The 142868-nt window shown below is 43.3% G+C and overlaps 7 protein-coding genes across 36 annotated transcripts; 5 read left to right on the forward strand and 2 right to left on the reverse strand.

Moving 5' to 3' along the window:
* Positions 1–5118: 5118 nt before the first annotated feature.
* On the forward strand, positions 5119–16263 carry LOC110534150 (sorting nexin-12). 4 transcript variants are annotated; one of them, XM_021618855.3, is made up of 6 exons: positions 5119–5594; positions 5873–5968; positions 11140–11264; positions 11466–11556; positions 14476–14486; positions 15377–15585. In XM_021618855.3, exons 1-5 carry the CDS (start codon positions 5430–5432, stop codon positions 14479–14481), a joined length of 483 nt encoding a protein of 160 aa, XP_021474530.1. In that variant the 5' UTR covers positions 5119–5429; the 3' UTR covers positions 14482–14486; positions 15377–15585. The 4 variants fall into 4 exon arrangements, with proteins under 4 accessions (XP_021474530.1, XP_021474533.1, XP_090043081.1 ...); XM_021618858.3 differs by lacking the exon at positions 14476–14486 and having other exon boundaries at positions 15377–16263; XM_090186955.1 differs by lacking the exon at positions 14476–14486 and having other exon boundaries at positions 11474–11556; positions 15377–16259.
* Positions 16264–18828: 2565 nt separating this feature from the next.
* Positions 18829–32721, forward strand: LOC110534152 (cationic amino acid transporter 3). Its single transcript, XM_036933253.2, has 12 exons — positions 18829–19406; positions 25911–26360; positions 26512–26673; positions 26819–27002; positions 27181–27299; positions 27524–27746; positions 27897–28036; positions 28350–28452; positions 28643–28872; positions 28996–29162; positions 29277–29385; positions 29679–32721. The coding sequence occupies exons 1-12, from the start codon at positions 19196–19198 to the stop codon at positions 29825–29827; spliced, it is 2247 nt and encodes a 748-aa protein (XP_036789148.1). The 5' UTR covers positions 18829–19195; the 3' UTR covers positions 29828–32721.
* Positions 32722–36152: 3431 nt separating this feature from the next.
* LOC118936700 (ras-related protein Rab-39B) lies at positions 36153–44130 on the reverse strand. The gene is made up of 3 exons (XM_036933254.2): positions 43756–44130; positions 42528–42754; positions 36153–42223 (listed from the first exon to the last, which is right to left on the reverse strand). Exons 2-3 carry the CDS (start codon positions 42740–42742, stop codon positions 41797–41799), a joined length of 642 nt encoding a protein of 213 aa, XP_036789149.1. The 5' UTR covers positions 42743–42754; positions 43756–44130; the 3' UTR covers positions 36153–41796.
* A 20-nt stretch (positions 44131–44150) lies between these two features.
* On the forward strand, positions 44151–47726 carry rab38c (RAB38c, member of RAS oncogene family). The gene is made up of 3 exons (XM_021618862.3): positions 44151–45014; positions 45540–45808; positions 46995–47726. The coding sequence occupies exons 1-3, from the start codon at positions 44822–44824 to the stop codon at positions 47154–47156; spliced, it is 624 nt and encodes a 207-aa protein (XP_021474537.1). The 5' UTR covers positions 44151–44821; the 3' UTR covers positions 47157–47726.
* Positions 47727–48334: 608 nt separating this feature from the next.
* LOC110534154 (phosphatidylinositol-binding clathrin assembly protein) lies at positions 48335–65909 on the forward strand. Of its 26 annotated transcripts, none has more exons than XM_036933258.2 (19): positions 48335–49234; positions 51203–51345; positions 51628–51703; positions 51919–52021; positions 52284–52377; positions 52501–52612; positions 52751–52857; positions 53848–53889; positions 55793–55878; positions 56281–56374; positions 56518–56651; positions 56974–57074; positions 60753–60884; positions 61025–61055; positions 61203–61341; positions 61703–61726; positions 61837–61893; positions 62221–62340; positions 62649–65909. In XM_036933258.2, exons 1-19 carry the CDS (start codon positions 49105–49107, stop codon positions 62679–62681), a joined length of 1758 nt encoding a protein of 585 aa, XP_036789153.2. In that variant the 5' UTR covers positions 48335–49104; the 3' UTR covers positions 62682–65909. The 26 variants fall into 26 exon arrangements, with proteins under 26 accessions (XP_036789153.2, XP_036789159.2, XP_036789157.2 ...); XM_036933264.2 differs by having other exon boundaries at positions 62667–65909; XM_036933262.2 differs by having other exon boundaries at positions 62236–62340.
* Positions 65910–66148: 239 nt separating this feature from the next.
* phka1b (phosphorylase kinase, alpha 1b (muscle)) lies at positions 66149–93041 on the reverse strand. The gene is made up of 32 exons (XM_021618860.3): positions 92726–93041; positions 91450–91608; positions 91053–91100; positions 90587–90755; positions 85957–86039; positions 85741–85821; positions 85357–85455; positions 85071–85217; positions 84730–84783; positions 84462–84584; positions 84245–84340; positions 84043–84150; positions 81263–81341; positions 80831–80965; positions 80521–80630; positions 80280–80424; positions 80092–80170; positions 78545–78615; positions 77831–77995; positions 77605–77681; positions 77357–77502; positions 77068–77221; positions 76210–76289; positions 75989–76067; positions 75718–75847; positions 75380–75481; positions 75107–75210; positions 74925–74969; positions 68249–68410; positions 68052–68105; positions 66961–67161; positions 66149–66741 (listed from the first exon to the last, which is right to left on the reverse strand). The coding sequence occupies exons 1-32, from the start codon at positions 92801–92803 to the stop codon at positions 66568–66570; spliced, it is 3537 nt and encodes a 1178-aa protein (XP_021474535.3). The 5' UTR covers positions 92804–93041; the 3' UTR covers positions 66149–66567.
* An 8507-nt stretch (positions 93042–101548) lies between these two features.
* On the forward strand, positions 101549–121832 carry LOC110534157 (H(+)/Cl(-) exchange transporter 5). Of its 2 annotated transcripts, none has more exons than XM_090186980.1 (13): positions 101549–101654; positions 102287–102421; positions 102579–102727; positions 114491–114590; positions 114719–114906; positions 114994–115116; positions 115215–115421; positions 115899–115979; positions 116126–116668; positions 116816–117002; positions 117296–117694; positions 118394–118610; positions 119551–121832. In XM_090186980.1, the coding sequence occupies exons 2-13, from the start codon at positions 102295–102297 to the stop codon at positions 119639–119641; spliced, it is 2412 nt and encodes an 803-aa protein (XP_090043106.1). In that variant the 5' UTR covers positions 101549–101654; positions 102287–102294; the 3' UTR covers positions 119642–121832. The 2 variants fall into 2 exon arrangements, with proteins under 2 accessions (XP_090043106.1, XP_021474538.3); XM_021618863.3 differs by having other exon boundaries at positions 101641–101870.
* The last annotated feature ends 21036 nt before the right edge of the window (positions 121833–142868 follow it).

A 142868-nucleotide genomic window follows, 5' to 3' on the forward strand; every position in this document is an offset into this window, starting at 1 on the left:
CACAATTTAAAAGTGACTAAGATACCGTAGAATATTGTGGAGTGCAGTTTATACATATGAGATGAGTAATGCTAGATACTGAAACATTATTAAAGTGGTTAGTGATCCATTTCTAAAAGTGGCCAGTGATTCCTAATCTATGTCTATTTGTCTACATTTTTCTGATGTGCTAGTGATGGTTGTTTAGCCGTCCGATGGCCTTGAGATAGAAGCTGTTTTTCCGTCTCTTGGTCCCAGCTTTGATGCACCTGGACCTTGCCTTCTGGATGATAGCGGGGTGAACAGGCAGTGACTCGGGTGGTTGATGTCCTTGTGTCACGCCCTGACCTTAGAGATCCTTTTTATGTCTCTATTTTGGTTTGGTCAGGGTGTGAGTTGGGGTGGGTATTTTATGTTTTAGGGTAGGGTTAGGGTTCTCACTCAGGGACAGCTGTCTATCGTTGTCTCTGATTGAGAATCATACTTAGGCTGCTCTTTTTCCCACCTGTGTTTGTGGGAAGTTGACTTTGTTTAGGGCACATAGCCTTTAGCTTCACGGTTTATTTGTAGTTTTTATTGTTTTGTTCGGCGTCATCTTAAATAAAGAATATGTACGCTCACCACGCAGCACCTTGGTCTTTCTCCTTCAACATCCATTACACCTTGATTATCTTTTTGGCCTTCCTATGGCATAGGGTGCTGTAGTTGTCCAGGAGGGTGGGAACTTTGCCCCCAGTAATGCGTTGGGCAGACCGCACCACCATCTGGAGAGCTTTGCGGTTGTGGGCGGTGCAATTGCCGTACCAGGGGGTGATGCAGCCCGACAGGATGCTCTCAATTGTGCATCTGTACAAGTTAGAGGGGTTTAGGAGTTGCGCCTTCTTCACCACACTGTCTATGTGGGTGGACCATTTCGGTCCCATTGATGTGGATAGGGGGGTGCTCCCTCTGCTATTTCCTGAAGTTCACGATCATCTCCTTAGTTTTGTTGATGTTGAGTGAGAGGTTATTTTCCTGGCACCACACTGTGATCAAGGATTTCTATAGGCAAAAACTGCTTCTCCAATCTTCATACTGTACTGTCTTTGGTTCTAAGTCGATTTTCAACCATTTTGAATGAAGTGCCGTTTGGAAGCCAAATGATGCGGCATTTTTAATCAAGCAATCAATCAATCAAACCCTAGAGAAACCTAGAGAGGATGCAGGCTCTGAGGGGTGGCCAGTCCTCTTCTGGTTGTGCCAGGTGGAGATTATAACAGTACATGGCCAAAATGTTCAAACATTCATAGATAACCAGCAGGGTCAGATAATAATAATCACAGTGGTTGTAGAGGGTGCAACAGGTCAGCACCAGTAAATGTCAGTTGGCTTTTCATAGCCGATCATTCAGAGTTAGAGACAACTGGTGCGGTAGAGCGATAGTCCAAAACACCAGGTCTGGGACAAGGTAGCACGTCTGGTGAACAGGTCAGAGTTCCATAGCCACAGGCAGAACAGTTGAAACTGGAGCAGCAGCATGACCAGGTGGACTGGGGACAGCAAGGAGTCATCAGGCCAGGTAGTCCTGAGAAATGGTCCTAGGGATTAGGTCCTCTGAGAGAAAGAGAGCGAGAAAGAAAGAGAAAGAGAGAAAAAAAATAGAGAATTTGAGGGAGCATATTTAAATTCACACAGGACACCGGATACTCCAGATATAACAGACTGACCCTAGCTCCCCGACACAAACTATTACAGCATAAATACTGGAGGCTGAGACAGGAGGGGTCGGGAGACACAAATTCTGCCAAATGATGCTCCACACCGAAAAGACTCGGATTGAGAATGCTAACCAGCTGGCTAGTAACTTGTGACTCGAGTTCACACTGTTCCGCCAGCCTAACAAACTTCAGAACATCCTGTTGGAATTATTAAATGCATTAAAAAAATGTAGCTCATCATTAGGCCTAAATACCGTAACTTATTAGTGCAGCTTTTCTCATGAACTGCACAAAAATGGGCCTGTTGTTGAGTCGTTAAATGCAAGTGGGACCTGAAACACTTCGGTTGGTGACACATCAAAAATACTTTCAAAAATTAAAGTTACATTTTTTGGGCCATTTTAGTATCGGCTTGCCAGATACAGTATGTCTGGATAAAGATACAGTAGTTCACTCAAGCCCAGGGGCATAATGTATGGAGATCGATTTCCAGAGGTGTGGACTCAAGTCGCATGACTTGGGCTGGAGTCACAAACATGATGACTTGCAACTCGACTTTGACTTTAACACCAATGACTCGTGACTTGACTTGGACTTGAGTCTTATGACTCGACCTGACTTGATACCCTCCCCAAGCCCAAATATTAAAAATGATGCTATTAAAAAAAGTGTGCAGCGCATCAACTCTTCATTTAACAGATTACAGTTTGAATCGGACAGCAGCCAATCAAATTGTGCCAGCTGAGAAAAAGCTGTGCGTGGCAGTGTAGAGGAATGTCGGCGGGTGAATTCAGATGGAGCCCTTGGAAAGATGATAACACCAAATTATTATTTTCGGACATAAAGACAACGCTGTATCAACAAAAAACGGATTGCAACTTGCAAAACATGCAGGAAGAAAATTACAGACATTTGATGCTGCACAATGAACGGTAAGTCGTGGCTAATATAGCCGACAGCTATATATTTTATTACTTTACTAGTGTATCATGTAAGCTAACGTAACGTTAAATCAATGAGCCTCCACACAGTCAGTCAGTGCAGGAACGTAATCATTGCACCCAAGATTGAGCTATAACTGGATAGACAGTTGGTAGCCTAAATCCTGCCTGATGTTACTGCTGTTCCTAAAACCATTGACATACATTAGCCTACTGTAACCACACAGAGTGTGTGTTAAGGTTGGGCGATTGTGTAGAAGCCTACATTGTCTAACATAAATCATGTAGCAGATATAGGATATGGTATAAAAAGTAGGTGGTCTTTTTTGTAACTCCAGGCTGGAGATAAAATGTATGACAATGTATGAGACGGACACTTTTTACATTATGCAGGTTTATCCAATCAAATAGCATAACCTAAATGGCGCCCAATCAAAGAAAAATGCTTTGTCATGTTAACAACAAACAACATGTCCTTAAAACAGGACAGGTCAAAGTAAAATGGACAATATGGAATGGACAATCACAACTGTTGTCCACGAGTTTCACCCCCATTGTCATGATCAGTGGTTTCCATTAAGTCCATACATTTTTGATAAGCTGACCAGAAAAAAAATGAAAACTTCTGAATTTCCCGCTGTGTAAACACATTGCAAAGAGGCTCACAATACCTCCTGATGAAGTTGGGTAGCTGATATTCCGAGCTTAAATAGACAAATTGATTCACATTTTTGCAGGCATGGTAGGCTACACCCCAGTAAGCACGAGCCAATGTCTTTTGGACATATTTTTGGGGTTCTTGATTTCCTCATCCACAGACATTGGTTTTTGGTCTGGTCTAGACAAAATCTGAGCCAATCATAGATGTCTATCTTTGGTTCAGATTTGGTGAGGTCCAGACCAGCCTGGATTTGGCGCAAACATAAACAACAGGTAATGAATGGGATTGAAACCAGGTGTGTAGGAAGACGAGACAAAACCAATGAAAAATGGATTAATGATGGCTAGAAGACCGGTGACGTTGACTGCCGAGCACCGCCTGAACAAGGAGAGGCTTCGACTTCTGCAGAAGTCGTGACAGTCAGTCCTGTTTTTTTTTTTTTGATGAAGAGCAAATACCTATGCATGTGAAGCTTGGTTATGTAAGATACGCTGTAAGAGCTTTTGTCTCCAAGCCATTGCAGTGTAAGAATTGTAAAGTATTTGGCCATGTTTCAAGTGTGTGCAGACGGACAGAGTTATTGAAGAACGGTGAGTAGAAGGATTACGGACGGTGTTGCAACTGGCGTGGGTATCATGATCCCGAGTTCCTGGAGTGCCCTGTAAGGGTGAAAAATCTTGAGGTAGCAAAGGTTAGAGCGGTCAATCGAATCTTCTATGCGGAGGCGATTCAAATAATTGAGAATACAAGTGACGCTAGTGAAGATATGGTAGTGGACGCATCACAGCCTGTATTAAATGTTTGCTGCCAGGCAAAAGATACCCTGTGTGTTAAAAAGGTGGATTTTGTGGCATTCATTGACACAGTTATAAACTGTATGGCACAAGTCTCAAAGAAATCTAAGTAACTGGACGTTATTGTGGCTGCAGCAGAAATTCTTTGGGGACTCAGAGGCAGGACTTGCAGAGAGATCTGCGTCACAAATAGAACTGACTTCTATTTTACAGGCTGTCTACACCGCTCACGTTGCATCTGCGTTGCCAAAAGCTAAAATAGAAGTCAGTTCTTTTTGTGATGCAGATCATGCTGCTAGTCCTGCCTCTCCCATCTCCTCATTGGTTTATAGAAGCAGGTACCCATGTTGGTGACTGAAAGACGAACGAGGTCAGTGGCGGTAATGCACCTAATTTATGAAAGTTGCCAATCGCAATATAAAGTCTAGAGAAGAAAAAGCCTAGAAGATCTCAATGTTTATATCCCAGGACAAATTATCTAGCAACAGCAAGCTAGCTAAATTGGACAAATTAGCTAGCAAGTGCAAGCTAGCTAAATTGCCATAAATGTTGAATGCTTTTCGACCTGTCCCCAAATGAATGTAAATGGTTCAGAGTTTGTTTTGATATTTTAACCTGTTTGGTGTAGGGTGACAAAATAAATGTATGCACGATGGTGCAGGCACAGCCGGTTTGGGTTCCGTTGAGCGAGCAGTGTGGGTGCAATAATTGAATAATATATAGATTTCTACATTTATTTTGCAACGCTCGCGTCACGTGCGTTGCAGAAGTCAGTAGTTGTAGTCAGCCTGTTACAGTCGACTACTCTATACAATGTCTTCAGGCCAACTCTCCCATATTTCATTGAACTTTTACTGCTTGCATCTCGTAATCCAATCACTTCAATGCAAGAACAGAAACCCCATTGTCATGTGTTAATTAAAATAACTCAACCCCTGCACACAAACCCCATTGGCTATTTGCAACCATTTAAACTCTAAACTCATTAACACATACATTTGTCAATACACCACATTTTGGTATTTTGTTCCATTTTTGCGAATCCTGTCTCCATCCCGGACAGTAGGTGGCGGAGCGCATATTCCATCGCACAAAAAAAAATATATATATATACCATAGAAGAAAAAGATTACCGTTGTGTGTGTGTGTGTGTGTGTGTGTGTGTGTGTGTGTGTGTGTGTGTGTGTGTGTGTGTGTGTGTGTGTGTGTGTGTGTGTGTGTGTGTGTGTGTGTGTGTGTTTACGCCGCGTTGAAATTTGCTGAACACATCAAATCAATAGGAGAGATCTAGCTGAGAATTGTTCCTCGCTATTGAGTTTTATAACGTGAACATCCTGCGGGTTGTCGGACAAGGAAGATGTCAGATCCCACGGTGGCTGATACTCGCCGGTTAAATTCAAAACCTCAGGACCTGACGGATGCTTATGGTCCCCCCAGCAATTTTCTTGAAATGGATGTTTATGACCCCCAAACTGTTGGAGTCGGGCGGAACCGTTTCACAACGTACGAAGTCCGTATGCGGGTAGGTTATTATAGCTAGAAGTCTGTCGTCACGACATAGTTAGCTAGCTGAACATGTTTGTAGCTTTTGCTAAGGTTAGATGGATGAAAATCGAGGCCCAGGACTTGTTCTGGCCTACTAGCTAGTTAGCTTTGTGAGCTAAGGAAGTGTTTAAATTGCACGTCAGGGAGCCTTTTTAAGCTAAGATGGGTTAGCTAGCTTGCTAGCTAGCGTTTACTTGATGGCTGTCTATTGACGAGAATATATAATTGTATTGTTTTTGTTTTCAATAAATGCAGACAAACCTGCCGATTTTTAAGTTGAAGGATTCTACTGTGCGAAGAAGATACAGTGACTTTGAGTGGCTGAAGAATGAGTTGGAGCGAGACAGTAAGGTGAGTGAAAGATAGTAGCTCTGGCTTGCCTGATTAATCAGACTGTGATACACAAATTAATTTGAGGGGTGGCCTCCACCAACTTCTGTTTTTAGCTCTTGCCATAGGTTGTGATTCAGATCTGGACTTTTCGCTGACCACTCCAGAACAGTCCAGCGTTTCTTTCTGAATATTTCCAAGGTTCTGTTGATGTGTCTTTGGGTTGTTGTCCTGATGGAAGACCCACAACCTTCAACAGCAACACTTGGTTGGACATAGCACTCCTAAACACATTGATAATCTGATGATTTAATGATGCCTCCACAGTACCAGAGACAGCAAAGCAACCTCGCAAACTTCTCCCATGTTTGTGTTCTTTTCTTTGAATGGTTAATTTGGTCTTTGGTAAACATAGGAAGACCCCACTGCTGAAGGAGACCCAAGGAAGCCTGATTGAAGAAAAAATATGAACCAAAATTACAGCTCTTTGGCAATACAGATCAGCGCTGTGTTAACTGCCGACCAAATGAAGCATTCCATGAAAAGAACGCCCTCCCTACAATCAAACATGGGAGAGGTTTGATAATGCTATGGGGTTGTTTGGGGTTGTTTTGGGGTTGGGGTTGTTTTGCTGTCTCTGGTACTGGGGGCCTTAAGGGTGTGAAATCAGCAGATGATCATGTTTTGAAGTCCAATGTTCAACCCAGTGTCCAAAAACTGGGTCTCCATTGAAGGTTTTGAGTCTTCCAGCAGGACAATGACCCCAAAACACACACCAAAAACCCCCAGGGATGGTTCAAGAAGAGATGTTGGCCACTCCAGAATAGTCCAACAACAGCTTTGAAATTTAGGCTTACAAGTGTTTTAACAATGTAACGGGGAAACAATGCGTTTCCCAAAACGTCACGCAGAGAAAACGTTCACTAAGTGTGACGTTGAGGCATTTGATACTGATAGGATTGAAAGAAAGCCAGCTCTGCTCTCAAATCCACTTTCTCCATTCAAATCTTACCTTAGCATTAGAATTGTTCCACAATAGTGATTGATCAGCTCCTGGAGTCCGATTCAGACTTTCCTACGCACTTCTCAGTAGCTGGTATTCAGACTTACCTTACGCAGGTGCGTAATGGGCTTTGCAGGCGTGGTTGCCTTGCGTGCACTGAGTACATAAAATCAACAGCTGAATACCTTCCCACTTGCTGTCCAACAGATTCTCATGGAGTTCATTCGAGTTTTCAGTACATTTATCTAAAGCCATCCCTTTCAATTTGGTGATCCTTTAATTAGAATTTTCTCGACAAACTGACTACTATATGGAGAGAATGTGCATATATTGGGGCGGCAGGTAGCCTAGTGGTTAGAGCGTTGGACTAGTGACCGGAAGGTTGCAAGTTCAAACCCCCGAGCTGACAAGGTACAAATCTGTCGTTCTGCCCCTGAACAGGCAGTTAACCCACTGTTCCCCGGTAGGCCGTCATTGAAAATAAGAATTTGTTCTTAACTGACTTGCCTAGTTAAATAAAGGTAAAAAATATATATATATTTGTCTACTTTTCAGGAGCAATTTGGTTGTTAAAAAATAAATAAAAAATCTATTAATTTAGGGTTAGGAAGTATTTTTTATGAATAATAAAAAACTGGTTTGAAAAGCCTTTACGGACTAAATATATTGGTGAATCAAAAATAGTGGTTTGATTCATCCAGAGTTGCCGTATTACATTTTTCAATCATGGCGCAATGAGAGATGAGAAAAGTGTACAACAGGGCTTGAGCAGTAGTCTTATACATCTACCCTAATAATCTTCATTAGTCATGGAACTGTTGACAACGGTCCAGTCGTTGTGAACCGTGCGCCAGACTCCAGGTTTAAACTGTTACGTTTGGTGTGCGTTCCATAATGATTCAAATTGGCTACATGTCCCAAATAAGTACACAACTTTGTAATACGTTAGCCTAATATGATCCACTATTGCTATCGATCCTCAGGAACAACCACACAAACGTGACGGAGGAAAGAAAGGTTAACTAACAATGGAATGGAATGATGCAAAATGTAAGGAAATGTATGCAAGTAACTAATTTTCCCTCATTGTCTTGGAGGCACAGAGCAAATTTGAGGTCTTGCGAGCGGAAACTTGAATGTTGAGAATTTTCTGCAACTTCCAGTGTGTATTTACAGTGAACACTGAGGATGTACCCTTACAGTTTTAGGCATTAGACTATTGTAGCTATTTGAACATAATGAAGGCCTACAAACAAAACCAATGGAGCAAATCCCATAACACTTTCACATGGAAATAGCTTTTGATTTCTATGATACAGCTATATAGATATATATATAACAGTAGTTTGACATTAATTAATTTTTTTACTTGGTCTGTAACACCATGGGACAAATAGGTGACTGTAAATTGTATTGTGTTGTATGATGCAAGAAACCACTTCATAAAATGAATTATTAATATTATTATTCAGAAAATTAGACGATGTCGACTACCCTTCTGCCTATTGGCTTATTTGCATATTCCAGCCTGTCTGAAAATACAACACTGCCCCTTTAATTAAGATCTAAGCTTTTTACCGGACTTTTCAAAGACAGCTTGAATTGGGACCTACTCGTTTTGTGTTCCTTTAGGAAGCAGTAACTTCCCAATGCTGACCTATACTTATCTATAACTGGGCGAATAACTCGCTAACTAGCAAAGAATATAAACAAATGTGCACATGCACGGCTCTGCGCTCTTGAACTGATCCGAAAAGCACATTCACTTGAGGGTTATTGAAAGACAGTTCGTGGGTTACCCCCACCAATAGAATTATTCTCTGTTGTGCTCTGCCTACAAGAAAATCAGACTAAATCTTGCGAAGTTGGGTTTGGTTTGATGCATTGAAAAGGGGCTGCTGTAATGTTGAGTTGTTCACAGAAAAAACATTGATCTATATTGTGAAAACAAATGGGGCAAACGCAGTGAATTTCAATCTCTTGCTTCTCTGCGCGGCATGGCATTTCTTCTGAGCGGCAGTCCTGGAGGAAGTGTGCGCCTGCTCACATGCTCAGCTTTGAGGGGACATTGGGTATAACGAACGGTGGCTACCGATTTAGGCTTGGACGGTATCCAGATGTTCATCCTGTCCTTCGCTTATCCTGGGATTTACAGTATTTACCGGCAGAGCACACAAGGGGGTGCTAAAAATGCAAGAAAAGCCCATTGGGCCTCTATTACCATAATTTGAACAAAATTGGCATAAACCAATAGCGAAATCACATAAATCGCAAAATGCTAAGATGCGAAAAATGAACAAATCCAGCTCATAAAGGTATACAAGCTAGGCTTGTAACAACCTCGGTGAGTGTGGACAGTTTATGAGCGAAATTGTGCAAATGAACAGAGTTGTGATGTATGCTTTTCTGAAGGAAGAGCAGCATGTGTACACTGAGTAGAGCGGAGGAGGAAGAAAATGCTAGTAGGAAGCACACAGGAAAAATGGCAATTACTAAACTTATCCAGAGCTCTTTGACTTCTGGCAGAAATCCATTATAAGATATCTGATGGCTAACATTTAGTAGTGAATTGCATACACGTGTAACTTCATCACCTCGTGTGCCTCTCAACAGACTCGCCAATAAAAAAAAATAACTATTTGGACTCACCAGCTCCCACTTTCTCCCATTGTGCTATTTACAAATGTGACTGGCTCAACTGTTCTTGAGAAGTATGTACGGTAAGCTTCATTATGTAAAATAATTTGCTGGGTAGAATTTAAGAATGCAATCTGCTTTACTCCTAAGGTATTGCACAAGTTGACTGCAGGTATTAACTTAAGTATCCAAAAATATAGAAATGCAACAATTTCAACTGAGTTAAAGTTCATATAAGGAAATCAGTCAATTGAAATACATTTATTAGGCCCAAATCTACGGATTTCACATGACTGGGCAGGGGCGCAGCCATGGGTGGGTCTGGGATGACATAAGCCAATCGGAAGGCTTTTTTCCCAGACAGACATCCTCCTCAGTTTCATCAGCTGTCCGGGTGGCTGGTCTCAGACGATCCCACAGGCGAAGAAACCGGATGTGGAGGTCCTGGGCTGGCGAGGTTGGTTGGACTTCCTGCCAAATTCTCGAAAACAACGTATGGTAGAGAAATTAACATTCAATTCTCTGGCAACAGCTCTAGTGGACATTCCTGCAGTCAGCATGCCAATTGGATGGTCCCTCAACCTGAGACAACTGTGGCATTGTGTTGTGTGACAACTGCACATTTTAGAGTTTTTTTTGTCCCCCAGCACAAGGTGCACCTGTGTAATGATCATGCTGTTTAATCCGCTTCTTGATATGCCACATCTGTCATGTGGATGAATTATCTTGGCAAAGGAGAAATTGTCACTAACAGGGACGTAAACATTTCGGGGATTTATTTTTTTCCTGCTCGTGAAACACGGGACCAACATTATACATGTTGTGTTTATTTTTGTTCAGAATAACAACACTTTTTTTGGTTGTTTTACGAGTGGTCTGAGGCAGTCGGTAAAAAACAAGGATTTTCTAGTGAAACTTTAGTAACGAAGGTTTTGGGAAGCTACTCAGCATTCTAACTATGACCTAAGCCATAAGATGCTTTTAGGAAATCGGCCCTGATCTGAATCACATCTAAAACCTATGGCGAGATCTGAAAGCAGCAGTTGGTGGAGGACACTAAAACATTGAAGAATTAGAGCAGTTTTCTGCTAAAAGTGGGCCAAACTGCCAGCAGAAAGGTGCAGCAAACTCAATGATGGCTACAATGAGTTATCTTGGACAAAGGCTGTGCAACCAAGTAAAAGCTCCAGGGTGGCAATAATTTTGTCCATGCCATTTTGGTTTAATTTAAAAAATTCAAATTTAACTTAAGTTGACAAAAATAAAATGATTCTGCAATGTTAAATCCAATTACAAGATGTGGTGACCCATTTATTTATTTTATTTTATTTTTTAAAACGTATTTTAGAAAAGGTGGAACTATTTAAGAAAAGTGCCAGGGTGCCAATATATTTGGCTTCAACTATATCTACACTACACAATAGGATTTTACTCCAATGTGATGTCTCCATAAGTTAGGCTAAATACATTTAGCTAGAGCAATAATTAATGAATCATGATTAAGTGGATCTGCTATGTCCTAAATGCATTGCTATTGATTTTCTTCCCCCAGATTGTAGTGCCTCCCTTGCCTGGGAAGGCACTGAAGAGACAGCTACCTTTCCGTGGGGATGAAGGCATTTTTGAAGATGCTTTCATTGAAGAGCGGCGTGTGGGTCTTGAGCAGTTCATCAACAGGTGGCCCTCCAATTTATTAAACATTACAGAAGTAATGATGTGAAATAACCTGCATAAACTTGAAGTTTTTTAGTGTGGCAGATTTGGAATTGGCTTCTGCTGGTGTGGGTCATTTAAAATGTATTAATTTCTAGACACCATTTTTGAACTGCACATATAAGACATGAATTCATTAAAAGTATTTTTCTTTTCTTTTTCTAGAATTGCAGGTCACCCTCTGGCCCAAAACGAGCGCTGTCTTCACATGTTTTTGCAGGACGAGAGCATCGACCGCAACTACGTTCCCGGAAAGGTACGTCTGTAGGGTTTGGAGTTGGGGTTGACAATGTGGTGTGGAAATGACTGCTTTCTATTCTTGTCCCTCTGCTCTGCTCTTTCGTTGTTGTTTATACATAGAGCTCTTTGCCATTCAAAGTGGTGCAGTACTTTTTATTTGATATTTTGTATGCAGTGGGGCAAAAAAGTATTTAGTCAGCCACCAATTGTGCATGTTCTCCCACTTAAAAAGATGAGAGAGGCCTGTAATTTTCATCTTAGGTACACTTCAACTATGACAGACAAAATGAGAAAAAAAAATCCAGAAAATCACATTGTAGGATTTTTAAATGAATTTATTTGCAAATTATGGTGGAAAATAAGTATTTGGTCACCTACAAACAAGCAGAATTTCTGGCTCTCACAGACCTGTAACTTCTTCTTTAAGAGGCTCCTCTGTCCTCCACTCGTTACCTATATTAATGGCACCTGTTTGAACTTGTTATCAGTATAAAAGACACCTGTCCACAACCTCAAACAGTCACACTCCAAACTCCACTATGGCCAAGACCAAAGAGCTGTCAAAGGACACCAGAAACAACATTTTAGACCTGCACCAGGCTGGGAAGACTGAATCTGCAATAGGTAAGCAGCTTGGTTTGAAGAAATCAACTGTGGGAGCAATTATTAGGAAATGGAAGACATACAAGACCACTGATAATCTCCCTCGATCTGGGGCTCCACGCAAGATCTCACCCCGTGGGGTCAAAATGATCACAAGAACCGTGAGCAAAAATCCCAGAACCACACGGGGGGACCTAGTGAATGACCTGCAGAGAGCTGGGACCAAAGTAACAAAGCCTACCATCAGTAACACACTACGCCGCCAGGGACTCAAATCCTGCAGTGCCAGACGTGTCCCTCTGCTTAAGCCAGTGCATGTCCAGGCCCGTCTGAAGTTTGCTAGAGAGCATTTGGATGATCCAGAAGAAGATTGGGAGAATGTCATATGGTCAGATGAAACCAAAATATCACTTTTGGGTAAAAACTCAACTCGTCGTGTTTGGAGGACAAAGAATGCTGAGTTGCATCCAAAGAACACCACACCTACTGTGAAGCATGGGGGTGGAAACATCACGCTTTGGGGGTGGAAACATCACGCTTTGGGGGTGGAAACATCACGCTTTGGGGCTGTTTTTCTGCAAAGGGAGCAGGACAACTGATCCGTGTAAAGGAAAGAATGAATGGGGCCATGTATTGTGAGATTTTGAGTGAAAACCTCCTATCAGCAAGGGCATTGAAGATGAAACGTGGCTGGGTCTTTCAGCATGACAATGATCCCAAACACACCACCCGGGCAACGAAGGAGTGGCTTCGTAAGAAGCATTTCAAGGTCCTGGAGTGGCCTAGCCAGTCTCCAGATCTCAACCCCATAGAAAATCTTTGGAGGGAGTTGAAAGTCTGTTGCCCAGCAACAGCCCCAAAACATCACTGCTCTATAGGAGATCTGCATGGAGGAATGGGCCAAAATACCAGCAACAGTGTGTGAGAACCTTGTGAAGACTTACAGAAAACATTTGACCTCTGTCATTGCCAATAAAGGGTATATAACAAAGAATTGAGAGAAACTTTTGTTATTGACCAAATACGTATTTTCCACCATAATTTGCAAATACATTCATTTAAAATCCTACAATGTGATTTTCTGGATTTTTCTTCCTAATTTTGTCTGTCATATTTGAAGTGTACCTATGATGAAAATTACAGGCCTCTCATCTTTTTAAGTGGGAGAACTTGCACAATTGGTGGCTGACTAAATACTTTTTTGCCCCACTGTACAATATTGTGTAGGAATATATACAGTGCCTTTGGAAAGTATTCAGACCTTGACTTTTTCCACATTTTGTTACAGCCTTATTCTAAAATTCCTCTTTGCCTTGATCCTGATTAGTCTCCCGGTCCCTCCCGCTGAAAAACATCTCCACTGCATGATGCTACCATAACCATGCTTCATCATAGGGATTGTGCCAGGTTTCCTCCAGATGTGACGCTTGGCATTCAGGCCAGAGTTCAATCTTGGTTTCATCAGACTAGAGAATCTTGTTTCTCATGGTCTGAGAGTCTAGGTTTCTTTTGGCAAACTCCAAGCAAGCTGTCATTTGCCTTTTACTGAGGAGTGGCATCTGTCTGGCCACTCTACCATAAATGCCTGTTTGGTACAGGGTGCTGCAGAGATGGTTGTCCTTCTGGAAGTTTCTCCCATCTCCACAGAGGAGCTCTGTTGCGTGACCATCGGGTTCTTGGTTACCTCCCTGACCAAAGCCATTTTCCCTTGATTGCTCAGTTTGGCCGGGTGGCCAGCTCTAGGTGGTTCCAAACTTGGTGGTTCCAAACTTCTTCCATTTAAGAATGAGGGAGGCCACTGTGTTCTTGGGGGGCCTTCAATGCTGCAGAAATGTTTTGGTACCCTCCCCCAGATCTGTGCCTCGACACAATCCTGTCTCTGAGCTCTAGGGACAATTCCTTCGACCTCACGGCTTCGTTTTTGCTCTGACCATGTACTGTCAACTGTGGGACCTTATGTAGACAGGTGTGTGCATTTCCAAATCATGTTCAATCAATTGAATTTACCACAGGTTGACTCCAGTCAAGTTGTAGAAACATCTCAAGGATGATCGATGGAAACCAGATGCACCTGAGATCATTTTCAAGTCTCATAGCAAAGGGTTTGAATACTTATGTAAATAAAAATGTAAACCTGTTTATGCTTTGTCATTATGGGGTATTGTGTGTGCTGTAGATTGCTGAGGAGTTTTTATTTAATCCGTTCGAATAAGGCTGTAACGTAACAAAATGTGGGAAAGTTAAGGGGTCTGAATACTTTCCTAAAGGCACTGTATGCTAAAGTTATGTAGTGAGTTTACTGATTGAAATGTATTCTCTCTCTCTTATGCAGGTATGAATGAAGTAAGTTTGACTTTTTTTTACACTCTAAAATATCTTAGAAGGTTTAGATCATAGCATGGACACAATCATTAGTTTAAAAAAAGGTGGACTCCCTTATCCCGGGGGGGCTAAAGGTCCCGAAGTGTCTGCGCATGTGCGGGATTCTCTATTTACACAGCTTATCTGCTCTATTTACACAGCTTATCTGCTCTATTTACACAGCTTCTCTGCTCTACTCGTAGAGAACAAGCTTCTCTTGCGAATGGTGCTTGTTCAATGAAGTTAGATCAAAGCGGAATCAATATCTGCAACATCACATTATGATAGTATTGTACATAACAGAATCGAATATGATAGCATAGTTTAATGTTACCGTAAGACACAAATTACTGCATTTCTTATGAGATTGTAAGGTGATTGTGCGAATGGTCACTTTTTTTCCCCCGTCTTTTTATGTGGCCACAGCTCAACAGTGCGCGCCACTAGGCAAAATGTAGACTGCAGTTTATTAACGTCAACGCCTCAATTTGCTCACCGCACATACCAGTAATTGAAACAACACTGTACATAACCAAGAAGATCTTATATTATGGATATAATGCATATTCCCATGAAACTGATTGAGATCCAATGGTTGGCATGCAGATGCTGCATGGACATTTCACCAGTCAAAACTTTCTAAGAATTATAATTCAAGATTGACAGTGAGAAATGTGAAGGGATGGTAAACCACAAAAAAAAATTATTCGTAAAGAAACACAGAACACGATATGGATCTTTTCAGGGGGGAAGAACAGGACAGTTGCCTACGAATCCGCAGTCTCAGGCCCCCTCAACAAACAAAAAAAAAACGAGTTGGACCTGACACTTTGAGGATAAGCATTTCACAATTTTTGCAACATCTCTTTCAGTAATGGAAAGACCATCTGATCATGTGACGCAATTGTTTGGACTCCAGATCCAGTAATCCAGAGGCAAGACGTGCCGAACGCAGACCAGGACTCGTCTGTTTTATCACCTCGGCCTGATTAAGCCTACCGCACCCTATCCCCGTCGTGGCCGCAACCACCTTTGACAGCTGCCTGCGTCACTCTCTAATGCCTTGTACTGTATACAAAAAGTATATTCTGCTAGTTGCCCCAGCAACAATGGTGCATGTCCCTCTGCAGCACTGTATTGGGGCTGTTTACTCCAAGAACACTAAATGGGGGGTGTGACAGGGAAGTTGGTGCATTGTTGGAGATATATAAAAATACATGAGAAATAGTGTTATCCCATCTAAGTATTCAATCATAATGTCTCTGTCCCTTCATACCCACAGTAACCAACATTGTTCTTCCAATTGTATGTTTCCCATCTCTGATGGATGTCAGTAAATTATACCTTCCAAAGTTAATCAAAACAACTATTTTAAATGGGAGATTTACTTCCTGTAGCATGACATTCCATGTTTCTTTGCACGTCAACATGCTCTTCTTAGTGTGATTTTTGTATTATGATTTTTTTTCTTTCTGTAACTTTGCCTTGAGCTCTGCATAAGTTGTCTTCAGTCTGCTTATGGAATGTCAGGTAATCAAACCACTGTGAAAACAAGGGGCTGATCAATAATCCACACATTTTTATTGATAAAGCTTTCGGCATGAAGTTTATTGACCCAAAGTATTCTTTCAATTGCTTTCTGTCATGTATTTTACCTTTTCATCATTCTGTACATTTAATCATGCAGCTTTCAGTTTTCATATAAACTGCCTTGTTTGTACTATCAATAAAATCTCTGCCTGCTGTGCCATGTCCAAAACGGTCTTTTCAAATGAATTTCAGGGGATGGTATATGGTTCTCATTTGCATCTTGTATGTTTTATTTTTTTCTAGTGCATTTCCTTATGTCGCCAGTTCTTATGTGGCCAGCTAATTATGGAAGTAGAATGGCATCTCTGTTCCAAGAGATTATCTTATGGAAACACAGTTCTTGGCGAAAGAAAGTCCATATTTTCTAATGAACCTAGTATTTTCCAGCAATCACAGTACTTGTAAAAACATAAGATCTTTTAATAACAATTTAATAGGTCCGCATGTTTTTACGATTACATTACGTGGACAACCAAAGTGCTGTAGTTTGTGTGAATGTATTGGGTTACTTTGTTAAAGTTGAACCTCTTCAATTTAATTTAGTAGCATACTCCAGGAATCGACAGGATTAACAGGGAGGAGGGGAATGTAGTCAGGTGGATTAAATGTACCCCAAAAATAGCTTTTGATGTGTGCCTTGACCTGTATAGTGCATGGTTCAAAAAGAACACACAATTTTCCCAAATAACCGTCTGTTAAGTTTTAATTGAAAGTGTCATTAAGACTAGTAGGATTTTCCACTCCTTTGTAGCCACCCGCATATGCAGTGGTCACTCAGTTACTTTAGCAGGGTATAAAATGTGGGTGGAGGAAATGATCTGCAAAGGGCTGTTCATGAACAACTATTAATAGGAATCAGGGATTGACATTAAAGTCTGATATGCACTTGCCCATCGGGCAAGTCAAGAGTATTTTTGGTGGGTGGGGAGGGGCTGCTTGAAGATTATGATCACTGGCCCAAAAATGTAAATTGTCTAATATGCAGAAGTACCATATATTGTCTGCCTTTCACGTACACAGGGGAGGAATCAAAAAGTTTAGTACTGAAATTCTTTGTATTTTAGTTATCAGTCAAGAAAATATATAATCTCAGGCTCAATTTGCCTGTCTTTCACTTAAACAATGGGTAAGAACCATTGTGTCTTGTCATTTTTAGGCTATTGGAATTCTTTGCAGTTTGGTTGTTTCCATTATTCTTTTTAAATCACCTGCCCAATGGGGAAACCTCGGAGCAGGTTCAACTTGCTTGACTTCAGTTCACTTGCCCCAGGCAATAGTACAACCCTTAATGTCAAGCCCTGGCCCTGGGAATGCTAGGGTTACAAACACAACACACTTTTTCATTCGAACATGCATTCATGTCCCCATGTCAAATGTCTTGGACTATAGTGCTATACAAAAATGATAATGTATGTGTGGTCATCTGGTTGTGAAGTAAAGTTTAGCTTTTGCAGAACCCATGACGAAAACTAGAGTGCACATTTGATGCCAATCGAGACTGACTCAGAATATCTACTGAAGGCAAAAACCCACAAGGCTGTCTTTGATCTCCAGGCCTTGTCCTGTTCAATGAAAGCAGACAGAATGGATGAGCTGTATGGGACAGCAGTGAGATTAGCAGTGTTATGTTAATGGCGCAGATGCAGATACAATCCCAGAATGTAAGGCTGTAGCCTGGTTTTCAGCGGTGACGCTTGTTTTATTTAGGGAGACATGCAGTTTTGCTAGCTTGATAAAGTGGAAGTTAATTGAAAGAGCAACTCCATGCTGGCCTGAAGGGAGGCAGATGTCACTGAGCAAGGACAATAGGTTGAGTATTACCCAACGTTAAAGGGCAATTCCGACACTTTTCAACCTCATATTCATTATCTCAAGCATAATACCCGTGTCTACATAATATGAAAAAGGCAAGACAGAAGGTCCTAATTACTGCTTCTCTGTAACCACGTTTCCATCCAGTTTTTATGCCAGTAAAGTCATAGCTAAAACTGAAAATATATCTGTGATTGAAACAGGACGTTTCGTTATTTTAAAAAAAATGCAGACATAATAATCTCATCATGTAGATTAGTCTACCTGCACTGTTTGGCTAGAGCGCAAATGCCAAGACCATAGTAGGTACGTTTGCTATTTAACTCAACAGTTTTCGTGACAAAACTATCCGTGGAGTTAAAAATGTGATTGAAACACATTGATCTTTAGATTATTATTTGGAACATGAGCAAAAAAATACATTTTGTGTGAACTACATCATAATGCAGTGAAGTCCGTTTGGTGGAAACACCACCAAATATTTTCTTTAGGAATGTAGTTCATTAAAAATAGTAAAAAATAGAAATAGTAAAGTACAGATACCCCAAAAAACTACTTAAGTAGTACTTTCAAATATTTTTACTAAGGTACTTTACACCACTGGTAGACGCTGATATTATGATGGGGAGATAATGAAAATTAGTTTGAAAAGTATTAGAGTTGCCCTTTCAACTCAAAATATTACAGTAGAAAGAATAATTGTGTTTTCTTCTTTCCTATCATGGTCTGATTGGTGGGAGTAATATACCTCTCCTGTTGTGGAGTTTGCATGCCAGTGAGATTTCAGGACTGGGAAGGGCATATGTCATACCATCAGTATAGCCTCATTAAACATGGTCATTGCACCTCTAACACTCCAGACGAGGGCATTGAGTGCAGAGATGAAGAAGAACAATTCCCCCCTTCTATTAATCCGGTTGACAAAGCTACAGCGGATATAGTGAAAAGCCCTTGGAGCTAGCTCAGTTGCTGGAGTGAAAGATTTTGAAAGGGGAATGACATGCACAACACAACGGGCTTGAAAGGGCATAATGACTGCACACCTCTCCTGGATTTGTAGTAGAATTTCTCTGAATTTTGCTTTTAAAAAACAATGTAAAGATCAGAGTGTGGGTCTATCTCAATCATTTTCAAAAAAGCTTCCTCTCCCTGTTGCATTTCCTTCATTTGCACCGACGCGAAAGAAGTCGAGAAATTAAAGCGTAATTGCGTTTCGCCTCGTATGTTTTAAGATCAGTGCAATTGGTAGAGTGGAGGCGAATCGAGGAAGACACTGTAGTACATTGGAGATGCACCCTGGAATACATGAATGGTTTGCGCCACCCGACATAGGCGAGGGTTGTTTATACTACGAATATCCACGTCACTGTGTCCGCCCTGTTAACCAAAAAAACCGACACACAAGAACTAAGGAACGCGGGGTTGTTTCATCAGCGAACGTGAAGTCAACTGTTTTGGTCGTGTTGTCGAGCCTTCGAACATTCCAAAGTAAACCCAAAGGTAAAGTAACAAACACCACACTTTTTTTAATTGTACTGAAAAGTATGTGCTTACGTTTCGATGTGGTGGTCCATGTGTAGAGACTCCGTAGTCTTTTACTCGCGCTCATTCTGACGCAATCATACCCTCGTGTGTTGTCAGAAACACTTAACTTTAGCCAACTATTATAACGATATTCCCTTTTAAAATCGTACATTACTGGTTACGTATTTTAGGGGTTAGAATAGTCATTAGGCTGTTTATTTTGAAATAAATAGTTAGATGGGTACCTAACGTTCTCCAACAAACGTTAGTTACCAATAGCATTGCTCGCGAGGCGGTTGTTTTTAGCGGGGAACGTTAATTTAGCCAGTTAGCATATTGGCTATTAACGGTAGCTAGCTAGGTAACGTTATAATCAAAGATGTGCTGTGTAAACTAGTTCGTTGCAGCAACGTGGATTTATCTTGTCGGGTGTAAAAACTGCCGCGTGCCATCATTCATTGTTTTACTTGCTAGCTATCAAACAAAGTCCTCGGTCAACTAGTTAAATTTACTTTGCTAGCTAACGTTAGTTAGATAATGTTATCTAGCTATAACTATCGTCAGGTAGAAATGTACACATCAGCGAACTGTAGGCATGCATGTGTGCAACCTGTAAACTTTATCTTAACGGTGGGAATGCAACTGGTTTGTTAACTAATCACAAACAACTTTCATAATATACCAGTCTAGCTAGACAATAGACGGGTCCTTGGCTTGACTACTGCAGCTAACCGCATTATTTTTTTAACATGTTGCATCAGCTATTGCATCATCTTGAGTTCGCTAGCTAGCAGGATTTTATAGTTGCTGCTGTTAACTAGCCACAACTAGCAAACATGTTACACGTCACATTCACCCTCAGGACTTCTGGTCTGTGTGTTGAAAGTTGTTCGCCCTCAGTCTCATGTCAGACGGTTGTTCATGGATCGCCAGCCCAATATGAACTCTTAAGGAACATAAACTTTACCGCCTTACTTAGTAATTGTTTCGTGTGCAGGTTGGTCGTCATGCAGAGGAACATTTTTGTTTTATTGTAAGGGGGATTGAAGGCATTTATTTGGTCACCCTAGTATTCTAAGCTGATGGATGGAAATACAAATTTGCTGGGACATTTTCTGAAATGTTCAGGGGCAAATTTGCCCCAAGCTCTGTGTAGACTGGTCATGGCAGAGGTATTGGACATTGAGGAAGAAGGAAGGGATCCTGTTGGCTCTGTTCCAGTGGCTTGAAGTTCACTCATAGCAGTAGTCCTTTTTTGACTAGAAAACGGATTGCACCATAGCGTCAAACAGCTAGACAACCATTGACTGTCTGTGATGCATGAAGTGTGCCGCCCATCACTCCAAGGGTGACCTCGCCCACTGAGATGAGAATGCTGAAAGGGCACTCTGCACCAGCCTATTAAAGTATCCACTCCCCCAATGAACATCTGAAAAAGCATATAAAAGGGGCAAGAAACACCATGTGTAGGTGTTAAAATAATTTCCTTGTCTGCTTAATGTTTAATATATGGTAGTCAGCAGTCATTAGTTGAACATAAAATGCAGGGCTGGAGTAAAGCTGTCATTTTGAGGCATTTTCAAATCTGGTTATGTTATACAGTGCACCCATTAATTGATATGCTTGTTACAGTGAACATTTTTGAAGATTATAGCAGTGGTGCCTGGACTTAGCAAACTGTTTTGCAAGCCTGTCGAGGACAAGCGACAGGCAGAACCACCCGTATCACTCACGTTCTCTGTCCCACACTCCAGGACTGAGAGGTGCAAGAACGCTCTTTTTAGGAACCAGGAAATTGTGGCGTGATTTCGGCGTAGTGCATCTTTAAAATACTTTGGGACGGATTGGAAATGATTGTTATCTCTGGTATGCATTACTTTAACTGACTTGTCCGGAAGGGCCTGTACAGATCTGAACACGATAATTTTTGCTGCTGCTCTTGCTTTTCATGAGTGGGGTGTGGAACGTGTAGTTTGTTGTTGGAAATCATAAGTCATCAAAGTGGCAATAGTCTACAGTCATAGAGCCTCCATGTGTGGCCAAAGTAAGGAGATATCTAATCAATGGAAGATGGAATGAAAAATTAAAGGAGAAGGATATGCAGAGAGCGAACAGGCGGCTACTTAATTTTTTGAATGGAGTTATTTGTAATTGTAGGATGACGGCGCACAATTTTAAAATATATATTTTTTTAACTTGGGGGGGAGAATACTTTCTTGCCATAGCCCTGACTGGCTTTAAACATGCGCTTGTCTGAGGTGTCGGACTAGACAACAGTTGCTATCAGATTTGACCGCTGTGGTTGGTTGCTCAAAATTATGGGATGGGGCTTAGCATAGGGTACATTTTGGGGAGGTACTACCTAAATCGCTCAAATCTCAATTTAAGATACTGACTTTATGACAAATTGTGCTATTTACACTTTGTAGTACATTTTTACACTGTTTTTGACTATCAATGTAACGTCGGTCGTTTTGAAGCAGAGAAGTAGGTTTTTGAGGTCAGCTGCCTTTTAATAAATCTTATCTTAATTGTGTGTAATTATTTGTCTAAATTTGGTCCATATCCATGTATTTCAGTGTCTATTGCTAGGTTTCCATCCAATTTGGCAACATATTTTCATTCAAATGGTCTCAAACAAGTGCCGTGTTCCCACCAATGGACTTATTGCAGATACAAAGCAGTGGGTGATTACAGTGCACACAATGTACCTTTTCACTTAAGTTTTTATGTACCGAATAAACATCTAAAGTTCAATGTGTTTCCATCGCATTTTCAACTCTCGATAGTTTTGTCACAAAACTGTTGCGCCAAATAGCAAATGTGCCTACTCTGGTCTTGACACATGTGCTCTAGCCACCAGCTTGCATTGTGGGTAGGCAAGTCTACATGATGACATCATGAGTTTGGATAAGTGAGAATGTTTTTATTTGTCAAGCATCAATTGTCAAGTCGCCAGATTCAGACCCTCAATATTTATTGGAAAGGAGCATCAAGATCACCATGCACTTTCACTACCCTGTGAACTTCCTCATAAGTTATTTAATCTCTAGCCTAATAAACTGCATGGTTTTCTAAGTCGCTCTGGGAGGACCACACACCATATCATTGCGTGACTCTACGACCATTTCTTTCATGATTTAATTGTACAGACAAAGATCCCACGATGTCGAATGAACAAATTGTACCAAAACAACATCCTATTTCAGTCATAGCTGTTGTGATTTATTATTTTATAAGGTTTGACATAACTGGATGGAAACTGCCACGAGGGAATAAAAATAAACGTGATCCTACCTACCAGTGAGCAGGAACACTAACCAATAAGGGAATCCACTCTTTCCACTTTATAGAGTATCATAGGTTAGCTAACGATGAGGGCCTAGGTCTTAACTTTTGTTTATTTCATATGCTATCATAAAGCCAAGGAAGCTTAGGACACCCTGATAACAAACTAGGCTAATCATAATACTGTATCGTGATGGCAGAGTTGAGGCTAGACAGTGAGTCAAAAAAAAAGAAGTGCTTTGTGTGGAGTGAGCAACGGTCTGTAATGAGATTCAGAGCTAAGATAATCCTCTTAGTCTGTTGCAGCATGTGCTTTGGAAAAGCTCAGTGAGGCAAATAATATACAGTATCTGCGGAAGCTTCCGCTGGGTGGTTACTTGTGTGCTGGAAGTCCTAGTTAAAAGCCTTATAACATACACCTAAATCTAATCTTTATGGTATTAGGTAGCAATACCATGGCTCTCTTGTCCCCCTGCGGCAGAGGTGAGCAATATTTGGAACATCGAATCGCAATCAAATTACAGTATCGAATCTCGAAACATTTCGTATCGGCACCTAAATATTTTGATAACATCGTATTGTGATGTCCCTAGCAATTCCCAGCCCAAGTATTAGGCAATTAGACTAGGCCTAGTTTTTAATGCTTTTTAAGTGGTTGAAGTACTCCTACCCATTGTATACTATAGCCTACCTATTACAGGAAAAGAGTCCCACTAAACCCTTTGGCCTGGAGGCTCCAACGAGCATGCCTGATTTTGAGCATCCAGGTGGTAAATTAGAGGAGCTGCGTGTTGGTGTCTTCACAACCTGGTCTGAAGCCGCCGCTGTTTCACAGAGGCCAGCCACCCCTCGTGAAGACCACAAGGAAAAGATTAGCCTAGTTGGTCTAGGTGACGCAGGGTGGCCTACCTCCAGAGCTTACTGTGTGGGCAGAACAGACTAAACCTCTCAGGCGCCGCACATTAATCGCAGGCAGGGGGACTCTCAGAAGTGAACCTTTCCCAGGGCCGGAGATGATGCCTGCCCTGCCCGCCGGCCTCCTAAAACAGCTAATGCAACTCTTCAGGAGAGCAGACCCTGTATGCGGTTTCAGTCTTGCCTAACTATTCCGTTGTTCAATCATAATCCCTGGAGAGCACAGCCAGGGTGTTTTTTTTTTATTTAATTTTTTTAAACACTGGTTCAAGTTACAAGGTGGATATGCCAAGCCCATGCAGACTTCAGTAAGGAAGCCATTGTGCATGTCCCAAGTGCAGGATGGAATATAGTTGGTTGCACCATTGTGATCCAATCACGGACGCTAGCCTAGGCTGACTGCCCGATCAAACCAGCGTTGACTATTTTCCCTGTAGACAGTTTGTGACAGTGACAACAATGCCTGATACATGAAAGTTATTTTTGAACAGTTTTCATTTCCTGTTACCTTCAGAGACCAGGGGATATGTTTATTTTATACTGACATTCCTCCTTTTTTTGTTCTGTGTTTGCAAATTGTTTTCTCAATAACCTTCCGGTGATTGTGCACAGTGTCCTATGGATAACAACGTAGAATGGGCCGAAAACGTTTATTATTATAGGTGTTAGAGGCTAAGCTACACCTCCAAGTCACCAACCTTTTGTGGAGTGTTTGGTGTGCTGCTGAAGAGGCAGTGTCTCAGATATCTCGAATAAGCAGTAGCCATGATGACCTTACGGTTGGTCGGGACAGGGACCAGACGTTCTGTGCAACGTGCTTAATGTCAACATGGAGCTGTGTGGACAGCTGCCGCCAGTTAGACAAGGTCATGTGACCAGAGCCTCCAATGCTTATGAGGTGGTTGTGTGTGAGTGTCCCTGCAGTCTGGCACCTGCACAGATAGCGATGCTGTCTGTCCTTGAGCTGAAGGGGGCCGGGGTTTGTTGTAACTGGTGCTATCAGTATTAGTCAGCGATGCCCCTAGTGATGCCAAAAAGCTACGTCGCTGACGTGAATGCTATGATTTTGTTGTCGTTAACACGAGATTGCTGAGCAAAAGTTTTGCTTGAAATGTTGCGCTGTTGTCACTTTTCTTTTTTTGTGGGACATGCTAGATGTAATAGAATGTGGGATACCAATTTGAAGACTTGTTATAACACTTGAGTTGTGGCGTGTTTCTGCTAGTGTAGGGCCAATCTACTGCCTAGCTCTTGGAGGAAGGCAAATGAACCTTAACTTAAACCAGATTTTTCATATTATCTATCTATCTAGGCTAAATGCCAAGTGGTTGTATCACTTCATTTGGTTTTGAATTGTAACTCTGTATTTTGACATGACATGGGCCTCTATTCAAGATAGTCTATTGCGTACTACCACGTAATAGACTACACAACGATTGTTTCTGATGACTAAAGGTGGTCGGCAAAGGTGGTAATGGAATTTCGCCGAGACTCGGATTGTTCACTTTGAAACGTATGCCAAACCACCACCATTTTGATTTCAAAGTTGAACAAATCATTGCGCTCTATGGACAAGGACTACTTTTTTTATTATTATTATTATTATTATTATTTTATTTTCTATAAATGTACACGCATTTTACACAAGCACATTTTATAACAAGAACGGCAGGTATAAAATTTGCTAGCAGAATACAACCGAGGGAGATTTTACTGTAATTCTGTTACCAAAGTTTGCAAAAGTTGTTAAACTTTTGGTTTGGCATACATTTTTAAAGTGAAGAATCTGAGTCATTGGGAATTGCCCATGTCTTTTAAAATTGTAGTCTTCCAGTAAGGTTATTAGTGAATAGCGAGGCACAGAGATTGGTGTTCACTATCGTGTCTGCTTATCGAAGCTCTCTACCGGTCAGGTCATGTTTAGAAACATTTTTTACAAAGCACTATTGAAGGTGGAGAAATGTAATTCTGGGAAGACTCATAATAGCAGCATGCTGTTCCTTAGAAGAATGTGGTTTGCTTGTCTGGAAACCTGCAGGAGGGGAATTAAAACATTACTGGAATTACCCGAGTAGGAGGAACCAATACGAGTGTGGCACCATACAGAAATGTAACGTATCAACTTGACTAAATACGCACATGAGAGCTAATCAGTCAGTTCGGTATCCCAGAGACGGTTGGTTGGTTTGCAAACAAGGGATCCGCACGAAACAAAGTAAAGCAACAACAGCTAGCTTAAACTGTAGCCTAATCTGCTTCCCTTCTGTTTGATCATAGGATCTCTCCCGCTCCGTCTCAACTCTTCGCCGCTCTGCTCAGTCAACCCCTTCAGCTTCGCAGCTCCCTCCGCAGACGCGACCATGGTAGACCAGATGGCCTCCTTTGGGCGGATCTTGTTGCGACGCAGGGTACTGGACTGTTCCGATGAGGGAAGCCGATTCGCCCGCTGCCTCTCCACACTGGACCTGGTGGCCCTGGGGGTGGGCTCTACGCTAGGGGCAGGGGTGTACGTCCTAGCTGGTGAGGTAGCCAGGGAGAAGGCTGGTCCTGCCATCGTGCTCTGCTTCCTCATCGCTGCGCTCTCCTCCATGCTGGCCGGACTCTGTTACGCTGAGTTTGGCGCCCGCGTACCCAAGACTGGTTCGGCGTACCTGTACAGCTACGTGACGGTTGGCGAGATCTGGGCTTTTATCACGGGGTGGAACCTCATCCTCTCCTATGTCCTCGGTGAGTTTGTAGATTGGATATTGCTTCCGTTTTCAAATGCTTTTGCGTTGAGCCACAATGTTCACTGTGGTTAGTCTCTAGTCTGCCTTATCCTCTTGAGTTTGGTCGATGGTTTCCATGACGTTAACTTCTTCTCCATGGTCCTTTTTAGGTACAGCCAGTGTGGCCCGAGCCTGGAGCTCTAATTTTGATAGCCTGGTGGAGCAAAGGATATCAGACTTCTTCAGGTCATCCATGGCCATGAGCGCCCCGGGTGGGGTGTTGGCTGAATACCCGGACCTGTTTGCGCTCATCCTCGTGCTCTTATTAACCGGTGAGGACTTCAGTCAACTAAAATGTATAGTGTTGGGGGAGGCAACACATAAGTTATAGCCTCATTGTAAAAGCTTGCATGTATTGTAACATACCTAATGCAACTTGATTTGTGTCTCCTAATGCCGTACTGTTGCTTCTTCCAGGGCTGCTGGCGTTTGGCGTGAGTGAGTCGGCTCTGGTGAATAAGATCTTCACAGGGGTCAACCTGGTGGTGCTGGGCTTCGTCATCATCTCAGGCTTTGTGAAGGGAGACACAGTTAACTGGAACCTTACTTTGGAGGACTTTAACAACGCCAGTAACACCAACGTGTCCAGCTTATCCAAAGAGTGAGTCCTCCAATACAGATTAATACCGGCTGAGATTTAGCCAGAGATTCCATTATAGGGCACTGGCATTGACTAAATCATGCTTTCATGTGTCTAGATGTGTTTTAATCTCTGCATTTGGCTTCAGAAATAAAACCGTATAGTTGACGCGTCTCCCTGCCGCCTCTATGTCCCTCAGGGTTGTGGATAAGACGTTTGGCACTGGTGGTTTTGCTCCTTTTGGCCTCCGTGGCATTCTGTCTGGTGCTGCCACGTGTTTCTATGCCTTTGTGGGGTTTGACTGCATCGCCACTACAAGTGAGTTATTTACTGTACTCCAAAGCTAAACATTAGATAGGACCACGTCGTTTGTTCTCAGTAGATTGAGCGCTCACTGACATGCCACTTAATCAAAATGTAGCTTTTTTTTAATATGGTGGCCAATTTTCGCTAAATAGTTGGAATGTATAGTTCTACTTGGTTGTTACTCTCGCATAGTTCCAGACAAATAAATGTTGTGCCTTGCCCCCCCCCCCCCCCAGGCGAAGAGGCTAAGAACCCAACTCGCTCCATCCCTGTGGGCATCGTGGCCTCTCTGCTCATCTGTTTCTTCGCCTACTTCGGGGTGTCTGCGGCCCTCACACTCATGATGCCCTACTACCTGCTGGACACCAAGAGCCCTCTGCCAAAGGCCTTCATCCACGTAGGCTGGCCTGCTGCTCACTACATCGTGGCTGTGGGCTCCCTCTGTGCTCTCTCCACCAGGTCAGTTAGGCCGATAGACTGCACTATGGCTACTGTTCTGTAGCTCCCTTGTCTTCTACACTCCTCAGTACTTGGTTTTCCCTTCAAGCTATCAAATGCACTCCCTTTGTTACGTGTGTGTATATAATGTTGGTTTTGTTGTCCTCATAGCCTGCTTGGGTCCATGTTCCCCATGCCGAGGGTTATCTACGCCATGGCAGAGGATGGGCTCCTGTTCCGGGGCCTGTCCCGCATGAACACGCGTACCAAGACGCCCCTGATGGCCACCATCGTCTCTGGCTGTGTGGCATGTGAGTTCAGCCCTCCACCCTCTCTGTTCATTCATCTGGTTCTGCTCTACTACCTCTGGGTTCCACTGTAGTCAACTCCTGTGGTTATGTTTTTGTTTATGTATGAAACTATGAATGTGCAGCAGGAGGGAAGCCTGTGGAAATAGACCCTTTGATCAGTGGAATGCTTTTTAAGTGTTTTTTTTTTCTCTCTTTTTTTCTTCATTGTTTTTGAATGCCGGAATAACTAGAGTAAATAACCAACTGAGGGGATGTGGTTTGTGTTTTCTATAGTATGTATGATGGTAATGCTCATTGTCCCCTCTCCCTGTAGCTCTGATGGCCTTCCTCTTTGACCTGGCTGCCCTGGTTGACCTCATGTCCATAGGAACACTGCTGGCCTACTCACTAGTGGCCATCTGTGTGCTCATCCTCAGGTGGGTGACGACTTGTGCCGCTTTTTCTTTTAAATATACTATAATGCCTAACACCGCTTTTTTGTGGTATTGAAATTATGATTTGTCTCCAATTATGTGATTTGCTAATGGTGTTTGACATTCTCAGTGCGATTACCTCTCATGGTCCAGGAAACTGACCTGCTCTTCCCTCCTGTCCGTGTGTGTCCAGGTACCAGCCGGGCACCCTGAGCTCGTCCAGTCAGAGTGAGAAGCTGGTGGAGCTGGTGGGAGGGGAGAAGGTGGCCGTGTCCGGGCGAGACAGCGGTGACGAGGACGGCCTGGATCTGGAGGACCGACCCCTCCGGGAGAAGTTCACCCCCCGCCGCCTCCTCTTCCCCAGCGGGAATCTACCCACTAAGATCTCTGGGAACATCGTCTATGCCACCACGGCCGTTATCTGTGAGTGCCGCCTCTTCTCTTTCTCTCTCACTTATGACGTTGTAATGCAGTTGACCACGGGTTGTTTTCAAAGCGGCTCTTTTTAGAGAAAGCACATTTTGATTCTCTCTTCGTCCTCTCTAGCGGTGCTCATCACTGTGCTGTGTGTGGTGTTGGCGGGGAAGCTGGATGAGTTGATCGAGGTTCAGCCTGTGTGGGTCACGGTGTGTGTAGTACTGGCCTTGCTCTGTGCCCTTTGTGTCGTCATCATCTGGAGGCAGCCCGAGAGCAAGGAGGCTCTCACCTTCAAGGTTAGTTTCTGGATACTTCAGTGTTTGTTCACGGCTTATAACCAATTCATAATACAACTTGTATGCAGTAAAACGACTCACTTGTTTCACCCCCCCCCCCCCCCCCCCCCCCAGGTGCCCTTGTTGCCTTGGCTGCCTCTGTTCAGTGTCTTTGTCAACATCTACCTCATGATGCAGCTGGACCTGGCTACGTGGTGCCGCTTTGCTGTTTGGATGGGCATTGGTAAGTTAGATTACATTTATACAGAGTAGGAAATGTTTCTAAATTCACAATCGAATCACATGTTAATCACAGAATCCGCTGTAGTGGAAACCGTCTGCCCCATGGTCAATGTAATTGCAGTACATATTCTGCTGTTCTATCGCATGTGCAATGATGCCGGGGGGGGGGGGGGGGGGGACTGTTTGTTTGCAGTAACTTTGTAATATCGCAAACCGACGTGGCAGATTCACCATTTTAAACATTCCTTCTTTAATTCAGTCAACTTAATTCCTCTCTCTTTCTCCTTCCCTCAGGATTTGCAATCTACTTCTGCTACGGGATCTGGCACAGCAGCGAGGCAGTCAACAGCACCCCCCGGAAATACGAGCCTGCCCTCCAGACCAAGAAGAAGCCCATCTACCTGGGGAGAGACGAGAGTGAGGCGGAGGGGTTGAGCACCTGAACGGCTAGGGGCTGGAGGAAACCCCACACGTTATACCACTGAAAGGAAGGCAGACAATTCAACTGACACTGCAATGTGTGTCTCTAGATTGGTTACCTTTCATTTTTGGGAGATCTGTCTTACACTTTATTGGACAGTTGATGAGTAATACTTTCAACACTTAAAGTTGCTATTAACATTACTAGTGATTTTTTTATTTATTTATTAACCGTTAGTCTCTCTCTTGGTGGCCGTGCCTCCAATCGTTAGCCCCCCCGGGGCCTCCAGCAGCAATATGCTGTACAGGATCTGTTGGTTAGGGCCATATGTATTACTGGGTACCAGTGCGTCTGTGGGGTTTACAGTCTTGGTCAGGGCCTCCGTAGACTTGTTAACCGTGCCGAGGCCCGATGTGGGCGTTTTGTTTTTGGGATGACTGTCGTAGACGAGCTGTCCTCCACCTGCCAAAGAGCAACCGATTTAACAGTAGTACCTTGTGCACCTAGTTGCAGAAATGAGAATTTTTGTTGGTGGTGTCAGCTTCTTCAGTAAGCTGCATGAGATGGAAATATCACCACGGAGACCTCAAACTACATATCCTATAATGTTAAAGGCGTTTATGAACAATCTGTTGCCGGTGATTCTTTCTGTCGTACATTTTGTCTTCGAACGTATGGTAAAAATAGTCAAAGTAATGATGTATGTTATCATTTTCATGGTGATGGAAGTCCCTGTGTTACTTGCCTCTGAGGTCCATCCAAAGAATTGACTGAGGTAAAATCAACCTTTTGGAGGGTGATAACGCATCCCAGCACCTCTGCACTGTCTGCTGAATAATCTTTCATTTCGGTATCATCATTGGGGCTGTTCTGTACTCTTGTAAAACCCCTTTTATATGCATTTCTATTTATCTCTGGCTTTTTGATTTACAAATTCGAGCTACCCTTTTTATATGTAAATACTTGAGTTTGAGATCTCTGCCTCGATTGCTTGAGCTGTCTACAGACGTAGATTTAACTGTCAAACAAATGAAATGAAATGACCCGCGTGAAATGAAATGACCCGCGTGATCTAGACGATGCGCTGTATTGAGTCTTTTTTTTAAAGGCAGTGATTTTAGTCCTGGTCAGCTATTACCACTAATATTACTTTAGTTGTAGCTTCTTGTGAACCTATTTTCACAAACATTTTTAGTTTCCATTGAAACTTGTTCTTGGCAGCTTGGCTGTCGAGTTTGCATCATTTTAGTCATCTATTTTCCTGCTCTGCCCTTCAACTGACTTTAATCGAGTAATGTGATTTTTATAGATGTTTTGTGTTCTTTACATGTACTCTTGATTACCCCCTTGCTTTTAATGTGTTACTGTATATAGCAAAACTTGCTTCACCAAATAATTGACAGGTCTACTCGTGAATCTATTTGTTAATAGTCACTAGTTGTGGTGCTGCTTGACCAAATTACATTTTGCTTTGGAGACACTGGTTCAAGAACATGAGTATGACCAGCAAAAACTGGTCTCTAAATTTGAACTTTATTTGCTCATCTCCAAAGACCCTGGAGATGGCGAGGATAATTGATAGATATGGTATTGTAGTACAGTAATAACTGTAGATAATAACTGTAGATGTACAGTGTGTATAGCTGTATTTTTATTAGTAGAATGCTGTATATTATACAAATGGATATGTTTTATAGTTGTGCTTCTTGGCATTACTTTTAACATCGTTTCTTGAGGGTTTGTTAGACATCTCCAAAAGAAACCGTTTCCTAAAAATGCCTACCACCTCAAAGATCCCACTGGCTGGTAAACCAAGACACAGGTTTTATCTTCGGTTTTATATACTGTAAATACACTGCATGACCAAAAGTATGTGGACACCTGCTCGTCAATCATCTCAGTCCAAAATCATGGGCATTAATATGGAGTTGGTCTCTCCCCCCCCCCCCCCCCCCCCCCTGCTGACATAACAGCCTCTACTCTTCTGGGAAGGGTTTCCACCAGATGTTAGAACATAGCTGTGGGGATTTGCTTCTATTCAGCCATGAGCATTAGTGAGATCAGGCACTGACGTTTGGCAATTAGGCCTTGCTCGCAGTTGGCGTTCCAATTCATCCCAAAGGTGTTCGATGGAGTTTAGGGCAGGTCTCTTTGCAGGCCAGTCAAGTTCTTCCACACCGATCTCGACAAACCATTTCTGTATGGAACTCGCTTTGTGCACGGGTGCATTGTCATGCTGAAACAGGAAAGGGCCTTCCCCAGACTGTTGCCACAGTTGGAAGCACAGAACCGTCTAGAATGTCATTGTATTCTGTAGCATTAAGGTTTCCCTTCACTGGAACTAAGGGGCCTAGCCCAAACCAGAAAAAATGCCCCCGACCATTATTCCTCCTCCACCAAACTTTACAGTTGGCTCTATGCATTCAGGTAGCCTTATTGTGCTGACGTTGCTTTCAGAGGCAGTTTGTAACCCTGTAGTGAGTGCAATCGAGAGCAGACTATTTTTACGGGCTTCAGCACTCACCGGTCCCGTTCTGTAAGCTTTTGTTGCCTACCACTTCACGGCTGAGGCGTTCCTGTAGATGTTTCCACTTCACAATAACAACACTTACAGTTGACCCGGGCAGCTCTAATGGCAGAAATTTGACGAACTGACTTGTTGGACAGGTGGCATCCTATGAAGGTGCCACGTTGAAAGTCACTGAGCTCTTCAGTAAGGCCATTCTACTGCCAATCTTTTGTCTGTAGAGATTGCATGGCTGTGTGCTTGATGTTATATGCCTGTCAGCAACGGGAGTGGCTATAATAGACAAAGCCACTATTTTTGAAGGGGTGTCCACATACTTTTGTGTAATTGCCTGTATAAATGAGCTGTATTTTCATTGTTCTTTTCTAAATAAAATGGTTAATTATCAATTCTAGGCCTTTTTGAGTCTCAAGAATAAATGGAATTGTTTTAGAAAATTCATAATCCTATCAAGCGGGGGAGGGAATACATTCATAAAACAAATTGCCCTCATCTACAGATCCACAACTTTTGAATGTTGCATGTACTGCCAAAATAGTTTTAATGTGCCTTGAAGGGATGGGAAACCATGTACATGTACATTTATTGATGGTCCCTAAATAGCCCCATTGAGATCAAAAGTGAAACCAAATGTACCATGGTCAGTGCTTCAAATGAATGATTACTTGGGTGCTGCCAGATGTGGGCAGGATTGAAATAACCCAAGGAAAATGTACGTACCCTTCCTTCTGTTACATACCCTTATTTCGTAATAATCTTGCAAATTACTTTTTGAAAGAGACTGACTTTGACTCAAGTTATCCTATTTACACTTCGTAGTCAATTTTGACACTAGAATAACCAGAATAAACTCCTATAGATGCCACAGGCCATTTTCAAACTTTTTTTTGTTCAGTCGCTCTTAATTTGGTTCATGTGATGAATATGTGTTCAGATTCTCCTGGCCTTGGTCTGTGCCCTTTTGTGTCATCTGGAGGCAACCTGAGAGCAAGGAAGCCCTCACCTTCAGGGTTAGTTTCTGAATACTTATTGAAGGTGTAAACAACAGGTGCAGTGTTTATTCATTGGTTTTCAACCTTGTCGTCACAGTTTTTTATAATACAGCTAGATATGCAGTAAAATGATGACAGTTTTCTCTCCCCTTTCTAGGTGCCCCTGCTGCCTTGGCTTCCTCTGTTTAGTATCTTTGTCAAAATCTACCTTATGACGCAGCCAGTGGTGTAAAGTACTTAAGTAAAAAATACTTTAAAGTGAAAACAGCAGCTACTCGGCCTCCGACCACAAGGCACTACAGAGGGTAGTGTGTACAGCCCAGTGCATCACTGGGGCCAAGCTTCCTGCCATCCAGAACTAGGCGGTGTCAGAGGAAGGCCCTACAAATTGTCAGACTCCAGCCACCCTAATCCTAGACTGTTCTCTCTGCTAATAATGTACTTTTTACTCCATACAGTTTCCCTGACACCCAAAAGTACTTGTTATATTCTGAATGCTTAGCTGGACAGAAAAACATCCCTGGTCATCCCAACTGCCTCTGATCTGGCGGACACACCAAACACATTCTTCATTTGTAAATGTCTGAGTGTTGGAGCGTGCCCCTGGCTATCCGTAAATGTAATAACTAGAAAATGGTGCGGTCTGGTTTGCTTAAATCAAGAGGTCTGAATACTTTCCAAAGGTACTGTAAAAATATAAATAATTTCTAATTACTTATACTTTTACAGTACCTTTGGAAAGTATTCAGACCTCTTGATTTTTTCCCCCCACATTTTGATATGTTATAGCCGTATTCTAAAATGTATTCAATATTTTTTCCTCAGAAATCTACACACACTACCCCATAATGACAAAGTGAGAAAAAAAGGGTTTTATACATTTTTGCAAATTTATTCAACTTAAAAAAACAGAAACCTTATTTAAGTATTCAGACCCTTTGCTTTGAGACTCAAAATTGAGCTCGGGTGCATCCTGTTTCCATTATCCTTGAGTTGTTTCTACAACTTGATTGGAGTCCACTGGTGGTAAATTCAAATGATTGGACATGATTTGGAAAGGCACACACCTGTCTATTTAAGGTCCCACAGTTGTCAGAGCAAAAAGCAAGCTATGAGGTCGATGGAATTGTCCGTAGAGCTCCGAGACAGGATTGTGTCAAAGCACAGATATGGGGAAGGGTACCAGAAGGAAAACCATCTCTGTAGCACTCTGCACCAAACAGGCATTTATGGTAGAGTGGCCAGACAGATGCCACTCCTCAGTAAAAGGCAAATGACATCTTGCTTGGAGTTTGCCAAAAGAAACCTAGACTCTCAGACCATGAGAAACAAGATTCTCTGGTCTGATGAAACCAAGATTGAACTCTATCATTAATGCCAAGTGTCATGTCTGGAGGAAACCTGGCACCATCCCTACGGTGAAGCATGGTGGTGGTAGCATCATGCTGTGGGGATGTTTTTCAATGGCAGGGACTGGGAGACTAGTCAGGATTGAGGGAAAGATGAACAGATCAATATGCGAGAGATCCTTGATGAAAACCTGCTCCAGAGCACTGAGGACCTCAGACTGGGGCGAAGGTTTTACCTTCCAACATGACAATGACCCTAAGCACACAGCCATGACAACGCAGCAGTGGCTTCGGGAAAGTCTGAATGTCCTTGAGTAGCCCAGCCAGAGCCCGGACTTGAACCCGATCTAACATCCCTGGAGCGATGCTCCCCATCCAACCTTACAGAGTTTGAGAGGATCTGCAGAGAACAATTGGAGAAACTCCCCAAATAGGTGTACCAAGCTTGTAGCGTCATACCCAAGAAGACTCGAGGCTGTAATCGCTGCCAAAGGTGCTTCAACAAAGTGCTGTGTAAAGGGTCTGAATACTTGTGTAAATTTAATATTTCTGTTTTTTATTCTTAATACATTTGCAAAAATGTATTAAAACTGTTTTTGCTTTTTCATTATGGGGTATTGTGTAGAGTGATCTATTATTATTTTTAAAATCAATTTCAGAATAAGGCTGTGATAAAATATGGAAAAAGTCAAGGGGTCTGAATACTTGTCCCGAACACACTGTACTTTTGATACCTAATTATATTTTAGCAATTACATATACTTTTGACAGTTAAGTATATCTAAAACCACTTTTCTTTTAGACCTTTACTCAAGTAGTATTTTACTGGGTGACTCACTTTTACTTGAGTCATTGTCCATCTTTAATTTTACAATTGGGTACTTTTTCCACCGCTGGATGCAGTTGGACATGCTGCTTCGCTGTGTGCATGGGCGATGATGATGATTAAGATTACATTATATACACACATTCAATAGGAATTCTTTCTAGATCTAGGGTAGAATCCCATATGTTTTTGTCACCCTGTATTTGAACCATATGTGTCTTTAACTTTTAATGTTGCGCCTTGTGATTGTTACCGTCCAACCATTTACAAGGCCAACTCTTTAGTGTGTGCTGCCCTCTTGTGTTTGTACATGGCATTGCAGCATTACACTAATGGAGACTACAAACGGATGTTTTCGTATCAAGTGTTCACAATTTAATAGGGAGTTAGTTCATAGTATCTTTGTGGTACAAATAGATACATCACCGACATTACATTAATTTAGTCTCCATGTGTTTGACCTGCTTGTATATCCAGTTTCACTTACGGAATATCAAATTCTTTAAACTGCTTGTTGAATAAACAGTATGTTTTTTCCAGGCTGGGGGAATATCTAAGTCATTGGGGTTATAAGTGTGCATGCAGAGGTAACTAACACTGAACACATGTATTTTGGATGGTCATCATAGAGCATTGGTAATATTGACTGTGCCTTTGCTGAGATGAAATGTTTATTCCTTACAAGCATGAGACATCAAACCTGCCCCTTCTATGCACCCCAAACCTATACAACGCTAAAGGAACATGGCTTTATGTTTGTTTCAAATAACATTTACAAGTCACATAAATGAATTGGAAATCCATCTTTGCTTTGACTAGAGATATATGTCGCCATTTCAAACGGCCACGCGACGTTGTGCAGGTAAGCTGCGTCATCCAGAGCCTCCGGTGTCTAGCAGAGATCATGAACTACGGAGAGCCGTCTGTCTGAATGTTCTCTCGACATACCCTTTATTACAGTCAGTCAGTGGTTTAGAAAGAAAGACAACGGTTGTTTGGCGCCAGTGCTGTGATTGTAAAATGAGCAGCTGATATGGTACCTGGCTTAAGCAGAGATTGGAGACAGGAGTCCATTCAACAACAGACTACAATGTGTCTGGCACATGTAGGCTCAATAAGCATGTAGGGTATTTAGGTTCCGGATGACAATATGAAGGTTGCGGACGTTCATTTCTCATATATCTCCTTTCATATGATACATGGGTACGACTTCAGTGAAAGTGGGGGAAACCAAAACTCTCTTAATACCCTGAACAGAGCAACACCCATTCAAAGCCTTCTCCCTTTCCACTCCAGTTACTGTATGATACATCCTACAAATATTGAAACATATGGCATTTTCTCCCCATATCGTGAGAAAGTAAAACTGGAATTCTATCACGCTAATATTACCCTTCATGTTCTAGAAATAAATACACCCAGTACACCCTGGCTATTTACAATATGTTATATCAGAAATCCATTAAGACACTTGTAATTCTTTGGAAAATCAAATGTAAAATGGGTGAAATGCAACTATACACGTGCGGCAATGAACAACCCTCTTGTTCAACACATTGTGAGGGTTTGGAGGACAGTAAAAGGAATGAATGCATGTTGTAGCTTTCCTTTAGAGCAAATGGTTAGTTTCTCGGTGCATAGATACTTTGAACCCAGGAGGCTCCTGATTATTGCTCTCAGACATGGTCTGCTTGCAGAAATATGGACATGGGGGCCCTTGAAGCAAAGGGGTTTGTAGCTTACCGAAAAGTTTTAATAAGGTGGGTGGAAACTGGCATTGAGGAAGAAAACTGCTTAGGAGGTACTAAGGGTTGAGGTTGGAAGTCTTAATGGTTAGATAAAGCACATGGCTGAGTCTAATACACTGTAAAAAAAAAAGGTGGGAAGATGCTGTTGTTCTGCAGTGCATTTACTGATTGGAATGATAACAAATTACACTTTGGTTCATTCAACCTATTCTATAAAATTTCCCTGAAATCAAATAACAAATTTGACAATCAAAAAAATGATTGAATGAAAGTTCTAAATTGCTTTCAACACCTCATGAGCGAGCGCATGTGCATTGAATAGCGGTGGGGCAATGTAGCGGCGGCAGCCTATCAAAAGCGCTGGAGGTATAGCTTATTGGGGGGCGTGGCTTTCAGTTAGTTATTTTTGCCCACCTGTGAGAGTAAATGTCGTTCCTGTTAATGTGGTCTATTGTATCTGTTATTCAAACTCAAACTCGTACACTGACAGCATCTGTAATGGTACTTGCATGAGTGCATATGGTACTAAAGAGCCTGTTAAGGTTTCTATGTTAAGGTAGCTAATTCTTGGTCATGATATTGTGGCTACTAAATGTATAAAGAATATGTTTGGAAACATTATTTCAAGTTATCGAACCAACTTAATTTCTTGATTTACAGGGAATTGATTTAATTGGATTTGGATAGGTAATTCCAAATTAAAAAGTGAACTTGGAACAATATGAAAAAAATTGGTTACATTTACATGAAATATGAGTTTGTATTTGTTATTTATTAGGTTTAACCGAAAGGGGGAAAGTAAGTTGAGTTTTAAAAAAAATACATTGCAACTTCAAATATAGGTTTGGTAATAATGAAATAAAACTGTCGTCATTGAATCATATACAGTCGTATGAAAAAGTTTGGGCACCCCTCTGAGGCTGCATAATAATTTACTCTGTCATCACAGAAAATGATCACAGTGGCATGCCATTCATTTTCTAATAAAAGCTGAGTACTGGGGTATTGTCCAGACAAATATTTTTAGTGTAGCAATATTAAGTTGTATGAAATTAAATCAGATGTGAAAAATAGGCTATGCAAAAATGTGGGCACCCTTGTCATTCTGTTGATTTGAATACTTGTAACTACTTAGCACTGATTAATTGGAACACACAATTGGTTTGGTGAGCTCAGTAAGCCTTGAATTTCCTAGACAAGTGCATCCAATCATGAGAAAAGGTATTTAAGGTAGCCAATTGCAAGTTGTTGTTCTCTTTGACTCTCCTCTGAAGAGTGGCAACATGGGGCCTCAAAACAACACTCAAATGACCTGAAAACAAAGATTGTTCAACATTATGGTTTAGAGGAAGGCTAAAAAAAAAGCTATCGCAGAGATTTAACCTGTCGGTGTCCACTGTGAGGAACATAGTGAGGAAATGGAAGACCGCAGGCACAGTTCTTGTTAAGGCCAGAAGTGGCAGGCCAAGTAAAATATCGGAGAGGCAAAGGATGGTGAGAACGGTCAAAAACAGCCCACAGACCACCTCCAAAGACCTACAACATCATCTTGCTGCAAATGGTGTCACTGTGCATCGTTCAACAATTCAGCGCACTTTGCACAAGGAGAAGCTGTATGGGAGAGTGATGCGGAAGAAGCCTTTTCTGCACACACGCCACAAACAGAGTCTCTTGAGGTATGCAAACGCACATTTGGACAAGCCAGCTTCATTTTGGAATAAGGTGCTGTGGACTGATGAAACAAAGATTGATTTATTTGGTCATAACAAGGGATGTTATGCATGGCGGCAAAAGAACACAGTGTTCCAAGAAAAACACTTGCTACCCACAGTAAAAATTTGGTGGTGGTTCCATCATGCTGTGGGGCTGTGGCCAGTGCCGGTACTGGGAATCTTGTTAAAGTTGAGGGTCGCATGGATTCCACTCAATATCAGCAGATTCTTGGGAATAATATTGAAGAATCAGTCACAAAGTTGAAGTTACGCCGGGACTGGATATTTCAACAAGACAACGACCCAAAACACTGCTCAAAATCTACCAGGGCATTTATGCAGAGGAACAAGTACAATGTTCTGGAATGGCCATCCCAGTCCCCAGACCTGAATATCATTGAGAATCTGTGGGATGATTTGAAGCGGGCTGTCCATGCTCGGCAACCATCAAACCTAACTGAACTGGAGATGTTTTGTAAGGAGGAATGGTCCAAAATACCTTCATCCAGAATCCAGATACTCATTAGAGGCTATGGAAAGTGTCTAGAGGCTGTTATTTTAGCAAAAGGAGGCTCTACTAAATATGAATGTGATTTTTCTATTGGGGTACCCAAATTTATGCACCTGTCTAATTTTGTTTTGATGCATATTGCACATTTTCTGTCAATCCAATAAACCTAATTTCACTACTGAAATATTACTGTGTCCATCAGTTATTTGATGGATCAAAATGAAATTGCTGATCCAAACACCCAATTATTTATAAATGGAAATTGTCAGGGGTGCCCACACTTTTTCATTTGACTGTATTTGGTTTCCACAAATGTGTTGTTTTTCAATTGAGAAACCCTAACTTAGTTACTTGTAACCAGTTGGAGTAATCTTTTTTTTTTTTTTTACAGTGTAGGGCGGGAAGAAATATCGGACATGTTGCGTTATGCAGAATGTTGCTTATAATCGTGTTAAAACTACAAGCATACGACCATACAGTGTGGAGGTCTTAAGACACTAAAGGCAAACAACCCTAGTGCAGCCGACCCCATTTAAAGCTTCAGTGTTCATCAGGAGGCATATGGGTAGATGTCAATGTTTAAGGGGTGGGCGTACAGTTTAAGCCAACAGAGTACATAAAACGGCTTTCTCATGAGACACATTCTCTGTAATGATTATGATCGATGGACAGGGAAGCTATAAGGGGTGATATGTTGTACCTTCTGTCACCAACTGTGCATTTAATATGAGCAACGAGGACGCAAACCGCAATAAAAACATTGATGTTAGGCATTTCACAGTGCATACCCACACTCAACGGTACAAATTCCCTGTGAATACTCATATAGAAACACAGTTGGCAACTGAATCGGTACACACAAACTTTGGTTCCATCTTATCTATGATCAAAGGGATGATGGCAATGATGTGTTCTCAGGTTGTTCATTTGTCTGGTGGTGCCATCAGTCTCACAAACTAAAGCAGAGGAGGCATTGAACACAGCAGTGTGCCATTCCCCGCATGCTCACGCAGTGCTAATACAACACATGCTTCCCTCTGTGAATTGGATCTTTCCATAGAGAGGGTTTAAAGAGCAGAGCTAGATTTGGTGTCCCCTTGTATTGCACTCACCAGCCAGCAACAGACTAGGGAGGTTAGGTGTCCTCCCGAAAGTTGTGTGAGTGCTCCAGACTACAGGACAAACTTGTAAAGTTTGAGGTGTGTTCCTTCCGTAAGGGCACAAGATGAGGCATAACTACAGAGAGGAAAATCTCACCATAAAGCAGGGCATTTCTTTTCTTTCAAGTGCATCTAACAGGTAAGACAGAGGCGAGGAAGGTTACTTTGGCAATTGGGTCGTTCCACCAATTCGGTGCCTTTTGAGAAGTGTAACTTGGTACATTTTTGGGGGAGGGGGGGGGGGGGGGGGGTTCACCTAATTTTAACATTCTGTCATAACGTGACAGCACACGTTCAACTTCATAAAAAAAACGAGTTTTCCCATTCCTATAGCAATGGCCTATTAAGTGCCAAATAGGGTTGACCATAACAGGGTTGACCATAACAGGGTTGACCATAACAGGGTTGACGATTTCATCTGAAATCAGCCATCAATCCCCTTGTGAAGGGGCAATGGAAGCTTGTTGTGTGCACAGGGATTGGCAATTGAATGCGAGCTTCACCCCCCCCCCAAAAAAAAATTATAATATTTCTAGCCTGTCTATCTATGGGTGACAGGGTTGATGTGTTGTGCTCGACCCGCTCAGTTTTCCACCACAAAACACCAGAAAATGGCCCCAAATTGTAGAACCAGCTCACCTGCTTTTACTCTATGATTTCGCTATTAGGATGTTCAATGTTTCTTTAAAGGAAATATATATATATTTTAAAAGGAATAGCTTCACCATATTAAAACGGGAGTTCAGTTGACCTTAAAATGAGGGACGGACATAAACACTAATCACATGAAATGAATAATAATCTTCAGAAATAACTTTGGCAAAGCAACAAAAAAATGTTACTTTGAGAAATGTTGGGAGAAGGACATGTCAAAATGCAACAAGCTATTCAAATTCAATATTGGTGCATAATTTCTACTTAAAATATCCAAGGGACACAAAAGGCACTCTTTTCATGGAACGACCCAAATCGCTTTGTCCATTTTTGCTCCAGTGGTAGACTAGAGCTGATATGGCCTTCCAGTATTCAGGATAGGAGTGAGAGAGCCAAATAAATGCCAGGTGATAAGATAGGGAGCTAATGGGTCATAATGTTACAGGAATACATGGGCTGAGCGAGGGGGGGGGGGGGGGGGGGGGGTAAAGCCAACTAGACAGACAGGACATTCAGCAGAGGCACCGGCGGTCACTCTTGGTGACCTCTTCTGAGGAGTGCACCACATTGGGCACAAAGCCACTCTTCACCCCCTCCCAACCCTCCTGGATGTTGATGTCACCGCTCTTCACAAGCTCAAAGATGTCCTGCGTTAGCTCAGTGAAGGCCTTTTCCACGTTGATGGCGTCGCGAGCCGATGTCTCCACATAGCGCATGCCATAGGCACCTGCCAGCTTCTCAGCCTCCTGCTGGCTCACCTGCCTCTGGGACTCCAGGTCACACTTGTGACCCACCAACAGGAAGACGATACTGTGAGGTTGGACATGACTGCGGGCCTCCTCCAGCCACTCATGCACATTCTGGAAGGAGCGACGGTTGGTGATGTCAAACAGCAGTAGCCCACCAACAGAGTTGCGGTAGTACGCCCTGGTAATAGACCTAGAGAGGGTTGAGGGGGTTAAGCAAAGAAGAGAGAGAGAATTGAAAGAAATTGTAAATATACTTATTGAGAAGTGGGGAAATGGAAAAACAAAGGATGTGACAGGGAAGTGGTGAGGTTCAAACATCAAGACAACGAAAGGCTCCGAGATGAATAATACAGAGATCTAAATACTATATTGTTATAACAATAATATTGACAGATGACTATCAACAACAAAAAAACGTGATTTATTGAAAGACAAATGATTTCGTCTTTGCAATGGAAGATTTAAAAAAGGAAAATACAATCTAAAAACGTAACCTGAATCGCTCTTGTCCAGCAGTGTCCCAGATTTGAAGTTTAATGCGTTTCCCTGGCTCTATCTCCACTAGCCTTGAGAAGAAGTCTACACCGACTGTGGGGTCGGACACCTGCGCAAAGCGTCCCTCGGTGAATCGCCGGATCAGGCACGACTTTCCTACTGTCGAGTCCCCAATGACGATGAGTCGAAACTGGTACAGCCATATCGCTTCCATATCTCACAGAATCTATGGCACAAAAAAAAACGAATAGTAAATGGCCTATAATCAACCTATAATCAAGTAGACTAGCTTAAATCTAGACTCCTTCGTATCTACAGTACATTCATTAATGATCGCCTATATATCCACTGATTCTTGAAGAATATCACTTAAACAGTATATTTCTCATGAGCTTAGTTGAACTGGTGTAAGCTTCCACTGGGCACAGACGTCAATTGAACGTATATTCGTTGAAATGACGTGGAAACAACGTTGATTCACCAGTGTGTGTCCAGTGGGTTGTTTTACTCCAATGTTTTGTTTGACTCCAAGTTTTGTAAACATTGTTTACAAAGTGTTATCCTTATCGGCCTATTTTTTTTTTAATGTAGTTCTTTGATGGGCCTGACAATTTTTTCGAGGCCTATTCGTAATGATGTGTGCGCAACATCCAAAATCGACATGAGTGGTGCTAAGAACTATTAAATGTGGAATTTCAATAGCCTACTGCGGCCGGACTAATTGCGTATTCTTGAAAAACAGTAGTCTGCCTGCCCTAGCCTACATTACAATGAGGGAAAGGCCGCTCCTCTTTCCAGTGTAAATGCACAGACAGCTCTAGCAAAATAACACTTGTGTATTCTGCTCCCATAGAAACACCGTTGGTTCTTAACTCGTATATTTAGCTCTCATAGAAACACCGTTGGTGTAAAGCCAATCAAGTGCAATAACATAGATTTTTTAATTACAAACTAAATTAAAAGGGCAGTTATGGACATTTTATATACAAACAACAGGCTACATATTGAATACTCATTTCACCCATGTCAAAATTTGGAAACGTGTTAGGTCTGGGCTACATAAGTCTGACATTTTACAATAAGCCATCTTAATTTAAAACACATTCAATTTATCTTCTTTCCGCCCTTCATAGATCGAGTTACAACGGTCTTCTCTATGGCAATGCTATATTAATCCATAATAAACACAACATCGGCATGTAGGTCTACAACCTTATGTTAAATTACCTTGTTGGATGGGCGATCAACGCCTGGCAATAGCAAACCCCATGATCTTGAGAAATATTTTCTCTCGAAGATGCTCTCTGAAACAGTGATCCCAGGAGGCCTAGTCAAACACCGTGTTTTACACCAAGGAGTAATCAGCAAATAGGCCTTGTCCTAGGCTATCATTTTATTTAATTCTACACTGAGATTTGTTACTATACTGGCGAGTTTCATGTGAAATAGGCTAATGGCCGTCCTTAAAACTTGTCGATGGTTTCATTTTATGGTAATTCCATGTTTAAAGATGGAGAGATATTTTTTGAAAATCCGCTGATGAAATGGCAGTAACAACAGCATCACATAGCGCGACTCATCCCTCATCAGCACCATTACCGTAAGAACCCAGACAGCAACGCAGCAAAAATGTCTCCGAAATTACGCGCTGCTCTCCATAGAGGGTGCTACACCGGCTGCTATAAAGGGACATTTAAATGTAGGTTTTTTTTCTCGTAGATTAGATTCGGGTTATCTTTGTGGACTACTGTGTAGCCTAATGATTAAATAGCTTGTGCGCGAATCCTGCTCTGAAATAGACCTACAGTAGGCTATTGAAGGGTAGAAGATAATGGGTGTGGCTGAGTCTTGGCAGCTTTCAAATGTTTTGGTATCATGACATCGTGTAGCAAACTGGTCTCGAAGCGACTGGAGGGAGGGAAACTCATTGCGGGGGTGTTAGAGCTATGGAGTAGACTTTCTTTTGAGGAGAAAGTTGGCCTATGCTGAAAATATTATAAGATTAAAAGTTAACATTTCGTGTTGGCTACGGTGGATGGAATCAAATTGGATTACATAATTTGCTCGACTTCATCCTTTGGATATGAAGGCATAATTTCGTATGGGTGCACGGTGACATAAGCCTACAGTCAACATTCAATGTTCTAAATGGAAACACTTGAAAGAATGTAGGCTGTAGTTGGAACGGAATTAGTATTAAATCATAATCTGTCTTTTAGAAAGCCATCATCACTGGCAAATAGTGAATCCTGTGGTGGTGCGTTTTGAATGGGCTGTTGTACAAAGTCAGACCATGCCGCAGGAGCATTTGTTCAAAGTTCTCGTTATAGGCGACCTTGGGGTCGGGAAAACGTCAATCATCAAGCGTTATGTCCATCAGATCTTTTCTCAACATTATCGCGCAACTATTGGTGTCGATTTTGCGCTCAAAGTTCTGCACTGGGACAGTGACACCGTTATACGACTACAGCTTTGGGATATTGCCGGTATGTCTTAACCAGTCCATTTGACTTTGATATTTGACTTTATATATCCATTCATTGTAATACCAGTGGTTTGGACGATTCGTCAGACTTTGTTCATGTTTAGCATTTTGCGAAAAATCACATTGATGTTTTCAACAACTCAACAGGCTTATCAATGAATTAACACACTTTTATGAGACTTATATTTGGTTTTATCCATAGATAGCCAATGTTACATTAATCATCCTAATGAATAGTGTAAAGTATTTCTCCCTATGGTATTTAATGTGCACTGTGGAGGAATGTTGTCTTGTGTTGGGCTCAGCTGGTGTCATGCTCATATTAGAGAGTCACATGAGCACTGCAGTTATTGCCAGGAGTCTCTATCTCTCTCTGTAATATGAAAAACCTGACCAGTTTTTGGATCGTGCCAAGTCATAATGCAATATAATTAGATAGTTAAATACATATAATTCAAGTATAGATAGACCAGTGCTGTGTGCCTCTGACTCTGATGTGTGCTGTTCTTGTATTTGTTTGTCCAAGGACAAGAACGCTATGGAAATATGACTCGTGTGTATTATCGGGAGGCCGTGGGAGCTCTGGTGGTGTTCGACGTGACCCGCGCCTCCACATTTGATGCCGTGCTCAAGTGGAAGGACGATCTGGACTCTAAGGTCACCCTGAGTCATGGCAAACCTGTCCCAGCTGTGCTGCTGGCCAACAAGTCCGATCAAGTCTGCTCCCAGCAGCCCAGACTGGACACATTCTGCCGGGAAAATGGATTTGTGGGATGGTTTGAGACCTCAGCCAAGGTGAGGAAGAAAGATACTGAAGCTTGTGTACTGTAGTCATAGCTTCTCCCAACTGACGCATGTGGGCTGCTTCATGGCTGGCTAGAAAGTCTAGGGTTGCCCTAAAAGACATCATGTCTGATCACTTGGAGTGTGTGTGTGCATGTGACAGACAAGCCTCACAATCTCAATGATTCTAAATACATTCCACCGACTCCTGCTGGGTAATCTTTTGGCTGCTAAAATTTGACATGTAGTATGGTATCTCTCATTTTTGGGGCTCCCGAGTGGCGCAGCAGTCTAGGGCACTGCATCTCAGTGCAAGAGGCGTCACTACAGTCCCTGGTTTGAATCCAGGTTGCATCATATCCGGCCGTGACTGGGCGGTCCACAATTGGCCCAGCGTCGTCCGGGTTTGGCCATCATTGTAAATAAGAATTTGTTCCTAACTGACTTGCCTAGTTAAATAAAGGTTAAATAATTTTAAAAAACAAATGAAATTATAAAGAGCATATAAAGAGCTTGACAACAGCCTTTGATTGTCAGCTTGGGTTACTTGAATGTGTTCAATGAAATGCAATCACACTCGGCTGATAAATACATGAGATCAGTTGGAATGAAATGTTAGCATACCCTGGGGTATAAGGACTACAGGCTAATTAGCCGTGGGGAATGTGAACAGGAACGTGTGAAATGGTCCAGAAGGCTGTGAAAGGTGTGTTCCCTTCTCACAGACTGAACCTGAGAGGAAGGGGACACTCACAGCCACTCTCTAATGAGTTACTCAGTTGGGTGTGAAGGCTGATTGGGTGAATATGTCACTGGGGCCTACCCAACTGGTAGCTTACATTAATTTATTTTTATTTTATTTATTTAGGCAAGTCAGTGAAGAACAAATTCTTATTTTCAATGACGGCCTAGGAACAGTGGGTTAACTGCCTGTTCAGGGGCAGAACGACAGATTTGTACCTTGTCAGCTCGGGGGTTTGTACTTGCAACCTTCCGGTTACTATTCCAACGCTCTAACCACTAGGCTACCCTACCGCCCCATAATAATGATGGAATATTAGCAACATCCTTCTGCCTGAGGTAAGAGGATTTTGAATCCTGAGCAGATCTGGCCAGGGAATACTTCCCATCTGAGATCATTCTAAGGTCTATTTGTCATTTAGCTGTACATGATTGTGTCTTCTGTTTCATCTTGTAGGAGAACACTAACATTGAAGCGGCAGCGAGATGTCTGGTTGAACATATCCTGGCCAATGAAGAGAGTACAGTCTTGGATTCAGACCCAGATGTGCAGGTTCTGCCTGGGTTCAACAGCAGTGTTAAAGAAAGAGTTCGCTGTGGATCATGTAACAAATTCTGACCCATCAAAGAGAATGGAGAAAGAGGAAGATCTTCAAGGGTCTGTACGTGTCTCTCTGTAGTCTGTCGGACCGGTCCAATTAAAGAACATCTTCAAGAGAAGCTGAGAGGGGCCATGGGAAAAAATATGTTATGAGAGAGATGTGGTGTATTTCTCTATGTGGATTCATGATCATGTTTGTGTGAGAAATTGTAAAATAGTAATATAATGAGTGGAACATTTTTCTTTTCACAATAAATACATTATTGTAACTTCTTGGTGTGAACCACCTCTCTACCTCGTGAAAGCAGGGCTCCCCCTCATTTCAGTCCCTCAGACAACTAAATGACAAAGCAGAGAATATCAGCAACGAGATGACACACATTGTGACGTCTACAGTTGTATAACCAAGGATATATGACCGTGTGATATAAAGATGTTGTTTGATTGACATCAGACTGATACAAAAGCGGTGTTTCTGTTTATAGGATAGGGACAACACTGCCACAGTGCCTTGTTGTACCTATAATGTACATGCAGTGTAGGCTTATATCTTTAACTTCATTAAAATGGCTTTGATGTGGGGTTCTGCAGAGTTGTCTTGTCCATTTTTGTAGCCTATTTTGACCATGTCAGTTGTCCAACATAGCATGTTAGTGCAACATTGTTACTATGTCATTCTATTATTCCTACACAGGTATGAAAGGATAGCATTGATGTCAGTTCTCCTCTCATCCTAATCTGCATCCTCCACCATGAGTTGATCCCAGGACGAGGCTGGACCAGAAAGGGAGGAGAACCAGTGAATTTCAAACCTTTTCATACAGTTGGTAGCCTATAAAAAGGCATATACATCCTGTACAGCATTTGTAAAATAGAGGAAGACATCTCAATGCCAAATCTGACTCATATTAAGGATTTTATCTCACTTGCAGGCCGAGTAGAGTCACATTTGGGACAATATGCCTAGACATTAGATGTACTGTATGTCCTACATTCCTATAGAGAGAAGCCTGAGGAAACTGAGAAGCTGGTGCTTTGTGAAAGGTTGTTGTTATAGTCCAATGACAATGGTATTAACATCAATAGCATACTAACCCAGGGGGTTGTCTTCAGATGTGTCTGGATCTGATTGGACAGTACTGCAGAGTCGGACAGATTCCATCCACTTCAAATCAAGAAGCAGCTGCCTAATATTCAGTTGCGGTGTTCCGCTTTAAGATGCCCTCCCCGGACCCTTTCTGTGTTGCCCAATCAACCCCTTTCTAAGTCACCTGATTCATAGGCTACACTGCCATTTTACACATGAAGTTTAAGTGAGAAAAAAAATGAATAATCGACTACCTAACAAAAAAAAAACATTTGTAAAAAGATTAAATGCATTCAGAATAAACCATATGGAGCACGTCAATTAAAGGACATGGAAAAACGAGGAGGAGTCACTGCTACAAGACCTCGACACGAACAGAGGGGAGCTTGAGAGAAAATACATTCATATGCTATTTTGTAACGTCTTCAAAATTAGTCTAGCCCCAATCATAACCAGAGAGAACGTCGCGTGATCACCGACCGAGGATTGGTAGGCTAACTAATCAATGATTGTCTCTCTCCTGATGCTCAATTGTATTCATGCAGGCTACTGTTGCGGCTGTACACTCTAACCGGAATCACCATTGGAAAGCTATTACGCGGATACATTGTAGCATCGCGACCTCCGAACGAATCATTCTGAGCTGATATTGGTGTGGGTCGTTTGGTTTAGGTTTTTGTATTTGTGAGGACAATTGGATTGCCATTTCGTTGACTGAATGTAGCCGTCAATTTTATTTGGCCGCCGTATGAATTCTCCCATCGGATTCGCGTCAGTGTACGTTTTTGTTTTCAGACGGGCAGTTTGTTTAGAGGGCACCCTCTCTATCACAGCTGAAGACAATTTGATTTCTGATTCCCCAATCACTGCTTCTGGAATATGTCAGGACAGTCTATCACGGATCGGATCGCTGCGGCTCAGCACAGCATGACCGGATCCGCTATAAGCAAAGCCGTCTGCAAGGCCACGACGCATGAAGTCAGCGGACCCAAGAAGAAACACCTTGACTGTAGGTTAAGTACACCACCAGTGCACCGCCGTTGCTACATATTAGCGACAAAAGCATTGGTTACATTGAATATTCAAGACGACCTTTATTTGTCGTTATGTACATCATGTTTGGTATGGCCAAGGGTTTATCGAAATGATTCTATTGGGCAATGAATAATTGCGCATCATAGGCTTCAACAGCTCAGTAGTCAATCATTATCATACAGTGTCATTATCCTACGGTAGTCTTTCGTGTTGTAGTCTGAACACGATGAGACAAATATTATTACTGAGTGTCATACAAGAAAATCAATCAATCAAATGTATTTATTAAGCCCTTTTTACATCAGCAGATGTCAGAAAGTGCTGTACAGAGAGAGACCCATCCTAAAACCCCAAACAGCAAGCAAATCAGATGCAAATGCCCACATAGCCTACTACACTTTGTTCAGCATTGTATGCAGTAATAATTTTGTAAATGTCCCTTTTTTTATAGGCTATGAAAATGTTCATGGCAGCGTATGTTTACAGAAGCACAATTGGAGTCAGTCTACCTATTGCAAACCATTTCTTAATTTCCTACTGAGTTCTAGATGAAAATGTGTCTAATTTAGGATTAATACCTTAGTATATTGTGGTGTATGTAGCCTTTGAGTTTTCTCAGCTACTTCAGTTTGTGATGAGCTGGTGTCCATGGGTCATTCATATTTATTCAGTGGCAGCAGCGTCATAGACCATCTTGAGCTCAACGTGTGTGTTGATCTGTGTGGAACTGGAGCAATTATTGGGTCGAAAGTGTTTTCTCCACGTTGAACTATTGATGGTTAGGTGGCTTTATACCCAAATGATGATATGACACAGTCAACATTGTGTCCAGTCAATCAATTAAGATCAATCAGTCCGGTTCTGGGCTGCAACAAATGCCATAGACCCAGAGGGTTATTGGTTCAGTGAAACAAGGTAGGCTCGTTGGGTTCCAGGTCTCATCATGGGCTGCCAGTTTGATTATTTTCTGGGGAAGGAATGTTTTAATTGTACAATTCTTTGCCCAACCTCTATCCAAAGTAATCCAATTGTGAACATTTTAGTCACCTTAGAGTCACGCAGAGTGGAATTACATAAGCTAAAATCTTGTAGTCATCTTGTAGTCACAAAACTGCCATTTCTCTGAGTGGCATTTGGGAAGACTTTCAAATGTGATTTAAAAATGTGGTACCCGACTGCAATTTAGTTAAAGAGTGTAATTCCTCTGGATTATCCCGGACGCCTTGATATTCCGTTTATGTTTCCTTTATGTTCCCTTTTAAGGTTTAGCATAAGCTTTAGACTCCTCTTACAGTGAAAATGTCTTGAAGGACTGACGACACAATCGTATGAGGTTTATTTTGTTTATGACTGTCTGTTTTACAATCAGATTTCCAATTTGAAATGTTAATTGCAGGCTTAGTCGCTGTAATTTAAGGCATAATAAATGAGAGTTAATTCACTAGTAAAAGAATGTCTCTTTTTGAAGGGTGTGAGGGGGGCCGAGCAGAGATTCCAACTGCTGCTAGGAATTTTAAGCATGACAATATGTTTTCACTAACACTTGTGTTCAGCCTCGCCACACCAGCTTTGCCCTTGTGTGGGTGCAAGAAAGCTGGGTAGTGCTAGGTATCAGCAGCCTATCCAGCAGGGAGGGGGGGGGGGCAAGCCATAGTGAGCCTCGATTGGTCTAGCTCATCGACGTCGCAGAGTGTTTGCATGAAGTTCAGCTTCCCCGACTCTGGTCCCACCCTGTTCACGTCTGTCGCCCAGGCTCGCGTCGTCAAAATGGGCCTCCGCCCACTTCGCTTCCATTGGGACTGAATGGTTTCCCGTAGTTTCATCGCCCACGTCGTCTTCAGTAAAGAGGGAACTGAGTTGGTCAGTGTAGAGTAGAGTACAGTACAGCACTTCTTAAGCACTATCACATTTTTCTAATGTCACCATTCTGTGTCGTCGGCAGACCTGATCCACTGCACCAACGAGCTGAACGTGAGTGTCCCCCACCTGGCTGACACGTTGTTTGAGAGGACGGCCAACAACAGCTGGGTGGTGGTGTTCAAGGCCCTCGTCACCACGCACCACCTCATGATGTACGGCAACGAGGTGAGTCACCCGCTGACAGACTGGCTTCACTGTTAAAAGTGGTCCTCTTGTCGCTCAGCTGGCAGAGCATGGCGCTCGTAGCGCCAGAACAGTGGGTTCAATTCATGGGACCACCCGCACAAAGAAAATGTATGCACGCACGACTGTAAATCACTTTGGATAAAATTATCTGTTAAATGGGTTACAGTGTATTATTAGATGTTATTCACTGATTTAATCTTTCTTCTTACTGTTTATGACCACGCTGCTGCTCTCTCTCTCTCTCTCTCTTTGTTTCACCAGCGATTAATCCAGTATCTGGCGTCCAGAAACACACTTTTTAACCTGAACAACTTCTTGGATAAGGGAGCATTACAAGGTACTGTTGGGAATTTGTCCGTGGAAGCAATTCCACGCCACACTGTACATAAGTCACAGGTACAAAACAACATAGAAACGTGCAATGCATGAACAAAAAAATGCCCCAGTTCAAAAGTTCAAACTGTCGTTCTGAACGCGTTGCAGAGGTTTGGCTCTGTAAGCCACCAGCTAGCACTTACACACATAGTAATACAAGTGCTCCCTCTCTGCCAGGTTATGCCATGTCAACGTTCATCAGACGCTACAGCAGGTATCTGAATGAGAAGGCCATGTCCTACAGACTGGTGGCTGTGGACTTCACCAAGATGAAGAGAGGGTAAGATGTCCTGTTTGTGGCTAGCGTGGAACACCTCCCCTGTGTCACACTAAGATGCATCAGTAAGCTACATCAGTGGAGGCGGGTCTTAAATGGAGTCACGGTAACTCCGCTCAACTGGCCAACTCATTTCGGCAGACACTTTGGAAATGGTGTGCCTTCTATTGAGTTTCAGCATGATTGACACGGAGATGCTTTATCTGTTTGTGTTTTGTCCGTCGCTTGCCCCGTTAAAACGGTCCTCCGTGCCTCTTGTCGACAGGGTCGACGGTGTGATGCGCACCATGACGGTTGAGAAGCTGATCAAGACTCTACCGATCATTCAGAATCAGCTGGATGCACTGCTGGACTTTCAGGTAGGCTGCAGGGGTCCATGGTCTTGGCGTTGGTGGTCCTTAAATGAACACGGGCAACGTGATGACCGTGAGCTGTCTGCATGAAATCTCAATGTGTGGTCTCTCGATCGGTTGTTTTCCCAGGCTAACTCTAACGAACTGACCAATGGCGTCATCAACAGCGCCTTCATGCTGCTCTTCAAAGACTCCATCCGCCTCTTTGCCGCGTACAATGAAGGAGTCATCAACATGCTGGGTAAGTACACTCTATATCTGTTAGATAACTATGGTGCCACTATGCTGTTTGTAAGTGTACGCCATATAAAAGAAATAGCCCAAGTCCTTTTTTTTCTTTTTTTCAGTTAACCTATCTTCTTTTTTTTGTACCCTAAAGAGAAATATTTTGATATGAAGAAGAACCAATGCAAAGACGCCCTGGAGATTTATAAGACGTTTCTGAACAGAATGACCAAGCTGTCAGAGTTTCTCAAAGTTGCAGAGGTAATGTTTTCCCTTTTCCACTTGTTTTGAGGAAAGGAAGGTGTCAGATAGATCCAGCAAGAAGGTGGGGCTCTTCTCCCGGACCTCTGCTCCTCTCCCCCTTTCTCTCTCTCTCGCTCTCTCTGTTGCCGTGTGGTGGAGGCTAATGCTGGTCATGAATGCAGAGGTTAGCCTATTAGTGAGCCTGAAAAGCTCAAGGTGAAGGCCCCTCCATGTGCTGCCTGTTCTGATGCCTGCGTTGCATGTCTTAGCAAGAGTTTGTTTTTTTCCCCCCTTACTCTTTCCTTCCCTTTCTCTCTTTTTCAATGATGAATGTCTGCTGTTATCCACGTAAAGTACTACTCGCAATTCACAAGGCCCTATTGCAAAGATAATCCGTATCTCTCTGTAGTTTTCTCATTTCTCGTGCATTCTTTTATTGAAAGGCGTTCTTGCTGTCTTTACTGATTTGGTAACTATTTGGAGGAAGGTTTGGGGTGATGGGGGTGTGTTTCTATCCAAAAACGGACTAACGTTGACTTTAAGGGCCCATTTCATTTACTCGTCTAACAATGTGTTTGTCATTTGTTCCCCAGCCTTTTTTTTGTTGTTTGTTGTTCAAAGTCAACATTAGTTGTGTGTTGCTGTTGTTTTGGATGTTTCTCACCTTGCAGTCACATGACTATTACAGCCCAATGTACCCGGCACACCTGTCAGTGGCATTTCAGTGTGTAAACATTCATTTCAAACCCAAGTCTTCAGATCCTGTGCGTGAGTACGTATGTGTGTGAGTACGTGTGTGGGCATGCCAATTCCCCTGCCTGTTGTCTTTTTGTTGTTTTGTTTCTAGTCACTGCATGGAGTAATGGATTCTTTGGTTTGATTCTTCTTTCTCCCTCCTCCACACACCTACCCCTCCCCCTTTTTTTATTATGTGGTTGTGTTCGTTTGTTTATTATGTTTGGTTTTTGTTTGCCCCCCCCCCCCCCCCCCCTTTTTTTTGTGACACAGCAAGTTGGAATTGATCAGGGTGACATCCCCGATCTCACACAGGTCAGTGGTGCATTTCATCTCAATATCTCCCATGTAGCTCCATTCTGAACGCTCCCATTCCCTACTCACCCTACAGGCTTCCAACCGCTCCCTCCTTTTCTCCCTGATTTTACCTCCCTCTCTCTGAGCTCTAGGGTAGAGAGGGCCTATTTCCAAAAAATGGCTTCCTAATATGTGAACCTTGGATTCTGCTGCCCCATATTTAGTTTCCTCATTTTGGAGGCAAAACACCGTCTTATGTCTTTCGGCAGATTTTTAGGTAGACCGATCCTTTATGTCTTTACTTAGACTTGAGTCTTTTGTATAGTTGAGTCGCTTGTGTAGTTGAGTCGAAGTTTTCGAAAGTTAACCCACAAAAAAACATATTTTTTTTTGTTTGATTTTGAAATGGTGCTGAAAAGTCAGGCACCTCTTCAGCCTCTGTCCTAACGAATATGGGCGTATGGTGCTTGTGTCAGGCCCATATAAGCCTTTTGTACGTTAAGGGATGACATCTCTTGATAGAGTTCAAGCTCTTGATTTCTCTTGCAGTTTAACTTTGCGTTGCTTCAAAATGAACACTATTTGTATATCTTTTTTTCCCGGAAAAGATGTCCCTTCAAAATAGCTGTGGGGAGAGCAGTGAATGGTTTCTACCAAATAGGTTTCTGCAAATATTACTTGAATGGTATACATAATGCAATCCTAAGCACTTGCGTAACATCTGACGTGATGCTACAAACACTGGTTGAAGCTTTCTTCAATGACACTAATGGTGTTTCCCTCCACAATAAACATGAACAAATGTTTCTGTCAATTTATGTCATGTTTGCAGTGCTTATGAAGATCTTCTGTATCCCTGTTCAACTAAATAGTAACCCATGTCTTTACTGAGCTGTAGATTTTTTTTTTCTTTCTGCTTATTTGAAACTTTTAGTATATTCTAGATTTCTCAGAAGAAGGATATCCAGAATTCTCATTATTCTCTCTTATTCCCCCAAAATAAGTATATGGAAATTCTTATTTTTGCAAGTTACTGCACGTGTTAAGATTGCATTCTGTAATGAAACGCAAATGTTGGGTTGAAACCTGGGTATCACGTGTGGGAAATTGAATTCACTGATCCTTGGTTTATTTAACCATCATTTTGTTATGTCTTTATAAAATACAAAGTTCATTTCCCAAGTGCGTGTACCTCATTTTCATCAGACGTTTTGCCTTTCTGTGAGTCAACTCGTTCGGCTTCCAAACCTTTTTGAACTAGACACTAAAGCTAATGACCAAATTTGACCGTCTGCTAGTAGAATTTCTACTCTAACCTGTAAAATACATTTATAAAATTTGATATTCATGAATGAATAGTTACCCAAATGATTATAGGAAACGGAATCCGTTGGTTAACTCACAATTTATGCACTGGGATGTGTGTGTGTGAGAGCATTTATACACACCTGTGAATGGGCTTCTAAGCTCCTTTCCATATGCCAACAGACGATGTGATGTGTTCTGAACCCCACAGGAGCTGACACACTGTACAAATGACCTCCCAGGCCTGTGTACTTGCTTGCATGAGAAAGGACTGATCTGTGCATGTCTGGCTTGGAGCCAAACCTAATTATACCAGATGTATTGTCTTACGTAAAATACCTGCAAATATGGAGACTAGACTGAACATGAATAAAGCTTAGGACAATGTGCCACTTGGCCGCTGTGTGTGGTGTGGTGTGTGTGCGGGCACGTGTGTCTGCGCGGGCTTGTGTCTGCGCTTGCGCCGGTGCCAAATGTCTGTGTGCCTGTACGCGAGTGTATGCAAATGCAGTGTGTGTGTGTGCGCACGCGTGATTGTTTTCCCAATTGTTCTACACAGTGCTATCCTCACTTGGTGCATTAATGTTTCCCCATACCCCCCCCCCCCCCCCCCCAGGCCCCTAGCAGCCTCCTGGAAGCTTTGGAGCAGCATTTGGCCTCTCTGGAGGGGAGGAAAATCAAGGAGCTCTCCACAGCCACCAGGTAACCAACAGACACATGCGCACACACAGATGCTAATGTTTCAGGCTTTGTGTCTGAAAAAGGCATTTAGACTGAAGCAGGCATTTCAGAACATTTGTCACTCACTAAAGCTTTGATAGGTATGAGGACGAATGTGCAAATGATGCTGTGCCAGTGTTCCACCCTTAGCTACTATGTCATCTGGACTACAACGGCAATGCGGCCTCATTTATCCTGGATTTGGGAGTGTTTTAATGTGTTTGTGTGTCAGACCTGTCTACTATATGACAATTACGGCACGCAAGAGTCAGAAACGTTCGGCAAAAAAATAAATATATTCTTCAGTGGTCCGTCCCAGAATGGCCTTGTGTGACAGTGAAGTGTATGTGGTGGTCACTGATAAGCGCTGTGTGGTCTCTCCAGAGCTAACACCTTGTCCAGTGCTGTGTCGTCACTGTCCAGCACTGGAATCTCCCTCAGCCGCATGGACGAGAAGGAGGACGAGAACAGGCTCAAGGTCAGACAGGGTCACTGTACAGCAACTTCTCATTACAATGTCGATGTGCTACTGTATGAATGAGTCTGAATATATATTATTTTCTCAACCCTGTTGTACTGTCACTTTTTTGCGGCTTGACTTGATGTGTTTTTCCCGGGCAGGACGAGGGAGCCAAGGTGATTGACGTGCAGACGCCGACCGTCTCTCCCAGCTCCCAGTCAGTGGGCAGTGCCAACGGCAGCAGTGGGGTCACAGACCTCTTCTCCAACTCATCTGTTGTATCTGTTACAAATAAGTAAGGCAGACTCTACGGTCTGACAATCCTTGTGCTTGAGTTAATACCTATGGGTATATTTCACACAGGTTGTTCAGTTTGTATAATATAACCTGTATGTATCTTATTTTAAAATGGCAGGTGGTTAAATCACTTCACAGTATATTAGTTGGGTTATTAGTGGGAAGGATCTGTGAGCCACGTTAAAATGGATGGCTGAATGGCAGTGTTCCAAGTGGTTGGTCCTGGCCGCTGTAACTCTCTTCCTCTCTGCCCTGTGGCCTGAAGGGGTCTGCTCTGCTATGATTTTTATCTCTGTCTCTCTCTGCTCTTGTTTCCCCAGCGTGCCAAATCTCACCAGTGACTTGTTCAACCTCCAGCCCACCTTCAACCCGAATATCCAGACCACACACACTGTGCCGTCTAACAACAACGCCTGGGGAGGTGATGGACACAAAAACACATACTGACACATGCGCACACACACACACACACTGTATACTCTTGAAGACTAGTATTGTATTTAAAATGAAGGCAGATACATTGAGCATATTGTGATGGACAGAAATCAGTCACTGCAGGACATAAATAAGATATTAATTGATGTCAACCCCAACCTTTATTAGAAGAAATGAAATGTCCAGTTGTGTCCCCAATGCATTTTTTTCCTCTCCTCTTCCCTGCTACGATACCTATCCCTGCTGGATGCCCTCTCTCTCTCTCTCTGATTGGTGAGTCAATATGGCTTGTAATCACTCTACTGGACAGCTGACAGGACTGAAATAGCATTACAATATGCCTGGGGCTAGGGTTATTGCCTGTAGCCTGATTCGCTCTCTCCCTGTGTAACCTGCAGCCTGTCTCTCTGTCTCTCTGTGACCTGACACTGACTTTGATTCTCTCCCTGTGTAACCTGCAGCCTGTCTCTCTGTCTCTCTGTGACCTGACACTGACTTTGATTCTCTCCCTGTGTGACCTGCAGCCTGTCTCTCTGTGACCTGACACTGACTTTGACTCTCTCCCTGTGTGACCTGCAGCCTGTCTCTCTGTCTCTCTGTGACCTGACACTGACTTTGACTCTCTCCCTGTGTAACCTGCAGCCTGTCTCTCTGTCTCTCTGTGACCTGACACTGACTTTGACTCTCTCCCTGTGTGACCTGCAGCCTGTCTCTCTGTCTCTCTGTGACCTGACACTGACTTTGACTCTCTCCCTGTGTGACCTGCAGCCTGTCTCTCTGTGACCTGACACTGACTTTGACTCTCTCCCTGTGTAACCTGCAGCCTGTCTCTCTGTGACCTGACACTGACTTTGACTCTCTCCCTGTGTAACCTGCAGCCTGTCTCTCTGTGACCTGACACTGACTTTGACTCTCTCCCTGTGTGACCTGCAGCCTGTCTCTCTGTGACCTGACACTGACTTTGACTCTCTCCCTGTGTAACCTGCAGCCTGTCTCTCTGTCTCTCTGTGACATGACACTGACTTTGACTCTCTCCCTGTGTAACCTGCAGCCTGTCTCTCTGTGACCTGACACTGACTTTGACTCTCTCCCTGTGTAACCTGCAGCCTGTCTCTCTGTGACCTGAGACTGACTTTGACTCTCTCCCTGTGTAACCTGCAGCCTGTCTCTCTGTGACCTGAGACTGACTTTGACTCTCTCCCTGTGTGACCTGCAGCCTGTCTCTCTGTGACCTGACTTTGACTCTCTCCCTGTGTGACCCAGGGAGTGCTGAGCGATTAACCATTTTTGTTTGTTAGTTGGGGTTATTAACCAGACCTGCCAACATGCAAGCATTTAGCGTACCAACTAAGCAATTCTCTGCCCATGAGATCCAAGTGAAAAGTATGCAGAAATGAATAGGGTCTGATTTAAAAATATATATTTTAATAAAAACATAAATCCACTGAGTAAATCGAACATCCCGATTCTCGAGCTGCAACACACATACATGTACAGAGTTTGTGTCAACGGACATGGAGATTAATACAGCCTTATTCGACATAGCTACCCCGTGTCTGCCTCTCCTGTTTGTTGTGATGCTGAGTTTGCTGACTGTCAGCTGTAGGTAAACACATGGCCAAATCCCTTTTCGATTCCGTGTGTTGTGGAAAGGTAAACACTAATTGTCTCAAGCCAAAGTTAGCGAACATAAGATGGACATTCAGTGGGCTCTAAAGTGCCAGCAGTTCACTCGCATTTGCTAGTGAAAGAAAATCAATACAAATACGACAAAATACCTGGTCGCATTTGTGCGAGTGTGATATACATTTTAATTCTGCGTCCCGTTAGTTGTATTTTCCACAACATTACGAGGATCACGCAATCGGATAGACTGTAATTATGATCCACGTCACAAAATGCATTATAAAAGTATAATCAAAATACATTAAATGGAGTCGGCAGTTTAGAAGACTGCGAGATGATGCCTACCCAATGAGTGTCCGGTATTAGCTATAGAGGCAATGCTTTTAAAAATGCACTTGCACTAGAATTACAAGTTGAATCTCCAATTTGCCGCACGCGTCTGGTACTCTAAAAAGTTGGACAGGGTTGGCAGGTCTGTTAAACAACTAATTGACCGATGTCAGTACTATTACTTGAATTCCATTGAGTTGTGTTTTATTTGTGAGCCCAGTGCGCGGTTTCTCTAGGGATAAATCAAATCATTCCCAAGAGAAAAAATGTCAAGAACTACGTGCGACGCTGGGATGATGGGAGTAGTAGTTTTCACGAAGCAAATATTCAACTTATTTCGGCGCCAAAGTGTGGTAATTAACGACAATTGCCATAATCCATTGCGCCTGTCGTTTCCGGCTCAGACAGAGACTGATACACTTTTCCGCCTGGTAAATTAGGATTCACACAGACCGCATGAGAGGAACGTACACAACACAACGACAGAGAGGAATAGAGACAGTTCGTGAAAGTATGCGTTATCTACCTTGAATAACTAGTCAAATGATTTCGTCAGACAGCTCTGCAGCATACTTAGGCAGGCTAGCCTAGCTAAATAGGATGACTAAAGACAGTACAGTATGGGGAGCACAGAGATGGCGTTAGATCAGTGGTATTCAAGCCTTTTCAGCGGAGATCCTATCCCCCCCCAATAATTTCTTGCAACTCGAAGTCACCCCACATCCGATGATGCAACCTTAAAATCGATACATTTAGATTTTGAAATCAACAAATGACCTTCAATCAATTTAATTTTCTTGTCAAAAGAAAATAAAACCAATCAAGACATTTACTCAATACAATTATATATTTCAAATGATCTTCCTCAAACATTTGTATATCGTCCCATACAATAGTCTGTACTCTTAATTTTTTGTTCCTAATTTTGGCTACCCCACTGCAGTTGGGGTCGTGACCCCTACTTTGAATACCACTGTGTTAGATGGGCTGGCTGGCTGCTACTTCCTAAGCCGAGATGATGTTCTGAATAAAAAATATTAGTCATGAAAATTAAGTAATATACAGAACGGAAATATTGTATTATTTCATAGCAATTTTTCTAATGATGCCTACCCAATGTGGACATGCCAGAGACTATGGAATATTTTCACTGTTTTGGCAATTGAATGTTCACTATTTTGGGGTTTGGAATTTCCACAAGTAAAAAGCTCTAAAATGTGTCATTATTTCATTTCCTTGATTCCTTTTTTAAATAATCAAACCGAAACCGAACCGACCTCAAAAAGCACTAATCACTTCGCATTAGCCAGACCTGACTCTCTCCCTGTGAGACCCGGAGCCTGACTCTCTCTCCCTGTGAGACCCGGAGCCTGACTCTCTCTCCCTGTGAGACCCGGAGCCTGACTCTCTCTCCCTGTGAGACCCGGAGCCTGACTCTCTCTCCCTGTGAGACCCGGAGCCTGACTCTCTCTCCCTGTGAGACCCGGAGCCTGACTCTCTCTCTCCCTGTGAGACCCGGAGCCTGACTCTCTCTCTCCCTGTGAGACCCGGAGCCTGACTCTCTCTCCCTGTGAGACCCGGAGCCTGACTCTCTCTCCCTGTGAGACCCGGAGCCTGACTCTCTCTCCCTGTGAGACCCGGAGCCTGACTCTCTCTCCCTGTGAGACCCGGAGCCTGACTCTTGCTCCCTGTATGTCTCTGTCCTCAGGTTTGGGGCTCCCAGGGGACCTGTTGAAGCCAGCTCAGCCCACACACATCCACAGCCCTGGGATACCACTGCAATCTGGGGGGAAGATGATGCCCACTGACCTGGACTCCTCCTTAGCCAACCTTGTTGGCAGTGAGTTTCTCCCCCCCCCCCTATTTTACATGTATCTTTGCATATTATAACATTTTTCAGTAGTCATAAAATGGTCATACACAGTAATGCTCTGTAACCGCATCTGAACATGTAACATATCTTAATCGCTCATTTTCCAGACTTGCAGTTCGGAGGAACACCAGCCAAAAAGTGAGTATATGATATTTTAAAAGGAGCTGAGAGCACCTACAGTAATATATTTGGATGTAGCTATTCATCCAAGCATTTATGAATCCTGATCTAATCTGTCTTGCTCTAATGCTGTGGGTGTATTTGAACCCTGTGTTTGTCCATCAGGCCAGAGCCCCAGTGGGCCCAGCTGGTAGAGAAGAAGCCCACAGGAGGGACTCACTGGCAGTCCAAAACCATGTGCACCAGCCCCAACTGGAACCATCATACCCCCATGGCTCCTCAACCTATGCCCATACCACAAATGGTGAGACATACACGCCTGGTCACGCTCACCAAATATAATACAGAGAACAAGCCAGCAATGCAGAAGGTAGTGTACTTTTTTCCTTATGAAATCTAGTAGACCACATTAGAAAACTCAATGATTGTCTGAAAATCACATCTTCGAAAAATGGAAGGGGTTATTGCGGCTTTTCCACAGGCGCTGGTGATTCTCATTTGCCCTCTTGTCTATTTGAATTAGTTTGCACTCTAATTATTTGTCTCTCCTCTTCTCATTTCGCGTTTCATCTGTCTTCTCTTGAAAAATTCCCACTGAATTATCCACCATCCATTCCTATCTCCATTTTCCTCGTTCCCTCCTCGTTTCCTCAACCCTGCTGCAGAATGGAATGATCTATACTGGCTATGTAAGTATGTGACTCTCTGTAGAGGGAGTCGCTGCATTCTTCCACAAGTCCATTTCTCAGTGTGCTCTACTGGGCTTTCATTTTTCCGTTCCGCCCTTTCTCTCCGTAAGGCTCCGGCTCCAGTGGCTTTTCCTATGACGACACCTCAAGTGCCTGTTTATGGAATGGTAAGGAATGATCTGCACCCGTGGTACAGTACCCAGGTCTAACAGTCAAATCAAATTGTAATTGTCACGCGTCAAATACAACAGGCGTAGTAGACCTTACCCTGAAATGCTTACTTACATGCCCTGAAGCCCTTAACCAAGAAATAGAGTTAAGAAAACATTTACTGAATAAACTCAAGGAAGAAATCGAATAAAACGTCACACAATATAAAATAACAATTCCAATATAAGGTTGGGTCTAAGGGGAGGGGGAGGGGGGGGGGGGATCTGCACACCAAGACCATTGATACCCAGTTTACATTTCATCTCTCTCTCTCCCTGTTGGAGATGCCTCCTCATCAGATGGGGCAGATGGGTGGAGTCCCTATGATGGCACCACAGCATATGATGTACAACCAACCTGTCCTTCGGCACACCAACCCATTCGCTCCCATGCCAGGAGCCCAGGTAATCCCACTGTCCACTCCCCAACCACTTCTGGCATGTGAATCATGATTCAAGGCATCAGTTCCTAAAGTATGTTAATCATAATTGTAATGCTGTCTTTGCTGCTTTATAATGTCACTGTTTAATACTTAATTTGTCAATGCTAACTACTGTTTACCACTAGGTTCTGGAATTATTTAAGATCTTGTTACTATGAAACCTTTGGTATTACAGTACCCAATTTTTTTATTTTTTATTTGACTGAGATATTTATAATCCACAGTCTCGAGCCTTTTTAAAACCAGACGGATATTATTAAACCGTAACAGGCTTATTTTCCTATGCAGATGCACTTCATGTAGGACTGGGAGCATCTTACCATGACAGTAAAAGCAGAGAGACGAACCAATCCAGAACCAAATGCAACGCGAGGTGGAAGAGAGAAAGGAGCGGAAGACGGTGGTGGAGACAGACCGGTGATGTGGTGGTGGAGACAGACCGGTGATGTGTTGGTGTCGGTGCTCTTTCAGTGGCCTCCCTGTGGGATGGAACCTCTGTTACATTCTGCATCATGGCTGATATAAGAGTCCCATCCAAGTCCTTTGACAAGTCACAGCTCACATTCATTCTGTATTTGATTTGCTCATTTGAATGGGTATCGTTCCGACCTGTTTGAACCCATGCTATGGCGACAGCTGCATTCCAGTTTGGAGCTTGGCCCCTTTGCAGTGAATTCTAGACAACTGCCATCACCCCCCTCATCCGTCAGTGTCAATGGACATCTCTTTCTCTGATAGTTTGCACGCACTTTAATCAAATGTGAACTTTGCCACGGGTGTACATACGCATTGTCCAATTAGGGTCTCATACAAACCACTACAACACTCCTACGTCTTTTCTCCCCAATGTTCATGTCAGAGTTGCGGTAGCTACCGTTTTCATGCGTTTCAATCGATGTTCACCAAACATTTTGGAGTCGACTCCGTATTCATTCCATTTTTTGTTGTTGTTTCACAACCAGTTATAGTATTGGATAAATGGCTTGGAGACACATGGTTTGTGTACGCGTGTGCATGTACAGTATATCTGTCTGTGTTCATTTGCGGTGCACTCTGATCTAAATGTACAACCGCTATTGTGTCATGTTTTCTTCGGTTCCTGTGAAAGCCATGATCTGCGTGGCGAGGGCTGCCCACTGTACTCTTGTTTTTAAACGGTGTGCTCCATGCCAACATAGACCTACGGTGTACTCCTATGAAAGAAGTGAAGGCGGCCCACTCATTTCATACGGAACCGTGGTAGGTCATGACACGTTCTGCCTCTGCCGTGCCACCCGTTGTTCGCTCTGCTCCGTGCTATTTGAGGTTTTTTTTTTAAATACGTGATCCATGTTCCTTTAGCTACCACAACGGAGCATGGAACTTCCCGCCATCGGATTTCGCTTCTGCTCTTTGAAACCGATAACGGACCTGCCCCCCCCCCCCCCCCCCCCATGTCAGTGAGTAAACGTTGGGAGAGTGTTCTTTGTGTTTTCTTCTCGTATCGCTCCAGGTCGATGCCCAATGAGTTGTCGCATGTGTCATTGTTGTGTTTCTGAGTGGCAGTGTGTTTGCGGTGTAGCTCCCCACCAACCCCTGGAGAATGTTGTTGAGGAGCTCGTTTCTGAGAGACTGCTTCGCGAGACAGTGAAACTGACAATCGCTCCAGTAAGTCAGCAACTATCTGCCACGCTCCAACTCCAGCCCCAGAGATAGCCCTAGCTTGCTGTCCTGGACATTTTTTGTTTGTTTGCCGGAGGGCAGAGGACAAGCGAGGAGGAAAGTAGAGAGATCTGTAAATGTGATCGAGGGTCTCCCCGGTGTGCGTAACGGTGACAGACAGACGACATATATAGCACAAACCCTGGAGGGGGGCGAGCGTTTTACTGCACAAAACTAAAACCATTGCTGGGATGTACAGTCAAAGGGGCTGGGGGAAATACTTGTTTTTCTATTTATTGTGTTTCTATATGTCCATGCCCTTCCCGGTGAGATAAACAGGGTAGTGTTCCTCAACGAGGCCTCCCAGCTTCTGGTCCTCCGAGGACAGTGGGGGTCACTGAAGCCATCCAGGCCATCTGGTAGTGTCTATTTAGCCATGAGTAGTCGAGTGTCGTAACGTGTCTCAATACAAGTCGGTCGTCTGTTAGATTTGCTGTAGAGCCTCTCATTCTGCTAATCATGGGCTCTGTCAAGACTACCGCATTCCGACGCCCTGTGACCGGCTTACATTTTGTAGATGTTCTTTGAAACGTAATTCTGTCTCAATGTCACCTGTGTCAATTGAATGCTTTTATGCAAGTTCACGCAGTCCCATAGACCAATTCTGACTGTTACGCTGTCCTCTGTATGTAACCTTGTATGTTTTTTGACATGTGCTCGCTCTGTAAGTGATGGCCCCATTGGGAGACGGGGGTTGTTTTATTGCCGTGTCTGTGGTGCGGGTCATTGTGCTTGGCGGTGTCATGGGGTGTACGTCTGATGTTTTGTGTATATCTTGATGGGTGGGGGGTGTTAGGTTCAACAGTATCACAACTGGTCTACCAAGAGTGTCTTCATTGTGGCAGTGGACACTGTCCTCTCCGTAACAGGAACATTTTGCACCAAAGTCATCAAGCGCAGCTTTTTCTCCGCGGTCACATTGCTGATATCCAATTTTGGAGGAATTTGATTTCAGCGACAAGTCTCTTCTTGCATGATTAGTGTTGTCTTTTTCTATTGACTTGTGTGCCCGGTAAAGAGCATGATCATATGTGAAATTTCACTTACCGGTGTGTTTGCAAATGTTTAGGAATTTCTCTTGACTTGCCTCTTTTACATTAGCGTTCATAAATGTGTGTGTCCCACCAGATATAACTTTTTTATTTTTTATTTTTTGCATTTGAAATGCAATTCAAAGCTCCTATCAAATACCTATTCAGTTACGAGACCACACATTTTGTGAAACATGAATATAAATGCTATGCATCACCTAGCTAGCTAGACATTCAAGTCTTGTAACCCCTCCTTGTTAAAACGTTGCTATTTTCAATACATTTGTTGAGCGCTTGCTCTTTTTTTCTTCCGAGTTTTTGGGTTTCTCCTAGTATGTTCAGTCTTGTCCCTCTTCCATTGGATCACATCATTCTCTGCCAATATTGGTCATCTTCCTTTGCGCTTGCAGTGGAAAATCTCGCTCCCTGATCTTTTAGCCACTGAAAGATGTCAACGTGCATTGTCACTTTGCCCGATGTACTCTGGCGATGTATAATGTACATTTATGCATATTTAACAATATGAGCACAGTATACCTGTGTTCTACTCCATATTGCCCATCTGAAAACGTTTTTTTTTTCTTTCTCCCCTGTGATGAAACGAAGCATTGTCCAGGATGTCCTGTTTTTGGAAGTGAGGCTCCATACCTTTGTTGTTGAGTACATCAAATGGATTGATAACACAATACACTGTATTGTCAATGCTAAATTACATTGTTATAAACAATTGTTTTTTCTTTTAAATGCAGAGGTTGTTGTTTTTTGGAAGACAATTGAATAAAATGTCATATGTTGCTCAGGTTATGTTGTTATTTTTTCAGCGGTCCTCATCTTCCTGCTCATTGTGCCTTTCATCAGTGACCGCTTGTTGGTAGATGTGCAATGCATGTTTCTATTGGATATACAGGTAATCACCTTGACAGCGAATATCGTCAGGTTAAAGCATCATTCATACTCGTGAATAATTGACAGATTGCATCATACGAGTTGGCTATGAGAGGGCCTTGAAGCACTGTCACTCACAAAGTGTACAAGATGAAGATTGCCACTATACTGTATTAATCAAAGATCCATACAGTACACCTGTCACATCACAATAGGAAAATTATCATTTTCAAAAGCAGCACTACCACTAGTGTTGCGACAACCGCTCACTCTGACATAGAATCACAGTGCACCATCTTTATGGTAAGAAATATCTACCTGCTGTGAATAACAAGTCTGGAAACCTAGCTTCATTCATTTCTGAGAATCTGCCATATCAGAGGAAGTTAGTATTTAAAATACTGGGACCCCTCACAGCGATTGTTCATGTCAGGCACAGGCTTGCTGGGATATATCAAAACAAATTAAACTCCATGATGAAAAGGTTGGGTCACTAGATAAAAATCAGGTTCTGAGCCCTACTACAGTATGTGTTGCTGTTAGCTAATTGGAGGGCCCAGACTAATAGAAGCTCATTGGATGGCACATGCACCGCTTGGCAAGAAGTCCTGGGCGTAGGTGCACACAGCTTTGCAGAGGTAGGTCATAGTGCCGTAGCGGCCACTAGGGGCGCTGTCATACAGCAGCCTGCAGATCCCATTGGAGTGATCTTTCTCCAGAAGGGTGTCGTCAGCCCCCAGCACTTTCTGCAGAAGAGGGGAATATGGACACAATGTAAGGATGACATTGCAAAGACGGCCCGTTGTGCTATTTAATGTCCTTTAACATGTGGGGGTTTACAGGAAATGTAACCGAATAGTAAATAACTGAATAACAAGCACAAACAATGTAAAATAAACATGTTCCACTGTGAAAATCAATGCTGAAAGAACAGAGGTGAGACTACCGTATGGCCACTGACTGACCTGGTCGTGGTAGAACATTTCACTGGCCATGTGGACTATCTTATCTACATGGACGACACTGCCGATGCTCTCCAGCTCCACCTCGGCCAATAGGGTGAGCACCAGTATGGCCTCCACCAGCAGCTGGCGGTACTCTGGCTGGGGCACGCGATTCAGCACCGTCTCCACGTGCACTGCAAACTTGATCTCACCGGGGGTCATCTGTGATCAACAACCCCCCCAAGGGAGGTGGATAGGAAATAGTGCATCATGTAGTGTGATATTGAAAAAATCTGGTTCAGAGGTGAGCATGTGCTTGAATGAGTACAGGAAGGTGAAATCTGGGTTCCCCCCCGGTTGTGCCGTGGCGGAGATCTTTGTGGGCTATACTCAGCCTTGTCTTAGGATGGTAAGTTGGTGGTTGAAGATATCCCTCTAGTGGTGTGGGGGCTGTGCTTTGGCAAAATCCTTCCTGTTTGGCCCTGTTCGGGGGTATCATCGGATGGGGCCAGTGTCTCCTGACCCCTTCTGTTTCAGCCTCCAGTATTTATGTAGTAGTAGTTTGTGTCGGGGGGCTAGGGTCAGTTTGTTATATCTGGAGTACTTCTCCTGTCCTATTTGGTGTCCTGTGTGAACTTAAGTGTGCTCTCTCTAATTCTCTCTTTCTTTCTCTCTCTCGGAGGACCTGAGCCCTAGGACCATGCCTCAGGACTACCTGACATGATGACTCCTTGCTGTCCCCAGTCCACCTGGCTGTGCTGCTGCTCCAGTTTAAACTGTTCTGCCTTATTATTATTGGACCATGCTGGTCATTTATGAACATTTGAACACAGCCAGAAGAGGACTGGCCACCCCTCATAGCCTGGTTCCTCTCTAGGTTTCTTCCTAGGTTTTGGCCTTTCTAGGGAGTTTTTCCTAGCCACTGTGCTTCTACACCTGCATTGCTTGCTGTTTGGGGTTTTAGGCTGGGTTTCTGTACAGCACTTTGAGATATCAGCTGATGTACGAAGGGCTATATAAATACATTTGATTTGATTTTGATTTGAAATCATTTAGATGAAGGAGTAACGTGAAGTTGATGTGGCTCAGCCTGGAGATCTTTTAGGGCGTACCTCTCTTGTGGTTGACGCTGGGAGAATGCACCCCACAATAGATAGACCGTCACACTGAAAAATAAAGTAGGGCAATTACATCTATGAACCAGGTAGAAACAAGTTTCACGGATGCTAATTATACATGTACCAGCTAGAACAAAGTGTTTGGAATACTGTGCAAAGAGTACCAGCACCCGTCGCCCACAGCATCTCACCTTCTGGAGGATGGACCAGACCTTCTGGTAGAAGCCAACAGGGACTCTGTTGAGGGCTCCGTCTAGACGTCTCCTACGTAACCACTGGCCATGGCGGCTGTCTCTCACCGCCAACTTTTCTGTAGCGCTCTGCAACGACTCGATGGATGGGAGTCTGTACCGCTGGAGCACACCAGGGGAAAGCAAACACTTATAGTTAAGCTCTCTCTTCATTGTTAGATCGTATAAAACCACTTGAGTTTATCACATAATACATATTTGTGGTATTGTATTCCCAGAAGTTATGTACAGTACCAGTCAAAAGTTTGGACACACCTACCTAATCAAGTTGTTAATTTTATATATATATATATATATTATTTTTTTTAAACTATTTTCTACATTGTAGAATAATAGTGAAGACATCAAAGCTATGAAATAACACATATGGAATCATGTAGTAACCAAAAAAGTGTTAAATCAAAATATAGTTTATATTTTTCAAAGTAACCACACTTTGCTTTGATGACAGCTTTGCATTCTCTCAAGCAGCTCCATGAGGAATGCTTTTCCAACAGTTTTGAAGGAGTTCCCACATGTGCTGAGCACTTGTTGGCTGCTTTCCCTTCACTCTGCGGTCCAACTCATTCCAAACCATCTCAATTGGGTTGATGTCGGGTGATTGTGGAGGCCAGGTCATCTGATGCAGCACTCCATCACTCTCCTTCTTGGTCAAATAGCCCTTTCACAGCCTGGAGGTGTGTTGTGGGTCATTGATCTGTTGAAAAATAAATGATAGTCCCACAAAGTGCAAACCAGATGGGATGGTGTATCGCTGCAGAATGCTGTGGTAGCCATGCTGGTTAAGTGTGCCTTGAATTCTAAATTAATCACAGAGAGTGTCGCCAGCAAAGCACCCCCACACCTCCTCCTCCATGCTTCACAGTGGGAACCACACATGCGGAGATCATCCATTCATCTACTCTGTGTCTCACGGTGGTTGGAACCAAAAATCGCAAATTTGGACTCGTCAGACCAAAGGACAGATTTCCACTGGTCTAATGTCCATTGTGCGTGTTTCTTGGCCAAATCAAGTCTCTTATTACTATTGGTGTCCTTTAGTAGTGGTTTCTTTTCAGCAAGGCAAGCAACCATGAAGGCCTGATTCACGCAGTCTCCTCTGAACAGTTGATGTTGAGATGTGTCTGTTACTTGAAGTCTGTGAAGCATTTTTTTGGGCTGCAAATGCTGAGGCTTTTAACTAATGAACTTATCCTCTGCAGCAGAGGTAAGTCTGGGTCTTCCTTTCCTGTGGCGGTCCTCATGAGAGCCAGTTTCATCACAGCGCTTGACGGTTTTTGCGACTGCAGTTGAAGAAACTTTCAAAGTTCTTGAAATGTTCCTGATTGACTGAACTTCATGTCTTAAGGTAATGATGGACTGTCATTACTCTTTGCTTATTTGAGCTGTTCTTACCACCCCTACCATGTCACAACACATCTGATTGTCTCAAACACATTAAGAAGGAAATAAATTCCACAAATTAACTTTTAACAAGGCACACCTGTTAATTGAAATGCATTCCAGGTGACTACCTCATGTAGCTGGTTGAGAGAATGCCAAGAGTGTGCAAAGCTGTCAAGGCAAAGGGTGGCTACTTTGAAGAATCTCAAATATATTTTGATTTGTTTAACACTGGTTATTACATGATTCCATATGTGTTATTTCATAGTTTTGATGTCCTCCCTATTATTCTGCAATGTAAAAATAGTAAAAATAAAGAAAAACCCTTGAATTGTCACAACTCCCGCCGAAGTCGGCCCCTCTCCTTGTACGGGCGCTCGACGTCACCGGCTTTCTAGCCATCGTCACTCCATTTTTAATTTATCCATTTGTTTTGTCTTGTTCCCTGCACACCTGGTTTTCATTCCCCAATCACACTACATGTATTTATTCCTCTGTTCCCCCTCATGTCTTTGTGCACGATTGTTTTGTGTTACGTGTCTATGTTGACGCGCTTTACTGGTATGCGTTTATTCCGTGTTCTATTTCACGAGGTATGTCATTGTGTTTATACAGTATTACTGTGACTGTTTGCGCGTTTTCACTTTTGCATTGGCTGGAGGTTGACGCAGTGACGTCCGTCTGTTGGTTTCTCCTGCCTCAATAAAGTGTGCGCCTGTTCACAACTCTCTGCTCTCCTGCACCTGACTCCGCTCCCAGTACGCACGCCATTGACATGAATGAGAAGGTGTGTCCAAACCTTGGACTGAGAATGGAAGGATCAAATGCTTTAATATTGAAAGATTGAAAGAAATACAGACAGAAAAAGACAAACAGCATGATTTGAAGTACTGTACATATTCATATATACAGTAAGGTACAAAATATTGGCACCCTTGATAAAGATGAGCAAAAAACACTGTATACAATAAATAATACAAATACTGAGCTATAATGCTTGTTAAAAAAAGGGAAATTATATTATTTTATACTAACATAATTGCTCAGAGAAAGAGATTCTGTTCAACAGGTAATAAAAAAATGGGTCCAAATTATTGGCACCCCTGTTTTGAGTATTATAGAATGAACCCGCTTCGTGAGGATAAAGACACAAAGTATTTTTCTAAAATGTTTATGAGATTGGAGAACACATTGGGAGGGATCTCAGACCGTTCCTCCATTTAGAATCTTTCCAGATCCTTGACATCCTTCGACCACAAAAATCAACATTTTGCAATTGCCATCTGTCTCCAGACTTGAAGCCCATTGAAAACCTCTGGTTTACGTTAAGAGAATGGAAGGGTCAGATGCTTTATTATTAAAATATAGAAAAAAATTCAGACAGAAAAAGACAAACAACATGATCTGAAGTTAGATGGGGCAGAGTCTTACAAACATTAGAAACATCAAGCTTCCTGTTAAGGCAAGGGCTGATTTCAAGGTTTTACTGCTAACCTACAAAGCATTACATGGGCTTGCTCCTACCTATCTTTCTGATTTGGTCCTGCCGTACATACCTACACGTACGCTACGGTCACAAGACGCAGGCCTCCTAATTGTCCCTAGAATTTCTAAGAAAACAGCTGGAGTCAGGGCTTTCTCCTATAGAGCTCCATTTCTATGGAATGGTCTGCCTACCCATGTGAGAGACGCAGTCTCGGTCTCAACCTTTAAATCTTTACTGAAGACTCATCTCTTCAGTGGGTCATATGATTGAGTGTAGTCTGGCCCAGGAGTGTGAAGGTGAACGGAAAGGCTCTGGAGCAACGAGCCGCCCCTTGCTATCTCTGCCTGGCCGGTTCCCCCCTCTCCACTGGGATTCTCTGTCTCTAACCCTAAAACAGGGGCTGAGTCACTGGCTTACTGGTGCTCTTTCATGCCGTCTTTAGGAGGGGTGCGTCACTTAAGTGGGTTGAGTCACTGACGTGATCTTCCTGTCTGGGTTGGTGCCCCCCCTTGGGTTGTGCCGTGGCGGAGATCTTTATGGGCTATACTCGGCCTTGTCTCAGGATGGTAAGTTGGTGGTTGAAGATATCCCTCTAGTGGTGTCGGGGCTGTGCTTTGGCAAAGTGTGTGGGGTTATATCCTTCCTGTTTGGCCCTGTTCGGGGGTATCATCAGATGGGGCCACAGTATCTCCTGACCCCTTCTGTCTCAGCCTCCAGTATTTATGCTGCAGTAGTTGATGTGTCGGGAGGCTATGGTCAGTTTGTTATATCTGGAGTACTTCTCCTGTCTTATCCGGTGTCCTGTGTGAATTTAAGTATGCTCACTCTAATTCTCTCTTTCTCTCGGAGGACCTGAGCCCTAGGACCATGCCTCAGGACTAGCTGGCATGATGACTCCTTGCTGTCCCCAGTCCACCTGGCCATGCTGCTGCTCCAGTTTCAACTGTTCTGCCTGCGGCTATGGAACCCTGACCTGTTCACCGGACGTGCTACTTGTCCCAGACCTGCTGTTTCAACTCTCTAGAGACAGCAGGAGCGGTAGAGATACTCTTAATGATCGGCTATGAAAAGCCAACTGACATTTACTCCTGAGGTGCTGACTTGCTGCACCCTCGACAACTACTGTGATTATTATTATTTGACCATGCTGGTCATTTATGAACATTTGAACATCTTGGCCATGTTCTGTTATAATCTCCACCCGGCACAGCCAGAAGAGGACTGGCCACCCCTCATAGCCTGGTTCCTCTCTAGATTTTGACCTTTCTAGGGAGTTTTTCCTAGCCACCGTGTTTCTACACCTGCATTGCTTGCTGTTTGGAGTTTTAGGCTGGGTTTCTATACAGCACTTTGAGATATCAGCTGATGTAAGAAGGGCTAGATAAATACATTTGATTCGATGATCATTGGGTGTGGATACTGTCGGAAGATGTGGGTCTGAGCAAGTGTGATGTCATCAATGTACAGTGCCTTGCGAAAGTATTCGGCCCCCTTGTACTTTGCGACCTTTTGCCACATTTCAGGCTTCAAACATAAAGATATAAAACTGTATTTTTTTGTGAAGAATCAACAACAAGTGGGACACAATCATGAAGTGGAACGACATTTATTGGATATTTCAAACTTTTTTAACAAATCAAAAACTGAAAAATTGGGCGTGCAAAATTATTCAGCCCCCTTAAGTTAATACTTTGTAGCGCCACCTTTTGCTGCGATTACAGCTGTAAGTCGCTTGGGGTATGTCTCTATCAGTTTTGCACATCGAGAGACTGACATTTTTTCCCATTCCTCCTTGCAAAACAGCTCGAGCTCAGTGAGGTTGGATGGAGAGCATTTGTGAACAGCAGTTTTCAGTTCTTTCCACAGATTCTCGATTGGATTCAGGTCTGGACTTTGACTTGGCCATTCTAACACCTGGATATGTTTATTTTTGAACCATTCCATTGTAGATTTTGCTTTATGTTTTGGATCGTTGTCTTGTTGGAAGACAAATCTCCGTCCCAGTCTCAGGTCTTTTGCAGACTCCATCAGGTTTTCTTCCAGAATGGTCCTGTATTTGGCTCCATCCATCTTCCCATCAATTTTAACCATCTTCCCTGTCCCTGCTGAAGAAAAGCAGGCCCAAACCATGATGCTGCCACCACCATGTTTGACAGTGGGGATGGTGTGTTCAGCTGTGTTGCTTTTACGCCAAACATAACGTTTTGCATTGTTGCCAAAAAGTTCAATTTTGGTTTCATCTGACCAGAGCACCTTCTTCCACATGTTTGGTGTGTCTCCCAGGTGGCTTGTGGCAAACTTTAAACGACACTTTTTATGGATATCTTTAAGAAATGGCTTTCTTCTTGCCACTCTTCCATAAAGGCCAGATTTGTGCAATATACGACTGATTGTTGTCCTATGGACAGAGTCTCCCACCTCAGCTGTAGATCTCTGCAGTTCATCCAGAGTGATCATGGGCCTCTTGGCTGCATCTTTGATCAGTCTTCTCCTTGTATAAGCTGAAAGTTTAGAGGGACGGCCAGGTCTTGGTAGATTTGCAGTGGTCTGATACTCCTTCCATTTCAATATTATCGCTTGCACAGTGCTCCTTGGGATGTTTAAAGCTTGGGAAATCTTTTTGTATCCAAATCTGGCTTTAAACTTCTTCACAACAGTATCTCGGACCTGCCTGGTGTGTTCCTTGTTCTTCATGATGCTCTCTGCGCTTTTAACGGACCTCTGAGACTATCACAGTGCAGGTGCATTTATACGGAGACTTGATTACACACAGGTGGATTGTATTTATCATCATTAGTCATTTAGGTCAACATTGGATCATTCAGAGATCCTCACTGAACTTCTGGAGAGAGTTTGCTGCACTGAAAGTTAAGGGGCTGAATAATTTTGCACGCCCAATTTTTCAGTTTTTGATTTGTTAAAAAAGTTTGAAATATCCAATAAATGTCGTTCCACTTCATGATTGTGTCCCACTTGTTGTTGATTCTTCACAAAAAAATACAGTTTTGTATCTTTATGTTTGAAGCCTGAAATGTGGCAAAAGGTCGCAAAGTTCAAGGGGGCCGAATACTTTTGCAAGGCACTGTATGTAAATGTTAAGTTGTCTTTTGTTTTTGCTTATGTAAAAAATTCAATCCTGTGATTTGACTGGAAGAGGGCAGTCCATAAGTGCAGGCGAAGGATATCTAGGATATGAAAAGATTCTGTATGGAGGAATAATCCAAGATCCCTCCCAACGTGTTCTATAATCTCATAAAACATTTTAGAAAAAGGCTCAGTTCCATCATCCTCGCAAGGGGAGGGTGCTGGAGTATTGAAAACAAAATCTCTTTCCCTGAGGAATTGTATTAGTATAAAATAATATATATTATTTTTTACATACAATATAGCTCAGTATTTGTATTGTATAATTTACAGTCTTTTTTGCACATCTTTCTAAAGGGTGGCAATCATTTTGGACCTGGTATCTACTGCCATACGCCGTTCAAAGGCACTTAAATATTTTGTCTTGCCCATTCACCCTCTGAATGGCACACGTGCACAATTCATGTCTCAATGGCATCTACAATGATTTGAAGTGGATTGAACAGGTGACATCAGTAAGGGATGACAGCTTTCACCTGGATTCACCTGGTCAGTCTGTCACGGAAAGAGCAGGTGTTCCTAATGTTTTGTGCACTCCGTGTATATGCATACGTGTACATGCTCAATCTCTACTTTCTGTACTCACTGACCCAAGCCACTCACCCCTGATTCAATGTTCTCGATGTCAAGGGAATGCACGGATAAGGACTGCAAAACACAAGGTAAAAAGGCAAATCGATCAGCGGGCACATTAGTAGATCACCATGCAGTTGGAGGCTGTTGGATCTCTGTCATGTTTACTGTTTCTGTATGCAGTCATACATAACACAGTATAGTGTCCTCACCAGCTTCCTCACTTTACTCTGATGTTTGCTCCCGCCCACACTCTTAGAGTTAGGCGAAATATCCTGGATGGCAATGGAGTCTGTACCTGTTGCACCCGAACGCACTGCAAATATACAGTGGGAACAATTATCCACTTAAAATAAAGAACACCACAGACAAAATGGCTTCTTGACAAAATACAAGTTGAAACGGAGAAAACGTACGTGCTGGTTTTTGAGCAGCTCTCCAGTAAGCTACTAATATCAACGATGATCGAAGCCATTGTCACTCACCACTCTTCATCAGCCCAAACTCTTTCCCACTGAGAATGTGGTGCAGGAGGTTCTTTAGCTCTGAAGGGCTCATGTTCATCAGGCACTCCGTGGCCTCCTCGCCTGGAACACGCACAGAGAATACACACTTATTTCTACATGTTCTCTCCTCTGACCTCTAAGAGACAAATCACATATAAATGATAGAAATGGTTGCTTTAAAAATGTGCCCGACTGTCGGCAAACGTCTAATGTAGTGATGCCATCGTATACTGTATAGATTAATGGAAGGAACCATCACTAAGATCAATCTGAAGGTTGTAACATCTGACCCTAGCATTAGTGCTATGTCAGCGCACCAGAGCAGTTGAGGGACTGGGCCAGCTCAGTAGCCATGACCTGGATGATCAGTCCGATCCTGAGACGGAACATCTCACTGAAGAGTTTTGGCTGGGTGCGGATACACATTGCCAGGAACACCATAATCTCCTGCAGGGGGAACACAAACACCAGTGTACAGCACGCTGAGGCACAAATCAATACTTAACATACCGCTGGGACTAGTAGTAACCATTACATTGAGAATTATAATTTGAATATCTGAGCCACGGGCGTTCATATCATCCTTACCTGAGTGAGAATGGCGATGGTTAGATTATTTTCACTGGCCACATCAATTAGCTTTGCCAGCTTGTCAGGGGGCATGGGGCTATGTGGATACAATGACAACATCACTCACAAAGCAGAGCTCGTTTCTGTCTTGTCTCCATTTGGTCTCTTTCTAAAAAATATATGCTGAATACTGTCATGAGGGTGCCAGGTGTGTGAAGGATTGAGGACGGTGAGCTCACGCTGAAATGGTCTTCTCCCTTGGCTCAGGGGGGAGACCCACTGTCAGGTGCTTCTGGTGGGCCAGCAGATCTGAACAGGCCTGTCAACAAAGCAAAAAAAAAAACACCTAAAGTTCAGAGGTCAAAAAAACATTGGAATGGTATATCTGATCACCTGAGACGTGGCACTACCTTCCTGTCATTTAAGAACTTTGGATTTGGGGGCCTCCCGGGTGGCGCAGTGGTTAAGGGCGCTGTACTGCAGCGCCAGCTGTGCCATCAGAGTCCCTGGGTTCGCGCCCAGGCTCTGTCGTAACCGGCCGCGACCGGGAGGTCCGTGGGGCGACGCACAATTGGCCTAGCGTCGTCCGGGTTAGGGAGGGCTTGGTCGGTAGGGATGTCCTTGTCTCATCGCACCAGCGACTCCTGTGGCGGGCCGGGCGCAGTGCGCGCTAAACAAGGTTGCCGGGTGCACGGTGTAGCCTCCGACACATTGGTGCGGCTGGCTTCCGGGTTGGATGCGCGCTGTGTTAAGAAGCAGTGCGGCTGGTTGGGTTGTGTATCGGAGGACGCATGACATTCAACCTTCGTCTCTCCCGAGCCCGTACGGGAGTTGTAGTGATGAGACAAGATAGTAGCTACTACAACAATTGGATACCATGAAATTGGGGAGAAAAAGGGGTAAACATTTTTTTTTTTTAAAAGAACTTTGGATTTGATCAACTATGGCTAACCTGCATGAATCAACATGAGTAAGGAGGATAAACCGTTATGAATGGATTTGAAATGTGTCTGTGGTTCTGCGGCTAATTTCCGACACCAAGTTCAAGTGTAACCAGTCCTATCAATGGTGTGGTGTGGCAGTGAGTGGATAGATACCTCATCCAGCTCCTCCACTTTCTTCCGGAGCATGCCAGAGATCATGCGGACGAGGCCCCAGTGTTTCAGGTTCCCAGCCTTGTCGTACAGACTGCTCAGCAGTCGTCTAACAGTGGAGCCTTTACCGTACAGCTTAGTGTCCCAGTCCATACCCCTGACACACACACACACACAGACAAACACAAATCAGCCCATCTCTACAACATTTACCTAGCTAGTATCAACCAGCAAAACCAAAACCAACCACTCATTGGGTATAGGGAATTTGTGGTTTAGAATGGGTCCTTACTTGTCTTTGAAGAAAATGTAGAGGATGTCGGCCTGATCCTGAAGGTTCTGGGTCTGCTTCAGCACCTGCACCAGGGCCTGGTAGTCTATAGCTCCAGTCGTGTCCCTGGGCAAATTCATCTGGGCTGGAGGTGTGGCATTGGAGCCCTGGGAGACAGAGACACGGTGCACAACTCAGTGTTGTGTGGATACAGCATCATACTGGTTAACAATCCGCAGACATGACATTCACAAGATACAATGCCATACCCTGCCATCTACATCCACCAGGTGAAGGCTTGGCTGACGGGAGCGAAACAGTTTGGTTGGGAGGTACATGTGCACATCTGTGGAGGGAGAGGTCAGAGGAACATTGTCATGATACCCAGATGGTGACCGTGTGTGTGAGGTTTATCTGAAATACATTTCAAGAAAAGAACAAAAAAAGTCCTCCACAAAACGACAGATAGTATAGAGTAGAAGGCACGCGGCTCACTGTGGATGTCGAGCTCCCGTGCTTTGTGCACCAGTGAGACCATCTCACAGGTCTTTCTGGCCAACGCCCGGAAGCGGTTCAGACCGCCTTTATGGGAGCTGATCTTTTCGCTGTGTTTCGGTATGGACAGTAACTGGTCCAGATACTGAGCCAGGTCATCCACCTCTGAAAAGAGTGGGACACACGCACAGGTAAATGATCTTTCAAGGAATCTATAAGCATGCTTACAAAATGAGCAACACGTGCAGCCAGCCAGTACACTGTCAGTTAGCTGACTTGTTATCAGTCAGCTACGAAGACTCCAGTAATATACAGAAGAAATGTCAAATGTAAGAAAAAAAAGGTCACAGACAACCAGGAATTCAGTTTCCTTTACGAGATGGTAGGGAGATTTTAAGATGGTTAGTTGTGTGGGAATTGACAACAGGGTAAGGAAGTAACCCAATCAAAACAGGCATTGTTGTTGTATTGACAAGGGTTTACGGCAATGTGAAAATAGGTAAACCTATTTTTTTCTGACATTTTTTTTGCTAGAGATGAACTTTAGGATCTTGCGATGTTTTGCCTGAGACAAAAGTCATTTTCCTAGGCTTTACCCACTATAGCCCATCTCCCTAACATCATTACACTATCAGGCCATGCACAGCTTCAACAGCATTGTAACCACACAGACACTGTTGTCATGGTGACCACTGTAGTCACCACCCTGCTCACCATCGTCCATGAAGGACAGTTGAGAGCAACAGGAAGTATTCATGAACTTGGACAGTTTCCCTGTCTGAACCCTGCATGAGGAGGGGAAGAGCAACCAACGTCATTAGGTGTGCTTGCTGAAAGCAAGAACGACTTTGAAAATCCGACAATTACTCGTATTATTATTTGCTTTCCGCTGTCACCTGTAGTGCCAAAACTGTAAAAGCTACCAACACCAAAACAACATTAAAGTGTGCAGGCTGACTGTCTTCAGTGTGCTTGAAAACAACTTTTTGATGCTACTTACAGTTTTCACACAACAACCATATTTGCATAACTCCCAATGGATTTCAATGTTCATTGGTTCGAATCGTCAAAATTCCGGTCGTAACTGGTCTTTAACCGTTTAAGCTACAAACGCCATTCAAACTTGAAAACTGGAATAGGGTGCTTGTATTCAGCTTTGTATGTATACTTCTTGAACTATAACCATTTTAAATTAGCATAAAAGCTCCATAGGCTTCAATGGAAAATATGTTGATTTGCCGGCGTCGTGTCCACATTTACCATTGAAGTCTATGGAGCTTTTATGCAAATGTGAAATGGTTATAGTTCAAAAAGTATACATTCAGTAGTATCAACACACTTTTGACAAGCAATGTAAGTTGTGTAAGTCTGCACATTTTACAATTGGTTTAGTGTTTTTAACCATAAACAGTTCAAGAACAATGTTAAAATGTGCTGAATTAATCACAATTGATTGCTTGTCAAAATAATTTTTATACTGATTATACTTTTTCAACTACAACCATTTTATATTAGTATAAACTCTCCATAGGCTACAATAGGATGGATTTGCCCCTGCTCTTGAACCATTTATGCTGCATACTCCAAACCAACATATTGACCCAATTTATATTGCTTATCAAAGCATTGTTGATATTATTTGTGCTTTTTAAACTATATCCATTCAATACTTGCGTAAAAGCTCCGTAGACTTCAAAGGTAAACGTTAGATTCGCCACTGCTCTTGATCCGTTTCAACGACAAACACCAACCCAACGTTGAAATCTGCAGACCGACTCAACTTAGATTGCTCCACTACAGCTTTTTGCTTCAACTCACACTTCATAACCTATAAAGCTTGTTGCGTCGCCATTTATTTCAATGGCGGAATAACGGCTTCAACATTCTGAACTGAAATCATGTCCACAGAACTATCAGAACGTTCAAACTAAAACATTGTTCAGAGCTTAAGTACTCACTCTAGCCGACTATACTAGCTCACTATAATAACTCCGCACTTACCAACCACCCTAAAATAACTCACTATAACATACACATAGCCTATGAAAGCCCTATTACTACTAATCCCTACACCACTACTTTCTGCCGTCACTAACACTGTTTCACAACCATTAAATACCTCCAGACCACACAGACACACATTTCCCTTTAGGAAATGTCCTTTTCTGCTTTTGACACTGACGTTGATCATTCTAATAGGCCAGTCGGTGGAACTCAATCCCACGATCTAATTAGCCATTCTTCTATCAGGAACACCTCACCTTGCTCCGCCGTAGTAACCATCCTGCAGTTTTCTCAGAACGGCTAGTACTGCAGGGTCCAGCGCTTTGTGGTCATCAGCTGAAATAGAGTTCCAGAGAGTGGATTGTCAGGAGGACGTTACGTACGGTATACTATTTGATTAGGCTGCAGCGTCATGATGGGGCGGTGGTCCGGTCAAGTGACTTACTGAGCATATTGGATGAGATGGGGAAGGAGACCGTGGGACAGCCGGTAATTCTCCAGCGGGAAGCCAGGTAGGAAAGGTCATTGCGCAGCATCTCCAATATCATGTGGTTGTCCAACGCCAAGTAAAATTCCTGATGATCAATGAACTGGACATAACAAGAGAGACAGGGAGATGTCCGTGTTGAGTGTAATCAACAGCTGGTAGCTAACACACAACATGTCCTGACAGGGCTTCATCTCACCTGAGGGGTGAAGGAGAAGACAGTGTCACGGATGATGTAGAATTTTGATGTCCCCAGAGTGCCAATGCGTCTGTACGGTCTCCCAGTGAGGCCTAGTCTCTGGTTGCGACCTGCATGGCCAACACGATGAATAGTTTTTGGGACAATCATGGCATACATTATATTTCTAAACCTGGCTTACACATCACATAAATGGGCTCTTAAAGCCAAGGAGTCAAATTAACATCATAAACAACAAAAGCTTTTAGCACAAGCATTAGGCTATATCTTTATCCTTTGAATTAATCTCTAGGTGTAGTGTTCAGTTCACCTAGCCTTGCATAGATGTGGCTCAACACCCTGGAGGGTTGGACTCTGATAGGATGGATGTCCTCCAAGGTATCAGCATCTATCCCTTGTTTCATCAACAGATGTTTGATGTGGTCCGTCTCAGCTAAGATGGACACTGAAAGCAAATCAGACAAGAACACTTCAATTTTGTCTAGTTTGTAGGAACCTCGAGAGCTAAAGGAGTCTCTTGTGTATGATAAGTCATTTAAAACAATTAACACCAAGAGAATGTATTATTTCAATCACTGTAGCAGATTTATGAGACTCAGTTAGGCACATCTCTTCCAAATGGCATCTTTTGTACTGCAATTTATCACAGTCACCTACTGTACACATGAATACAAATATGTGTATTCTCCTGCTGAGGTCAATATCTTCTCTTCTTCCAGACTGCCTGATGTAATCATCTTACCTTGAACCACAACATCAGGTTTGGATACAGTGGAAAACCGTCTGTTCAGAGGATCAATCTCTCCTGGGGCTAAAAAACCCTAAAAAAAAGGACATGGAAATCAATTGAGAATTTGTCAGTTTCCGTTGTATACATTTATCCGAAATAACCAAATACTCTCCCTTCTGGCTATTGGGGAAAAATCCATAGTGCTATTTCAAAATATTTGTAGCAAGGTAAGCGAGCCTGAATAAAATTAACAAACAAGGAAAGACATTGGACTATCCGTAACAAACTTGAACGTGTATTTCCAGGCACTAGCATTTCACCCCAATCAAAATGGCATGCTCATACTCCAATATTTTACAATAAGACCTGGTTGGCGCCCCCCTTGGGTTCGTGCCGTGGGGAAGATCTTCGTGGGCTATACTCGGCCTTGTCTCAGGATGGTAAGTTGGTGGTTGAAGATATCTCTCTAGTGGTGTGGGAGCTGTGCTTTGGCAAAGTGGGTGGGCTTATATCCTGCCTGGTTGGCCCTGTCTGGGTATAGTCGGACGGCGTCACAGTGTCTCCCGACCCCTCATGTCTCAGACGCCAATAATTATGCTGCAATAGTTTGTGTCGGGGGGCTAGGGTCAGTCTGTTATATCTGGAGTATTTCTCCTGTCTTATCCGGTGTCCTGTGTGAATTTAAGTAGGCTCCCTCTAATTCTCTCTCTTTCTCTCGGAGGACCTGAGCCCTTGGACCATGCCTCGGGACTACCTGGCCTGATGACTCCTTGAGGTCCCCAGTCCACCTGGTCGTGCTGCTGCTCCAGTTACAACTGTTCTGCCTGCGGCTATGGAGCCCTGACCTGTTCACTGGACGTGCTGCCTTGTCCCAGACTTGCTGTTTTCGACTCTCTCTCTCTCTACCGCACCTGCTGTCTCTAACTCTGAATGATCGGCTATAAAAAGCCAACTGACATTTACTGCTGAGGTGCTGACCTGTTGCACCATCTACAACCACTGCGATTACTTTTATTTGACCATGCTGGTCATCTATGAAGGTTAGAACATCTTGGCCACGTACTGTTGTAATCTCCACCCGTCACAGCCAGAAGATAACTGGTCAATCCTCAGAGCCTGGTTCCTCTCTAGGTTTCTTCCTAGGTTCCTGCCTTTCTAGGGAGTTTTTCCTAGCCACCGTGCTTCTACATCTGCATTGCTCGCTGTTTGAGATTTTAGGTTGGGTTTCTGTATAGCACTTTGTGACATCAGCTGATGTAAGAAGGGCTTTATAAATACATTTGATTGTTTGATTTGCTCCCCCCCCTAGTGGTCCAAATGTGGAATATGTACCCTTGCCAATATCATGTAATGGCTTGAGAAAATTCCAAGATTTGAAAGACACATACACATTACCAGGCAACTTCTTTTTCCTTTATTTACAACTTAGATCAGCTATGCTGGGCTATGGAGTCCCTTGGGAAACCCAACTACCGAATAGGCTTTATAAATAAATTATCAAAAAATACATTAACATTTATTCACAGACTGTATTCAACAGCAAGGAAACATTTTACGATGAGATTGGCCCCAACTGTTCACTTTGTCCCTTAAATAAGGTAGGCACATTCCTCCATATGACGTGTGAGTGACCTGCAGTTGAATGCTTCTGGGGCAAAGTTACTAAATTAATTTTGAAGTGCATGAATATAAATATTCAATGCTTTGCATCTATTATGTTACTTAACGATGATAGCTTCTTGAATCTCTCAGTCAATCAGAGACGATTACTGCTGGTAGGCAGCACAGCTGTGAAAAACGTTGGCACTTAGATGGTAATCACCTCACTCTCTCCCAAGTCACCAGTGGATACAGTTACTATTAGAAGCTCTAACATCAGAATTATCAACAGAGCGAATGAATGGTGCACATCAACAACTGAGGCCTGGACAAATATACTTGACTCTGTAAATAATCATCTCAGCTAAATCCCAACCCATACAAAGAAACAATCCACAAAGGCCAACACATACGTACAAACAACATACTGTACATACTGTACATACATACTGTACACTGAGTGTACAAAACATTAAAAATACCTGCTCTTTCCATCACATAGACTGACCAGGTGAATCCAGGTGAAAGCTGTGACCCCTTATTGATGTCACTTGTTAAATCTACTTCAAATCAGTGTAGATGAAAGGGAGGAGATGGGTTAAAGAAAGATTTTTAAGCCTTGAGACAATTGAGAATGTGTACCATTCACCATCTGACTGACAAGCAACCCTAGGGAGGTGGGAAAGGGTGCGAAACATGGTTTCCGGGAGTGGGAGGTGGGGGTTGGAAATAACCGCTGAGAGTCACAAGGGCATTTCGTACAATATAACGCAACAATAATAATGTTGATCATAGTAGTTCATTGCATTAAGATTTCAATGCACTCTACATTTTGTTTGGGTACTTGTAAACACCTCATCCATTCAAGGAGAAATAATTATACATTTTCAACAATAATGAACGTTCTTGACTAACCCTGTGTAGTGTAATTAAAAGGAAAGCCGGGTCACACTATTTGGATAGTCTAGTCTAGTATAGTCTAGTCTATAGATGCTCTACAGATGGACATACTGCCAACCAACTTGATCAGCAATTGCTTGCTGAGGTTACAGTTAGGGTTGGGCTTAGAATAAGGGTTAAGGTTCGGACTAGGGTTTGGGTGAGGGTTAAGTTTAAGCTTAGAATAAGGGTTAAGGTTATGGTTAGGGTTAGAGCTAGAGCTAGGGTTAGTAGATGTGAATAGATTAACTTACATCAGCCATCAGGTTTCCCAGTATGTACAGAGACTGTCCCCACATCAGAGGCAACTTGCCCATGGGAACTCTCTCTACAGAATGGGGATTCTCATACTCCTCGTCTACCTGTATAAAACACACACAGTACTAATTTTACCTGCTGTATATTCTAAGTGGACTCGTTATTATGATAATGAATGTAGATGAGGGTGGCCCTCACCTTGTCTGCAGGGACACTATAGAGCTCAGGCACCAGGCTAAGGCCATCCTTCTGTTTGATCATAATAGCCTCCAGGGCATCTCTGTATTCTTGCACCTGATGACACAGGGCAAACTCTTGATCACAATAGAACCCACACACGAGACCGAATGGACGCGGTCTCCGAATGGAGCCATTACCCGCTGGCCATTGTATGTCCGCATCCCCCCTGACTGACCTGCTCAGGGCTGTTGATGAAGATCCCATCCAGAATGAGGTAAGTCCAGAAAAGTGGCCACTCACATTCAATATTCTCAAAGAGCTTCAGCTCAGATGACTCATAATATATGCGACTGGGGTCCTGGAGGATACATGAACATGTACAGAATATATCAAAATTACACAAAGGAATCCGTTCATCAGTTGACGGTGGAAGAAGGCTGCGGGGGTAGATATCTTGGCCAGTCAAAAATGAGGCAAACATAAATATGAAACATCATTTTCACCTCTTTGGGGGTTTTGTGTCCATCTCTGAGGAACCTGCAGCATCCATATCTCCCCTAAGAGGAAAGATAGAGAGACAGCTAGTGACACATCGACCATATGGGCTGTGCTCTCATGCTACAGTCGTCATTACAGTGTTCTGCTCTAACAGACAGAAAATGTCAGCACACCGCACTGACCGGCCCTGTCATCACCTTCCTATTCCAATACACCACACGTTTCACCACACTCTCCTCGGCAGTTAATACCAGACTATTAAAAGACTAATATATAACACAAAATGTTTAATAGATAAACTCCAAACAAGGACAGCACTGAATGTAACGGTAGAGGACAACCTCACCTGCAACTTGGAAATGATTTCCTCCTTGGTCATATTAACGATGTCAATGTCTTCCACAGCAAACGCTGGGTACGAGATAATGGACAGAACCCCAGCATCCACCTCTTTGGATGTGGAAGCTCTTGGCAACATGGAACTAAGGATAGACTGACCATGTAAAAAAGGGAGAGAGAAAGGGGGGGAGGGATAGAGTAATGTCTTCTTCAAAGACTTGAGAAAGTGAGTATGAACGTGTCGCTGGGAGCTTGGGCTCCTGTCCTCTCTCTATGGCCATCCTAAGGCTTACCGTGCAGCGCTGAATATCGTCAGCTAACGCATGGACTACCGATTCATGACCCCCCTTGGCGCCAAACAGATTGAGGCCATCCAGGGCCTCAAGTGCAGCCTACAGACACACATTGGAAAATAGATGGCTGTTGTCAATATGTCAATCCCTTTGTCAGTGTGCACACATTACTATGACACTGAAATAATACCCATTGGTATCACCCACAGTAAAAGGTCGCATTTATTATAAGTTGCTAGTTGATGAAAAGACGGAAGGTCAAACATAATTGGCTGAGTGTTATTGGCGTCCGTGATTTGTGCTATCAACCGCGTTCCATAAGTATAATTCCAAGATGTCAACAGACATTGATATACAGCACATGTTGCGTAAAAGACAACTTACTTTCGCCATGCCGATTGAGCTGACGTTGATCTCCGGAATCCCCTGGTTTGTCTTGTCCCCACGTTCCCACATGCCAAAATCCTGGGAAAATCAACACAAATCAAACTGATTAACAACTGGTTCATACTTCTAGATCAAAGACACGGGGCTACCGTAGCACTCAGCAAATACACTGAACGTCAACATCATGTCCAAATTGTTTTTATTTTTACATACTGCCACTTTATACGCAGCCTCGATGTAGAACATCAGATTCTGGATGATGTCCACCTCATCCCGAGTGTAGACGATGTGAAGGCCTGCCAATGACAGCAGACAGGGTTGAAAAACAACTTTGGAATGTTTATCTTCAGTTCACATTAATATAATTTCAAAATATGCATTCAGGTCTTTGTAATGTAATATACTTGTCAAAAACAAAATGTAGAGATTGATAAATGCATTTCTATAGATTCCAAAATAATTTCATAGGTTACGTCCATATGTTGCGTGCTTATCCCGGACTGCATCTATTAAGGTTGCAGCAATGCTGGAGGAGAGGAGAGGGCACACCATAGGAGAAGTTGACATATAAGAGGGGGGGTGACACATCCCCCCTCAATATTCAAGAGGGCTTTTTGAACCCCCCTCCAATAATTTTCTATCCAATTAATCCAGGTGGATAAATGTTAGAATTTTTCTTCCACTTTGACATGAGTATTTTGTGTAGATCATTAACCAAAAATTACAATTAAAACACAACAAAATGTGGAAAACGTCAAGGGTTGCCCATTATTTAAATTGTATTCGTGACTGTTTGTCACAACCGTCATATGAATAATTGGACCAAGGCGCAGCATGAGAAGAGTTCCACATTTTAATGATAGTGGAACTTCCAAAAACAACAACGCAATAACGATCGTGAAATACGTCGCACACATAGGCACTTAAACAAAACAATATCTCACGTGGGAAAAAGGACACGTTAAGTATGATCCCCAATTAGAGGTAACGATCATCAGCTGCCTCCATTTGGGAACCATATACACACCCCCCCCTAGTCACACCCTGACCTAAAACACCATAGAGAACCCTGAGGGCTCTCTATGGTCAGGGTGTGACACTGTTTATGTACTGTATATTGTATTCCAGGTTCCTGCTGAACTTACAGTGCCTTCCGAAAGTTCTCACAACCCCTTTCCCACATTTTGTTGTGTTACAAAGTGGGATTCAAATTTATTTAATTGTCATTTTTGGTCAACCATCTACACAAAATCCTCTGTAATGTCAAAGTGGGAGAAAAACTATAACATTTATAAATAAATAAAACATCTATATATCTTGATTAGATAAGTATTCACCTGTAACGATTGTCGTTGGGAGAAGGAGAAGAGGACCAAAGTGCAGCGTGGTACGTATTCATAATACTTTTAATAAAGATGAATACTCGAACAAAAACGACAAACGAACAGTTCTGCAAGGTGCAACAAAAACACTAAACAGAAAATACCTACCCACAACCCATAGTGGGAAAACAGGCTGACTAAGTATGGTTCTCAATCAGAGACAACGAGCGACAACTGCCTTTGATTGGGAACCATACCAGGCCAAACACAGAAATACAAAACCTAGAATACACAACATAGAATGCCCACCCCAACTTACGCCCTGACCAAACTAAAACAGAGACATAAAAAAGTAACTAAGGTCAGGACGTGACATCACCCCCTTATACTCCCCTACATGTTAGAAACACCTTAAAGCTGTGAGTGTTTTGGGGGTAAGTCTAAGAGCTTTGCACACCTGGATGGTACAATATTTGTCCATTATTCTTTTGAAAATTATTTAAGCCCTGTCAATGTTACTCAGTGATATCTTGTGTTGGAACAGAATGCTTTGTATTCAGGACAAAAAGTTAATCGCTTTGCCAAAGTTTGTGCAGCGTTACTTAAGTGCCTTGTTGCAGACAGGATGCAAGTTTTGGAATATTTGTATTCTATACAGACTTCCTTCTTTTATGTCTATGTGTCCAGTATGAAGGAAGCTAAGAGGTAGTTTCGCAAGCTAATGCTAACTAGCGTATCTGCTAACAATAGTTTTTGGAGATTGAGAGCTTTTCAGTGTTATTTGTTGGGTCCATCCCAAAGCATGCTTGACTTAACAGAGTTGTAAAGGCTTTCTCATTGCAATGTTGCAATGGGGTAGAAAATCAATACCATGCCCAGGGCTAGGTTTCCCAAAACCATTGTAGCATTGCAACCTGGTCTCAGAGCAGGAGCACTAAAATCATCTTTCGTCCATTTAGTTTCAATGGAATTAAGATGATCATAGTGCTCATAACGCTTTTGAGAAACCCAGCACAGGTCATTCACCAGTCACCTCTCTGTCCTCCAATTGTTTTCCAATCTGGCAGCAACCTGGTGGCACAAACTCCCGGTGGAAAAAGGGGCTACGTTTGGAGCCACTTTGCTTATTGTGTTGATTCAAACAAGACCAAATGCCACGTTTCTACGGGAGAAACGTTGACAGGGAAAAAAATACCATCAACCTCAAGAGACATCTGAAAGCGCATCATTCCAACAAATACGCTCAGGTAATAACAGATTGATAAGACTACTTAGTTAGCTTGCTGCAACCTATCAGACCACTACTTACGACAGAACTTTGATTTCAATAGCTATAGTATGTCAAGGGCAGGGCTCCAGTCTGCGATCATTTACTCCCATTTTGCTAGCTTTTGACTTGGCTGTGAGTCAAATGTCCCATTGGTCGCATTAGTGCGAGCTGAACATTCATTACATGGTGACCTCGCTCAAAACGTCCTATTTTTTGGGGGGCTGCTAAAAACCATCATTTGGTCAAACAGTAAACTACATTATCATCATGAGTCCTGTAATGAACGTGTCTGCCCTGGCCCTGGGCCTGTTTCGCTGCTGCTGTGATGAGCGGGCTTATGATGTGCGATCCGGGAGAGAAAAAAGGCTTCTGATTCTCGAACATTTCAAAAGCAATTGGGAGAAATCCATAGCTTTTGAAGAAACTACTTGAATCAATTGTAATGATAATTGACAGTGGCTTTACAGTCCTTACAAAAGCTCCACAGCATACGACAGCTCGAGGAGAGAAGACTACAACGGGCGCAAGCTCATATTTATTTAAAGAGAAACAAATGTGAGCTAATTAGTTGTTGAGAGGAAAGGAACATGTTTGATTTAATATTGAGCTTAATGGCAACTATTTTACAACTGGGATTTGTTATATGGCTTTTAGACAGGAAATGCGCAATTGCGCATCATCCATTGCAAGTGCATATAGAGTTGCAGGCTACAACTGCATCGTTTGTTTTTAGGACATTGCATTTACTGTTAGATTAATACATGACTAATAGCAGTGGGTAATATATTTAGTGTTAGAGATCTAGCTAATGTGTTTTGAGTTACCCCCCCCCCCCCCCCTCTCTCTCACCCACTCCCCCTTTCTTTATGCGATATGTTGTGCAGAAAAATATGCTGGTAGGACAAGGCTATGTATGTTTGTGCACATGAAAGTCAGTGATGTATGCTTACTATAGGTTAATGAGGCAATACAAATGTAACGTGACTAAACGAAAGGGCATTTCATTGATTAAAATGGCCCACTGTTTTCGAAATGTTGACAATAACTACACTAAATCATTATTCAACTGACAAAAAATGTGACTAAGACTAAACTAAATCTACAAAATGAACACTGGAACATTGACCAACAGAGCATCTTTGAATAGCCCTCTTCGTGTACACCTAATAACAACAAACAAGTGTTTTTTTTAATGTTTTAATCTTCTGTATATAAAGTGTAATATTGGGATGTAAACCCAAACTTAAACACATTTAACTCAATATCTGACATGGGACAGGTGCCTTCTGCAATTTGAACCAAAACCATGTGTGTGTGTGTGGTGTATACTTTTGATACCATGAAGATTTGTAAGACTACCAAAAAACACCCTGTGTGACCCTGTTTTAGCCCATTGTGACACAGGGGGTGAACACTATTTGCCAGCTTACACTATTTGGCATGACAGGAACCTGACACATTTTCAATATCTTTGGGTGCAAATCAGGGGAGAATGACTGCCCCCTGTATTGAAACCACAGAAGTTCCCAGGCCGACCGCGGTACTGCAGGCATTGTTAGCCGAAAACAGGATACACAATTATAGGAATGGAAAAATGGCAATCTTTGTACAGTCAATTCTGTTTTTCATGTGTTTTGTATCATATTTATACAACAGCTGAAGAAACTAACACTTTAAAAGTGTGAAAATGTTATGTGATATGTAATGGTTGCTGGTTGAAAATTCAATCTTCACAGGACTTTCGCATCAACAGGTTTTCCATGAGTGAAATTTTGGCTTGCCAGGTGACATCACCAGGTGGTATAAGTTAATACACCAATAACAAAGAGAGTTCGAAACCTCTCTGCCAATAACAGCTCATTTCCAGGTTACATATCCCTCCCATTAGGCCCCTCTATGTTGGTGGATTGATCCACATTGTGGTTAATGCACTGCTTTGGCGCCCTACCCCTCCCCACTCAGATCAGTCCCAGACAGTCTTGCAAAATTACTGCTTGAATTCGTTTTTGGGGCTAAAATCTGTTTTTGGAGCTTTTTGACAATTTTAATGCGAAACTATGACAGCAAGGTACTTAATCGTTACCCAGAAACAATTTGATATTTATATTTTTTTGTTTGTTGCTGCACTGGGCCTTTAAATGCAGAAAATGCTGGAGGGGGGAAGACCCCCAGACCCTGTGCTGAAATGCGTCCACGCCATTGCTAAAATCATGCCGATGCCACTGGGGCACACAGTGGAGTATGAGTTTACCTGATGCAGTCATCTGGGCCAGGAAGAGCAGGAATATGGAGGTGGCATCCACCTGCAGGTGACCCCACTCATCGTCACCCACCACCGTGGCAGTTGTCTGGGAATCATACTTGGCGTGCAGGCAGTCAGATTTGTTCTTGCTGTATTTAAACTTCTCCACTTTGTCAATCTGAGAAAAATGGAACAACCACAAACACCAGGACTTAAGACCAGTTCATTTGAGGTCAATAGAAAAAAAAAAATGCAGTTTGTAGGCTAATCCTAAAAGAGAAGCCACAGGTCATATTCTGTCATCTGTGTACAGTATGTTGATCTATCGACATGTTTATTTCAAACAGTGACCTTTCCTTTGATCTCCTTTGCTCGATTAGAAATGAACCACCACAGCATGCAAGCTGAAGTGTGATTAAACTCTTTCCATGGCCCACATTCACAACTGTGAATGGCACAATCCTTGCCTGCATACCTGCCTCATCATACACTGCAGCAGGCTCCTCATGAGTTTAACGACATTCTGTGGAGAGATAGAGGGAGAGATAGTCAGCACCCAGTCTCAACTATGACCTTCAACCTCCCCCATCAGCCAGCAGAATCAGAGTAACCTGAAACCCGTCCCCAGCGTAATGGCCTGCCCCCTGGCATTTCCATGTGGGAACAGACACACACACTGACCTATCATGGGCCGTACCAATTTAGGTCTATTTACAGCTGCTAAATCCCTATGCCAAGGACAGACGTGAAGATAATTATAGGGGTTACTGTCAGCCAAGTATTAGAAAAGATATACTTGCGTTACTCCCATTCAAACTTTTTAAAAACAATACTGGTTTGAGACAGACAGGTAACTGGAAGGGCCCTCCCACCTGTTCCAGCTCGTAGGCCTTCGCCTTGTCCTCATCTCGGTCAGCATTCTTGCGGTAGGCCAGGCTGAGGGCCCACACAGACAGGATGCCGTAAACATTGTCCCGGACCCAGGCATGGTGGTTCTCCGGGTCCCCTGGGAGAAGCCCCGTCACCGGATCCTGGTCATAAGAGGAACACAGCATCACATTCAGTAACACTGGACATACACAGATACATGGTGATTACATGCATACATACATACATACATACATACATACTTAACATGAATGTTTACACACAATATCACCCATGTGTAAGCATTCACATGCAATTATAATCATAATAATAATCAAACTAATAGTAATCATTGAGATTTTATTTCTTCCTATGATTTCAATTGATTGTAAATCAAAATCCACTATCATTTACACACAATCAGCCAGTCATAGTGAATGAATTCTAACCGCCGTTTATGTTGACTGATGTGACAAATTATGAATTGTTCCAATAGGCAAGCAGTGCAGTTTAAAATACAAATTATATTTGTAAATTGTTATTTCAGTTTCTGTTTGGTAGTTAGTAATTAGGCCTAGCGGGGCCTCAGATTTCCGTCATATCGATTCTGGAGAGGGCGTTTTTTAGATCAGTATAGAACCTCAATAAAAATTCATTTTGGAGTTGGAGTCCTTTTAAAAAGCCTAGAACTGAGCCTCTCATTCCGTCTACATAGAAATGATCCCAGGGAATACCCCAGACCCACTAAGCAAGGGGACTGGAATTGGTCAAACTCGCAGTTTAATATACTTATAAAATCTTCTTTCCCTAAAAGCATGATGGTCATTACTTTTTTATATGAAAGAGGAGGTTAACTTGGCCCCAGACAATCGATCTGAGATTGACTTAAAGACAGCTCTACTCAAATACTATCTTTTGGTATTTTTTTTTTTCATTAGTCCATTGTTGATACAGTCCCAAAATGTTTTGCATGTCAGCAGTCAAGTTTTCAAGATATTGGACTTTCTAGAAGCAAAGTGTCATCGATCACATCCTCATGAGGCCAATATCTTGAAAACTTGACTGCTGTCATGCAAACACATTTTGGGACTGTATCAACAGTTGACTAATGAAAAACAAGACCAAAATATAGTTTTTTAGAGGAGTTTTCCTTTAAGTGTCAGTCATGGGATTATTATTTGTTGCTTTACATGAGCTGAACATGGGTAAATAAGTAGGCTACTACACATACAGCATGTCAAGGGTAACCTATTGTCATAAATAGGCCCACACTGCACTCACCTGGTGACGTAGTATTGTTTTCGTAACCATCCGTGCATAATTGTCGAGTTTCACCCCAGAGTTACTACGGCTCCTCATGATGTTGCTTGATGTTTTGCTTGAATTTCAGCCCTCAAACCTCGCTGACATTCTCTCTAATACAGCTTGTTATGTAGTTGCACCATCGAATGAGAACATGAGAGGGAAGCAAATGTCAAAGTCTAGGCGGGTGCGTTCTGCTCACAGTATCTGTTACACTGCCCATGGCTGCTCACAGACCAGTTGGTTTGTATTTTCTGTGTGCAGTAGGCCTATACCCAGTGTACAGTTGACTAGCATCTTCTAAAGAACAACGTAACAATGTCATTAGATGGAGTTGTCATAAACTATAACATCAAGTTAAATATAAAGTTATTAATGCTAAGTTATAAAGTTTTGAAAGTGTGTATATATATATATATATATATATATATATATATATATATATATTCATACAAATAAAGCTATAACCAAAAAGTCTACAAAATGTGGAAATATATATATACCATCAATATGAGCAGTCAATGTGTCACGTCTGCTCCTCCCCTCCGGCAGACAACATCGCCAGAGTACTAACCACCGGTCCTGGATTCATCATTACGCACACCTGGAACTCATCATTACGCGCACCTGTGAATCATTATGATTCACACCTGGACTTCATTACCTTCATCTTTTCCTCCCCTTTATATGTCACTCTCCCAGGTTCACTTACCAGATGGTATTGTTCTTGTGTATCGGTGGTCTGCCTTATGTTAGTGGTGTGTTCTTGGTTTTGTTGTTTTATTAAAACGTTTCACCTGCTTCTGACTTCACTGCCACATCATTACAGAATACCAACTAAAAATATGGTAGCAGCAGGGTAACCGGACATCTCCCAGATGATCAATGAACAAGACGACCTTCTTTGTCAACACCATGATCAACTGGGGATGGCCATGGAAAAGATTCTCCGCAGTCTACAACGTCTCAACAGTGGAGGATATTCTAGAGCCAGTCTACCCAACAAGTCAGGGCATTCAGCAACCCCGCTCAGGTCAGAGATGCCATCCAAATGCCGTGGCTTCTTCCTTCAGTGCTCCTTCTATTTCGCACATCAGATGGGAGCTCCCACCACCGAGACATCTACGGTTGCCACAGTTATTTCTTTGCTGACTGGGCGGGCATTGGAATGGCCTACGGCCGTCTAGGGGGCGGGGGGAGCTTGAGTCTTATGAGGGTTTCATGGCTCTGTTTTAATTGTATTTTCGATCATCCCGCGGAGAGGGAGGTGAGCGTCTGCTCCAGCAGGGGAATCAGACGGCTGCTGAGTATGCGCTTACCTTCTGGACAGTAGCATCTTCCGGTGGATGGAATGAGTCGGCGCTCAGCACTTTATTTAGAAGAGGTCTGCGAGAGGAGGTCCAGACGGAACTGGCCTGCCGAGATGACAACCTCACTCTGGACACGCTCATTGCGATGGCCGTCTGGTTAACCTCTTCCGGGAGCGTTGGCATCTACATCGCTTCTCTCCCACTGGCGAGTGTTTGGGCTCAGAGCCTGAACCCATGGCTGTAGGGGTCACACGTCTTCCCACCGCGGAACGCCGCAGACTGAGGCAGCTGGGGCTCTGTCTGTACTGTGGCCAGGGAGGGCACAAGCGCCAGCGGTGTCCGTTACTTCAGAATCCGGGATACTCTAGAGCAGAGGGATGGTCATGTGATGTTACATCACCTGAACCAGAAGTGAGTATTCCATCTACTGCTCTTCCTGTTAGACTCTTTTAGGTTCCCATCACTCTGGCTGACTGTCCCTCATGCCCTGTGTCTACAGCTTTAGTGGAGTCCGGCGCCACAGAACTTTATGGATCAGACCCATCCCTCCTCAATATTACCTGCTCTCCTCTCAATCAAATGTATTTATAAAGCCCTTCTTACATCAGCTGATGTCAAAGTGCTGAACAGAAACCCAGCCTAAACCCCAAACGGCAAGCAATGCAGATGTAAAAGCACGGTGGCTAGGAGAAACTCCCTAGAAAGTCCAGAACCTAGGTTCAAGGTCTAGACTGTTGGCCTCTAGGATTCGGAACCATCACACACATCTCCCACCACTCACCCTCACTGTGAAGTCCAATCATCAGGAAAACATCCCCTTCATCACCAGTTTACAAGATCATCCTCGGCCTACCTTGGCTTCAACGCCATAACCCTACGATCTCATGGTTGAGGATGAGAATCACAGACTGGTCACCTGAATGTCAGTAGACCTGCTTTCCTGTCCCTTGTGGTTCCACGTTGGTTTAGAGTCCTATGGTTGCCCTCCAGCCCAACAGATCCTGATACTCCTACGGGATAAGGCAGGCATTCTCCAAGACCTGCGCTACCTGTCTTCCTCCTCATCGCCCCTGGGACTGTGCCATTGACCTGTTTTCCGGTGCTACACCGCCGCGCAAACACATCTACCCTCTGTCAGTGGCTGAGACCCAGGCCATGGAGGACTACATTCAAGAGGCGCTCCAACAGGGTTTCATCTGCAGGTCCACATCCCCTGCGCCGGCTGGCTTCTTATTCATTGCCAAGGAGGGAGGATTACGCCCTTGTATTGATTGCCGTGGACTCATTGACATCCCCACGAAGTATCGGTACCCTCTCCCGCTGGTGCCCTCAAGCAGCTCTGCGGGGCCCAGTTCTTCACCAAACTGGACCTGCGGCGTGCCTACAATCTCATTCGCATCCAGGAGGGGGATGAGTAAAAGATGGGGTTCGGCACGATGTCTGGTCACTATGAGTACTTGGTTATGCCCTTTGGCTTAGCCAATGATACGTCAGTGTTCCAGGCATTCGTCAACGAGGTGTTCAGGGACAGGCTCTGACGTCAGGTGACTGTACATCGACGACATCCTGATCTTCTCCACCAACCTGGAGGATCACATCACTCACGTTTGAGCAGTCCTGAAACGCCTCTTGTCTAATCACCTGTTCGTCAAGGCGGAGAAGTGCCAATTACATCAGAGGGCTGTCTCCTTGGGCTACCAAATCAGCCCGCAGGGAGTGAGGATGGAGGACAAGGTAGATACGGTAGTTTCCAGGCCCAACCACCAAGGGGTTCCACGGTTTCTGGGGTTTGCCAACTTTTACTGCCGCTTCATCAGGAATTTCAGTACCGTCGCTGCCCCTCTCACCTACGTTGCTTTGGTCTCCAGCAGCCGACAAGGCCTTTCGTCTCAAGGGCCGTTTCACCTCCGCCCCCTTACTAAAACACCCAGATCCAACACTACCTTTTGTGGTTGAGGTAGACTCATCGGAGGTGGGTGTGGAGGCAGTTTTGTCAAAGACAGGGGGACACATTCAAATTTGTATCCAAGAAACTGTCCCCCGCAGAGAGGAAGTACATTGGCCATCGTGAGCTCTTGGTGGTGAAGTTGGCATCAGGAGTGGTGACACTGGCTGGAGGGTACCAAGGAACCATTTGTCATCCTCACGACCATTGGAACTTTGAGTACATACGGACAGGGAGGAGACCGAATATGCTCCAAGCCAGGTGGGCCCTCTTCACCAGGTTCGACTTCCCGCTGACCTATCGCCCAGGGTCTAAGAACATCAAGGCTGATGCCCTGTCCCGTATCTACGATTCAGGAGAGGCTCCTGTCCAGAGGGCACCCATAATCTCATCCTCCCGAGTCGTGAGTCCAGTGGTTTGGGACGTAGATGTGGACATCCGCCAGGCTCTAGTGGGAGCCTGCACCCCGGAATTGTCCTTCCGTACACATCTACGTTCCCACAGGGATAAGGGATCGGTTGCTGACCTGGGCACACACAGCTGTCGTCAATGGACATCCAGGTATTTCTTGCACCATCCATTCCATCACTGAGAAATACTTGTGGCCCACCTTGGTGCAAGATGTTATGCAGTATGTCAACTCCTGTTCCGTGTGTGCTCAAACCAAGTCCCCCTGGAATCTCCTGCCGCTTCCCGTGCCTCAGCGACCTTGGTCCCATCTGTCATTGACTTTGTTACTGATCTTCCCCCTTCTGATGGTTTCCAAGTCATGTAGTTTAATCCCTCTTCCTGGTCTTCCCACTGCTCTCCAGGTCACTGAGGCACTCTTCTAGCAGGTCTTACTGCATTATGGCCTTCTAGAGGACATCGTCTCAGACCGTGGCCCCCAATTCACACCTCGAGTATGGTGGACCTTCTTGGAGAAGCTCGGGGTCAAGGTTAGCCTCACATCCGGGTATCGGCCTCAGTCTAACAGGCAGGTGGAGAGGATGACTCAGGAGCTGGGGAGGTTCATGAGGAGTCACTGTCAGGACTGGCAGGGTGAGTGGGCACGTTTCCTTCCTTGGGCATAGTACGCATAGAACTCTCTACGTCACTCCACTTGGTTGACCCCCTTCAAGTGTGTTGGGTTTCCAGCCGGACCTGGCCCCGTGGACCCCGGGCCAGACCACGGCTCCTGCGGTAGATGAGTGGTTCCGACGCCCAGAGGAGATGTGGAACAATGCGCATGTGAGATTCCAGCGCGCTGTCAATCGTCAGGAGCAGGCAGATCGTCACCGCAGTGAGACCCCTGTGTTCCATCCTGGGGATTGCGTCTGGCTCTCTACTAGGAACCTCCCACTCAGTCTGCCCTGCAAGAAACTGAGCCCCCGGTGTGTGGGTCCATTCAAGGTTCTCCGGAGGGTCAATGAGGTGACATACAGGTTACAATTACCCAGTCAAAAGAAGCTTTTTATTTTTTGAGCTTTTAGTTTGTCTTCTCTTGTTTATCAAGGTGGGCAGGCAGAGTACATTGACTTCTTTACACTCTCCTCTTATGAAAATATTTCACCATTGCTTTAATTTGTGAGCAAATCTTTGGTGTGCTATTTTTAGTCTCTTGCCTCTTGATAATAGCATTTCTTGCTTACACCCTTTTCAGTTAACATTGCATACTACATATTACAAGTAAACACGATAGGATGTTATACTGTACATGGACATTTATGCAATGTTGACTGGTGATCATTGTTTCAGACTCTTGATGTATTATACAACACATACAAATGTAAGTTAACGTGCTTTTAATGTACATGTGAGTTTACTATACCTTAAAAAGAGAACCACTCCATTGAATTTGTTTAAATCCCTGGCCTAATTCTATTTTACAATGACAGCCTACCCCAGCCAAGCCCTAACACTGGGCCAATTGTGCACCACCCTATGGGACTCCCAATCACGGCTAGTTGTGATACAGCCTGGAATCGAACCAGGGTCTGTAGTGAAGCCTCTAGCACTGAGATGCAGTGCCTTAGACTGCTGCGCCACTCAGGAGTCCAGTAATGTCTGCAAAAACACAACTTTAAACAAATATAATTACTACAGTATTAAAATGTGCATGTGCCTTGCCCATTCTCCTCCCCTGTATCCCAATTCGTGCCACCCATGAGTGATAAACCTCAAGTATATAGCTCTTCTGGGCCATACCCCTCCCAGTCCACCATATATTGTGTTCCCTTCAGGTTATAGAAGGAACAGAATCTCTAAGCTATCCGTTTAGACCTCAGTCCTACCTACCTACAGGTTATGGAAAATGTTGTATTTTAGTATTTCTCCAGTAGGATTCTGCAAAGAGAAAGCCTTGACTTCTATGTCAAAGATAATAAAACAAAAACACTATAGTAAGTACTACAGTAATGTCCACAAAAACACTGCAGTTAATACTACAGATGTATTTTCATCTATGTGTTGACTTTCTTATCCAGTCTTTGATTTCCATTGGTAGGTTACGATTTACATGCACAGCATTCTTCCTATTACTTTCAAGTAGATAATTGGAGATCACTTAAAACTGGCACATGTCCAAGATATGACGGCATGCAAGATACAACATTAGGTGTGTATTACACATAAAACGGAGATTGATGTCTGCCCTTGGTCTTTGGTCAGTTCGTTGTTCTGTATGCGAACTTAGCACATCCCACGGTCAGTACTTTGACATGGTTCTCTCTCCAACTATTATCTAACAAACCTGGAGATTTTGCTCTCTCTATTCCAATATTTGTTATAATTTTTTATTTCACCTTTATTTAACCAGTTAGGCTAGTTGAGAACAAGTTCTTATTTACAACTGCGACCTGGCCAAGATAAAGCATAGCAGTGTGAACAGACAACAACACAGAGTTACACATGGAGTAAACAATAAACAAGTCAATAACACAGTAGAAAAAAAAATAGAAAAAATAAAAAAAAGAGTCTATATACATTGTGTGCAAAAGGCATGAGGAGGTAGGCGAATAATTACAATTTAGCAGATTAACACTGGAGTGATAAATGATCAGATGGTCATGTGCAGGTAGAGATACTGGTGTGCAAAAGAGCAGAAAAGTAAATAAATAAAAACAGTATGGGGATGAGGTAGGTAAATTGGGTGGGCTATTTACCGATGGACTATGTACAGCTGCAGCGATCGGTTTTGCTGCTCAGATAGCAGATGTTTCAAGTTGGTGAGGATGATGTTGATGTGGATTCACTGTCAATGTCTTCATTTTCACTGTTAATCTATACATTTTCAGACGATGCAAGTCAGAGCAACAATCTTTTGTATCCTTTCAGCTTCTTGTGGATAGCAAAGCAGAGACCTATCTGGTGCTAAAGAAGTAGCAGAAGCTACTACAGTAGTGTGTTTAAGGTTGAACCGTCATGCTGACAATGAGTCTGTAGATGCTACAAAGTCAGTCTTGGTGTTATTTGAAACCTTACCGTCTGCTTTGAAATATGAGTAGTGTTAAGAATACAATTTCTTTACATTAATTTATAGATAATAAAACATATCAAGTAAATATCTCAAAAGTACCCTTTTTGGTTTTGCTAATTTTTAAACATTGTTTTAAACAATATACTCTACAAGTACATCACATTTCCAGAGTGGGCTCTCTGCTACTTTTGAAGTTATTTTTCATTTTATGAGCACCACCAACAGAGTGAATCAGAAAATGGGTTCAAAGGGAACTTCCTCTGCTGGTGGTTGATTAATTACCTATAATGCCAAATGATATGTATAACATGGGTCATATCTTCAAATGTACCAGAGAGCCCACTCTGGAAATTGTATGGACTAATAGAGTATATTGTTAAACACATGTCTAAAAATGAACAACATCAACAATTTTACTTTTGAGATATTTACATTGATATGGTTAATTATCCCTAAATGTATGTAAAAAATAAATTGTATTATTAATATAAACACTTCTCATATTTCAGAGCACACGGTAAGGTTTCAAATGTCACCAAGACTGGCTTCATCTACAGACTCATCATTGTAGTGTCTTAAAGAAGGTCCGGGTAAAGCCAAAATGTCACACATTTTCCAAATTTAATTAATTATTTATCCATTTATTTAAAGGACCTTTCTATGTATTTTATTTCAGGAAGATCCAAAACATCATACATATCTTTGGGCCATCCTGGCTCGGAATAACCCATGAGTCCAAATCACTTGAGTGTTTCTTTTTCTTTTGGCCCCTAATATGAAAAGTTCAATCAAAGTAGATCTTGCGTCAGCAGAATCATGCATTTAACACAAAAAAGCAAAAATATAAACAGCTACCACATATTGTGTTCCTAAATGTAGCTGTAAATCCCCACTGGGCACAGACGCCTTCTATTCCACATTGGTTCAACGTCATTTCATTGAAATGACATGGAAACAACGTTGATTCAACCAGTGTGTGCCCAGTGGGACTTCACATAGCTTAATCTTTGGTGGAGCAGTGGCAGGGGAAAGAGAGATTTACGTGTTAAGAACTGGGATTATGAGTTGTGGCATGCAGCTTCCACTCATTATTCAGAATTAGTCATAAATATTCATAATAGCCCCAGGACCAGAAACAATGTAGCCATAGGGAATAAAAATATCCACACGGTGACTTAGAGGATGTAATTCATGACCCGTGTTGTGACATGTTTGGATGTTTTGTCATACTAATAAATAACACAATCATTTTGGGAAGTTTTTAGGTCTCCATGCACAGACTTTTATACCAGGTTTGATTATTTAAAAAATCAAATCAAATTTTGTGGGTCTCCTACATATTTTGCAGATGCTATTGCAGATATTAATGCAGGTGCAGTGAAATGCTTATGTTTCTAGCTCCAACAGTGTAGTAATATCTAACAATACAATACACACAAATCCTAAAAATGTAAATCAATAAATATTATAGCAAGCATGTCAGAGTCTGGAACAGAAGCACATACAGGGGGTCGGCTGGTGGTGACTCAATTTGTAACAGTCTGATAGCCTGGTGAAGCTGTTTTTCAGTCTCTTGGTCCCAGCTTTGATGGACCTGTACTGACTCATACCCCAGACTAATTCTGTAGACCAGCCTACATGTCAATTGACAAAATTTCGCTACACTCGCATTAACATCTGCTAACCATGTGTATGTGACCAATAACATTTCATTTGAATTGGCTATCTATCATCTTGCATTCCAGTCATTGATTGTCGTGAAAGTACTGAACTGGTGGAGGTGATTTATTTATCGTATTGTTTTCACTTAATCCTATGTCCAAATATTGGGTGCAGATGAAGCAGAGATGCCAAGGAAAGGTCACTAGGCTACATATGCACTGTGGACAAAGTCTGATTTATTCAACTGAGGGTACACTAGGATATTAACTCTCACCATTGTCTGTGCTGTGTTTATTTTCTAGAAAACAATGAGGTTGACAGTTTTGAGGAGTCATTGAACCTTCTACAATGCATGCTTGAAGAAATAGTGCTTGATTTCAATAATGAACATACAACCAAAATACTTAATGCTGTTAACTTTGTCATCTGCATACATGCAAATATACAGGTCTGTGTGTGACGCCCAGGGAATCATCATTGGCAATGAGTTTGGGGACTAGACGAGGCATAATGTGATCCTTGTTTGCTGTACTGGTGGGTTCAATAGTCAAATAAAATCTGCTCTATTTCCATTGTGACGGGTTTCTAGCCAGAATCCTTAGGGAAATAAAGGAATAATCCATCAACGATAAACTGATCAGTATTAGCATCTGGGATCCGCTCTCAATGTCTGTTGTGGCAGGAAGTTGTTGGAATTCGGTTAAAATCCGATGATAACAACAGCGGATCTGTCGAAATCCATCAAACGAAGTAATAACGACTTGTTTTATTTTATTAATATGATGTCAACAGTATGTGCTTGCACAGGAAGCTCTGTGCTTACTATTGCTTTCAAGGTTTATGAGTGTGTGGCTGATGCTACCGCGTTAGTTAACTTAGCTTTAGTTAGCTGTCCAGCCACCTATCTAACGTTAGTTAGCTAACGACGTTAGATAAATAGCTAGCTAGGTTCCATGCCGGTTGATGTCAGTCAGTATTTAGCTAGAAGCTAACCACAACAGCCAGTCGAACACAATAAATTAAAACAGACGGAGCTAACTAGCCAACGTTAGCTAGCTCACGTCTCACCCCCAGATGTAGCTAGTTTAGCGAATGTAGTTACGTGGAGGATTCCTTTGAACTCTCTGATTTTGGACCCTGACCTTATGCTGTGTGTATTCCGTTAGGATTCTCGATGGATAACACCGGATATTGCAACGAGAGCAGCACAAGTGACGAGGACATGGTGGAGATAGCAGGGGCGACGTTAGACTTCTCTAATACAGAGGATGAACCACCCTTGGACCGAGACAAATGTTGTGGTAAGACCAACGCCTGTCTGTGTTGTATTGATTTTACACACACATCTTTTGTGCCAAAACAAGTCATGGGTATTGCAAATGTGTTATTTTATTTGTATTATTTCACACCAGAATGTGTGACACTTTTAAATCCTCACGTCTCTCCCTTCTCGTCCAGGGGATAACCCAGGTATGGAGGAGGTGAACGGGGTGCCTAAGCTGATGGACTTGCTGGATGATCCGGTGCCAGGGGTGGGCACCTATGAGGACTTTAACACCATAGACTGGGTGCGGGAGAAGTCCAAAGACCGCGACCGCCACAGAGAGGTGATCTACAACTATTTACTGCCTTGTTCTTTTAACTCTTACAGTGCCTTGCGAAAGTATTCGGCCCCCTTGAACTTTGCGACCTTTTGCCACATTTCAGGCTTCAAACATAAATATATAAAACTGAATTTTTTTGTGAAGAATCAACAACAAGTGGGACACAATCATGAAGTGGAACGACATTTATTGGATATTTCACACTTTTTTAACAAATCAAAAACTGAAAAATTGGGCGTGCAAAATTATTCAGCCCCCTTAAGTTAATACTTTGTAGCGCCACATTTTGCTGTGATTACAGCTGTAAGTCGCTTGGGGTATGTCTCTATCAGTTTTGCACATCGAGAGACTGAAATTTTTTCCCATTCCTCCTTGCAAAACCGCTCGAGTTCAGTGAGGTTGGATGGAGAGCATTTGTGAACAGCAGTTTTCAGTTCTTTCCACAGATTCTCGATTGGATTCAGGTCTGGACTTTGACTTGGCCATTCTAACACCTGGATATGTTTATTTTTGAACCATTCCATTGTAGATTTTGCTTTATGTTTTGGATCATTGTCTTGTTGGAAGACAAATCTCCGTCCCAGTCTCAGGTCTTTTGCAGACTCCATCAGGTTTTCTTCCAGAATGGTCCTGTATTTGGCTCCATCCATCTTCCCATCAATTTTAACCATCTTCCCTGTCCCTGCTGAAGAAAAGCAGGCCCAAACCATGATGCTGCCACCACCATGTTTGACAGTGGGGATGGTGTGTTCAGTGTGATGAGCTGTGTTGCTTTTACGGCAAACATAACGTTTTGCATTGTTGCCAAAAAGTTCAATTTTGGTTTCATCTGACCAGAGCACCTTCTTCCACATGTTTGGTGTGTCTCCCAGGTGGCTTGTGGCAAACTTTAAATGACACTTTTTATGGATATCTTTAAGAAATGGCTTTCTTCTTGCCACTCTTCCATAAAGGCCAGATTTGTGCAATATACGACTGATTGTTGTCCTATGGACAGAGTCTCCCACCTCAGCTGTAGATCTCTGCAGTTCATCCAGAGTGATCATGGGCCTCTTGGCTGCATCTCTGATCAGTCTTCTCCTTGTATGAGCTGAAAGTTTAGAGGGACGGCCAGGTCTTGGTAGATTTGCAGTGGTCTGATACTCCTTCCATTTCAATATTATCGCTTGCACAGTGCTCCTTGGGATGTTTAAAGCTTGGGAAATCTTTTTGTATCCAAATCCGGCTTTAAACTTCTTCACAACAGTATCTCGGACCTGCCTGGTGTGTTCCTTGTTCTTCATGATGCTCTCTGCGCTTTTGACGGACCTCTGAGACTATCACAGTGCAGGTGCATTTATACGGAGACTTGATTACACACAGGTGGATTGTATTTATCATCATTAGTCATTTAGGTCAACATTGGATCATTCAGAGATCCTCACTGAACTTCTGGAGAGAGTTTGCTGCACTGAAAGTAAAGGGGCTGAATAATTTTGCACGCCCAATTTTTCAGTTTTTGATTTGTTAAAAAAGTGTGAAATATCCAATAAATGTTGTTCCACTTCATGATTGTGTCCCGCTTGTTGTTGATTCTTCACAAAAAAATACAGTTTTATATCTTTATGTTTGAAGCCTGAAATGTGGCAAAAGGTCGCAAAGTTCAAGGGGGCCGAATACTTTCGCAAGGCACTGTAACTAGGGTTGTTGCAGTGACCGTATTACAGCCACACCGGCGGTCATGAAGGCAGTCAAATTCCACGGTCATGGTAATTAGACTTCTTCATGCTCTGATGCTGCTCATGGTCATTCATAGCCTACCAAACTTGGTAATTCGTAGCCTAACTACCTGGTACTCAGCACTCTATTGTCCCTCTAATCACACTGACATGAATGCAAATGTATTTGAAAATCTAATCAAACACTCCATGAGAGTCCATGAGCTCATGTTGCGCAACATTTCAATAGACTATGCAATTGCGTGAGAAAAGAGAAAGTGATGGCCTCTACTAAAAAGAGGAGGATCAGCTTTCTATAGACTAGGCCTACTATATTTATTTCTCAACTTTCCTAATATTAAGAACTTTGCTTATATTTACTACAGGGGTATAGCTTACCTGGCTGACATGAAAACAAACCACAGGGAAAAGCGTCCTCCATTCGCTATTTAAGTGCATAGATTAAATTTTTTCACGCTGCCCCTGTTTCGAAGCAGGTGCATTCTAAATCATGTTCCATTCTAAATCGGAAACAAATTTCACAAATATATTCTTTATTATATGTAAATAATGTTAAATCAAGACTAGTCTAATGGGTGATAATATTAGCCTATCACTTGTGAATGATGCCCAGAATAAGAAACAATGCCTTTTTTGTGTGACTTTTTCGAAACATAGGTGCAAATCTCATGTAGCCTAGCCCGTAGGCCTATATGTTTTAATAAGGTTTGTATCACAACTAAAGTGGCCAAATAACTTCTTAAAATTAAGCACATTAATCCACTTTACAAGGGGTGTAGAGCCTAACTAGCATATTTTTTTATTTAACCGGGTAGGCTAGTTGAAAACAAGTTCTCCTTTACAACTGCGACCTGGCCAAGATAAAAGCACAGCAGTTCGACACATACAACAACACAGAGTTACACATGGAATAAAAAATAAAATAAAAAAACATACAGGGAAAAACGATGTTTACACGGGACAGGAGGGTACAAGACAAAAACACACATCCGACTGCTTGGATCAACATTGGTAACATTGATAATCAACATATATAAGCAGCGTGAGTTTCAAGTTTGGGGAAGATAATTTTCACCATAAAAATGCACCTTTATAATAAAAGCATTACATGCATAATTGCATTTGCGGTCACTTTTGATAATGGTGTTTTCCGCTAATGGAACGTTCGCACTTATAGCCTACTACCATGTGCGCATTGCTGCGCTTATAGTGTGAAGAAATAGCCTAATAGTTTATCAACATTTTAAGATAAACGTTCTGATCTGTTTAATTTGGGATCTATCGCATCCCACAACTGTCCCAGTCTATGTTTGGAATATTTATTTCTAGAACAGAATAGAATAGGTCAACCTTTGCACTATTGGGGATAGTGCTTTTGCTGTTCGTTGGGCTTCCTCATCTTGTTGGCTGATGAAAAGTAAATGTGGACAGTTCTTCCAATATCTTCAATATGCCACTTGGAATTGGATAAGGACGCGTGCAGTTGCATCCCCGATGTGTCTGTCTTCACTTGTAGCCTGTGAGAAAGACCTGATCATGTGATAGAGCTCGCAGCACTCAGGAAGAAGGGCACTACGGCCACAGGCTGCGAATGGCATGGATTCTTTTAGGGTGAATTAAGGACACACAAAGGGGATGCTGCTGTGAAATTCTAGGCATTATCAAGTGCTTGTCAAATTGTGACTGATGTAGTGTGCAGCCTGCGCAAAAAAAACAAAGCAGAGCTCATGCCTTTCAAGCAACCTTTTTTCAAATCATCATTAGTCACATTATGTCGTACAATGTATTCAAAATCCAAACATATCCCAACGTTTGTAGAACAACCAAAGTTACATTAATAACTCTAAATTAAGCATATAGGAATACTTATTTCTTAACGCTCAGCACAGACTAGCTGCATGTGCATACTCCCTCAAATCGTTTGGAGAAAATATTCTTTCCATTTTATTCAGCTTTGTTCAATTGTATTCTTCATACTCTAGGTAAAAAGAGCCAGCATAATGAGCAAAGTTAATAGCTAACGCCATTTTTGTTAATTTCCAAATAAAACCAGAAGGGGGCAGCAGACCTTCAGGGTGTGTATCTGCTATAGCTAGTAGGAGAGGGCTTCTGCATGGGGGATGTTTGTATAAAGACTTTGAACATCCATAGTTATACTTATATCATTACATTCAACTTGGACATTTTCAAGGGTCTTTAGCACATCAGTGGTGTCGATATTGAATGCTGGGAGGGAAGGAACCAACTTTTAAATGAAAAAAAAAATGGACAAATTGGGATAGGGGTTCTGTGAGACGATCGTTACCAGAGACTTTAGGCCTCAGAGGAGGATCTGGTAGTTTCTTGTGAATCTTAGGTAGGCCATAGTAAGCTGAACATACTGGGTGAGGGGTGATGAGGAAATCCCTCTCCTTTTCAGTAATCCAACCTTGGTCTAAAGCACTGTTATTAATGTATGCATCAATTTCACTCTTTAAAAAAATAGGTTCATCAGCTTTAATAGTGCAGTTATATTGTGGCTTCTAACAATGTAATTGTCTGCATAATGTCTTATCACCCATTTATATATTTTTGTATATATATATATATATATATATATATATATATATATATATATATATATATAATATTAACATTTTAAAAAATATATATTTTCCTTATTATTTTCCCCTAACCCTAGCACCCCTCCCCTAATTGGAGTAAACTAATGGACAACAACACTTTTAATTCCAGCTCATGCATACTATATACATTTTACCAACTTATCAATTGACTATGACTTCCCAAATCACCCAGCAGTGCTATTTTAAGAGTTAGCTCCAAGTAAATGCAATTTTTCAGCCCTTCCTGAACCTGTGACCAAAATCAAGCTACATTATGGGGAGTACCAAAACAAGTAATCTAATGATTGTCTCTTCGCAGCAAAATCTGCAGAGCTGGGATGGTTGTATCCCCCATTTATATAACATTCTATTGGTTGCAAGAATTTTGTATAATAATTTAAAATGGAAAATAAGTTTTGAATCCAGCGTTGGTTTATGAACTGATACACAAAACGTGCCATGGAATCGGTACATCAAATATCTACCAACTATTTTGCGACCAGTAAATTGTTTGGTCCTTAACCTCTTAAATGTAACGTAAAAATGTAGATTTCTGCCAAAATAGACGAGTAACTGCCATTCATGTGTAATTACATGATTCTGACATGTCAAAACTTGGTATATTTGGAAAGAAAACATCTGGGAGATTATGAGGAAACAATCAGAAGATAGGAGTTACATAGTTCAGAATACACAAGATCAAGCACACACAAAATAACCATTTTTATATATATATATATATATATATATATATATATATTGAAAGTAATCTTTCATTGACAAGCTATAAGTGAATTATTGATTCCCACAGCTGGAAACGCATCAGATGGCTTCCACAAGATGTGAACAACATCAGGGAAAAAATTGTATTGATAGACATACAGTTGAAGTCGGAAGTTTACATACACTTAGGTTGGAGTCATTAAAATGTGTTTTTCAACCACTCCACACATTTCTTGTTAACAAACTATAGTTTTGGCAAGTCGGTTAGGACATCTACTTTGTGCATGATACAAGTCATTTTTCCAACAATAGTTTACAGACAGATTATTTCACTTATAATTCACTGGATCACATTTCCAGTTGGTCAGAAGTTTACATGAAGTTGACTGTGCCTTTAAACAGCTTGGAAAATTCCAGAAAATGATGTCATGGCTTTTTAAGCTTCTGATAGGCTAATTGACATAATTTGAGTCAATTGGAGGTGTACCTGTGGGTGTATTTCAAGGCCTACCTTCAAACTCACTGCTTCTTTGCTTGACATCATGGGAAAATCAAAAGAAATCAGCCAAGACCTCAGAAAAAAAATAGTTGACCTCCACAAGTCTGGCAAGTAAACTTCCCACTTCAACTGTAACAACTACAAATGGGCAGATGTTTTAGTTAGTGGTGTCAGGTGTGGTCACAGGACGTTTTTCAAGTGTCCCTAAACCTCTCTAAAGTGGCATATGTCTCTAAATTAGATAATTCCAGTGCTATTACATATTTGCAATCCCTAAATTCTATTTGTTCAGTATAAAAACACAATTTCTACCATATCAACCTCACTCAAACATTGTGCTGGTGTCAATATGATTTGATTGATTTGATTTGATGGGGTATCCAGGGTACGTTCAAGTGTCCTTTCAACCTGTCCAAAGATTTTGAATGTGGTAATTGCACTGTTTTTGTACACTGGATGTGCCTAAAAGTTATTGTTCACTATAAAAACTCAATTTCTACAACACCAACCTCTCTCAAACATTGTGTGGGTGTCGGGAGATATACAGGGGATATACAAGTGTTTTGTCAACCTCTAGAAAGTAGCTGAACGTTTAGCCTAGGCATATCCAATGTATTGGTCCCACATACAAATGAACTGTTTACAAAAACAATACAAAAGCAACAGATATACATAAAAAGTCTTATCAAACTCAAACTTGGTTAGACATGTGTCCTTCACACAAAAAAGGTGCAAAAATAGAAATGAGCTGATCTATTTAAAATGGCATTCTTGTTCGTTTTACATCCCAGGTAAAGATTAGGTTTCACTTTCACCGTAGCTTGTGCATGTTGTGATAGTCTTTGAAGCAGTCCCTCACTGCCAGGAAACGCAAAGGGAACTGGCATTTCAGACAGAAAATCTGGCATTTCACCCTTCCCCCCCCGTCTGGCATTTCACCCCCCCCTCCTGTGTTTTGTGCGATGCTTGCGGTTCTTCCTTTTGTCTTTTGGCATGTGTGTTGGGTAGTGGCGCTCAGCTGCAGACTGTGAATGTGTTGTCTTTCGTTTTGTAGATTTCTTAACCATTTGTAATAGTGATGCACTGATTTTAGCGGCCTTTTAAGCATTCTAGTACAGTTAAATAGTTAACACACACATGGACACAGTGGTCTAAGGCACTGCATCTTAGTGCAAGAGGCATCACTACAGAATCCAGGCTGTATCACATCTGGTCGTGATTGGGAGTCCCATAGGGTGGCGCACAATTGGCCTAGCGTCGTCCGGGTTTGGCCGTCATTGTTAATAAGAATTTGTTCATAACTGACTTGCCTAGTTAAATAAAGGTAAAATAAAAATAAATTAGTTCACCCACGACAGAGAACGGTCGATTGTTAAGGGCAATTAATTCCATTATCTTGGCGTTAATGGCCTTCACCTTTGAGTTGTCTCGCTGAAATGTTCTTACTCTTTCAACTGCTCAGTCCACACAGCAGACATTGTGGGCTATATTAGGAATGCTGTGCTGCACGTGAAGCGCAGCATTTGACATGGCTATATAGGTGGCTGGATTATATAGGTATGCACATCGCGGTTAAACTAGACATCGGGCCGATGCCGATGTTGGCATTTTTAGCTAATATCGGCCGATTCAGAAATGTTCACCGATTTTATATCATGCATCCCTAATTTGTAACGTATTCAGCTGGCGCTGCTCGTAACTGGTCTATAGAGTGGTAGCCATTTAAATTGCCAACCATTTCAACATGTAGCTAGCTATAGACCAGAGAGCATGGAGCTGCCGAGATTTTCTTCTTCTCTGTTGAAAGTTTCCGAGTGTCTAACTATTTTGTACCTTCCAGCTCACGCTGTCGGTCCCGCTGGTCTGATACAGTGGGGAGAACAAGTATTTGATACACTGCCGATTTTGCAGGTTTTCCTACTTACAAAGCATGTAGAGGTCTGTAATTTGTATCATAGGTACACTTCAACTGTGAGAGACGGAATCTAAAAACAAAAATCCAGAAAATCACATTGTATGATTTTTAAGTAATTATTTAGCATTTTATTGCATGACACAAGTATTTGATCACCTACCAACCAGTAAGAATTCCGGCTCTCACAGACCTGTTAGTTTTTCTTTAAGAATCCCTCCTGTTCTCCACTCATTACCTGTATTAACTGCACCTGTTTGAACTCCTGTCCAAACTCCTGCACCTGTTTGACACCTGTCCACACACTCAATCAAACAGACTCCAACCTCTCCACAATGGCCAAGACCAGAGAGCTGTGTAAGGACATCAGGATTAAATTGTAGACCTGCACAAGGCTGGGATGGGCTACAGGACAATCGGCAAGCCACTTGGTGAGAAGGCAACATCTGTTTTTCGCAATTATTAGAAAATGGAAGAAGTTCAAGATGACGGTCAATCACCCTCGGTCTGGGGCTCCATGCAAGATCTCACCTCGTGGGGCATCAATGATCATGAGGAAGGTGAGGGATCAGCCCAGAACTACACGGCAGGACCTGGTCAATGACCTGAAGAGAGCTGGGACCACAGTCTCAAAGAAAACCATTAGTAACACACTACGCCGTCATGGATTAAAATCCTGCAGCTCACACAAGGTCCCCCTGCTCAAGCCAGCGCATGTCCAGGCCTGTCTGAAGTTTGCCAATGACCATCTGGATGATCCAGAGGAGGAAATCACTGCTGCAGTGTGTGCAAACCTGGTCAAGAACTACAGGAAACGTATGACCTCTGTAATTGCAAACAAAGGTTTCTGTACCAAATATTAAGTTCTGCTTTTCTGATGTATCAAATACTTATGTCATGCAATAAAATGCAAATTAATTACTTAGAAATCATACAATGTGATTTTCTGGATTTTTGGGTTCCGTCTCTCACAGTTGAAGTGTACCTATGATAAAAATGACAGACCTCTACATGCTTTGTAAGTAGGAAAACCTGCAAAATCGGCAGTGTATCAAATACTTGTTCTCCCCACTGTATGTTAATTCTTCACAAGGGGTTTTATGCACTCTGGAAAAAGGGGCGTTCCATGACGTTTGGCATAATGTCTGTGGTCACGTGGGCGTGCTCACTGACAGGTTAAGACATCATATGAAAAACAATTATCTCATTTAGAAGGCTGACATCATATTACATCTTCTTTTAATTTAATTTAATCATTTTAAGTTCCACAACATTAGATGTGAATCTGATCACTGGGGAATATACACATTCAGAGGTAGTTATGTTGTTCCACTGTACTTAGTTACATCACAAATTAGTAATGAATTCGACATTATTGTTCTTTAAGTACCCACGGACCCTTCCAACTATTTGGATTACAGAAATATTGTTTCATTATTCAAACTTTTGATGTTACCGTACTGCAACGTTTCTCTGTGGTAACACAGTGATTTAACTTCCATTTCTGAAAGAGTGGGAGAGAGAGTTTTCCTGCAGGTATTTACAACTGTCATAAAACTGTGGGGGTCCTGAGCTCTCTGGAGCAGGTTTCATCAAGAATCTCTCTGTAAGGAGGCCCACAAACCTGACTCAGTTAAACCAGCTCTGTCAGGAGGAATGGGCCAAAATTCACCCAACTTATTGTGGGAAGCTTGTGGAAGGCTACCCGAAATGTTTGAACCAAGTTAACCAATTTAAAGGCAATGCTACCAAATACTAATTGAGTGTATGTAAACTTCTGACCCACTGGGAATGTGATGAAAGAAATAAAAGCTGAAATAAATAATTCTCTCTACTATTATTCTGAAATGTCACATTCTTAAAATAAAGTGGTGATCCTAACTGACCTAGACAGGGAATTTTTACTCTGATTAAATGTCAGGAATTGTGAAAAACTGAGTTTAAATGTAATTGGCTAAGGTGTATGTAAACTTCCGACTTCAACTGTATATACAGCAACACCTCCCCCATAAGCATTTCTGTCTCTTCTATAGATGTTATATCCTTTTATTGCTACTGCTGTATCATCAAATTAATTATCTAAGTGAGTCTCAGAAATGGCTAATATATTGATATTATCTGATTATCTGATTTTATTTACCTTATTTCTAAGGCTACATATAGTAATATGGGCTATTTTCAGCCCTTTCCTGGGTGGATTATCAGAGATAGACATAATACAGAAAAGAGCAAACTAAACAAGCTGATATAAGTGGGTGTGTGTGCGCTGCAGGGTTGAAGCTATGAACATGTAGGCTTGGCTCTCTCATCCCTTCTAGGCTTTTGGGACAATGAGCCTGTCATAGCAGATGTAAGTAATGTCCCCACTCACTCTGGCAGCTTTCATGACTGGGATAAGTTCTTTCCTCTTCTGGCGCAGAGCTTCAGGATAGTCCTCGTTAAGGAAGATGTACCTTCTGATCATGTTCTTGGCTCTTTCTAGAACAGCTACCTTGTCCTTGAACCTCAGGAACTTGACCACTTTCGGCCTGGGCCAGTGTCACCTGGGCCAGTGGTGGGTTTCCGGTGGGCATGCTCCACCTCAATTTTCCTGTGATCCGTCTTTAGATTCTCCGAGATCATTTCCCTCACTTTGTCCTCCGACTCCGTCCAGATCTCATGTGGAGATTCCACAATTCCGTCCACAACAATGTTGTTCTGCCTTGATTTTCCCTCGAGAGTCTGATTTCTCTGTCATTGTCATCATGGATTCACATACAGAACTGATGTTCTCTCGCAATGGCTTACAGATTGCTGTCATCTTCCCGTTCTCATGTTTAAACTCATCGAGCTGACCCTGGGAGACCCTGAAAATTGTTCTTCAGGTCCTGAACCTCTCTGGTCAGGTCTTCTATTATTTTATTAGTTGACTCCATCAGTATTTGGCCAAAAACCTGAAGCAATTTTGTTGGTAGAACTCCTTTCTGTTCATTTTAAATATCCTTCACCTGTGATAGACATCACTATCCTCAGTGGTACTCCTGCTGGCTTTGGTCTTTGTCATGGTAGCAACGTAGGTTAAGCTGTCACTCCTCGCAGTTCCAGACAGGGCAGGTCACAGGGTAGATTGAACACAACAACAAACAGCAGGGATCTAGCCAGTCACAAGCCCAGGAAAGTCCGCAGCCCCAGCCACAATGGCTAACCGCGTTACAGGCTGCGTTCAAGCCCTCAAGAAAACCCTGCTAGCTTGATAGGCAGCTAGCTAGCTAGCAACTGGGCTACTTTCTACGCCAAGCAGCTCCTCAGACCCGGCCTTGGTCAGCAGGATCACAGGACAGATAGTAATGGTTTCAGCAACTGATGCCAACCGTGTCACGGGATCCAAACTCAAAAGGTAGCTAGCTATTAACCAAACTTTTTCAATAGATTTTCAAAACTTTCCAAAACATCAAATAGAGCTCTCCCTCGTTCTGCGTTCAACAGGAAGTGACGTGAGCACTCTGTAGTAGGGCTCCCGAGTGGCGCAGTAGTCTAAGGCACTGCATCACAGTGCTAGCTTTGCCACTAGAGATTCTGGGTTCGAGTCCAGGCTGTGTCGCGACCTGGAGACCCATGGGGCGGCACACAATTGGCCCAGCGTTGTCCAGGTTTGGGCAGGGTTTGGCCGGCAGGAATGTCCTTGTCCTATCACACACTAGCGGTTCCTGTGGTGGGCAGGGCGCAGTGCACGCTGACACGGTCGCCAGGTGCACGCTGACATGGTCACCAGCGTTTCCTCCGACACATTGGTGCAGCTGGCTTCCGGGTTAAGTGGGCATTGTGTCAAGAAGCGGTGCGGCTTGGTTGGGTTGTGTTTCGTAGGACGCACGGCTCTCGACCTTCGCCTCTCCCGAGGCCGCGATGAGACAAGACTGTAACTACCAATTGGATACCACGAAATTGGGGAGCAAAAAGGGTTAAAAAAAATCGCTCTGTAGTAGCACTCTGTCACATTATCTCTATCTCTGCTTTAGTCTTTGCAATGACAAGCAACATGAGAATCTAGAGAGCATTTGTTCAAAATATTGTCCTGTCTCTGCATTAAATGACTGTCTTCTAAGACAAAAGCAGGGAGAATTGTTAATTCTAGGCCCCTGAGAGATACTCCAATAGAATGCCATAATTGTCCAGTCTCTTTCTTTATTCTTCCAATTCTCTGTTTAATTTGTCAATGTCAGTATTGGGTTCGATTGGCTCGACGAGATCTTGGAAGAGTGAATGTGATCAATGGAAAAAGGGTATACCGAATCGCACTTCAGCCCAGCTGAATATTTACGTCTTTCTCTGTAGATTACCAGTAAAAGCAAAGAGTCCACATGGGCGCTGGTGAAGAGTGTCAGTGATGCCTTCTCTGGATGGCTGCTCATGCTGCTGATCGGACTCATGTCAGGTCAGTCTAAACGGATACAGATGTTTATCATTAGACTTTTTCATTTGATCCCTTCTACTAAACCCCTCACAGCAACACCCTAGAAACCATTGGTAGTGTTAGTAATTTTACCTTGTGGTCTATACCAGGTGCTTTGGCAGGTGGGATCGACATATCAGCCCACTGGATGACAGACCTCAAGGAAGGGGTTTGTCTGAACGGGTTCTGGTTCAACCATGAGCACTGCTGTTGGACCTCCAACGAGACCACGTTCCAGGAGAGGGACAAGTGTCCCCAGTGGAAAAGCTGGGCCGAGCTCATCATTGGCACGACAGAGGTGGGTTAAAATTGTACTACTCGAGCCATTGTTTTTGTTTTACGTGATTTATTTTGGTCAGTCTTATTGTGACATTTCTCTCTGCAGGGTCCCTTTGCGTACATTACGAACTACCTAATGTACGTGTGCTGGGCTCTACTATTCGCCTTCCTGGCTGTGACACTGGTCAGGGCCTTCGCCCCCTATGCCTGTGGCTCTGGAATCCCAGAGGTACGACTACTTTATGCCTCTTGCCTTGTTTGATATGTCTTTTGAAAGAGGACAAATGATGTGGTTCATTTACCCGTGATATTTCTTTTCTCTCCCAGATCAAAACCATATTGAGTGGGTTCATCATCCGAGGGTACCTGGGGAAGTGGACCCTGATCATCAAGACCATCACCCTGGTCCTGGCTGTGTCGTCGGGGCTCAGCCTGGGGAAGGAGGGGCCCCTGGTCCACGTGGCCTGCTGCTGTGGCAACATCCTATGCCACCTGTTCACCAAGTACCGTAAGAACGAGGCCAAGCGCAGAGAGGTGAGGAACAATAGCAGTGGGCTATTCACAAACATTTGCACATTTTATAAGGATGGACAGGTTAACCTTTGACAGTCTTTTTCATGGAGCTGACACAAATTCCAAAAACTAGGAACACTGATGTTGTTTTGCATTGACACCGTGTCAAAAGAATTTGAGAGAGCCTCAAGTCAGACTCGGTGTGGGAAACCCCCATGAAATTATAAATAGCCTGTAGATGGTCTTGTGGGTTTACGATTTCAATAAACATATACCCCAAGGTGATGCTTGTTCTCCCCTGCCACAGCGAGCTAGTATGAATGGAAGTGCAGTGCCAGCAATTATCGTTCTCAATTCTGTTAGCACTGCGCCTGAGATATTTGCCGTTGATTCACTGCATTATATGAGCTGTTATTCAGCTTTGTTGTCGTGCTGTGTTATAAAGGCTTAGTGGAAGGACACACTGATCTCCACCTTCTCCTTGGTTGTTTGTGTCAGGTTCTGTCTGCTGCTGCTGCCGTTGGTGTGTCTGTGGCTTTCGGTGCCCCCATAGGAGGAGTGCTCTTCAGTCTGGAAGAGGTGAGAAGCGCCTTGGCTTCTTCTTCTTATGCAAATCTATGTGTTTTCTGATTCAAGTTGAACTACTCTTCAAGTTAAATTGAACATTGAATTCAAATGTTGACATTTGTCTATGGTAACTGTCCTGCTCCTCATGATCCTGCCAGGTGAGCTACTACTTCCCTCTGAAGACCCTGTGGCGGTCGTTCTTCGCGGCCCTGGTGGCAGCCTTCACCCTGCGCTCCATCAACCCGTTTGGCAACAGCCGCCTGGTGCTGTTCTACGTGGAGTTCCACACCCCCTGGCACCTCCTGGAGCTCGTACCCTTCGTCCTCCTTGGCATCTTTGGCGGCATCTGGGGTGCCTTCTTCATCCGAGCTAACATCGCGTGGTGCCGGCGGCGTAAGACCACGTGGCTGGGCCACTACCCGGTCCTGGAGGTGCTGGTTGTCACCGCGATCACGGCGGTGGTGGCTTTCCCTAACAGCTACACCCGCACCAGCACCAGCGAGCTCATCTCTGAGCTCTTCAATGACTGTGGCCTGCTGGACTCCTCCAAGCTGTGTAACTATGACAACGCCAACGTCACCAAGAGCAGCAACGAGCTGCCAGACCGTCCTGCTGGAGATGACGTCTACACGGCCATGTGGCAGCTGTCCCTGGCCCTTGTCTTTAAGATGCTCATCACCGTGGTTACCTTCGGCATGAAGGTACGAGAGGACCACGTTCCTTCTACCGTCGCCTGTCTGTATGGCACATCTGTCCAGAGATGTCACCGCTTACTTGTATGATTTCAATGCGAGCTCTTCCATGGGATTTGAGTCTTTTCTATAAATCATGTCTTTCCGCTCCTCCAGGTTCCTTCCGGGCTGTTCATTCCTAGTATGGCGGTGGGGGCGATTGCAGGCAGGCTGCTGGGTATAGGCATGGAGCAGCTGGCCTACTACCACCATGACTGGGCGATCTTCAGGGGCTGGTGTTCTCCTGGTGCTGACTGTATCACCCCAGGCCTCTACGCCATGGTGGGGGCTGCTGCTTGCTTAGGTAAGGCCTGCTGATTGCTTAGGTAAGGCCTGCTGATTGCTTAGGCAAGGCCTGCTGATTGCTTAGGCAAGGCCTGATGATTGCTTAGGCAAGGCCTGCTGATTGCTTAGGCAAGGCCTGCTGATTGCTTAGGCAAGGGCTGCAAGAGTGCTGTATGTTGGCATCTTGCATGTCTACGAGTGTTTTCTTCACTTGGTTTTGTCTTTACTCTGAACTCCTTTGTTCCTGGTTAAATATCGACATTAGGCATAGCCTCGAGACTTCTGCCTCCAGCCCTCTCTCTGTGCCCACAGGTGGGGTGACCCGCATGACCGTATCCCTGGTGGTCATCATGTTCGAGCTGACCGGAGGGCTGGAGTACATCGTGCCCCTGATGGCCGCGGCCATGACCAGCAAGTGGGTGGCAGACGCCATCGGGCGCGAGGGCATCTACGAGGCGCACATCCGCCTCAACGGTTACCCCTTCCTGGAGGCCAAGGAGGAGTTTAGCCATAAGACCCTGGCCATGGACGTGATGCGGCCGCGTCGCAGTGACCCGCCGCTCTCCGTACTGACCCAGGACGGCATGACGGTAGAGGACGTGGAGACCATGATCACAGAGACCACCTACAGCGGTTTCCCCGTGGTGGTCTCCCATGAGTCCCAGCGCCTGGTGGGCTTCGTGCTGCGCAGGGACCTCACCATCTCCATAGGTATGGATGATGGGTCATCGTCTTGTGTCGTGCTAGGTGCTGGCTTTTGACCAACATGTTCAATGTCATCATAACTGAGTGTGGTTACATGGACACAATAAGGCAATTATCGTGGATAGTCAGGTGAATATGATGGTTTGATTCAAACGTTTACATGCTTTGCAAGAAGCATTGTCTTGTTTACACGGACACATTCTGAAATCAGGCTACCTGGTGGCACTCTGATCAATGCCGAAAATCACCAAATCAAAATAAACTTTTGTTTCCACAGCGGGCTTGTTTTTTTTGGAACGCATATTTGAGTCGGGGCATACAAACTTTGTATGTTCAAACTATTTCTAAGATGCGTACATTCAGTTGTTCTGAGCTCAACTTCACTCGCACTAGAGAGGGAGGCTCGCTCAGCTGTTGCTAGCACATCCGTAGATCAAATATACCGCTGGAACGCTGATTAAGGTGTTTAACATGTCCTAATATTTCAAAAGATTTCAAAAAATAAAAAAAACGGGTGTTTTAATTTTAAGATAAGCGGAGTAAGGCGTTAGCGTGACTAATGTAATCTGCCTTCTGCCGTAATCAGTTGAATATCTAATTATGACTAATTATTATGTAAACGTTCTCAATGTCATTAGCAGTGTATTTAACACCTTTTTATTTGTCTCTGCCACTCCTCTGTAAAAACCCTCTCTCCCCTCTCAGATAATGCCAGACAGCGTCAGGATGGGATAGTGAGCACCTCGAGGATCTTCTTCACGGAGTACACGCCCCCTCAGCCCCCCAGCAGCCCCCCTCCTCTGAAGCTTCGGGGCATCATGGACCTTAGTCCCTTCACTGTCACAGACCACACCGCCATGGACATTGTGGTGGACATCTTCAGGAAGCTGGGCCTGCGCCAATGCCTCATCACACACAATGGGTAAAGCTCCTGCTACTGAGAACTAGCTATGTAGCTAGGAACCACTAGTTCTATACACTGCCGTTCTAAAGTTTGGGGTCACTTAGAAACGTCCTTGTTTTTGAAAGAAAAGCACATTTTTTGTCCATTTTTAAAATAACATCAAATTGATCAGAAATACAGTGGAGACATTGTTAATGTTGTAAATGACTGTTGTAGCTGGAAACGTCTGATTTTTAATGGAAAATCTATAGGCGTACTGAGGCCCATTATCAGCAACCTTTGTTCTTTGTTCCAATGTCACATTGTGTTAGATAATCCAAGTTTATCATTTTAAAAGACTAATTGATCATTATAAAACCCTTTTGCAATTATGTTAGCACAGCTGAAAACTGTTGTCCTGATTTAAAGAAGCAATAAAACTGGACTTCTTTAGACTAGTTGAGTATCTGGAGCATCAGCATTTGTGGGTTTGATTACAGGCTCAAAATGGCCAGAAACAAATAACTTTCTTCTGAAACTCTTCAGTCTATTCTTGTTCTGAGAAATGAAGGCTATTGCATGCGAGAAATTACAAAAAAACTGAATATCTCGTAAAACGCTATGTACTACTCATTACCCATTATGCTGATAATGGGCCTCTGTACGCCTATGTAGATATTCCATTAAAAATCAGCCGTTTCCAACTACAATAGTCATTTACAACTTTAACAATGTCTACACTGTTTTTCTGATCAATTTGATGTTATTTTAATGGTACAATTTTTTTTGTGCTTTTCTTCAAAAAACAAGGACATTTCTAAGTGACCCCAGACTTTTGAATGGTAGTGTACATTCATGAGTAGAACTGAACAGAAACCCCAAGACAGACCAAAAAAGTGACAGAACTTACTTATGTAAAAGAGTTTCAATATGGTAAGAAGTCCAGACCTCTGACATGTTGTCCCTGTCTATCTTGCAGTCGGTTGCTGGGGATTATCACAAAGAAGGACATTCTGAAGCACGTGGCCCAGATAGCCAACCGGGACCCAGACTCGATCCTCTTCAACTGATGCTTCAGTACCAGCTGCAGAACCTTTGGCCAGACACCACTGTGGAACCACAGCTTTTACCCAGGCCGGTCTCCAGGCCAACTCCATTGCACTATGTTCATGTCTAACTAGTGGATTTCCTCCCACTTATGAAAGCATTGCAGTGACAACTGACCGCTTCATTAGAACTATAGAGGCAGAGAATTCATTGCACTTCAACAGCAAGCTGGCTTTCCAGGATTGACCCAAACGATGAACTGGATTTAGGAGAAAGTCTATGGCTTAATTAAATGACCGTCGGTAACGGGGAGAACATTTTTCCCCCTTGGCCGTGAAGGCAGGAGTGGTCTTCCTCGTCAGCTGTTCAAGTATAGCATGTGTCTCCTAGAGCTACCAAGGATCCTAAAGGAGCTGAGACCAAGTCTGGAATCCTGAGGGACAAGCCAAACCACTGCCATTTGAAAACTTAACCCCCATACAATCACTAAGCTAGGAGTGGAAATAATCAGCTTCAACCTATCAATCACAGTTGAAAGTGTGAAGTTACTGTCTGCCTGACATATTTATGTCGGTGTTCAAGTCTTTTTCCCGGGTGTAATAGCTAAACACTTTAGCTCCAAAGAAATGTATGTTTCTTTGGCATTGTCTTTTTTGTTGTTGTCATGTAATGGGTGGTGGTTTTGACACAGACCAGGAGATGACAGACACACTATTACAGACTAAAATAACCTTCCTCGGAAACATGCGTGCTGTGGTTATCCTCTTTGACCACAGGGAGGCACTACTGTGCGCTAACCAGCACTAACCGGTTCAGTCTCTCCAGAATTCTGCTATCGATTCTTCTTTTTTTGTCAATTTGGCATATTATGCGATGGCTTGCACATTTGACCAATCACCTCAACAATTTCCACGTGAAACAGTCTAATTATTGCGTTAAACTGACCCATCACCGCAGGGCAAACGGTGAATCTCAGCCAATCACTGCACATTTACCGCGTAATGTGGTTCAATCAAGCCACTCGTCAACAAAATGCTTCCCTCATCAGCACATGCAAAATGTCAGAATTGCCGCAGCGAAGGCAAGGTTTTTGTCCTGCAAATATCACCAAAAAGCCCGGTGCAATCCAGGAGGGACTGATTACTAAACTTTATCAACTGATCAGTAACACTCAAAAGTGCAACCGTGAAAATATGCATTACTCATTTTGAAGACGCACCCCTATATTTCTGAGCTTCATGACCTTTTCAGTGACTAGTATTTATTGCACCCATATACTTGCATCACAAGTACACCGATCACTTTATCCAGCACACTACACAATCATCAAGTCAGTGATGATCAGTCTTAACAGGCAGTCTGAGGTCATGGACAAGATCAGTGTTGGTATATTATGGAGTGATCGAGAGGAGGAAGAGGTCTCCAGTATGTCACATCTCATATCGTCTTCCTGTTATCTCCTCGTCTGTCCATGGTCTGAGAGGGGCACACGTGTCCAGTGTTCTTGTTGCGCTCACTTCCTTGTCTTCTTGCTAAAGCCCCAGGCAAGGGCTGGCGGATCTAGAGAGAGGACTGGCCTGTCAACACTAGTGAAGAACTCTGGATCTCTTTCTCCCTCTTAACTCATCCTCTTACTGTCTCACGAGACCCTCGTGTCGTAAGACGTCAAAGTCCACACTAAGAATGAGCGACTGAAGTGTAGCGTACGCTCTTAAACGCGAACCGAGCTGAGGAACCTGCCCTGCGAGGAACGCTCAAATCTCACTTTTACCTTGAGCAGGTTGATGGTGGCCATTCTTAAGCTATGTTTATGGATTCGTTGACACCCTGTTTTATCCATAAGTGTGTCTCCATTGTTGTATTACTTGTATACTGTAGTTAATTTTAACTGTAGGGTCTCATATTTCATTTTGAATGCACTTTATTTACAAATAAAGTACTTATCAGGTTTTTTGTTGTTGGGGGGGGGGTGGGGGGTGTAGCTAGAGTTACATTATTAAACTGTGTGTCTGTTTGTATTAGTATTTATCCTCTCTGCAATGGTTTTGTATCCCTACCATCTGCAATGGTTTTGTATCCCTACCATCTGCAATGGTTTTGTATCACTACCATCTCATGTAAAGGTGCACCTGAGATTCAAAAATGTGAAAGATGAATAATTTATTCCCCCTGTCATTTCAGCTTTGCTATGAATTAAAACCATGTTAACTTTCACATGAATAGATTATGTGCTCTTTGTGCCCAGTTACTCACCAACAAGTACAGTACACGAGTTTGGAGTCATTCTCACTCCCAACATCATGAACCCGTTAAGTCTGTCCCTGAGGGTCTAACCAGAGTATGACTCACTGCTGTCGGTGAACGGCCTGGGTGGCCTTCCATGCCCATCATGAGAAAGTGAAGATGTCTTGACAGTAAATCCTGTTTATTGTTTCAAACAATAGTCAGATACATAGTCAAAGAAAAGTCACTTTTTTTTACATTGCCGTCAATAACACATTTTAGGATATGAGTCTACGTAGTGCTTAACAGGAAGTTCAAACTTGGCTCAGACTACACTTATTAGTGATCTACTCTCCAGCTTGGGATTCTTTGTATGACTAAAGAATAGTACAACTATGGTTAACCGCGGTAATCCGTAATACCTCCACCCACAGTGAAGAACAACACAAAAGTTGTTACTGAACCCCCCCCCCCCCCCCCCCCCCCCCTCAGTAATTACTGCAGTTAATTTCTAAGCAGAAGAAATAGCAGAATTCTCAGTATAATGAAGGTCTCCCAAGAGGGCCATTATCAAAATCCCTTGTAGCCTTACTGACACCCCTTAAAGGTTTTGTACAAATTGGAAGATAATGGCAGGATCAACGAGAACTTAATTGTTCCTTGTTTTTACCCCTCAAGAGCCCATTGTTTGTTTCTTATCCATAATTAACTAGAGTTATGAAACCACATCCACCACAAAAGCTTGTAATGATATTGTCAATAGGTACATTCAACACTAAAAGAACCCTCCTGCTGAATGAGTTCTTGTTTATCAGAAAAGAAGAGTGGTTCCTTATGGACACCAGGGCTTTAGTTGCCTCTGGTAGTGCTGTATACCTCTACATTACAGTGTTTGGGGATAATTTACACATCCTTTGTCTTTCTAATGGCCTCTTCCCTCAGTGCTGGTGATACTTATTAGTGATTGTGCTTCCGTACCTAAGTGTAATGCCAATTAGCCCACACCCCTCCATTCTAATGTAGAGTTGTTGATGCCAAGCCACCTGTGAGCCAGTTGTATAAATGGCCTGTGCACAAGTCTGTGGCTGGCTAATTCATAACCATGGATGATTTGAAGTCTGTCCACAGACTTGTCGGAAAATGTGTAATCTATACTGAACAAAAATATAAATGTAACATGCAACAATTTCAAAGATGTTACTGAGTTACAGTTCATATAGGGAAATCAGTCAACTGAAATAAATTCATTAGGCCCTAATCTATGGATTTCACATGACTAGGAATACAGATATACATGTGTTGGTCACAGATACCTTTGAAAAAAGGTAGGGGCGTGAATCGGAAAACCAGTCAGTATCTGGTGTGACCACCATTTGCTTCATGCAGTGCAACACATCTCCTTCGCATGGAGTTGATCAGGCTGTTGATCGTGACCTGTTGAATATAGTCCCACTCCTCTTCAATGGTTGTGTGAAGTTGCTGGATATTGGCGGGAACTGGAACACGCTGTCGTATACGACGACCCAGAGCATCCCAAACATGTTCAATGGGTGACATGTCTGGTGAGTATGCAGGCCATGGAAGAACTGGGACATGTTCAGCTTCCAGGAATTGTGTACAGATCCTTGCGACATGGCCGTGCATTATCATGCTGAAACATGAGGTGATGGCGGGGGATGAATGGCACGATAATGGGCCTCAGGATCTCATCACGTTATCTCTGTGCATTCAAATTGCCATCAATAAAATGCAATTGTGTTCATTGTCCGTGGCTTGCCTGCCCATACCATAACCCCACCGCAGCCATGGGGCACTCAGTTCACAACGTTGACATCAGCAAACCGCTCGCCCACATGTTCTGCGGTTGTGAGGCTGGTTGGATGTACTGCCAAATTCTCTAAAACAATGTTGGAGGAGGCTTATGATAGAGAAATGAACATTCAATTCTCTAGCAACAGCTTTAATGGACATTCCTGCAGTAAGCATGCCATTTGCACGCTCCCTCAAAACTCGAGACATCTGTGGCATTGTGTTGCATTTAGATCAGTTTTATTATCCCCAGCACAAGGTGCACCTGTGTAATGATCATGCTGTTGAATCAGCTTCTTGATATGCCACACCTGTCAGGTGGATTTATTATCTTGGCAAAGGAGAAGTGCTCAATAACAGGGTTGTAAACAAGTTTTTGCGAGAAACCTGAGATAGTGCATTTGGAACAGTTCTATGATGTTTTATTTCAGCTCATGAAACCAACGCTTTACATGTTGCCTTTATATTTTTGTTCAGTCTATGTCCATGCTTAGTGTTCTCTTGTGTGATATAACTTTATCCCCATCCTTAACCTCCATGCTCATTGGTCAAACCGGAACACCCCAAAATAGCTGGATTAGTCCTCTGTGTGCACAGCTGTAGGTGACAACACAGAGACAAATATTTCATCTCTGGGGTGCAGCTCAAAACAGGCCTCCCTGGTAGACAGAGTGGAGGGCATACTCAGTGTCAGGCGCCCAGCACTTGGTGCCCACCCCCTTCAGAAGCTGAATGGGCCTGGCGTATGATGTCTTCTTGTAAACACACTGGACCAGCTGGTAGCTGGAGGTGCCCCCATGGGGGTCACCCCCCTCGTGGGTGAGGGAGGGGTAGCGGAAGTAAACCTGGGCATACAAGTAATAGCGTCCAGACTGGGGGATACGGAGGCGTCTGTGAGACAGGTTCATGTTGTAGAGATGGGTGCGGAAGCTCTGGTTTCCCCAGGACCGGACCGGGCGGAAGCAGGTTTTCCTCTAACTTTTTATCTGGGGTTTGCTCCTTCAATATTTATATTTACTCCTCAGTCCCTGCCGGTGAGAAGCATACCCACAACATGATGTTGTGTTGTATTGGATGTGACCCCAGCCTGTAGTTTTTTATTTAGGCCAAAAAGTTCATTCATTTGCCCTTGTTGTTTTGCAGTATTGCTTAACAGCCTTATTGCAAACAGAATGGAGGATTTGGAGCAGATTTTTCAAAAACACAGGCTTCATTCTTTTTACTTGGTCATACAGGCCTGTACTGTAGAGTGAAAGCAATGTTGTCAATCCTCTGTATTTTCAAGTATTGTCATGTTATGGGTATGCTTGCAACCGGCAGGGATTGGAGTGCCAGGATAAATAGAAATAGGAAAGGAGCAAAGCCCAGGTAAAATGTTAGAGGGAACCCTGCCTCAGTCTTCTGAATACCAAACCCTGGGATAGAGTTTTGTTTTTCAGTGGGACATTTTAATGCCAAATACACACCAGAATGGCTTTGCAATAGCTGTTGAGTGTTCCTGAATACTCCAGTCTCATTCCTGACTTAAATCTGCTTGTCCACCAATGACTCCCAACCAAATTGACTGAGCTTGAGCAATTTTGACAAAAACTATGAATGTACAATATAAACTCAGCAAAAAAAGAAACACCCCATTTTCAGGACCCTGTCTTTCAAAGTTAATTTGTAAAAATCCAAATAACTTCACAGATCTTCATTGTAAAGTATTTAAACACAGTTGCCCATGCTTGTTCAATGAACCATAAACAATTAATGAACATGCACCTGTGGAATGGTTGTTAAGACACTAACAGCTTACAGGTGGTAGGCAATTAAGGTCACAGTTTGACAACTTAGGACACTAAAGAGGCCTTTCTACTGACTCTGAAAAACACCAAAAGAAAGATGCCCAGGGTCCCTGCTCATCTGTGTGAACGTGCCTTAGGCATGCTGCAAGGAGGCATGAGGACTGCAGATGTGGCCAGGGCAATAAATTGCAATGTCCGTACTGTGAGATGCCTAAGACAGTGCTACAGGGAGACAGGACGGACAGCTGATCGTCCTCGCAGTGGCAGACCACGTGTAACAACACCTGCACAGGATTGGGACATCTGAACAGCACACCTGCGGGACAAGTACAGGATGACAACAACAACTACCCGAGTTACACCAGGAACGCACAATCCCTCCATCAGTGCTCAGACTGTCCGCAATAGGCTGAGAGAGGCAGGTCCTTACCAGACATTACCGGCAACAACATCACCTATGGGCACAAAACCACCGTTGTTGGACCAGACATGACTGGTAAAAAGTGCTCTTCACTAACGAGTCGTGGTTTTAACTCACCAGGGGTGATGGTCAGATTCACGTTTATCGTCGAAGGAAGGAGCTTTACACCGAGTCTTGTACTCTGGAGAGGGATCGATTTGGAGGTGGAGTGTCATTCGTGGTCTGGGGCGGTGTGTCAAAGCATCATCGGACTGAGCTTGTTGTCATTGCAGGCAATCTCAACGCTGTGCATTACAGGGACGACATCCTCCTCCTTCATGTGGTACCCTTCCTGCAGGCTCATCCTGACATGACCCTCCAGCATGACAATGCCACCAGCCATACTGCTCGTTCTGTGAGTGATTTCCTGCAAGACAGTAATGTCAGTGTTCTGCCATGGCCAGCGAAGAGCCCGGATCTCAATCCCATTGAGCACGTCTGGGACCTGTTGGATCGGAGGGTGAGGGCTAGGGCCATTCCCCCCAGAAATGTCCGGGAACTTCCAGGTGCCTTTGTGGAAGAGTGGTTGTAATATCTCACAGCAAGAACTGGCAAATCTGGGGCTGTCCACGAGGAGGAGATGCACTGCAGTACTTAATGCAGCTGGTGGCCACACCAGCTATTTACTGTTACTTTTGATTTTGACCCCCCCCCCCCCCCCTTTGTTCAGGGACACATTATTCAATTTCTGTTAGTCACATGTTTGTGAAACATTTTCAGTTTATGATTTTATGTCTCAGTTGTTGAATCTTGTTATGCTCATACAAATACTTACACATGTTAAGTTTGATGAAAATAAACACAGTTGACTGTGAGAGGATGTTTCTTTTTTTGCTGAGTTTATATACAAAAGTATGTGGACACCCCTTCAAATTAGTGGATTCAGCTATTTCAGCCACACCCATTTCTGACAGGTGTATCAAATCTAGCACATAGTCATGCAGTTTCCATAGACATACAATGCATTCGGAAAGTATTCAGACCGTTTTACTTTTTCCACATTTTGTTACATTACAGCCTTATTCTAAAATTGATAATTGATAAAAAATAAAAATCAATCAATCTACACACAATACCCCATAATGACACAGCAAAAAACGTTTTTTAGAAATGTTTCCAAATTTACAAAATATAAAAAACTGAAATATCACATTTACATAAGTATTCAGACCCTTTACTCAGTACTTTGTTGAAGCACCTTTGGCAGCGAATACAGCCTCGAGTCTTCTTGGGTATGACGCTACAAGCTTGGCACACCTGTATTTGGGGGTCTCTCCAGAGATGTTTGATCGGGTTCAAGTCCGGGCTCTAGCTGAGCCACTTAAGGACATTCAGAGACTTGTCCCCAAAGCCAATCCTGCATTGTGTTGGCTGTGTGCTTACTGTAGGGTCGCTGTCCTGTTGGGAGGTGAACCTTCGCCCCTGTCAGAGGTCCTGAGCACTCTGGAGAAGGTTTTCATCAATGATCTCTCCATATTTTCCTCCATTCATCTTTCCCTTGATCCTGACCAGTCTCCCAGTCCCTGCCTCTGAAAAACATCCCTACGGCATGATGCTGCCACCACCATGCTTCACTGTAGGGATGGTGCCAGGTTTCCTCCATACGTGACACTTGGAATTCAGGCCAAAGAGTTCAATCTTGTTTCATCAGACCAGAGGATCTTGTTTTCTCATGGTCTGAGTCCTTTAGGTGCCATTTGGCAAACTCCAAGTGGGCTGTCATGTGCCTTTTACTGAGGAGTGGCTTCCGTCTGACCACTCTACCGTAAAGGTCTGATTGGTGGAGGGCTGCAGAGATGGTTGTCCTTCTGGAAGGTTCTCCCATCTCCACAGAGGAATTCTGGAGCTCTGTCAGAGTGACCATTGGGTTGTTGGTCACTGACCAAGGCCCTTGTCCCCTGATTGCTCAGTCTAGCTGGGCGTCCATCTCCAGGAAGAGTCTCGGTGGTTCCAAACTTCTTCCATTTAAGAATGATGGTGCCCACTGTGTTCTTGGGGACCTTCTTCTTTTGGTACCCTTCCCCAGATCTGTGCCTCGACACAATCCTGTCTCGGAGGTCTATGGACAATTCCTTCGACCTCCTGGCTTGCTTTTTGCTCTGACATGCACTTTCAACTGTGGGACCTTATATAGACAGGTATGTGCCTCTCCAAATCATGTCCAATCAATTGAATTTACCACAGGTGGACTCCAATCAAGTTGTAGAATCTCAAGGATGATCAATGGAAACAGGATGCACCTGAGCTCAATTTCGAGTCTCATAGCGAAGGGTCTGAATACTTATGTAAATAAGGTATTTATGTTTTTGATATTTAATACATTTGCAAAAATGTCTAAAAAACTGTTTTCGCTTTGTCATATGGGGTGTGGTGTGTAGGTTGATGAAAATGAATTTCAATCCAATTTAGAATAAGGGTGTAATGTAACAAAATGTGAAAAATATTCAAGGGGTCTGAGTACTTTCCGAATGCACTGTACATTGGCAGTAGAATGGCCTTACTGAAGAGCTCAGTGACTTTCAACGTGGCACCGTCATAGCATGCCATCTTTCCAACAAGTCAGCTTGTCAAATTCATGCCCTGCTAGAGCAGCCCCGGTCAACTGTAAGTGCTGTTATTGTGAAGTGGAAACATTGTGGGGCAACAACGGCTCATCCGCGAAGTGGTAGACCACACAAGGTCACAGAATGGGACCGCTGAGTTCTGAAGCGCATAGCACGTAAAAATCGTCTGTCCTCGGTTTGTCGAGATTGGTGTGGAAGAACTTCACGGGACTGCACAGAGCCCTGACCTCAACCCAATCGAACACCTTGGGCATGAATTGGGACGCCGAGTGCGAGCCAGGACTAATCACCCAACATCAGTGCACAACCTCACTCACGCTCTTGTGGCTGAATGGAAGCAAATCCTCACAGCAATGTTGCATAATCTAGTGGGAAGCCTTCCCAGGAGAGGGGAAGCTGTTATAGTAGTGAAGGGGGGACCAACTCCATTTAATGCCCATGACTGTGGAATGAGATGTTCGACGAGCAGGCGTCCACATACTTTTGGTCATGTAGTGGATGTTGCCCTAAGAGTTGTTCAAATTTGGTAGAATCTTATTCATAATGTTTCACAGCTGTAATGGCTGCCCAATGTGCTTCCACTAAATATTTACTCTGGGCTGTAAAGACATATGCAATCAAAGACATCTGTGTATTACGTTTTTTATTCATTTGGATTTTTTTGTATCACTTTTCTTTCACTTTGGAAATGTGGAGATAATTGTGTACATCAGTGTGAAATAAAAAATTCAATACATTTTTTGAATTTAATTTTAAGGCAGCAAAATGTGAAGACTGTGCAAGGGGTGTGGAGACTTTTACTAGCCACTGCTACATACAGTATGGTTAGATTCCTTTAACAATAGTTTCTTTAACTTTGGCAAAATGAGTGCAGCAGGGAAAGAGCAGTAAGGAGGATTGGATGGGAGAAAGAGGCAAGCAAAACTTTCAGGAAAGAAGCAAATCAGTGTCAGCTGTTCTGACGTATTCATTCACAAGGATATCAGTGCGTTCTTGGCTGTATGATCAGACAGATCGCAGGTGGTGATATATGAAAATGGCGCCTCTTGTCTTTGAGGTCTGAGGTTTATGGGAGATCATGCCGCAGATTGAGAGAATTGGATATGGAGATAGATGAGCGATGCCACACCTTTATTTGCACAGATGGTCTTTGTAGATGCTTGATATAGTCAGGGTTTGAGGAGTAACGGGTTACATGTAATCCGTTACATGTAAGGGATTACAAAAAAAACTGCAACTGTAATCCGTTACATTACCAGCAAAAAATATTGTAATCAGATTACAGATACTTTTGAAGAACTAGATGATTACTTCGAAGATTACTTTTAAATTCAGAAAGGATGTTTGCAAAAAACAATCTTTGACACTTCGCTGTTTTCTCAATGACATTCAAATCAGCATTGAAAACGCCGCAAATTTAAATTTGTCCAACGTGAGCGAGTCTGACCATAAATCAGAGACCACTATGATGACACACCAAATGTGTTTGATGGATCGTGGGAAAATAGCAGAAACTGTCTTTTGTAGGCAACTGTCCAAGGTATGTCTTCCAATGGTGCGACTGCTATCGGCCTCCAAAGATGATCCAACTTGAATAAACGCTTGGAGGTAAGGATGACAGCAGTGGTGTAGTCTACGACGATACGGATGTCACTCATTTATTGATATCTACGTATCGCATTGATGTGAATCACACTGCTGCTCTCTCATTTAGCTTTTTGCGCCTTACGGATTGTGGTTGATGTGGATGGCTGTTCACAAATCTAAATGTGTATTTGAACCCAATAAACGTTTGAATTCAAGAAGTTTAAGCTGCCTATCAATCATTGTTTTTGAAACCAGTCAACAGCCAGTGAAAAATGGGCTCTTGCAACAGCTGCACAGTGCAGATCCCAGCCTATGGAATAAAAGTGGGGCTTTTATTGCTCAATCTAATTTAGGCTGATAAAAAAATTCTATAGGCCTAATGGACACAAACTCGCACACTTTTGACCGACTTCAATTTTTGAACTTGTAAATTATATACAGATGAATTCGGGAAGTTTACATACACCTTAGCCACATACATTAAAACTCAGTTTTTCACAATTCCTGGCATTTAATCCTAGTAAAAATTCCCTGTCTTAGGTCAGTTAGGATCACCACTTTATTTCAAGAATGTGAAATTTCAGAAAAATAGTAGAGAGAATGATTTATTTCAGCTTTCATTTCTTTTATCACATTCCCAGTGGGTCAGAGGTTTACATACACTCAATTAGTATTTTGTAGCATTGCCTTTTAATTGTTTAACTTGGGTCAAACGTTTCGGTTAGCCTTCTACAAGCTTCCCACAATAAGTTGGGTGAATTTTGGCCCATTCCTCCTTGCTCGCACACGCTTTTTCAGTTCTGCCCACACATTTTCTATAGGATTGAGGTCAGGGCTTTGTGATGGCCCTATTTTGTGAAGTGCACCACTCCTGCAGCAAAGCACTCCAACAACATGATGCTGCCACCCCCGTGCTTCACGGTTGGGATGGTATTCTTCGGCTTGCAAGCCTCCCCCTTTTTCCTCCAAACATAACGATGGTCATGATGGCCAAACAGTTCTATTTTTGTTTCATCAGACCAAAGGACATTTCTCCAAAAAGTACGATCTTTGTCCCCATGTGCAGTTGCAAATCGTAGTCTGGCTTTTTTATGGCGGTTTTGGAGCAGTGGCTTCTTCCTTGCTGAGCGGCCTTTCCGGTTATGTCAATATAGGACTCGTTTTATAGTGAATATAGATACTTTTGTACCTGTTTCCTCCAGCATTTTCACATGGTCCTTTGCTGTTGTTCTGGGATTGATTTGCACTTTTCACACCAAAGTACATTAATCTCTAGGAGACAGAACGCGTCTCCTTCCTGAGCGATATGACGGCTGCGTGATCCCATGGTGTTTATACTTGCGTACTATTGTTTGTACAGATGAACGTGGTACCTTCAGGCGTTTGGAAATTGTTCCCAAAGATGAACCAGACTTGTGGAGGTCTACAATTATTTTTCTGAGGTCTTGGCTGATTTCTTTTGATTTTCTCATGATGTCAAACAAAGAGGCACTAAGTTTGAAGGTAGGCCTTGAAATACATCCACAGGTACACCTCCAATTGACTCAAATGATGTCAATTAGCCTACCAGAAGCTTCTAAAGCCATGACATCATTTTCGGGAATATTCCAAGCTGTTTAAAGGCACAGCCAACTTAGTGTATGCAAACTTCTGACCCACTGGAATTGTGATACAGTGATATATAAGTGAAATAATCTGTCTGTAAACAATTTTTGGAGAAATTACTTGTCATGCACAAAGTAGATGTCCTTACCGACTTGCCAAAACTATAGTTTGTTAACAAGAAATTTGTTGAGTGGTTGAAAAACGAGTTTTAATGACTCCAACTTAAGTGTATGTAAACTTCCGACTTCAACTGTATATTTATCCATTGATTCTTGAAGAATATAGCTTATAAATGCCTCATGAGCTTAGTTCAACTGTCACACTCCATGAGAACCCAAAATATAAGCTTGTTTTTCTGGAATGTTTACATTGTTAATGTAAACAAACACTATATAGCCTCATAACATGGTTAAAACAATACATTTGATATCTAGAATGGTCAGTCCTTGCATCCATAGATCTGTCTGTTAATCTGAGTGGTTACATTTCTCCAGGCCCATCCCTCAGCTTTTGACCAAAACAGAGGCGGTGCAGCCGTTTTGTGTTGTTTCAACTGTTTTGCCCTTTAAACAGCTGCATATTATCAAGATATCAAAGTGTCCCCAACAAAAAGGTATATAATAGGCCTCAAGCAATTGCAGCTCATGGCATTAATTTTTCACATGTAAATAGCACTTTCAGTAGTGCTCAAAGCATGCCATTTCATGAGAGCAGCATTTATTTCTCAACTCAAATCAATGAGCGCAATCAGTCCCAGTCCCAACAAAATCCTGAACAAGGGCTGGCTAATAAGTCCTTAGTTTGGGGTTTATGCTCAGGTAAAACAATTTGGCTAATCTATACTTCCATATCTCCAAATTCTATTCTTGAAGATCAAGGGGTATAACATTTATTGGATTGACTGGAATTCTGATATTGTTTTTAAAGTAAAGATATAATTTCATCGTATTATTGTCACGTTGGTCGTATACATAATGAGCGGAACAAGTTGAGTTCCACATATTTATTAATGTGAACCTTCAAAAAACAACAAAAAATAAACGAACGTGAAGTCCGTAGCACACATAGCACTAAACCAAAACAAAACAATATCCCACAAACGCAGGTGGGAAAAGGACCACACTAAGTATGATCCCCAATTGGAGGCAACGATCATCAGCTGCCTCCAATTGGGAACCATACTCACACCAACATAGAAATTAAAGACTAGAACACACCCTAGTCACGCTCTGACCTATTGCACCATAGAGAACCCAGAGGGCTCTCCGTGGTCAGGGCGTGACAGTACCCCTCCAAAGGTGCGGACTCCGACCGCAAAACCTGAAACTAGATGGGGAGGGTTAGGACTGGGAACCGGCGCAGAGGAAGGCTCCGGCCATGGAGCGGGACTGGACGCCGTGCCCGGACTGGCTACCGGCGCAGAGGAAGGCTCCGGCCATGGAGCGGGACTGGACGCCGTGCCTGGACTGGGCACCGGCATAGAGGAAGGCTCCGGCCATGGCACCAGTGCAGGAAGCTCCGGACCATGGACCATCGCTGGAAGCTCCGGACTGTGGACCGTCGCTGGAAGCTACGGACTGAACCGTCGCTGGAGGTTCCAGGCTGTAGACCATCGCTGGAGGCTCCGGACTGTACACATGCACTGGTGGACGAGTGCGGGGAGCCGGCACATGACGTACCGAGCTGGGGAGGCGCACTGGAGGCCTGGTGCGTGGAGCCGGCACAGGTGACACCGGACTGATGACACGCTCTTCAGGGCGAGTGCGGGGAGCCAGCACAGGTGGCACTGGACTGATGACACACTCTTCAGGGCTAGTACGAGGAACGGGCACAGGATGTACCGGGCTGGGGATGCACACTGGAGGCCTGGTGTGTGGAGCCGGCACAGGTTTCACCGGACTGATGACACACTCTTCAGGGCAAGTGCAAGGAACTGGCACATGACGTACCGGGCTGGGAAGGCACTCTTCAGGGCAAATGCGCTGCAGAATACACCTAACCATCATCTCTCTAAAATCTCCGTCCTCCAACAACTCCATCGACTCCCCGACAGTCTCTGGTTCTCTCCTCGGCTCGACCGAAAGCCCCTTGTTCCCACCCCCCCAAAAAAATCTTGGGGTTTCTGTGGCCGCGGACCCTGGTGTCGTCGCTGTCCTCCTATACTCCTTGGCGACTCCCACCAAGGAAGGGTCTCGCATCCCCCCATTATATCCTTCCATGTCCAGCTCTCCTTTACCTCCATGGTACGCTGCTTGGTCCTGTAGTGTTGGGATATTGTGTCACGTTCGTCGTATACATAATGAGCGGACAGAGGCGCAGCGTGTGTAGAGTTCCACATATTTAATAAAGTGAACCTTCAAAAAACAACAAAGAATAAACGAACGTGAAGTCCGTAGCACACATAGCACTAAACCAAAACGAAACAATATCCCACAAACGCAGGTGGGAAAGCACCATACTAAGTATGATCCCCAATTGGAGGCAACGATCATCAGCTGCCTCCAATTGGAAACCATACTCACACCAACATAGAAATGAAAGATTAGAACACCCCCTAGTCACGCTCTGACCTATTTGCACCATAGAGAACCCCGAGGGCTCTCCATGGTCAGGGCATGACACTTATTATATGTATTAGAAAGCGATTGGTTAGACGAAGCCTGCATAACCAAGCCATAAAGTAAAATTGAACATCCATTATGGCCAGCTATGTAAACTTTCACATTGATTTATCCTGCAATGGATGTCATTCAACTGGTAACATACATTTTTGTCTTCTTCTAATGCCTCTTAACACCATCCATATTGGATTTATATTTGCCATATATTTTTCAACTGTGCTGTGATGTTTCACATAAATTCTGAACCTTTCTTTTCTCATTGTTTCTACAGATTGTAATTTGAAAGTACTTTTTTTTCCTAAAAGCATTATTCTGTTATTTATCGATTGACTATGACTTTTCAAATCACCTAGTAGTGTTATCTGCTAAGTTAGCTCCAGGTAAATATTACAATTCTTCAGCCATTTCTCGACCTGTGACCAAAAGCATGCTACATATGGACAGTACCAAAACAAATGATCAAATGAGTCTGTCTGTAATCTGAATAAAGGGGAAAAGGATTTTCTTGAACATAAGGTGAGATATTCTTACAAATTTGCTAGAGAACCAGTTCGGGTTTAAGTATAACTTTTGTATGACTGATGCCTTTTGTGAGAGGTCTAATGCTTTAATATTTAATCATTTCTGCCCTCCGAATTCATTCATTATATAAATAGGCCTGTTTAATTTTGTCTGGCTTGCCGTTCCAAATAAAATGTCATATTTTTTTCTCATATAATAAAAAAAATGGTTCGCTAGGTGTAAGCAAGACCATAAGCAAATAGGTAAACTGTGATATGACTAAAGAGTTAATCAGGGTGATTTTTCCACAAATATAAAGGTATTTACCTTTCCATGGTAGCAAGGTCTTACAGGGTGCCTTTGTAACGTCTGCTTCCAGCTCACACTCTCAAACACCTAGAACCCCTGAACGCAGCTCACTTTCTAGATCCCAATCAACTGAATTAGACAACTGTATGTCATTATCACACACTATTTAGTTCAGTTCTTTGCAACCCATCACTGTGAGGTATTGTTTGTTTTGTGACACACGTCTTTCAGAGCTCTGTTTGTCACATTATTTACTCCTCCTGTGTATTGCCTGCCTCACTAACGGTGCCTTTTGCCTATTCCCTGCCTGTACATTAGCCTATTGGATTTCCTGTTATCTACAGTGCCTTGCGAAAGTATTCGGCCCCCTTGAACTTTGCGACCTTTTGCCACATTTCAGGCTTCAAACATAAAGATATAAAACTGTATGTTTTTGTGAAGAATCAACAACAAGTGGGACACAATCATGAAGTGGAACGACATTTATTGGATATTTCACACTTTTTTAACAAATCAAAAACTGAAAAATTGGACGTGCAAAATTATTCAGCCCCTTTACTTTCAGTGCAGCAAACTCTCTCCAGAAGTTCAGTGAGGATCTCTGAATGATCCAATGTTGACCTAAATGACTAATGATGATAAATACAATCCACCTGTGTGTAATCAAGTCTCCGTATCAATGCACCTGCACTGTGATAGTCTCAGAGGTCCGTCAAAAGCGCAGAGAGCATCATGAAGAACAAGGAACACACCAGGCAGGTCCGAGATACTGTTGTGAAGAAGTTTAAAGACGGATTTGGATACAAAAAGATTTCCCAAGCTTTAAACATCCCAAGGAGCACTGTGCAAGCGATAATATTGAAATGGAAGGAGTATCAGACCACTGCAAAACCTACCAAGACCTGGCCGTCCCTCTAAACTTTCAGCTCATACAAGGAGAAGACTGATCAAAGATGCAGCCAAGAGGCCCATGATCACTCTAGATGAACTGCAGAGATCTACAGCTGAGGTGGGAGACTCTGTCCATAGGACAACAATCAGTCATATACTGCACAAATCTGGCCTTTATGGAAGAGTGGCAAGAAGAAAGCCATTTCTTAAAGATATCCATAAAAAGTGTAGTTTAAAGTTTGCCACAAGCCACCTGGGAGACACACCAAACATGTGGAAGAAGGTGCTCTGGTCAGATGAAACCAAAATTGAACTTTTTGGCAACAATGCAAAACGTTATGTTTGGCGTAAAAGCAACACAGCTGAACACACCATCCCCACTGTCAAACATGGTGGTGGCAGCATCATGGTTTGGGCCTGCTTTTCTTCAGCAGGGACAGGGAAGATGGTTAAAATTGATGGGAAGATGGATGGAGCCAAATACAGGACCATTCTGGAAGAAAACCTGATGGAGTCTGTAAAAGACCTGAGACTGGGACAGAGATTTGTCTTCCAACAAGACAATGATCCAAAACATAAAGCAAAATCTACAATGGAATGGTTCAAAAATAAACATATCCAGGTGTTAGAATGGCCAAGTCAAAGTCCAGACCTGAATCCAATCGAGAATCTGTGGAAAGAACTGAAAACTGCTGTTCACAAATGCTCTCCATCCAACCTCACTGAGCTTGAGCTGTTTTGCAAGGAGGAATGGGAAAAAACTTCAGTCTCTCGATGTGCAAAACTGATAGAGACATACCCCAAGCGACTTACAGCTGTAATCGCAGCAAAAGGTGGCGCTACAAAGTATTAACTTAAGGGGGCTGAATAATTTTGCACGCCCAATTTTTCCGTTTTTGATTTGTTAAAAAAGTTTGAAATATCCAATAAATGTCGTTCCACTTCATGATTGTGTCCCACTTGTTGTTGATTCTTCACAAAAAAATACAGTTTTATATCTTTATGTTTGAAGCCTGAAATGTGGCAAAAGGTCGCAAAGTTCAAGGGGGCCGAATACTTTCGCAAGGCACTGTACCTATTGCCTGATCACCCGGACGATGTCATTAGCCTTTTCCCTGCCTGTACTGTTGCCTTTTGGACCCCCTGTGTATGACCTTCTGCCTGCCCCTGGACCCAGCTACCTGCCTCCTCCTGTGGTCCTTTGCAATAGACACCTGCTGTGCCCTGCACTTGAAACCAGCTCTCTGTCTCCCCTCGTGTTCATTACAGCTGTCTTCGGATGGGACATTAAACTGTTCTGTGGTCACTAAAGATCCCACGGCACTTATTGTAAGAGTAGGGTTGTTAACCCTGGTGTCCTGTCTAAATTCCCAATCTGGAACTCATACTATCATGGTCACCTAATCATCCCCAGCTTACAATTGGCTCATTCCTCTCCCCTGTAACTGTTCCCCAGGTCGTTACCTGATAAAATGAGAATGTGGAGGAATCCAAGTCGTGGATTCAAAAGAAAACATGAATCATGTTTACAATGACACCTTTGTTTTTAAGCCCTGCATTTCTAATCCCTTGCTATTATTGTTGCATCTGATTTTAATAGCTAACATTTCAATATCCCTAATAAATAGATATGTCAATAGTGGACAACCTTGTTTTACTCCTCTTGACAGTTTAAAACTTTCTGAGAAGTAGCCATTATTTATTATTTTACACCTAGGGTTACTATACATGGTTTTAACCCATTTTATAAGAGATTCTCCAAAATTGAAATCTTCCAGGCATTTATATATAAACTCCAGTTGAACTTTATCAAAAGCCTTTTCAGTCTGCTATGAACAGCAGGGCAAGTTTCCCCGATTTTCATAGTGTTGTATTGTGTCAACGGTGGGTGTAGCTGGTGGATGGAAGCCAGGCGCAGGAGAGCAGAGTTGAGTGAACATGAAGCACTTTACTGGGGCCAATAGTAAGACCAGAATGCAACAGCATCACCAAAACCAAATGCCCAAAACAAGTAAGGCAGCACAAAGTTATTATTATACCACAAACAAAGTACAAAGTACAGACTGCCACAAAACACAGGTAATACATAAAACCAGCCAGAAGCGTGCCAAGCTCGACAAATAAACAATAGCCCACACAGACATGGAGGGAACAGAGGGCTAAATACACATAGTAATTATGAGGAGACGTAAACCAGGTGTGCAGGGAAACAAGACAAAACAAATGGAAAATGAAAGGTGGAGTGGCGATGGCTTGAAGACCGGTGATGTCGACTGCCGAACGCCGCCCGAACAAGGAGAGGGGCCGACTTCGGTGGAAGTCGTGACATATTGTTTACAGTACTTGCCTTATATTATCTCCAATGAATTGTCCATGTAAAAAAAAATGTCTTATAAGAATGAATAATGTCTGACAATAACTTTTTAATTCTATGCGCTATACATTTTGCCAGCATGTTTGCATCACAATACTGAAGTGTGAGGGGCCTCCAATTTTTATAATGGACTGGATCTTTACATTTCCCACTTGTATCATATTTCAGTAATAATGAAATCAGACCTTCTTGTTGAGTGTCTGATAATCTACCGTTTACATAGGAGTGGTTAAAACACGTTAATAACGATCCTCTGAGTATATCATAAAAGGATTGGAATACTTCCACTGGTATGCCATCCAGCCCTGGAATTTTCCCAGACTTAAAGGCTTTAATTGCACCAAGAAGTTCCTCCTCGTAATTCCACAACTCCTCACAATGAGTCTTTCTGTATGGCTGTAAATTTTATATTATTATTAGAAAAAAAATCCATACAATTTGACTCGGTTAGAGGAGATTGAAACAGACTGAAACAAAAACATATGCTTAAAGTACTTTGCTTCCTCTTTCAAAATATAATTTGGTGAATCATTGCTGACTCCGTCGTTTGTAATTTTTTTCAGTAAATTATTTTTGGTAGTATTTTTACGTTGGAGATTAATAAATCATTTGGAGCATTTTTACCCATATTCCATCCAGTTTGCTTTATTATTATAATATATTACACTTGATCTTTGTTGAATAAGTTCCTCCATTTATTTTTGTTTTTCCTCTAAATTATTCTGAGCCTCTATGGTACAGTTTTTTGGCTGCTAATCTGCACTGTTAGTCCTTCTTTGTTCCTTTGTTAGTATGGACATGTCTTCTGTCAGTCACACTGCTGGAGTTGCACTTTTTCCAACATGATAAACGAAAAAATTGCAAATATTCCCAGAAACATGTTTTTGCTTTGATTATGTCACGATGTGCGCAACTGGTTGAAGGTAAGTCAGGTGCAGGAAAGTCCTTCTCGAACGCCGCCCACTCCCCCGGCCAGTCCTGGCAATAAGACCGCAGAAACCTACTTATATCCTGGTTCACTCTCTCCACCTGCCCATTACTCTCGGGGTAAAACCCGAGGTAAGACTGATCGAGACCCCAAGACGTTTCATGAACGCCAGACCCTCGAAGTGAACTAGGGACCCCGATCAGACACTATATCCTCAGGCACCCGTAGTGCCAGAAGACGTGTGTAAACAAGGCCTCCGCAGTCTGTAGGGCCATGGCGAGACCGGGCAGAGGAAGGAGACGGCAGGACTTGGAAAAACGGTCCACAACGACCAGGATTGTGGTGTTACCCTGTGAGGGAGGAAGATCGGTGAGGAAATCGACCGACAGGTGCAACCAAGGCCATTGTGGAATGGGTAAGGGGTGTAGCTTACCTCTGGGCAGGTGCCTAGGAGCTTTACACTGGGCGCACACCGAGCAGGAGGAAACATAAACCCTCCCGTCCTTAGCCAAGGTGGGCCACGAGTACTTCCCACTCAGACAGCGCACCGTCCAACCGATGCCTGGATGACCAGAGGAGGGTGTGGCCCAATAGATCATCCGGTCACGGACAGCAGGCGGAACGTACAGATGCCCAGCGGGACACTGGAGGGGAGTGGGCTTTGCACGTAACACCCGCTCAATTTCCACGTCCAGCTTGAATACTACCAGTGCCACCAGGCAGGAGGCCGGGAGTATGGGGGTAGGATCCACTCCTCTGTGTCATACAGCCAGGACACTGCGTCTGCCTTAACATTCTGGGAACCTGGTCTGAAAGAAAGGGTGAAAACAAAACGGGTAAAAAACATGGCCCACCTTGCCTGACGAAGATTCAGTTTCCTCGCTGCCCGGATGTACTCCAGGTTGCGGTGGTCAGTCCAGATGAGAAAAGGGTGTTGAGCCCCCTCAGGCCAATGTCTCCATGCCTTCAACGTCTTGGCCACAGCCAACAGCTCCCGGTCCCTCACATCATGGTTTCCTTCCGCCGGGCTGAGCTTCTTTGAGAAGAAGGCACAGGAGCGGAGATTTGGTGGCGCTCCCGAGCGCTGAGAGAGCACGGCTCCTATCCCAGCCTCGGACGCGTCCACCTCTACCATGAACGCCAAAGAAGGATCCGGGTGCGCCAGCATGGGAGCCGAGGTAAACAGAGCCCGTTGGTGACCAAAAGCTCTGATCGCCTCAGCCGACCACTGCAAACGCACTGGGGCCCCCTTCAGCAGTGAGGTAATGGGAGTTGCTACTCGACCAAAACCCCAGATAAACCTCCGGTAGTAATTGGCAAACCCTAAAGAATGCTGCACCTCCTTTACCGTGGTGGGAGTCGGCCAATTACGCACGGCTGAAATGCGGTCACTCTCCATCTCCACCCCTGAGGTGGAAATGCGGTATCCTAAGAAAGAGTTGGACTGCTGGAAGAACAGGCATTTCTCAGGCTTGACATACAGGTCATGCTCCAACAGTCGACCAAGCACCTTGTGCACCAAGGACACATACTCGGCGCGTGCAGTGTATCAGTGTATGTGCAGTGTATCAGAATGTCATTGATATACACCACTACACCCTGCCCATGCAGGTCCCTGAAAATCTTGTCCACAAAGGCTTGGAAGACTGACAGAGCATTCATCAACCCGTACGGCATGACGAGGTACTCATAATGCCCTGAGGTGGTACTGAACGCTATCTTCCAATCGTCTCCCTTCCGGATACGCACCAGGTTGTAAGCGCTCCTGAGATCTAGTTTAGTGAAGATGCGCGTCCCGTGCATTGACTCAATCGCTGTGGCTATGTGAGGTAGCGGGTAACTGTACTTCACAGTGATCTGGTTAAGGGCTCGATAGTCAATACACGGTCGCAGACCTCCCTCCTTCTTCTTCACAAAAAATAAACTCGAGGATGCAGGTGAAGTGGAGGACCGAATGTACCCCTGACGCAGAGATTTCGGAGACATATGTCTCCATAGCCGCCGTCTCCACCTGTGACGGGATACACGTAACTCCTGGGAAGTGTGGCGTCTACCTGGAGGTTTATCGCACAATCCCCCCGACGATGGGGTGGTAATTGAATCGCCTTCTTCTTGGAGAAGGCGAGAGCCAATGCGGAATATTTGGCGGGAATACGCACGGTGGAGACCTGGTCTAGACTTTCCACCATAGTAGCACTAACGGAAACCCCTAAACACCTCCCCTAGCACTCTCATGACCACCCCGTGAGAGCTCTTCGTTGCCACGAAACAGTGCGGTCATGACAGGCTAACCAGGGTAGGCCTAGCACCACGGGAAACGCAGGAGAGTCAATGAGGAAGATACTGATTCTCTCCCTGTGACCCCCCTGCGTCACCATGCCCAGGAGAGCAGTGGCCTCCCTAACCCTGACCCTATTAGTCGACTGTCTAAGGCGTGAACTGAGAAGGGCTTAGCTACTGGAACAATGGGGATCCCTAAACTATGGGCAAATGATCTGTCTATGAAATTCCCAGCCGTGCCTGAATTGATGAGCGCCTTGTGCTGGGAATGCGGGGAAAACTCAGGAAAGTTAACTTGCAAAAACAGGTGGGCAACAGAGGGCCCTTGATGAGAATGGTGCAGGCTCACCTGGGGTGACGCCAGAGTGCCCTGCCTGCTGCCTCGACCCCAGAGGAACCAATCCGACACTGACCGGCAGTGTGCCCTCTGCGGCCACAGATGATGCACGTGAAGGACCCTCTTCCAGCCTCCCTGAGCGCAGTACCTCCCAGCTCCATAGGCACCGGAGCGGCGGTGCTAGGAGATGGAACCGACAGAGCTACGTCTAAAAGGTCGGCGGGTGGCAAGCAGGTTGTCCAGCCGGATGGACAGGTCCACCAGCTGATCAAACACGAGGATGGTGCCCCTGCAGGCCAACTCCCGTTGGACATCCTCACGCAGGCTGCAGTGATAGTGGTCAATCAGGGCCCTGTCGTTCCATCCTGCTCCTGCGGCCAGGGTCCGAAAGTCCAAGGCGAAGTCCTGGGCGCTCCTCATCCCCTACCTCAGGTGGAAAAGACGTTCACCCGCCGCTCTACCCTCGGGCGGGTGGTCGAAGACTGCCCGGAAGCGGCAGATGAACTCCTCAAAGTGGTCCAGCGCCGCATCTCCTTCTACCCACACAGCGTTGGCCCACTCCAGGGCTTTCCCCGAGAGGCACGAGACGAGGGCGGACACCCTCTCACGTCTTGTAGGAGCCGGGTAGACGGTCGTCAGATACAGTTCCAGCTGCAGCAGGAACCCCTGGCAGCGTGTCGCCGTCCCATCAAACTCCCCGGGAAGGGTGAGACGAATCCCACGGGGACCGGGTACAGGAGAGGCGAGTAGTGGTGACCCCTGGGGAGGGTGCTGGAGGGACTCCCTGTCTCTCCCAGCGGGCCATTGTTTGGACGACGCAGTCCATGAAGGCGCCCAAAGTACACAAACAGTACAATAAACAAAACACACGGGTCAAACACATACCCGGCGCCAACCAGCCTGATGCGAACCACACGTAACAAACAAACAATTCCACACACAGACATGGGGGTACAGAGAGTAAAATACGTTTA

Source organism: Oncorhynchus mykiss, chromosome 10, assembly GCF_057628025.1.
Source record: "Oncorhynchus mykiss isolate SJ-2025 chromosome 10, ASM5762802v1, whole genome shotgun sequence".
Classification (NCBI taxonomy): Eukaryota; Metazoa; Chordata; class Actinopteri; order Salmoniformes; family Salmonidae; genus Oncorhynchus; species Oncorhynchus mykiss.

Bases quoted from the DNA above. Each gene is read 5' to 3' on its own strand.
- LOC110534154 (XM_036933258.2), top strand. From the start codon at position 49,105: ATGTCAGGACAGTCTATCACGGATCGGATCGCTGCGGCTCAGCACAGC. The intron at 51,704-51,918 runs GTACTGTTGGGA...CCTCTCTGCCAG, and splicing joins GGATAAGGGAGCATTACAAG to GTTATGCCATGTCAACGTTC. The intron at 61,727-61,836 runs GTAAGTATGTGA...TCTCTCCGTAAG, and splicing joins GAATGATCTATACTGGCTAT to GCTCCGGCTCCAGTGGCTTT.
- LOC110534157 (XM_021618863.3), top strand. From the start codon at position 101,831: ATGATAACAACAGCGGATCTGTCGAAATCCATCAAACGAA. The intron at 114,591-114,718 runs GTCAGTCTAAAC...GGTCTATACCAG, and splicing joins GCTGATCGGACTCATGTCAG to GTGCTTTGGCAGGTGGGATC. The intron at 114,907-114,993 runs GTGGGTTAAAAT...TTCTCTCTGCAG, and splicing joins TCATCATTGGCACGACAGAG to GGTCCCTTTGCGTACATTAC.
- LOC118936700 (XM_036933254.2), bottom strand. From the start codon at position 42,742: ATGGAAGCGATATGGCTGTACCAGTTTCGACTCATCGTCATTGGGGAC. The intron at 42,224-42,527 runs GTTACGTTTTTA...AACCCTCTCTAG, and splicing joins GCTGGACAAGAGCGATTCAG to GTCTATTACCAGGGCGTACT.
- LOC110534152 (XM_036933253.2), top strand. From the start codon at position 19,196: ATGCACCCTGGAATACATGAATGGTTTGCGCCACCCGACATAGGCGAG. The intron at 28,453-28,642 runs GTGGGTGACGAC...GTGTGTGTCCAG, and splicing joins ATCTGTGTGCTCATCCTCAG to GTACCAGCCGGGCACCCTGA. The intron at 29,386-29,678 runs GTAAGTTAGATT...TCCTTCCCTCAG, and splicing joins TGCTGTTTGGATGGGCATTG to GATTTGCAATCTACTTCTGC.
- rab38c (XM_021618862.3), top strand. From the start codon at position 44,822: ATGCCGCAGGAGCATTTGTTCAAAGTTCTCGTTATAGGCGACCTTGGG. The intron at 45,015-45,539 runs GTATGTCTTAAC...TGTTTGTCCAAG, and splicing joins ACAGCTTTGGGATATTGCCG to GACAAGAACGCTATGGAAAT. The intron at 45,809-46,994 runs GTGAGGAAGAAA...TTCATCTTGTAG, and splicing joins GGTTTGAGACCTCAGCCAAG to GAGAACACTAACATTGAAGC.
- LOC110534150 (XM_090186955.1), top strand. From the start codon at position 5,430: ATGTCAGATCCCACGGTGGCTGATACTCGCCGGTTAAATTCAAAACCT. The intron at 11,265-11,473 runs GTGGCCCTCCAA...CTAGAATTGCAG, and splicing joins CTTGAGCAGTTCATCAACAG to GTCACCCTCTGGCCCAAAAC. The intron at 11,557-15,376 runs GTACGTCTGTAG...CATCTCTTTCAG, and splicing joins GCAACTACGTTCCCGGAAAG to TAATGGAAAGACCATCTGAT.
- phka1b (XM_021618860.3), bottom strand. From the start codon at position 92,803: ATGAGGAGCCGTAGTAACTCTGGGGTGAAACTCGACAATTATGCACGG. The intron at 90,756-91,052 runs GTATGCAGGCAA...CATTTTTCTCAG, and splicing joins TGCAGTGTATGATGAGGCAG to ATTGACAAAGTGGAGAAGTT. The intron at 84,585-84,729 runs GTGAAAATGATG...TGTATCCTCCAG, and splicing joins GACACAAAACCCCCAAAGAG to GACCCCAGTCGCATATATTA.